This window comes from Phyllopteryx taeniolatus, chromosome 13 (genome assembly GCF_024500385.1).
Source record: "Phyllopteryx taeniolatus isolate TA_2022b chromosome 13, UOR_Ptae_1.2, whole genome shotgun sequence".
Lineage (NCBI taxonomy): Eukaryota > Metazoa > Chordata > Actinopteri > Syngnathiformes > Syngnathidae > Phyllopteryx > Phyllopteryx taeniolatus.
This window is the reverse complement of record NC_084514.1, coordinates 24,368,442-24,512,620: the sequence shown is the minus strand read 5'-3', so window position 1 is coordinate 24,512,620 and position 144,179 is coordinate 24,368,442. Positions and strand designations below refer to the sequence as shown.

The following is a 144,179-nucleotide window of genomic DNA, read 5'->3' as shown; positions in this document are numbered from 1 at the left end:
CTGCAAGTGTGTCTATAAGTCCACCCAAATCTTTGGGATTCAAACAACTGCCTGTAACTCGTATAAAGGGGAGATTTATACTCTAAAATGCAAGAGAATTTACTTGGAAAGCAACCTTTGTGAAGTTATGAGTCAAAATAAAAAAAGTGTACAGCAGTGGCGCTGGGAAGCATTTTTCAGCCATAAAAACTGCAAATGTGTGTAAAGGTCCACCCAAAGCTTTGGGATTCAAAGCACTGCCTGTAACGAGTATAAAGGGGAGAGTTATACTCTAAAAAGCAAGAGAATTTACTTGGAAAGCAACCTTTGTGAAGTTATGAGTCAAAATAAAAAAACTGTACAGCACGTGCTGGGAAGCATTTTTAAGCAATAAAAACAGTAAATGTGTGTAAAACCCCAACCAAAGCTTTGGGATTCAAACCACTGCCTGTAACTAGTATAAAGGGCAGAGTTCTACTCTAAAATGCAAGAGAATTTACTTGGAAAGCATCCTTTGTGAAATTATGAGTGAAAATTTAAAAAAAGGTGTAATGCATGCGCTGGGAAGCATTTTTAAGCGATAAAAACTGCAAATGTGTGTCTATAAGTCCACCCAAAGCTTTGGGATTCAAACCACTGCCTGTAACTACTATAAAGGGCAGAGTTCTACTCTAAAATGAAAGCGAATTTAGTGGGAAAGCATCCTTTGTGAAGTTATGAGTCAAAATAAAACAAGTGTACAGCAGAGGCGCTGGGAAGCATTTTTAAGCCATAAAAACTGCAAATGTGTGTAAAACTCCAACCAAAGCTTTAGGATTGAAACCACTGCCTGTAACTAGGATAAAGGGCAGAGTTCTACTCTAAAATGAAAGCGAATTTACTGGGAAAGCATCCTTTGTGAAGTTATGAGTGAAAATAAAAAAAGTGTACAGCAAAGGCGCTGGGAAGCATTTTTAAGCCATAAAAACTGCAAATGTGTGTAAAACTCCAACCAAAGCTTTAGGATTGAAACCACTGCCTGTAACTAGTATAAAGGGGAGAGTTATACTTTAAAATGCAAGAGAAATTACTTGGAAAGCATCCTTTGTGAAGTTCCATCCATCCATTTTCTGAGCCGCTTCTCCTCACTAGGGTCGCGGGCGTGCTGGAGCCTATCCCAGCTGTCATCGGGCAGGAGGCGGGGTACAGCCTGAACTGGTTGCCAGCCAATCGCAGGGCACATAGAAACTAAAAACCATTCGCACTCACAGTCATGCCTACGGGCAATTTAGAGTCTCCAATTAATGCATGTTTTTGGAATGTGGGAGGAAACCAGAGTGCCCGGAGAAAACCCACGCAGGCACGGGGAGAACATGCAAACTCCACACAGGCGGGGACGGGGATTGAACCCCGCACCTCAGAACTGTGAGGCTGACGCTCTAACCAGTCGTCCACCGTGCCGCCACCTTTGTGAAGTTATGAGTCAAAATAAAAAAAGTGTAGAGCAGGCGCTGGGAAGCATTTTTAAACGATAAAAACTGCAAATGTGTATAAAAGTCCCCCCAAAGCTTTGGGATTCAAACCACTGCCTGGAACTTGTATAAAGGGGAGAGGTATACTCTAAAATGCAAGAGAATATACTGGGAAAGCATCCTTTGTGAAGTTATGAGTGAAAATAAAAAAAAAGTGTACAGCAGGCGCTGGGAAGCATTTTTAAGCAAGTGCAAATGTGTGTAAAACTCCAACTATAGCTTTAGGATTGAAACCACTGCCTGTAACTTGTATAAAGGGGAGAGTTCTACTCTAAAATGTAAGCGAATTTACTGGGAAAGCATCCATTGTGAAGTTATGAGTGAAAATAAAAAAAGTGTACAGCAGAGGCGCTGGGAAGCATTTTTAAGCCATAAAAACTGCAAATGTGTGTAAAACTCCAACCAAAGCTTTAGAATTCAAACCACTGCCTGTAACTAGTATAAAGGGGAAAGTTATACTCTAAAATGGAAGCGAATTTACTTGGAATGCAACCTTTGTGAAGTTATGAGTCAAAATAAAAAAAGTGTACAGCAGGCACTGGGAAGCATTTTTAAGCAATAAAAACTGCAAATGTGTGTAAAACTCCAACCAAAGCTTTAGGATTGAAACCATTGCCTGTAACTAGTATAAAAGGCACATTTCTACTCTAAAATGAAAGAGAAAATACTTGCAAAGCATCCTTTGTGAAGTTATGAGTGAAAATAAAACAAGTGTTCATCAGGCGCTGGGAAGCATTTTTAAGCGATAAAAACAACAAATGTGTCTAAAAGTCCACCCAAAGCTTTGGGATTCAAACCACTGCCTGGAACTTGTAAAAAAGGGGAGAGGTATACTCTGTAATGCAAGAGAATATACTGGGAAAGGATCCTTTGTGAAGTTATGAGTGAAAATAAAAAAAAGTGTACAGCAGGCGCTGGGAAGCATTTAAGCAATAAAAAGTGCAAATGTGTGTAAAACTCCAACCAAAGCTTGTGGATTGAAACCAATGCCTGTAACTAGTATAAAGGGCAGATTTCTACTCTGAAATGAAAGCGAATTTACTCGGAATGCAACCTTTGTGAAGTTATGAGTCAAAATAAAAAAAGTGTACAGCAGGCACTGGGAAGCATTTTTAAGCAATAAAAATTGCAAATGTGTGTAAAACTCCAACCAAAGCTTTAGTATTGAAACCACTGCCTGTAACTAGTATAAAGGGCAGAGTTCTTCTATATAATGAAAGCGAATTTACTGGGAAAGCATCCTTTGTGAAGTTATGAGTGAAAATAAAAAAAGTGTACAGCAAAGGCGCTGGGAAGCATTTTTAAGCAATAAAAACTGCAAATGTGTCTAAAAGTACACCCAAAGCTTTGGGATTCAAACCACTGCCTGTAACTAGTATAAAGGGGAGAGTTATACTCTAAAATGCAAGAGAATTTACTTGGAAAGCAACCTTTGTGAAGTTATGAGTCAAAATAAAAAAAGTGTACAGCAGGCACTGGGAAGCATTTTTAAGCAATAAAAACTGCAAATGTGTGTAAAACTCCAACCAAAGCTTTAGGATTGAAACCACTGCCTTTAACTAGGATAAAAGGCAGACTTCTACTCTAAAATGAAAGCGAATTTACTGGGAAAGCATCCTTTGTGAAGTTATGAGTGAAAATAAAAAAAGTGTACAGCAAAGGCGCTGGGAAGCATTTTTAAGCCATAAAAACTGCAAATGTGTGTAAAACTCCAACCAAAGCTTTAGGATTCAAACCACTGCCTGTAACTAGTATAAAGGGGAGAGTTATACTCTAAAATGCAAGAGAAATTACTTGGAAAGCATCCTTTGTGAAGTTATGAGTCAAAATAAAAAAAGTGTAGAGCAGGCGCTGGGAAGCATTTTTAAGCAATAAAAACTGCAAATGTGTATAAAAGTCCACCCAAAGCTTTGGAATTCAAACCACTGCCTGGAACTTGTGTAAATGGGAGAGGTATACTCTAAAATGCAAGAGAATATATTCGGAAAGGATCCTTTGTGAAGTTATGAGTGAAAATAAAAAAAAGTGTACAGCAGGCGCTGGGAAGCATTTTTAAGCAATAAAAAGTGCAAATGTGTGTAAAACTCCAACCAAAGCTTGAGGACTGAAAGCAATGCCTGTAACTAGTATAAAGGGCAGATTTCTACTCTAAAATGAAAGCGAATTTACTGGGAAAGCATCATTTGCGAAGTTATGAGTCAAAATAAAAAAAGTGTACAGCAGGCGGTGGGAAGCATTTTTAAGCAATAAAAATTGCAAATGTGTGTAAAACTCCAACCAAAACTTTAGGATTCAAACCACTGCCTGTAACTAGTATAAAGGGGAGAGTTATACTCTAAAATGCAAGAGAAATTACTTGGAAAGCATCCTTTGTGAAGTTATGAGTCAAAATAAAAAAAGTGTACAGCAAAGGCGCTGGGAAGCATTTTTAAGCCATAAAAACTGCAAATGTGTGTAAAACTCCAACCAAAGCTTTAGGATTCAAACCACTGCCTGTAACTAGTATAAAGGGGGGAGTTATACTCTAAAATGCAAGAGAATTTACTTGGAAAACATCCTTTGTGAAGTTATAAGTGAAAATAAAAAAAGTGTACAGCAGAGGCACTGGGAAGCATTTTTAAGCCATAAAAACTGCAAATGTGTGTAAAACTCCAACCAAAGCTTTAGGATTCAAACCACTGCCTGTAACTAGTATAAAAGGCAGATTTCTACTCTAAAATGCAAGAGAAAATACTTGCAAAGCATCCTTTGTGAAGTTATGAGTGAAAATAAAACAAGTGTTCATCAGGCGCTGGGAAGCATTTTTAAGCGATAAAAACTTCAAATGTGTCTAAAAGTCCACCCAAAGCTTTGGGATTCAAACCACTGCCTGGAACTTGTATAAAGGGGAGAGTTATACTCTAAAATGCAAGAGAAATTACTTGGAAAGCATCCTTTGTGAAGTTATGAGTCAAAATAAAAAAAGTGTAGAGCAGGCGCTGGGAAGCATTTTTAAGCAATAAATACTGCAAATGTGTATAAAAGTCCACCCAAAGCTTTGGGATTCAAACCACTGCCTTTAACTAGTATAAAGGTGAGAGTTATACTCTAAAATGCAAGATAATTTACTTGGAAAGCAACCTTTGTGAAGTTATGAGTCAAAATTTAAAAAAGGTGTACAGCAGGTGGTGGGAAGCATTTATAAGCAATAAAAACTGCAAATGTGTGTAAAACTCCAACCAAAGCTTTAGGATTGAAAGCAATGCCTGTAACTAGTATAAAGGGCAGATTTCTACTCTAAAATGAAAGCGAATTTACTTGGAATGCAATTTTTGTGAAGTTATGAGTCAAAATAAAAAAAAGTGTACAGCAGGCACTGGGAAGCATTTTTAAGCAATAAAAACTGCAAATATGTGTAAAACTCCAACCAAAGCTTTAGGATTGAAACCACAGCCTGTAACTAGGATAAAAGGCAGAGTTCTACTCTAAAATGAAAGCGAATTTACTGGGAAAGCATCCTTTGTGAAGTTATGAGTGAAAATAAAAAAAGTGTACAGCAAAGGCGCTGGGAAGCATTTTTAAGCCATAAAAACTGCAAATGTGTGTAAAACTCCAACCAAAGCTTTAGGATTCAAACCACTGCCTGTAACTAGTATAAAGGGGAGAGTTATACTCTAAAATGCAAGAGAATATACTGGGAAAGGATCCTTTGTGAAGTTATGAGTGAAAATAAAAAAAGTGTACAGCAGGCGCTGGGAAGCATTTTTAAGCAATAAAAAGTGCAAATGTGTGTAAAACTCCAACCAAAGCTTGAGGATTGAAAGCAATGCCTGTAACTAGTATAAAGGGCAGATTTCTACTCTGAAATGAAAGCGAATTTACTTGGAATGCAACCTTTGTGAAGTTATGAGTGAAAATAAAAAAAGTGTACAGCAGAGGCGCTGGGAAGCATTTTTAAGCAATAAAAATTGCAAATGTGTCTAAAAGTCCACCCAAAGCTTTGGGATTCAAACCACTGCCTGTAACTAGTATAAAGGGGAGAGTTATACTCTAAAATGCAAGAGAATTTACTTGGAAAGCAACCTTTGTGAAGTTATGAGTCAAAATAAAAAAAGTGTACAGCAGGCAATGGGAAGCATTTTTAAGCAATAAAAACTGCAAATGTGTGTAAAACTCCAACCAAAGCTTTAGTATTGAAACCACTGCCTGTAACTAGGATAAAGGGCAGATTTCTACTCTAAAATGAAAGCGAATTTACTTGGAATGCAACCTTTGTGAAGTTATGAGTCAAAATAAATAAAGTGTACAGCAGGCATGGGAAGCATTTTTAAGCAATAAAAACTGCAAATATGTGTAAAACAAGAACCCAAGCTTTAGGATTGAAACCACTGCCTGTAACTAGGATAAAAGGCAGAGTTCTACTCTAAAATGAAAGCGAATTTACTGGGAAAGCATCCTTTGTGAAGTTATGAGTGAAAATAAAAAAAGTGTACAGCAAAGGCGCTGGGAAGCATTTTTAAGCCATAAAAACTGCAAATGTGTGTAAAACTCCAACCAAAGCTTTAGGATTCAAACCACTGCCTGTAACTAGTATAAAGGGGAGAGTTATACTCTAAAATGCAAGAGAAATTACTTGGAAAGCATCGTTTGTAAAGTTATGAGTCAAAATAAAAAAAGTGTAGAGCAGGCGCTGGGAAGCATTTTTAAGCGATAAAAACTGCAAATGTGTATAAAAGTCCACCCAAAGCTTTGGAATTCAAACCACTGCCTGGAACTTGTATAAAGGGGAGAGGTATACTCTAAAATGCAAGAGAATATACTGGGAAAGGATCCTTTGTGAAGTTATGAGTGAAAATAAAAAAAAGTGTACAGCAGGCGCTGGGAAGCATTTTAAAGCAATAAAAAGTGCAAATGTGTGTAAAACTCCAACCTAAAGGGCAGATTTCTACTCTGAAATGAAAGCGAATTTACTTGGAATGCAACCTTTGTGAAGTTATGAGTCAAAATAAAAAAAAGTGAACAGCAGGCACTGGGAAGCATTTTTAAGCAATAAAAACTGCAAATGTGTGTAAAACTCCAACCAAAGCTTTAGGATTGAAACCACTGCCTGTAACTAGTATAAAGGGCAGAGTTCTTCTCTATAATGAAAGCGAATTTACTGGGAAAGCATCCTTTGTGAAGTTATGAGTGAAAATAAAAAAAATTTTACAGCAGAGGCGCTGGGAAGCATTTTTAAGCAATAAAAACTGCAAATGTGTCTAAAAGTCCACCCAAAGCTTTGGGATTCAAACCACTGCCTGTAACTAGTATAAAGGGGAGAGTTATACTCTAAAATGCAAGAGAATTTACTTGGAAAGCAACCTTTGTGAAGTTATGAGTCAAAATAAAAAAAAGTGTACAGCAGGCACTGGGAAGCATTTTTAAGCAATAAAAACTGCAAATGTGTGTAAAACTCCAACCAAAGCTTTAGGATTGAAACCACTGCCTGTAACTAGGATAAAGGGCAGAGTTCTACTCTAAAATGAAAGCGAATTTACTGGGAAAGCATCCTTTGTGAAGTTATGAGTGAAAATAAAAAAAGTGTACAGCAAAGGCGCTGGGAAGCATTTTTAAGCCATAAAAAGTGCAAATGTGTGTAAAACTCCAACCAAAGCTTTAGGATTCAAACCACTGCCTGTAACTAGTATAAAGGGGAGAATTATACTCTAAAATGCAAGAGAAATTACTTGGAAAGCATCCTTTGTGAAGTTATGAGTCAAAATAAAAAAAGTGTAGAGCAGGCGCTAGGAAGCATTTTTAAGCAATAAAAACAGTAAATGTGTGTCAAACTCCAACCAAAGCTTTGGGATTCAAAACACTGTCTGTAACCAGTATAAAGGGGAGAGTTCTACTCTAAAAAGCAAGAGACTTTACTGGGAAAGCATCCTTTGTGAAGTTATGAGTGAAAATAAAAAAAGTGTACAGCAGGCGCTGGGAAGCATTTTTAAGCCATAAAAACTGCAAATGTGTGTAAAACTCCAAGCAAAGCTTTATGATTCAAACCACTGCCTGTAACTAGTATAAAGGGGAGAGTTATACTCTAAAATGCAAGAGAAATTACTTGGAAAGCATCCTTTGTGAAGTTATGAGTCAAAATAAAAAAAGTGTAGAGCAGGCGCTGGGAAGCATTTTTAAGCGATAAAAACTGCAAATGTGTGTAAAACTCCAACCAAAGCTTTAGGATTCAAACCACTGCCTGTAACTAGTATAAAGGGCAGAGTTCTACTCTAAAATGAAAGCGAATTTACTGGGAAAGCATCCTTTGTGAAGTTATGAGTGAAAATAAAACAAGTGTACAGCAGAGGCTCTGGAAGCATTTTTAAGCCATAAAAACTGCAAATGTGTGTAAAACTCCAACCAAAGCTTTAGGATTCAAACCACTGCCTGTAACTAGTATAAAGGGGAGAGTTATACTCTAAAATGCAAGAGAAATTACTTGGAAAGCATCCTTTGTGAAGTTATGAGTCAAAATAAAAAAAGTGTAGAGCAGGCGCTGGGAAGCATTTTTAAGCGATAAAAACTGCAAATGTGTATAAAAGTCCACCCAAAGCTTTGGAATTCAAACCACTGCCTGGAACTTGTATAAAGGGCAGAGTTCTACTCTAAAATGAAAGCGAATTTACTGGGAAAGCATCCTTTGTGAAGTTATGAGTGAAAATAAAAAAAGTGTACAGCAGAGGCGCTGGGAAGCATTTTTAAGCAATAAAAACTGCAAATGTGTCTAAAGGTCCACCCAAAGCTTTGGGATTCAAACCACTGCCTGTAACTAGTATAAAGGGGAGAGTTATACTCTAAAATGCAAGAGAATTTACTTGGAAAGCAACCTTTGTGAAGTTATGAGTCAAAATAAAAAAAGTGTACAGCAGGCAATGGGAAGCATTTTTAAGCAATAAAAACTGCAAATGTGTGTAAAACTCCAACCAAAGCTTTAGTATTGAAACCACTGCCTGTAACTAGGATAAAGGGCAGATTTCTACTCTAAAATGAAAGCGAATTTACTTGGAATGCAACCTTTGTGAAGTTATGAGTCAAAATAAATAAAGTGTACAGCAGGCATGGGAAGCATTTTTAAGCAATAAAAACTGCAAATATGTGTAAAACAAGAACCCAAGCTTTAGGATTGAAACCACTGCCTGTAACTAGGATAAAAGGCAGAGTTCTACTCTAAAATGAAAGCGAATTTACTGGGAAAGCATCCTTTGTGAAGTTATGAGTGAAAATAAAAAAAGTGTACAGCAAAGGCGCTGGGAAGCATTTTTAAGCCATAAAAACTGCAAATGTGTGTAAAACTCCAACCAAAGCTTTAGGATTCAAACCACTGCCTGTAACTAGTATAAAGGGGAGAGTTATACTCTAAAATGCAAGAGAAATTACTTGGAAAGCATCGTTTGTAAAGTTATGAGTCAAAATAAAAAAAGTGTAGAGCAGGCGCTGGGAAGCATTTTTAAGCGATAAAAACTGCAAATGTGTATAAAAGTCCACCCAAAGCTTTGGAATTCAAACCACTGCCTGGAACTTGTATAAAGGGGAGAGGTATACTCTAAAATGCAAGAGAATATACTGGGAAAGGATCCTTTGTGAAGTTATGAGTGAAAATAAAAAAAAGTGTACAGCAGGCGCTGGGAAGCATTTTAAAGCAATAAAAAGTGCAAATGTGTGTAAAACTCCAACCAAAGCTTGAGGATTGAAAGCAATGCCTGTAACTAGTATAAAGGGCAGATTTCTACTCTGAAATGAAAGCGAATTTACTTGGAATGCAACCTTTGTGAAGTTATGAGTCAAAATAAAAAAAAGTGTACAGCAGGCACTGGGAAGCATTTTTAAGCAATAAAAACTGCAAATGTGTGTAAAACTCCAACCAAAGCTTTAGGATTGAAACCACTGCCTGTAACTAGTATAAAGGGCAGAGTTCTTCTCTATAATGAAAGCGAATTTACTGGGAAAGCATCCTTTGTGAAGTTATGAGTGAAAATAAAAAATGTTTTACAGCAGAGGCGCTGGGAAGCATTTTTAAGCAATAAAAACTGCAAATGTGTCTAAAAGTCCACCCAAAGCTTTGGGATTCAAACCACTGCCTGTAACTAGTATAAAGGGGAGAGTTATACTCTAAAATGCAAGAGAATTTACTTGGAAAGCAACCTTTGTGAAGTTATGAGTCAAAATAAAAAAAAGTGTACAGCAGGCACTGGGAAGCATTTTTAAGCAATAAAAACTGCAAATGTGTGTAAAACTCCAACCAAAGCTTTAGGATTGAAACCACTGCCTGTAACTAGGATAAAGGGCAGAGTTCTACTCTAAAATGAAAGCGAATTTACTGGGAAAGCATCCTTTGTGAAGTTATGAGTGAAAATAAAAAAAGTGTACAGCAAAGGCGCTGGGAAGCATTTTTAAGCCATAAAAAGTGCAAATGTGTGTAAAACTCCAACCAAAGCTTTAGGATTCAAACCACTGCCTGTAACTAGTATAAAGGGGAGAATTATACTCTAAAATGCAAGAGAAATTACTTGGAAAGCATCCTTTGTGAAGTTATGAGTCAAAATAAAAAAAGTGTAGAGCAGGCGCTAGGAAGCATTTTTAAGCAATAAAAACAGTAAATGTGTGTCAAACTCCAACCAAAGCTTTGGGATTCAAAACACTGTCTGTAACCAGTATAAAGGGGAGAGTTCTACTCTAAAAAGCAAGAGACTTTACTGGGAAAGCATCCTTTGTGAAGTTATGAGTGAAAATAAAAAAAGTGTACAGCAGGCGCTGGGAAGCATTTTTAAGCCATAAAAACTGCAAATGTGTGTAAAACTCCAAGCAAAGCTTTATCATTCAAACCACTGCCTGTAACTAGTATAAAGGGGAGAGTTATACTCTAAAATGCAAGAGAAATTACTTGGAAAGCATCCTTTGTGAAGTTATGAGTCAAAATAAAAAAAGTGTAGAGCAGGCGCTGGGAAGCATTTTTAAGCGATAAAAACTGCAAATGTGTGTAAAACTCCAACCAAAGCTTTAGGATTCAAACCACTGCCTGTAACTAGTATAAAGGGCAGAGTTCTACTCTAAAATGAAAGCGAATTTACTGGGAAAGCATCCTTTGTGAAGTTATGAGTGAAAATAAAACAAGTGTACAGCAGAGGCTCTGGAAGCATTTTTAAGCAATAAAAACTGCAAATGTGTGTAAAACTCCAACCAAAGCTTTAGGATTCAAACCACTGCCTGTAACTAGTATAAAGGGGAGAGTTATACTCTAAAATGCAAGAGAAATTACTTGGAAAGCATCCTTTGTGAAGTTATGAGTCAAAATAAAAAAAGTGTAGAGCAGGCGCTGGGAAGCATTTTTAAGCGATAAAAACTGCAAATGTGTATAAAAGTCCACCCAAAGCTTTGGAATTCAAACCACTGCCTGGAACTTGTATAAAGGGCAGAGTTCTACTCTAAAATGAAAGCGAATTTACTGGGAAAGCATCCTTTGTGAAGTTATGAGTGAAAATAAAAAAAGTGTACAGCAAAGGCGCTGGGAAGCATTTTTAAGCCATAAAAACTGCAAATGTGTCTAAAAGTCCACCCAAAGCTTTGGGATTCAAACCACTGCCTGTAACTTGTACAAAGGGCAGAGTTCCACTCTAAAATGCAAGAGAATTTACTTGGAAAGCATCCTTTGTGAAGTTATGAGTGAAAATAAAAAAAGTGTACAGCAGGCGCTGGGAAGCATTTTTAAGCAATAAAAACATCAAATGTGTATAAAACTCCAACCATAACTTTAGGATTGAAACCACTGCCTGTAACTAATATAAAGGGCAGAGTTCTACTCTAAAATGAAAGCGAATTTACTGGGAAAGCATCCTTTGTGAAGTTGAGTCTAATGAAAAAAATTGTACAGCAGAGGCGCTGGGAAGCATTTTTAAGCCATTAAAACTGCAAATGTGTGTAAAACTCCAACCAAAGCTTTAGGATTCAAACCACTGCCTGTAACTAGTATAAAGAGGAGAGTTATACTCTAAAATGCAAGAGAATTTACTTGGAAAACATCCTTTGTGAAGTTATGAGTGAAAATAAAAAAAAGTGTACAGCAGGCGCTGGGAAGCATTTTTAAGCAAAAAAAACTGCAAATGTGTCTAAAAGTCCACCCAAAGCTTTGGGATTCAAACCACTGCCTGTAACTTGTATTAAGGGTAGAGTTCGACTCTAAAATGCTAGAGAATTTACTGGCAAAGCATCCTTTGTGAAGTTATGAGTGAAAATAAAAAAAGTGTACAGCAGGCGCTGGGAAGCATTTTTAAGCAATAAAAACATCAAATGTGTATAAAACTCCAACCATAACTTTAGGATTGAAACCACTGCCTGTAACTAATATAAAGGGCAGAGTTCCACTCTAAAATGAAAGCAAATTTACTGGGAAAGCATCCTTTGTGAAGTTGAGTCTAATGAAAAAAAGTGTACAGCAGAGGCGCTGGGAAGCATTTTTAAGCCATTAAAACTGCAAATGTGTTTAAAACACCAACCAAAGCTTTAGGATTCAAACCACTGCCTGTAACTAGTATAAAGGAGAGAGTTATACTCTAAAAAGCAAGAGACTTTACTGGGATAGCATCCTTTGTGAAGTTATGAGTGAAAATAAAAAAAGTGTACAGCAGGCGCTGGGAAGCATTTTTAAGCAATAAAAACATCAAATGTGTGTAAAACTCCAACCATAGCTTTAGGATTGAAACCACTGCCTGTAACTAGTATAAAGGGCAGAGTTCTACTCTAAAATGAAAGCGAATTTACTGGGAAAGCATCCTTTGTGAAGTTATGTGTCAAAATAAAAAAAGTGTCCAGCAGGGGCTGGGAAGCATTTTTAAGCGATAAAAACTGCAAGTGTGTCTATAAGTCCACCCAAATCTTTGGGATTCAAACAACTGCCTGTAACTCGTATAAAGGGGAGATTTATACTCTAAAATGCAAGAGAATTTACTTGGAAAGCAACCTTTGTGAAGTTATGAGTCAAAATAAAAAAAGTGTACAGCAGTGGCGCTGGGAGCATTTTTCAGCCATAAAAACTGCAAATGTGTGTAAAGGTCCACCCAAAGCTTTGGGATTCAAAGCACTGCCTGTAACGAGTATAAAGGGGAGAGTTATACTCTAAAAAGCAAGAGAATTTACTTGGAAAGCAACCTTTGTGAAGTTATGAGTCAAAATAAAAAGAATGTACAGCACGTGCTGGGAAGCATTTTTAAGCAATAAAAACAGTAAATGTGTGTAAAACCCCAACCAAAGCTTTGGGATTCAAACCACTGCCTGTAAATAGTATAAAGGGCAGAGTTCTACTCTAAAATGCAAGAGAATTTACTTGGAAAGCATCCTTTGTGAAATTATGAGTGAAAATTTAAAAAAAGGTGTAATGCAGGCGCTGGGAAGCATTTTTAAGCGATAAAAACTGCAAATGTGTGTCTATAAGTCCACCCAAAGCTTTGGGATTCAAACCACTGCCTGGAACTTGTATAAAGGGCAGAGTTCTACTCTAAAATGAAAGCGAATTTAGTGGGAAAGCATCCTTTGTGAAGTTATGAGTCAAAATAAAAAAAGTGTACAGCAGAGGCGCTGGGAAGCATTTTTAAGCCATAAAAACTGCAAATGTGTGTAAAACTCCAACCAAAGCTTGAGGATTCAAACCACTGCCTGTAACTAGTATAAAGGGGAGAGTTATACTCTAAAATGCAAGAGAATTTACTTGGAAAGCAACCTTTGTGAAGTTATGAGTGAAAATAAAAAAAGTGTACAGCAGGCGCTGGGAAGCATTTTTAAGCAATAAAAACATCAAATGTGTGTAAAACTCCAACCATAGCTTTAGGATTGAAACCACTGCCTGTAACTAGTATAAAGGGCAGAGTTCTACTCTAAAATGAAAGCGAATTTACTGGGAAAGCATCCTTTGTGAAGTTATGTGTCAAAATAAAAAAAGTGTCCAGCAGGGGCTGGGAAGCATTTTTAAGCGATAAAAACTGCAAGTGTGTCTATAAGTCCACCCAAATCTTTGGGATTCAAACAACTGCCTGTAACTCGTATAAAGGGGAGATTTATACTCTAAAATGCAAGAGAATTTACTTGGAAAGCAACCTTTGTGAAGTTATGAGTCAAAATAAAAAAAGTGTACAGCAGTGGCGCTGGGAGCATTTTTCAGCCATAAAAACTGCAAATGTGTGTAAAGGTCCACCCAAAGCTTTGGGATTCAAAGCACTGCCTGTAACGAGTATAAAGGGGAGAGTTATACTCTAAAAAGCAAGAGAATTTACTTGGAAAGCAACCTTTGTGAAGTTATGAGTCAAAATAAAAAGAATGTACAGCACGTGCTGGGAAGCATTTTTAAGCAATAAAAACAGTAAATGTGTGTAAAACCCCAACCAAAGCTTTGGGATTCAAACCACTGCCTGTAAATAGTATAAAGGGCAGAGTTCTACTCTAAAATGCAAGAGAATTTACTTGGAAAGCATCCTTTGTGAAATTATGAGTGAAAATTTAAAAAAAGGTGTAATGCAGGCGCTGGGAAGCATTTTTAAGCGATAAAAACTGCAAATGTGTGTCTATAAGTCCACCCAAAGCTTTGGGATTCAAACCACTGCCTGGAACTTGTATAAAGGGCAGAGTTCTACTCTAAAATGAAAGCGAATTTAGTGGGAAAGCATCCTTTGTGAAGTTATGAGTCAAAATAAAAAAAGTGTACAGCAGAGGCGCTGGGAAGCATTTTTAAGCCATAAAAACTGCAAATGTGTGTAAAACTCCAACCAAAGCTTGAGGATTCAAACCACTGCCTGTAACTAGTATAAAGGGGAGAGTTATACTCTAAAATGCAAGAGAATTTACTTGGAAAGCAACCTTTGTGAAGTTATGAGTCAAAATAAAAAAAGTGTACAGCATGCGCAGGGAAGCATTTTTAACCAATAAAAACAGTAAATGTGTGTAAAACCCCAACCAAAGCTTTGGGATTCAAACCACTGCCTGTAACTAGTATAAAGGGCAGAGTTCTACTCTAAAATGAAAGCGAATTTACTGGGACAGCATCCTTTGTGAAGTTATGAGTCAAAATAAAAAAAGTGTACAGCAGGTGCTGGGAAGCATTTTTAAGCGATAAAAACTGCAAATGTGTCTATAAGTCCACCCAAAGCTTTGGGATTCAAACCAATGCCTGTAACTAGTATAAAGGGGAGAGTTCTACTCTAAAATGCAAGAGAATTTACTTGGAAAGCAACCTTTGTGAAGTTATGAGTCAAGATAAAAAAAGTGTACAGCAGGCGCAGGGAAGCATTTTTAAGCAATAAAAACAGTAAATGTGTGTAAAACCCCAACCAAAGCTTTGGGATTCAAACCACTGCCTGTAACTAGTATAAAGGGCAGAATTCTACTCTAAAATGCAAGAGAATTTACTTGGAAAGCATCCTTTGTGAAGTTATGAGTCAAAATAAAAAAGTGTACAGCAGAGGCGCTGGGAAACATTTTTAAGCTATAAAAACTGCAAATGTGTCTATAATTCCACCCAAAGCTTTGGGATTCAAACCACTGCCTGTAACTACCATAAAGGGCAGAGTTCTACTCTAAAATGAAAGCGAATTTACTGGGAAAGCATCCTTTGTGAAGTTATGAGTCAAAATAAAAAAGTGTACAGCAGAGGCGCTGGGAAGCATTTTTAAGCCATAAAAACTGCAAATGTGTGTAAAACTCCAACCAAAGCTTGAGGATTCAAACCATTGCCTGTAACTAGTATAAAGGGCAGAGATGTACTCTAAAATGAAAGCGAATTTACTGGGAAAGCATCCTTTGTGAAGTTATGAGTCAAAATATAAAAAGTGTACAGCATGCGCTGGGAAGCATTTTTAAGCAATAAAAACAGTAAATGTGTGTCAAACTCCAACCAAAGCTTTGGGATTCAAACCACTGTCTGTAACCAGTATAAAGGGGAGAGTTCTACTCTAAAAAGCAAGAGACTTTACTGGGAAAGCATCCTTTGTGAAGTTATGAGTGAAAATAAAAAAAGTATACAGCAGGTGCTGGGAAGCATTTTTAAGCAATAAAAACTTCAAATGTGTGTAAAACTCCAACCATAGCTTTAGGATTTAATCCACTTCCTGTAACGAGTATAAAGGGCAGAGTTCTCCTCTAAAATGAAAGCAAATATATTGGGAAAGCATCCTTTGTGAAGTTATGAGTCAAAATAAAAAAAAGTGTACAGCAGAGGCGCTGGAAAGCATTTTTAAGCCATAAAAACTGCAAATGTGTGTAAAACTCCAACCAAAGCTTTAGGATTCAAACCACTGCCTGTAACTAGTATAAAGGGCAGAGTTCTACTCTAAAATAAAAGCGAATTTACTGGGAAAGCATCCTTTGTGAAGTTATGAGTGAAAATAAAACAAGTGTACATCAGAGGCTCTGGAAGCATTTTTAAGCCATAAAAACTGCAAATGTGTGTAAAACTCCAACCAAAGCTTGAGGATCAAACCACTGCCTGTAACTAGTATAAAGGGCAGAGATGTACTCTAAAATGAAAGCGAATTTACTGGGAAAGCATCCTTTGTGAAGTTATGTGTCAAAATAAAAAAGGTGTACAGCAGAGGTGCTGGGAAGCATTTTTAAGCCATAAAAACTGCAAATGTGTGTAAAACTCCAACCAAAGCTTTAGGTTTAAAACCACTGCCTTTAAATAGTATAAAGGCGAGAGTTATACTCTAAATTGCAAGAGAATTTACTTGGAAAACATCCTTTGTGAAGTTATGAGTGAATATAAAAAAAGTGTACAGCACGTGCTGGGAGGCATTTTTAAGCGAAGAATACTGCAAATGTGTGTAAAAGTCCACCCAAAGCTTTGGGATTCAAACCACTGTCTGTAACTTGTATAAAGGGGAGAGTTATACTCTAAAATGCAAGAGAATTTACTTGGAAAGCAACCTTTGTGAAGTTATGAGTCAAAATAAAAAAAGTGTACAGCAGGTGCTGGGAAGCATTTTTAAGCGATAAAAACTGCAAATGTGTCTATAAGTCCACCCAAAGCTTTGGGATTCAAACCAATGCCTGTAACTGGTATAAAGGGGAGAGTTCTACTCTAAAATGCAAGAGTATTTACTTGGAAAGCAACCTTTGTGAAGTTATGAGTGAAGATAAAAAAAGTGTACAGCAGGCGCAGGGAAGCATTTTTAAGCAATAAAAACAGTAAATGTGTGTAAAACCCCAACCAAAGCTTTGGGATTCAAACCACTGCCTGTAACTAGTATAAAGGGCAGAGTTCTACTCTAAAATGCAAGAGAATTTACTTGGAAAGCATCCTTTGTGAAGTTATGAGTCAAAATAAAAAAGTGTACAGCAGAGGCGCTGGGAAGCATTTTTAAGCAATAAAAACTGCAAATGTGTCTATAATTCCACCCAAAGCTTTGGGATTCAAACCACTGCCTGTAACTACCATAAAGGGCAGAGTTCTACTCTAAAATGAAAGCGAATTTACTGGGAAAGCATCCTTTGTGAAGTTATGAGTCAAAATACAAAAGTGTACAGCAGAGGCGCTGGGAAGCATTTTTAAGCCATAAAAACTGCAAATGTGTGTAAAACTCCAACCAAAGCTTGAGGATTCAAACCACTGCCTGTAACTAGTATAAAGGGCAGAGATGTACTCTAAAATGAAAGCGAATGTACAGGGAAAGCATCCTTTGTGAAGTTATGAGTCAAAATAAAAAAAGTGTACAGCAGAGGCGCTGGGAAGGATTTTTAAGCCATAAAAACTGCAAATGTGTGTAAAACTCCAACCAAAGCTTTAGGATTCAAACCACTGCCTGTAAGTAGTATAAAGGGCAGAGTTCTACTCTAAAATGAAAGCGAATTTACTGGGAAAGCATCCTTTGTGAAGTTATGAGTCAAAATAAAACAAGTGTACAGCAGAGGCGCTGGGAAGCATTTTTAAGCCATAAAAACTGCAAATGTGTGTAAAACTCCAACCAAAGCTTGAGGATTCAAACCACTGCCTGTAACTAGTATAAAGGGGAGAGTTATACTCTAAAATGCAAGAGAATTTACTTGGAAAGCAACCTTTGTGAAGTTATGAGTCAAAATAAAAAAAGTGTACAGCAGGCGCAGGGAAGCATTTTTAACCAATAAAAACAGTAAATGTGTGTAAAACCCCAACCAAAGCTTTGGGATTCAAACCACTGCCTGTAACTAGTATAAAGGGCAGAGTTCTACTCTAAAATGAAAGCGAATTTACTGGGACAGCATCCTTTGTGAAGTTATGAGTCAAAATAAAACAAGTGTACAGCAGAGGCGCAGGGAAGCATTTTTAACCAATAAAAACAGTAAATGTGTGTAAAACCCCAACCAAAGCTTTGGGATTCAAACCACTGCCTGTAACTAGTATAAAGGGCAGAGTTATACTCTATAATGCAAGAGAATTTACTTGGAAAGCAACCTTTGTGAAGTTATGAGTCAAAATAAAAAAAGTGTACAGCAGGCGCAGGGAAGCATTTTTAACCAATAAAAACAGTAAATGTGTGTAAAACCCCAACCAAAGCTTTGGGATTCAAACCACTGCCTGTAACTAGTATAAAGGGCAGAGTTCTACTCTAAAATGAAACCGAATTTACTGGGACAGCATCTTTTGTGAAGTTATGAGTCAAAATAAAAAAAGTGTACAGCAGGTGCTGGGAAGCATTTTTAAGCGATAAAAACTGCAAATGTGTCTATAAGTCCACCCAAAGCTTTGGGATTCAAACCAATGCCTGTAACTAGTATAAAGGGCAGAGTTCTACTCTAAAATGCAAGAGAATTTACTTGGAAAGCATCCTTTGTGAAGTTATGAGTCAAAATAAAAAAGTGTACAGCAGGCGCAGGGAAGCATTTTTAAGCGATAAAAACTGCAAATGTGTCTATAATTCCACCCAAAGCTTTGGGATTCAAACCACTGCCTGTAACTACCATAAAGGGCAGAGTTCTACTCTAAAATGAAAGCGAATTTACTGGGAAAGCATCCTTTGTGAAGTTATGAGTCAAAATAAAAAAGTGTACAGCAGAGGCGCTGGGAAGCATTTTTAAGCCATAAAAACTGCAAATGTGAGTAAAACTCCAACCAAAGCTTGAGGATTCAAACCATTGCCTGTAACTAGTATAAAGGGCAGAGATGTACTCTAAAATGAAAGCAAATTTAATGGGAAAGCATCCTTTGTGAAGTTATGAGTCAAAATAAAAAAAAGTGTACAGCAGAGGCGCTGGAAAGCATTTTTAAGCCATAAAAACTGCAAATGTGTGTAAAACTCCAACCAAAGCTTTAGGATTCAAACCACTGCCTGTAACTAGTATAAAGGGCAGAGTTCTACTCTAAAATGAAAGCGAATTTACTGGGAAAGCATCCTTTGTGAAGTTATGAGTGAAAATAAAACAAGTGTACAGCAGAGGCTCTGGAAGCATTTTTAAGCCATAAAAACTGCAAATGTGTGTAAAACTCCAACCAAAGCTTGAGGATCAAACCACTGCCTGTAACTAGTATAAAGGGCAGAGATGTACTCTAAAATGAAAGCGAATTTACTGGGAAAGCATCCTTTGTGAAGTTATGAGTCAAAATAAAAAAGGTGTACAGCAGAGGTGCTGGGAAGCATTTTTAAGCCATAAAAACTGCAAATGTGTGTAAAACTCCAACCAAAGCTTTAGGTTTAAAACCACTGCCTTTAAATAGTATAAAGGCGAGAGTTATACTCTAAATTGCAAGAGAATTTACTTGGAAAACATCCTTTGTGAAGTTATGAGTGAATATAAAAAAAGTGTACAGCACGTGCTGGGAGGCATTTTTAAGCGAAAAATACTGCAAATGTGTGTAAAAGTCCACCCAAAGCTTTGGGATTCAAACCACTGTCTGTAACTTGTATAAAGGGGAGAGTTATACTCTAAAATGCAAGAGAATTTACTTGGAAAGCAACCTTTGTGAAGTTATGAGTCAAAATAAAAAAAGTGTACAGCAGGTGCTGGGAAGCATTTTTAAGCGATAAAAACTGCAAATGTGTCTATAAGTCCACCCAAAGCTTTGGGATTCAAACCAATGCCTGTAACTAGTATAAAGGGGAGAGTTCTACTCTAAAATGCAAGAGTATTTACTTGGAAAGCAACCTTTGTGAAGTTATGAGTGAAGATAAAAAAAAAGTGTACAGCAGGCGCAGGGAAGCATTTTTAAGCAATAAAAACAGTAAATGTGTGTAAAACCCCAACCAAAGCTTTGGGATTCAAACCACTGCCTGTAACTAGTATAAAGGGCAGAGTTCTACTCTAAAATGCAAGAGAATTTACTTGGAAAGCAACCTTTGTGAAGTTATGAGTCAAGATAAAAAAGTGTACAGCAGAGGCGCTGGGAAGCATTTTTAAGCAATAAAAACTGCAAATGTGTCTATAATTCCACCCAAAGCTTTGGGATTCAAACCACTGCCTGTAACTACCATAAAGGGCAGAGTTCTACTCTAAAATGAAAGCGAATTTACTGGGAAAGACTCCTTTGTGAAGTTATGAGTCAAAATACAAAAGTGTACAGCAGAGGCGCTGGGAAGCATTTTTAAGCCATAAAAACTGCAAATGTGTGTAAAACTCCAACCAAAGCTTGAGGATTCAAACCACTGCCTGTAACTAGTATAAAGGGGAGAGTTATACTCTAAAATGCAAGAGAATTTACTTGGAAAGCAACCTTTGTGAAGTTATGAGTCAAAATAAAAAAAGTGTACAGCAGGCGCAGGGAAGCATTTTTAACCAATAAAAACAGTAAATGTGTGTAAAACCCCAACCAAAGCTTTGGGATTCAAACCACTGCCTGTAACTAGTATAAAGGGCAGAGTTATACTCTAAAATGCAAGAGAATTTACTTGGAAAGCAACCTTTGTGAAGTTATGAGTCAAAATAAAAAAAAGTGTACAGCAGGCGCAGGGAAGCATTTTTAACCAATAAAAACAGTAAATGTGTGTAAAACCCCAACCAAAGCTTTGGGATTCAAACCACTGCCTGTAACTAGTATAAAGGGCAGAGTTCTACTCTAAAATGAAAGCGAATTTACTGGGACAGCATCCTTTGTGAAGTTATGAGTCAAAATAAAAAAAGTGTACAGCAGGTGCTGGGAAGCATTTTTAAGCGATAAAAACTGCAAATGTGTCTATAAGTCCACCCAAAGCTTTGGGATTCAAACCAATGCCTGTAACTAGTATAAAGGGGAGAGTTCTACTCTAAAATGCAAGAGAATTTACTTGGAAAGCAACCTTTGTGAAGTTATGAGTCAAAATAAAAAAAGTGTACAGCAGGTGCTGGGAAGCATTTTTAAGCGATAAAAACTGCAAATGTGTCTATAAGTCCACCCAAAGCTTTGGGATTCAAACCAATGCCTGTAACTAGTATAAAGGGGAGAGTTCTACTCTAAAATGCAAGAGTATTTACTTGGAAAGCAACCTTTGTGAAGTTATGAGTGAAGATAAAAAAAGTGTACAGCAGGCGCAGGGAAGCATTTTTAAGCAATAAAAACAGTAAATGTGTGTAAAACCCCAACCAAAGCTTTGGGATTCAAACCACTGCCTGTAACTAGTATAAAGGGCAGAGTTCTACTCTAAAATGCAAGAGAATTTACTTGGAAAGCATCCTTTGTGAAGTTATGAGTCAAAATAAAAAAGTGTACAGCAGAGGCGCTGGGAAGCATTTTTAAGCAATAAAAACTGCAAATGTGTCTATAATTCCACCCAAAGCTTTGGGATTCAAACCACTGCCTGTAACTACCATAAAGGGCAGAGTTCTACTCTAAAATGAAAGCGAATTTACTGGGAAAGCATCCTTTGTGAAGTTATGAGTCAAAATACAAAAGTGTACAGCAGAGGCGCTGGGAAGCATTTTTAAGCCATAAAAACTGCAAATGTGTGTAAAACTCCAACCAAAGCTTGAGGATTCAAACCACTGCCTGTAACTAGTATAAAGGGCAGAGATGTACTCTAAAATGAAAGCGAATGTACAGGGAAAGCATCCTTTGTGAAGTTATGAGTCAAAATAAAAAAAGTGTACAGCAGAGGCGCTGGGAAGCATTTTTAAGCCATAAAAACTGCAAATGTGTGTAAAACTCCAACCTAAGCTTTAGGATTCAAACCACTGCCTGTAAGTAGTATAAAGGGCAGAGTTCTACTCTAAAATGAAAGCGAATTTAGTGGGAAAGCATCCTTTGTGAAGTTATGAGTCAAAATAAAACAAGTGTACAGCAGAGGCGCTGGGAAGCATTTTTAAGCCATAAAAACTGCAAATGTGTGTAAAACTCCAACCAAAGCTTCAGGATTCAAACCACTGCCTGTAACTAGTATAAAGGGGAGAGTTATACTCTAAAATGCAAGAGAATTTACTTGGAAAGCAACCTTTGTGAAGTTATGAGTCAAAATAAAAAAAGTGTACAGCAGGAGCAGGGAAGCATTTTTAACCAATAAAAACAGTAAATGTGTGTAAAACCCCAACCAAAGCTTTGGGATTCAAACCACTGCCTGTAACTAGTATAAAGGGCAGAGTTCTACTCTAAAATGAAAGCGAATTTACTGGGACAGCATACTTTGTGAAGTTATGAGTCAAAATAAAAAAAGTGTACAGCAGGTGCTGGGAAGCATTTTTAAGCGATAAAAACTGCAAATGTGTCTATAAGTCCACCCAAAGCTTTGGGATTCAAACCAATGCCTGTAACTAGTATAAAGGGGAGAGTTCTACTCTAAAATGCAAGAGAATTTACTTGGAAAGCAACCTTTGTGAAGTTATGAGTCAAGATAAAAAAAAGTGTACAGCAGGCGCAGGGAAGCATTTTTAAGCAATAAAAACAGTAAATGTGTGTAAAACCCCAACCAAAGCTTTGGGATTCAAACCACTGCCTGTAACTAGTATAAAGGGCAGAGTTCTACTCTAAAATGCAAGAGAATTTACTTGGAAAGCATCCTTTGTGAAGTTATGAGTCAAAATAAAAAAGTGTACAGCAGAGGCGCTGGGAAGCATTTTTAAGCGATAAAAACTGCAAATCTGTCTATAATTCCACCCAAAGCTTTGGGATTCAAACCACTGCCTGTAACTACCATAAAGGGCAGAGTTCTACTCTAAAATGAAAGCGAATTTACTGGGAAAGCATCCTTTGTGAAGTTATGAGTCAAAATAAAAAAGTGTACAGCAGAGGCGCTGGGAAGCATTTTTAAGCCATAAAAACTGCAAATGTGTGTAAAACTCCAACCAAAGCTTGAGGATTCAAAACATTGCCTGTAACTAGTATAAAGGGCAGAGATGTACTCTAAAATGAAAGCAAATTTACTGGGAAAGCATCCTTTGTGAAGTTATGAGTCAAAATATAAAAAGTGTACAGCAGAGGCGCTGGGAAGCATTTTTAAGCAATAAAAACAGTAAATGTGTGTCAAACTCCAACCAAAGCTTTGGGATTCAAACCACTGTCTGTAACCAGTATAAAGGGGAGAGTTCTACTCTAAAAAGCAAGAGACTTTACTGGGAAAGCATCCTTTGTGAAGTTATGAGTGAAAATAAAAAAAGTATACAGCAGGTGCTGGGAAGCATTTTTAAGCAATAAAAACTTCAAATGTGTGTAAAACTCCAACCATAGCTTTAGGATTGAATCCACTTCCTGTAACGAGTATAAAGGGCAGAGTTCTACTCTAAAATGAAAGCAAATTTATTGGGAAAGCATCCTTTGTGAAGTTATGAGTAGAAATAAAAAAAAGTGTACAGCAGAGGCGCTGGAAAGCATTTTTAAGCCATAAAAACTGCAAATGTGTGTAAAACTCCAACCAAAGCTTTAGGATTCAAACCACTGCCTGTAACGAGTATAAAGGGCAGAGTTCTACTCTAAAATGAAAGCGAATTTACTGGGAAAGCATCCTTTGTGAAGTTATGAGTGAAAATAAAACAAGTGTACAGCAGAGGCTCTGGAAGCATTTTTAAGCCATAAAAACTGCAAATGTGTGTAAAACTCCAACCAAAGCTTGAGGATCAAACCACTGCCTGTAACTAGTATAAAGGGCAGAGATGTACTCTAAAATGAAAGAGAATTTACTGGGAAAGCATCCTTTGTGAAGTTATGAGTCAAAATAAAAAAGGTGTACAGCAGAGGTGCTGGGAAGCATTTTTAAGCCATAAAAACTGCAAATGTGTGTAAAACTCCAACCAAAGCTTTAGGTTTAAAACCACTGCCTTTAAATAGTATAAAGGCGAGAGTTATACTCTAAATTGCAAGAGAATTTACTTGGAAAACATCCTTTGTGAAGTTATGAGTGAATATAAAAAAAGTGTACAGCACGTGCTGGGAGGCATTTTTAAGCGAAAAATACTGCAAATGTGTGTAAAAGTCCACCCAAAGCTTTGGGATTCAAACCACTGTCTGTAACTTGTATAAAGGGGAGAGTTATACTCTAAAATGCAAGAGAATTTACTGGCAAAGCATCCTTTGTAAAGTTATGAGTGAAAATTAAAAAAGTGTACAGCAGGTGCTGGGAAGCATTTTTAAGCGATAAAAACTGCAAATGTGTCTATAAGTCCACCCAAAGCTTTGGGATTCAAACCACTGCCTGTAACTAGTATAAAGGGGAGAGTTATACTCTAAATTGCAAGAGAATTTACTTGGAAAACATCCTCTGTGAAGTTATGAGGGAAAATAAAAAAAGTGAACAGCAGGTGCTGGGAAGCATTTTTAAGCGATAAAAACTGCAAATGTGTCTATAAGTCCACCCAAAGCTTTGGGATTCAAACCACTGTCTGTAACTTGTATAAAGGGCAGAGTTCTTCTCTATAATGAAAGCGACTTTACTGGGACAGCCTCCTTTGTGAAGTTATGAGTCAAAATAAAAAAAGTGTACAGCAGGTGCTGGGAAGCATTTTTAAGCGATAAAAACTGCAAATGTGTCTATAAGTCCACCCAAAGCTTTGGGATTCAAACCACTGCCTGTAACTAGTATAAAGGGGAGAGTTATACTCTAAAATGCAAGAGAATTTACTTGGAAAGCAACCTTTGTGAAGTTATGAGTGAAGATAAAAAAAAGTGTACAGCAAGCGCAGGGAAGCATTTTTAAGCAATAAAAACAGTAAATGTGTGTAAAACCCTAACCAAAGCTTTGGGATTCAAACCACTGCCTGTAACTAGTATAAAGGGCAGAGTTCTACTCTAAAATGCAAGAGAATTTACTTGGAAAGCGTCCTTTGTGAAGTTATGAGTCAAAATAAAAAAGTGTACAGCAGAGGCGCTGGAAGCATTTTTAAGCGATAAAAACTGCAAATGTGTCTATAAGTCCACCCAAACCTTTGGGATTCAAACCACTGCCTGTAACTACCATAAAGGGCAGAGTTCTACTCTAAAATGAAAGCGAATTTACTGGGAAAGCATCCTTTGTGAAGTTATGAGTCAAAATTAAAAAAGTGTACAGCAGAGGCGCTGGGAAGCATTTTTAAGCCATAAAAACTGCAAATGTGTGTAAAACTCCAACCAAAGCTTTAGGATTCAAACCACTGCCTGTAACTAGTATAAAGGGCAGAGTTCTACTCTAAAATGAAAGCAAATTTACTGGGAAAGCATCCTTTGTGAAGTTATGAGTGAAAATAAAACAAGTGTACAGCAGAGGCTCTGGAAGCATTTTTAAGCCATAAAAACTGCAAATGTGTGTAAAACTCCAACCAAAGCTTGAGGATCAAACCACTGCCTGTAACTAGTATAAAGGGCAGAGTTCTACTCTAAAAAGCAAGAGACTTTACTGGGAAAGCATCCTTTGTGAAGTTATGAGTGAAAATAAAAAAAGTGTACAGCAGGTGCTGGGAAGCATTTTTAAGCAATAAAAACTTCAAATGTGTGTAAAACTCCAACCATAGCTTTAGGATTGAATCCACTGCCTGTAACGAGTATAAAGGGCAGAGTTCTACTCTAAAATGAAAGCGAATTTACTGGGAAAGCATCCTTTGTGAAGTTATGAGTGAAAATAAAACAAGTGTACAGCAGAGGCTCTGGAAGCATTTTTAATCCATAAAAACTGCAAATGTGTGTAAAACTCCAACCAAAGCTTGAGGATCAAACCACTGCCTGTAACTAGTATAAAGGGCAGAGATGTACTCTAAAATGAAAGCGAATTTACTGGGAAAGCATCCTTTGTGAAGTTATGAGTCAAAATAAAAAAGGTGTACAGCAGAGGTGCTGGGAAGCATTTTTAAGCCATAAAAACTGCAAATGTGTGTAAAACTCCAACCAAAGCTTTAGGTTTAAAGCCACTGCCTTTAAATAGTATAAAGGCGAGAGTTATACTCTAAATTACAAGAGAATTTACTTGGAAAACATCCTTTGTGAAGTTATGAGTGAATATAAAAAAAGTGTACAGCACGTGCTGGGAGGCATTTTTAAGCGAAAAATACTGCAAATGTGTGTAAAAGTCCACCCAAAGCTTTGGGATTCAAACCACTGTCTGTAACTTGTATAAAGGGGAGAGTTATACTCTAAAATGCAAGAGAATTTACTTGGAATGCAACCTTTGTGAAGTTATGAGTCAAAATATAAAAAGTGTACAGCATGCGCTGGGAAGCATTTTTAAGCAATAAAAACAGTAAATGTGTGTAAAACTCCAACCAAAGCTTTGGGATTCAAACCACTGTCTGTAACCAGTATAAAGGGGAGAGTTCTACTCTAAAAAGCAAGAGACTTTACTGGGAAAGCATCCTTTGTGAAGTTATGAGTGAAAATAAAAAAAGTGTACAGCAGGTGCTGGGAAGCATTTTTAAGCAATAAAAACTTCAAATGTGTGTAAAACTCCAACCATAGCTTTAGGATTGAATCCACTGCCTGTAACGAGTATAAAGGGCAGAGTTCTACTCTAAAATGAAAGCAAATTTACTGGGAAAGCATCCTTTGTGAAGTTATGAGTCAAAATAAAAAAAAGTGTACAGCAGAGGCGCTGGAAAGCATTTTTAAGCCATAAAAACTGCAAATGTGTATAAAACTCCAACCAAAGCTTTAGGATTCAAACCACTGCCTGTAACTAGTATAATGGGCAGAGTTCTACTCTAAAATGAAAGCGAATTTACTGGGAAAGCATTCTTTGTGAAGTTATGAGTGAAAATAAAAAAAAGTGTACAGCAGGCGCTGGGAAGCATTTTTAAGCGATAAAAACTGCAAATGTGTCGAAAAGTCCACCCAAAGCTTTGGGATTCAAACCACTGCCTGTACCTAGTATAAAGGGGAGAGTTATACTCTAAAATGCAAGAGAATTTACTTGGAAATCAACCTTTGTGAAGTTATGAGTCAAAATAAAAAAAGTGTACAGCAGGCGCTGGGAAGCATTTTTAAGCAATAAAAACAGTAAATGTGCACAAAGTGAGCAAAAATAAACTACAAATGTGCAAACAAGTCAAATATCTAGGACAGGATAGAAAAACTAAAAAAAAAAAAAAAAAAAAAAAGCAGCCTGTGTAAAGTTATGAGTGAAAATAAAAAAGTGTACAGCAGGCGCTGGGAAGTATTTTTAAGCGATAAAAACTGCAAATGTGTCTAAAAGTCGAACCAAAGCTTTAGGCTTTTAGCTTTTCGTTTAGGCAGTGGTTTCAATCACTGCCTGTAACTGGTATAAAGGGGAGTGTCATTGGTGTGTGTTCCCGTTTTTGTCTTCTCCCTGTTCCATTCACACCTGCTCCTGAGAGCATCTTCACTCCCTGTGCCTCGTTCACCCTAATTACCCCTTGCATTTAACTGCGTGTCTTATTGTTTCTTGTCGCCAGTTCGTTGCACCTTGTCGTCGCGTTCCAGCATTCCTTGTTTCCACTCACAGTAAGATTAGACCCTGTTCCGATTATCGACCTCGCCTTTTTGCCTCACGTTTTTGGATACTATTGCCTCTTTTGGATTGCCTGCCTGTGTACCGACCTCTGCCCGTATATTAAACCTCTCTTTTTGTTTTGGAGTCGTGCATTTTTGTGTCCGATCCTCTGTTCCGTTCATGACAGAACGAACTGGCCATAACATGGACTCAGCAGACTCCGTCCCGGTGCGCAAAGCCCTTCAAGCGCAGGGTCAACGCCTCTCGAAGCAGGCTGAGCAGCTTGCTGCCCTCCACCTTCATCTAGAGGGACTGTCAGAGCATCAGGACAATATGATCAGACAGGTGGCCTCACAGTTTGAAGTGCTAATGAACCAGCTGGCACAGGACCCGATGCCGCCACTGTACCATCGTTTCCAGGTGAAGCACTCACCATGCAGCCACCTGCCACCTCCGCTGTTGTCTGCCCATTGCTCTTTCAACCGGAGAGGTTCTTTGTAGATTCTGGGACTATTAAGCCGTTCATCACTCAGTGCGAATTCCACTTTGAGTTGCAGGCAGCTGCCTTCCCCACCGAGCGGGCAAAAAACGCTTTTGTCATTTCCCACCTGACTGGTCGTGCGGAGGCGTGGGCTACTGCTGAATGGAGCCGTGGTCTTTGTTCGTAAAGACTATGGAGGAAATTTTTCAGTTTTCCACACCAGATCGTGAGGCAGCTCGCTCCCTTGTCACCTTACAACAACGCAAGCGCAAGGTGTCAGATTACGCGATTGAGTTTTGCTTTCGAACAGCTGAGAGTCAGTGGAATAATACGGCACTACTCGATGCATTTTTTTCAAGGACTCTCCCCTGCCGTCAAGGATCATTTGGTACCGCGAGACCTGCTGACCGACTTGGACACTCTCATCACTCTCACCGTAAAGATCGACAAGAGGCTTTTGGATCGCGAGCTGGATGGAGTTCGGCGGAGGGCTGCGTCACCCCGCACTTGGAGGAAGAGCCTCGGTCACCAGCCAAACCAAGGCAGACCCCTGTTTCCGGTCTCAATCCACTGGCTAGCGTCACCACGGATGAACCCATGCAACTGGGCAGGTTCCTTCTCTCCCCTGAGGAACGTCAGCGAGGGAAGGGCGGTGCTTCTACTGCGGCCAGTTGGGTTATTCCGTGAGCAACTGTCACGTCAAGGTTGCCGGTGCCGGTAGCAAGGGCACGGGAGAGGTGAGTCTGAATTTCATTAAGGAAGACCCTGCCTGGGTTCTTCCTAAAGTGACACGAAGCTCTCCTGATCAAGAAATTCATACACCTGTATTAATTGACTATGGTTCTGACACAAACTTACTCAACTCCCTCCTCGTTCGACGTCTGCACCTTAGAACCTTTCAAATAATACGCCACCGCAACACCTATGCTCCAAATGGCAGTTTTATGGGCAAGATCACTCACCGCACCCAAACACTCACATTGACATTTCCTCATTCTCACTCGGAACGCATTAGTTTTCATGTTGTTGACGCCATGAATCATGACCTTATTTTAGGGAACCAATGGTTGAAATTACATAACCCCCACATTGACCGGTCCCCTGGGCTGGCTATGTCATTGGGCAGCAATTGCGCCCAGAACTGTTTCAAGCCTCCATGTGATGTTCGGGGCAATGTTTCAAATGACAATCCACAGACCCCATCTGGGGATCCTGACTTATCTCAAGTGCCCACCTGTTACCAGGACATTAAAGATGTTTTTTCCAAGTCCAAGGCCAAATCCCTTCCACCCCACAGACCTTTTGACTGTGCTGTTGACTTGCTGCCTGGAACCACACCCCGACGAGGGAGGTTATTCTCTTTCCGGGCCGGAACACAAGGCTATGAAGGAGTGTGTAGATGAATCACTGGCAGTCGGGATTATTCGCCCATCTTCAGCCCCTGCGGGAGCCGGATTTCTCTTTGTGGACAAGAAGGACAAGACTCTGCGACGCTATATCGATTACCGGGGTCTCAACGACATAACGGTGAAAAACAGGTACCCGCTTCCGCTCAGCTCCACTTTGAGTTCCTGGAGGGAGCCAAGGTTTTCACCAAACTCGACTTAAGAAATGCATATCATTTAGTCAGGATAAGGGAGGGGGATGAATGGAAAACAGCATTCAACTCACCAACGGGACATTACAAGTATTTGGTGATGCCTTTTGGATTAACTCAAGCTCCAGCTGTGTTCCAGAACTTTGTCAATGATGTCCTGCGTGACATGTTGAATGTGTATGTTTTTGTATATTTGGATGTTATTTTGATATTCTCCCCGGATGAGGAGACTCACATCATTCATGTCCGCTCTGTGTTGCAGCAGTTACTGCAGAATGAATTATATGTCAAGGCTGAGAAATGTGAGTTCCACAAGGCGTCCGTTTCTTTTCTGGAGTTCGTGCTGGCTCCAGGTGAAATCAAAATGGACCCTTGCAAAGTTGATGCCGTGACTAATTGCCCACTCCCACGTCACGCAAAGACGTACAAAGGTTCTTAGGGTTCGCTAATTTCTCCAGAAAGTTCATTAGAAATTTCAGTTCTATGGCCTCGCCTTTGCATGATCTTACCTCGTCACACAGACCTTTCATATGGAACCCGCTTTGTCAGGCAGCTTTACCTCCGCTCCCATCCTCACTTTTCCAGATCTCAAACAGCGGTTTGTGGTAGAAGTCGATGCGTCTGATTCCGGTATAGGAGCAGTGTCTCAAGAATGGTAAATTACATCCTTTTGCTTATTTCTAAAAAAAACTGACCCCAGCTGAGAAAAATTATGACATTGGTGACCGTGAACTGCTGGCAGTAAAGGTGGCTTTGGGGGAGTGGAGGCACTGGCTCGAGGGGACACATACTCCGTTTTTAGTATGGACAGATCACAAGAACCTGGAATATCTTAAGTCTGCTAAGAGAATAAATGTGAGGCAGGCTCGATGGGCTCTGTTTTTCACTAGATTCAATTTCACGTTATCCTACCGACCTGGTTCTAAAAATGGTAAGCAATATGCTTTATTGCGCATTTTCTGCGCAGAGAATTCTTTGTCCCACTCTAAGACCATTTTGCCCAAGTGATGTTTCGTTTCTGCTTTTTCTTGAGACATTGAGACTGCGATAAAGGAGGCTCTGAAGAACACTGTTAGCCTTGAAAATTGCCCTGAAAACAGGCTTTATGTGGTTCCGACCTTAAGGGGACGAGTCATCCACTGGGCCCACACTAACCGGACTGTATGTCACCCAGGCATTGCCAAGACTCAATCTGTGGTCGACCAGCGCTTTTGGTGGCCCAATGTTAGGACTTGCACGCTGCCAGAACTAAGACAAGGGCGTGCAAAATCCTCTCGGACCCTCCGCACCCCGGTCACCAGCTCTTCCAGCTCCTTCCCTCAGGTTGGCGCTACCGATCAATGCAAACTAGAACTAGTAGACATTCCAACAGCTTCTTCCCTCTTGCGATCAACTTCTTAAACACCTAACCTATAATTCCATTACAACAAGCTGGCAATTTTTTTACTTGAGTTCGTTGTCACATTTCTGTGGGGCCAATTATGTATTACTCGTGCACTCACTGTAGTTGTCTCGCCATGCTGCGCTATTTGCATATACTGGCCACTCATGCCAGAGTAGCATCTGCTCCATTTGCACACTGATTGAGGAGTATCTGTAACATTTGCACAACAAACATTGTCCCAGATTATCGCACTACTCGTCACTTTAAACCGCATACAAGTCTCAGCGCCCCTTGCACAATGGTCATTGCACCGGACTATTGCAATATTAGCCATTCAAACTGCTCTAAGTGCTAGAGGACTCTGCATCTTTTTGCACAATTGTTTTTTGTCAATGTCTTTGTTTCCAAAGTGTTCTGTAAATTGACTGTCTGTTGTACTAGAGCGGCTCCAACTACCGGAGACAAATTCCTTGTGTGTTTTGGACATCCTTGGCAAACAAAGATGATTCTGATTCTGATGTTACCAATTATGTCAATGCTTGCCAGGTATGTGCTGCCAACAAGTCCTCTCGTAAATGTCCTTCTGGGGAGTTGCGACCCCTGCCAATACCACAACGTCCTTGGTCAGACATCTCCGTAGACTTTGTGATGGGATTACCGGCCTCGAAAGGAAATACCACCATTCTCGTTAAGTGGGGGGCGGGGGATTGTACTGTCATGGGTGTGTGTTCCGGATTTTGTCTTCCCCCTGTTTCATACACACCTGCTCCTGAGAGCATCTTCACCACGTGTGCCTCGTTCACCCTAATTACCCCTTGCATTTAACCTTGTGTCTCATTATTTCTCGTCGCCAGTTGGTTGTACCTTGTCGTCGCATTCCTTGTTTCCACGTCACTGACTCACAGTAAGACTAGACCCTTTTCCGATTATCGACCTCTCCTTTTTGCCTCACGTTTTTGGATACTGTTGCCTTTTTTGGATTGCCTGGCTGTGTACCGACCTCTGCCCGTATATTAAACCTCTTTTTGAAACTGTCCATTTGTTTTGGAGTCGTCCATTTTTGGGTCCTATCCTCTGTTCCGTTCATGACAAGGAGAGTTTTCGCCGAGAAAGCCTGATAATTTAGTTCGAAAGCAGCCTGTGTGAACTTATGAGTGAAAAGAGAAAAGGTGTACAGCAGGCGCTGGGAAGCATTTTTAAGAAACAAAAAATGCAAATATGTGTAAAAGGTCAACCAAAGTTTTTCGATTCAAACCACTGCCTGTAGCTTGTATAAAGGGGAGAGTTCTACCCCAGAATGCATGAGAATTTAATTGGAAAGCACCCTGTGTGAAGTTATGAGTGAAAAGAAAAAAAGTGTACAGGAGGCACTGGGAAGCATTTTGATGTAAAAAGCAACACAAAATGCTAAACAAAACAGATGACAAACGAAAAACAAATACAGACCCCCCAACTATCTGCAGTCTCTGACCCCACAAGCCCTCCCGTTTACCTGGGACACCCAGCACCCTTGTGTAAAAATGGTTGCAGTTTATAAAGATTATTTTAAAACTTGACATGGCTGAGCACAGAGTGGCATGAGGAAGCGTCATCATGGGGTTCCGTCAGACAGGCTTATAATAGTCTGGCATTTTTCATTATTGTTAGTTAGTTAGTTTAAATTAGTTTTTTAGAGTAAATTAGTTTTTATTAGTTTTTCTTTTTGAATTAGTTTGCTTTTGAATTTAGTTTTTATAGGATATCGAACTGTAAATTGATACCATGTCGCTTTGATGTGAGCCACCAATAAGCTGGCGTTAGTGGAATTGCAGTAGCCTATTGTGGAAGAAACTACGATAACGTTCACTATTGTGCCTTATTGTTTTGCTCAGTGTGGAAAAAACTCGTTCATAATGGATGAACAAAACATTGGAAAAATTGAAAGTTAAAATGACTGAGAAGGCTGTGGAAGAGCACAAAGCATGACAGTTGCAAGCACGCAAGCAGAAACTATCCCAGATAACTGCAATGATAAAACTAATCGAACAGCTTATTGAAGATGATTCAAATGTCAACACTGTAAAAGATAAAGTGTGTGTTGATTTTAATTGTCTGCAGCAGGAGTTTGTAGACCTTAATTCGAGCTTAAAGCAATTTATGGATGAGGAGGAATTTTTCAATGACCAGCAAAACTGGTTTGAGCCTAAACCTAAATCAACAAATGATTTTTTTCTGGAAATGTGAGAAATGGATGAAAGATGTCCTGACACGTGAGCAGGCTGAGGAGATTACACACAATGATAGTAGGTCCAATGTATCCAAGTAAATTAAATGGCTAAGTAAGAAAACATCATGTTGTGGAAGTGTGTTGTCCGCATCTTCATCTATCAGAATAAAGGCAGAAATGGAACGTGCATCATTAAAAGCAAAGGCTGCAGCTTTCGAGGAGAAGTTAGGTATGGAAAAGGCAGAAGTGGCCTTAATAGCTCAAAAAGAGATGCATGCAATTCAGACTGCTCTGGCAAAAGTATGAACACTCACAGGCAGGAATGAGCATAATTGACAAAGAAGAACAGGTGAATGAACAAGCAAATGCTGAAATAGTTTTTTGATGATGACTACAAGATAGACCTCCTACATTCAGGAGGTCTTGGATTGGCCAGTGATCAAACCAGAAGATGGTGCTGCATCCATCCATCCATGCATCCATTTTCTACCACTTATCCGGGTCGGGTCGCGGGGGTAGTAGCTTTAGCAGGGATGCCCAGACTTCCCTCTCCCCAGCCACTTCATCCAGCTCTTCCGGGGGGATCCCGAGGCGTTCTCAGTCCAGCCGAAGGACGTAGTCTCTCCAGCGTGTCCTGGGTCATCACCGGGGTCTCCTCCCAGTGGGACGTGCCCGGAACACCTCACCAGGGAGGCGTCCGGGAGGCATCTGAATCAGATGCCCCAGCCACCTCATCTGGCTCCTCTTGATGTGGAGGAGCAGCGGCTCTACTCTGAGATCCTCCCGGATGACCGAGCTTCTCACCCTATCTCTAAGGGAGAGGCCGGACACCCTGCGGAGGAAACTCATTTCAGCCGCTTATATCCGGGATCTTGTTCTTTCGGTCACGACCCACAGCTCGTAACCATAGGTGAGGGGGAACGTAGATCGACCGGTAAATTGAGAGCTTCCCCTTTCGGCTTAGCTCCTTCTTTACCACAACGGACCGATACAAAGTCCGCATCACTGCAGACGCTGCACCGATCCGCCTGTCGATCTCCCGTTCCATTCTTCCCTCACTCGTGAACAAGACCCCAAGATACTTGAACTCCTGAACTTGGGGCAGGATCTCATCTCCGACCTGGAAAGGGCATGCCACCCTTTTCCGACTGAGGACCATGGTCTCAGATTTGGAGGTGCTGATTCTCATCCCAGCCGCTTCACACTCGGCTGCGAACTGCTCCAGTGAGAGTTGGAGGTCACGGCTTGATGAAGCCAACAGAACCACATCATCACCAAAAGGCAGAGATGCAATACTGAGACCACCAAACCGGACCCCCTCTACGCCTCGGCTGCGCCTAGAAAGTCTGTCCATAAAAGTTATGAACAGAATCGGCGACAAAGGGCAGCCTTGGCGGAGTCCAACCCTCACCGGGAATGAGTCCGACTTACAGCCAGATATGCGGACCAAACTCTGACTCCGGTCGACAGGGACCGAACAGCCCGTATCAGGGGGTTCGGTACCCCATACTCCCGAAGCACCCTCCACAGGGGCAGGATCTCATCTCCGACCTGGAAAGGGCATGCCACCCTTTTCCGACTGAGGACCATGGTCTCAGATTTGGAGGTGCTGATTCTCATCCCAGCCGCTTCACACTCGGCTGCGAACTGCTCCAGTGAGAGTTGGAGGTCACGGCTTGATGAAGCCAACAGAACCACATCATCACCAAAAGGCAGAGATGCAATACTGAGACCACCAAACCGGACCCCCTCTACGCCTCGGCTGCGCCTAGAAAGTCTGTCCATAAAAGTTATGAACAGAATCGGCGACAAAGGGCAGCCTTGGCGGAGTCCAACCCTCACCGGAAATGAGTCCGACTTACAGCCAGATATGCGGACCAAACTCTGACTCCGGTCGACAGGGACCGAACAGCCCGTATCAGGGGGTTCGGTACCCCATACTCCCGAAGCACCCTCCACAGGACTCCCCGAGGGACACGGTCGAACGCCTTCTCCAAGTCCACAAAACACATGTAGACTGGTTGGGCGAACTCCCATGCAACCTCGAGGACCCTGCCGAGGGTGTAGAGCTGGTCCACTGTTCCACGGCCAGGACGAAAACCACACTGCTCCTCCTGAATCTGAGATTCGACTTCCCGATGGACCCTCCTCTTCAGCACCCATGAATAGACCTTACCAGGGAGGCTGAGGAGTGTGATCCCCCTGTAGTTGGAACACACCCTCCAGTCCCCCTTCTTAAAAAGGGGGACCACCACCCCAGTCTGCCAAAGCAGAGGCACTGTCCACGACGTCCACACGATGTTGCAGAGGCGTGTCAACCAGGACAGCCAGAGCCTTTAGGAACTCCGAGCGAATCCCATCCACCCCCGGGGCCCTGCCACCGAGGAGTTTTTTAACTACCTCGGTGACCTCAAACCCAGAGATAGGAGAGCCCGCCTCAGAGAACCCACACTCTGCTTCCTCATGGGAAGGCGTGTCGGTGGAATTGAGGAGGTCTTCGAAGTATTCTCCCCACCGACTCACAACGTCCCGAGTCAAGGTCAGCAGCGCCCCATCCCCACTATACACAGTGTTGGTGGTGCACTGCTTTTCTCTCCTGAGACGCCGGATGGTGGAACAGAGTGTCCAAGACATGCGGCCGCAAGTCCGATGACACGACCACAAAGTCGATCATCGAACTGCGCCCTCGGGTGTCCTGGTGCCAAGTGCACGTGTGGACACCTTATGCTTGAACATGGTGTTCGTTATGGACAATCCGTGACAAGCACAGAAGTCCAATAACAGAACACCGCTCGGGTTCTGATCGGGGGGGCCGTTCCTCCCAATCACGCCCTTCCAGGTCTCACTGTCATTGCCCACGTGAGCATTGAAGTCCCCCAGCAGAACGATTGAGTCCCCAGCGGGAGCGCTCTCCAGCACCCCCTCCAAGGACTCCAAAAAGGGTTGGTACTCTGAACTGGTGTTTGGTGCATAGCCACAAACAACATTCAGGACCCGTCCCCCCACCCGAAGGCAGAGGGAGGCTACCCTCTCGTCCACCGGGATGAACAGGCGCCAAGCCGGGGGGCAATAAGTATACCCACACCTGCTCAGCGCCTCTTACCGTGGGCAACTCCAGAGTGGAAGAGAGTCCAACCCCTCTCCATAGGACTGGTACCAGACCCCAAGCTGTGTGTGGAGGCGAGTCCGACTATATCTCGTCGGAACTTCTCGACCTCGGGCTCCTTCCCTGCCAGAGAGGTGACATTCCACGTCCCTAGAGCCAGCTTCTGTAGCCGGGGATCGGATCGCCAAGGCCCACCGCCCACGTCACACTGCACCCGACCCCTATGGCCCCTCCCACAGGTGGTGAGCCATAGGAAGGGGGACCCACGTTACCCTTTCGGGCTGTGCCTGGCCGGGCCCCATGGGTGTAGGCCCGGCCACCAGGCGCTCGCCTTCGTGCCTCACCACCAGGCCTGGCTCCAGTGGGGGGCCCCGGTGACCCGCGTCTGGGCAAGGGAAAATGAAGTCCATTGTTTGTCGTCATCATTAGGGGTCTTTGAGCCGTGCATTGTCTGGTCTCTCACCTAGGACCTGTTTGTCTTGGGTGACCCTGCCAGGGGCATAAAGCCCCAGACAACTTAGCTCCTAGGATCACTGGGACACACAAACCCCTCCACCACGACAAGGTGACGGCTCAAGGAGGGGATGGCCCTGTGTTACAGTCTTATTCACTGTTCCTCACAGGTTGCTAAAATGCAATGTATGATATGAGCTAAAGAAACCTGGAGATAGTTTGCCTGTGATACGCAAGAAAAAAACAAGAAAAGAGTAAAGTTTAAGGACTTTGTAGGTTTTATTAATAAGCAAGTGTGCAGCACCCTCTTTATGGAAATATAAAAGACACTACTGTAAGTGCGAAAGAATCACTCCAACAGAAATTTGCAACAAGCAGATATGAACAAATCAAAGAAAGTGTTCGACAGCTGTAGCTTCTTCAAAAGCTGAAAGTGAAGGTGGAAGCTGGAAAAGAGCAAACCAACATCAACAATGTCAGAAGATATGTATAGCAACCACTGTGTCTACTGCAAAGGAGATCAACTCAGTCTCCCACTGTGTAAAAAAAAAATAAAATCAAGGACAAAGCTCACAAAGAACAAATTTATTTTTTGAGAAGCAATGGTCTATGTTTTGCTAGTTTGAAACATGGTCATATGAGTAAAAGCTGCAAAGAAAAGGCTCAGTGTCAAGAATGTTCTCGCATGCATCCCACTCTGCTGCACATTAACTTTAAAGACAAAGAAGTAGTAAAGGAAAACTGTGAACAGCAAACAGTGTCAAGTGCTCTTGTCCAAATGGCAAAAACTGTTGGTATTACTGGGACCGGTAAAGAAGACTGCACTCTTTCAATAATTACAGTACGTGTCAAATGTCAAAGGGAACAAAGCTTGTGACCACCTTTGCATTTTTGAACCCAGGTAGCATGGCTACATTTGTCATGCAGTCACTGATAGATCAGTTGGGCTTGAATGGACACAACACAAGCATTTTAATACGAACAATGGGACGAAATGAAGATGTTGAGGTTCGCTCTCGGAGTGACTAGGTTGGATAAAATGAGCTCATCAGAAGGACAGCCAAGGTTCGATGTTTTGGAGACAAAGATAGAGAGAGCAGAATTCGATGGTTTGGACACGACCAGAGGAGAAATAGTGAAATAGTTAGTTCTTTTTATACAGTGTATTTGTTGAGTGTGAGGGGGGAAAAAAGGTCAAAATAAGTATTGTGTTTAAAAATGTGATAAAAATAAAATTTAAAAAAATATTAACTTACTAACATATGAACAACCATCCACAAATCAAATACATTGACTGTATAACAGGCCACAGAATTTGAAATGCAAGGAGTGCAGTGTTATGCTGCTTCTAAGGTTGGATTTGACGCATCACAATGCACAGGAAAACATTCATGAGACACATGCTCTAGTATGGGCTTACATACATACTGTATATTTTATTTGTTTTTATGTTTAGCCTTCTGTCAAATATAGTAAACAAAAACAAAGTCAACTCCTTTATCCCATGCTTACTTACTTCTTCTTTTCCTTTCGGCTTGTCCCGTTAGTGGTCGCCACAGCGCGTCATCCTTTTCCATGAGAGCCTATCTCCTGCATCCTCCTCTCGAACACCAACTGCCATCATGTCTTCCCTCACGACATCCATCAACCTTCTCTTTGGTCTTCCTCTAGCTCTCTTGCCTGGCAGCTCCATCCCCATCATCCTTCTACCAATATACTCACTCTTTCTCCTCTGGACGTGTCCAAACCATTGAAGTCTGCTCTCTCTAACTTTGTCTCCAAAACATCGAACCTTGGCTGTCCCTCTGATGAGCTCATTTCTAATTTTATCCAACCTGGTCACTCCGAGAGCGAACCTCAACATCTTCATTTCCGCCACCTCCAGCTCTGCTTCCTGTTTTCTCTTCAGTGCCACTGTCTCTAATCCATACATCATGGCTGGCCTCACCACTGTTTTATAAACTTTGCCCTTCATCCTAGCAGAGACTCTTCTGTCACATAACACACCTGACACCTTCCTCCACCCGTTCCAACCTGCTTGGACCCGTTTCTTCACTTCCTGACCACACTCACCATTGCTCTGGACGGTTGACCCCAAGTATTTAAAGTCCTCTACCTTTGCCATCTCTTCTCCCTGTAGCCTCATTCTTCCCCCACCACCCCTCTCATTCATGCACATATATTCTGTTTTACTTCGGCTAATCTTCATTCCTCTTCTTTCCAGTGCATGCCTCCATCTTTCTAACTGTTCCTCCAGCTGCTCCCTGCTTTCACTGCAGATCACAATGTCATCTGCAAACATCATGGTCCACGGGGATTCCAGTCTAACCTCATCTGTCAGCCTATCCATCACCACTGCAAAAAGGAAGGGGCTCAGGGCTGATCCCTGATGCAGTCCCACGTCCACCTTAAATTCTTCTGTCACACCGACAGCACACCTCACTGCTGTTCTGCTGCCCTCGTACATGTCCTGTATTATTCTAACATACTTCTCTGCCACTCCAGACTTCCGCATGCAGTACCACAGTTCCTCTCTGGGTACTCTGTCATAGGCTTTCTCTAGATCTACAAAGACACAATGTAGCTCCTTCTGACCTTCTCTGTACTTTTCCATCAACATCCTCAAGGCAAATAATGCATCTGTGGTACTCTTTCTAGGCATGAAACCATACTGTTGCTCGCAAATACTCACTTCTGTCCTGAGTCTAGCCTCCACTACTCTTTCCCATAACTTCATTGTGTGGCTCATCAACTTTATTCCTCTATAGTTGCCACAGCTCTGCACATCACCTTTGTTCTTAAAAATGGGCACCAGTACACTTTTCCTCCATTCCTCAGGCATCTTCTCACGCACTAGAATTCTATTGAACAAGCTGGTCAAAAACTCCACAGCCACCTCTCCTAGATGCTTCCATACCTCCACAGGAATGTCATCAGGACCAACTGCCTTTCCATTTTTCATTCTCTTTAATGCCTTTCTAACTTCCCCCTTACTAATCATTGCCACTTCCTGGTCCACCACACTTGCCTCTTCTACTCTCCCTTCTCTATCATTTTCCTCATTCATCAACTCCTCGAAGTATTCTTTCCATCTACCTAGCACACTGCTGGCACCAGTCAACATATTTCCATCTCTATCCTTAATCACCCTAACCTGCTGCACATCCTTCCCATCTCTATCCCTCTGTCTGGCCAGCCTGTATAGATCCTTTTCTCCTTCTTTAGTGTCCAACCTGCCATACATGTCATCATATGCCTCTTGTTTTGCCTTTGCCACCTCTACCTTTGCCCTGTGTCGCATCTCAATGTATTCCTTTCGCCTCTCCTTGGTCCTCTCATTGTCCCACTTCTTCTTAGCTAACCGTTTTCCTTGTATGATTTCCTGTACTGTGAGGTTCCACCACCAAGTCTCCTTCTCTCCTTTCCTGCCAGAAGATACACCAAGTACTCTCCTGCCTGCTTCTCTGATCACCTTGGCTGCAGTGGTCCAGTCTTCTGGAAGCTCTTCCCATCCACCGAGAGCCTGTATCACCTCTTCCCGAAAAGCTGCACAACACTCGTCCTGTCTCAGCTTCCACCACATGGTTCTCTTCTCTGCCTTTGTCTTCCTAATTTTCCTCCCCACCACCAGAGTCATCTTACACACCACCATCCTATGCTGTCTAGCCACACTCTCCCCTACCACTACCTTACAGTTGGTAACCTCCTTCAGATTACATCGTCTGCACAAGATGTAATCCACCTGTGTGCTTCTACCTCCGCTCTTGTAGGTCACCCTATGTTCGTGCCTCTTCTGGAAAAAAGTGTTCACTACAGCCATTTGCATCCTTGTTGCAAAGTCTACCACCATCTGTCCCTCCAAGTTCCTTTCCTGGATACCGTACTTACCCATCACTTCTTCATCACCCTTATTACCTTCACCAACATGTCCATTACAATCTGCACCAATTACGACTCTCTCTCTGTCTGGGATGCTCTGAACTACATCATCTAGCTCCTTCCAGAATTTCTCTTTCACCTCTAGGTCACATCCTACCTGTGGGGCATAGCCACTAATCACATTACACATAACACCCTCAATTTCAAATTTCAGCCTCATCACTCGATCTGATACTCTTTTCACCTCCAAGACATTCTTAGCCAACTCTTCTTTTAAAATAACCCCGACTCCATTTCTCTTCCCATCTACACCATGGTAAAATAATTTAAACCCTGCCCCTAAACTTCTAGCCTTACTGCCTTTCCACCTGGTCTCCTGGACACACAATATATCAACCTTTCTCCTAATCATCATGTCAACCAACTCCCGGGATTTTCCTGTCATAGTCCCAACATTCAAAGTCCCCACATTCAGTTCTAGGCTCTGTGTTTTCCTCTTCTCTTTCTGCCGAAGAACCCGCTTTCCACCTCTTCTTCTTCTTCTTCTTCTTTGACTTCGACCCACAGTAGCTGAATTTCCAACAGCGCCCTGCAGGTTGACGGCGCCGGTGGCGGACGTTGTTAACCCGGGCCACGACCGATCCGGTATGGAATTCTTTGGATGAACGCTCATATTTGTTTGGCAAGGTTTTAAGCCGGATGCCCTTCCTGACGCAACCCTCTGCATTTATCCGGGCTTGGGACCGGCCTACAGTTTGCACTGACTTGTGCCCCCCATAGGGCTGCATTCCCATGCTTACTTACTCTTTCTTCCAAATTGTGCACTTTGTAAGTGGACTTTCTGGTTTGTGGCTGTTATTACCCTTGATAAGTCTTCCACGGTGGACGACTGGTTAGAGCGTCTGCCTCACAGTTCTAAGGACCGGGGTTCAATCCCCGGCCCCGCCTGTGTGGAGTTTGCATGTTCTCCCCGTGCCTGCATGGGTTTTCTCCGGGCACTCCGGTTTCCTCCCACATCCCAAAAACATGCATGCGTGTACCCCGCCTCCTGCCTGATGATAGGATGGGATGGAAGTCTTCCATTTGACTACAACCCCAATTCCAATGAAGTTGGGACGTTGTGTTAAACATAAATAAAAACAGAATACAATGATTTGCAAATCACGTTCAATCTATATTTAATTGAATACACTGCAATGACAAGCTATTTAATGTTCAAACTGATAAACTATTGGTTTTAGCAATTATTATTGTAGACCATCCAAGATATGTTTACTTGTATGTGATGTCACTTAAGTTTAAGCTAATCACCACTTTTGGCTAATATGCTAAGCTACTAAAATGACGTCGTGCATGTGAATGTGAATTGTATATATTGTTCTCTTATTTAAATACTGAATACAATGATTTATGTAAAGTACACTGGTGTGCAATGTGCACTAAATGTATGTGTATTAGACATCTGATATTGATATCTAGTTCTTGTTCTGTGTTGTTGCAGACCAAAATCAATCAGGATATGAGTCTGTGCTCTCTAACAGGAGCACCTCCCCGTACCTTGCCACTCTAAAACTGAACTGCAACCCCAATTCCAATGTAGTTGGGACGTTGTGTTAAACATAAATAAAAACAGAATACAATGATTTGCAAATCATGTTCAATCTATATTTATTTGAATACACTACAAAGACAAGCTATTTAATGTTCAAACTGATAAACTTTATTGTTTTTCGCAAATAATCATTAGCTTAAAATTTTATGGCTGCAACACGTTCCAAAGTGGCAAAAAAGACTGAGAAAGTTGAGGAATGCCCATCAAACACCTGTTTGGAACATCCCACAGGTGAACAGGCTTATTGGAAACAGGTGGGTGCCATGATTGGGTATAAAAGGAGCTTCCCTGGATTGCTCAGTCATTCACAAGCAAAGATAGGGTGAGGTTCACCTCTTTGTGAACAAGTGCGTGAGAAAATAGTCGAACAGTTTAAGGACAATGTTCCTCAACGTACAAACAATTGCAAGGAATTTACGGATTTCATCATCTACGGTTCATAATACCATCAAAAGGTTCAGAGAAACTGGAGAAATCACTGCATGTAAGCGGCAAGGCCGAAAACCAACATTGAATGCCCGTGACCTTCGATCCCTCAGGCGGCACTGCATCAAAAACCAACATCAATGTATAAAGGATATCACCACATGGGCTCAGGAACACTTCAGAAAACCAATAGTCAGTAAATACATTAAATATCTTGTCTTTGTAGTGTATTCAATTAAATATAGGTTGAACATGATTGGCAAATTATTGCATTCTGTTTTTATTTATGTTTAACACAACGTCCCAACTTCATTGGAATTGGGGTTGTAGATGGAGACATCATATTCCTTTTTTAATCCTTTCTGTTTGATGGTCCTTCAAGCCAGATAAAGTATAAATCAAGGTATGGAACCGACAGATGACCAGACTGAATCTGCACCACAGCATGCTTCACACAGAGAGTGACCCCCCCCCTCCAGCTTCACTGACTGATTTCGTCTGATTATTACTTCAGAGGGACAAACTCACACCATACAATTGGCTGCTTCTCGTCAGCATTCACAAAGTGGGAAAACGCGCTCATCGGAGGAGCACCAGCTTCGCATCCACATGGTCATTTCGATCATCCTGAGCTAGATTTTCCTCTCTTTTCTCAGATGTGGAAACAGCACAGCTCGGCGCTACATCAATAAGTGCAACCTGAAACTACTATGCAAAGCAAAAGCCATTTATCAACAACACCCAGAAACGCCGCCGGCTTCTCTGGGCTCGAGCTCATCGAAGATGGACTGATGCAAAGTGGAAAAATGTTCTGTGGTCCAACGAGTCCACATTTCAAATTGTTTTTGGAAATTGTGGACGTCGTGTCCTCCGGGCCAAAGAGGACAAGAACCATCCAGACTGTTATGGACGCAAAGTTCAAAAGCCATCCTCTGTGATGGTATGGGGCTGTGTTAGTGCCAATGGCATGGGTAACTTACACATCTGTGAAGGCACCATTAATGCTGAAAGGTACATACAGGTTTTGGAGAAACATATGCTGCCATCCAAGCAATGTCTTTTTCATGGACACCCCTGGTTATTTCAGCAAGACAATGCCAAACCACATTATGCACGTGTTACAACAGCGTGGCTTCGTAGTAAAAGAGTACTATACTGGCCTGCCTGCAGTCCAGACCTGTCTCCCATTGAATGCGGCGTATTATGAAGCGTAAAATATGACAATGGAGACCCGGACTGTTGACCAGCTGAAGCTGTACATCAAGCAAGAATGGGAAAGAATTCCACCTACAAAGCTTCAACAATTAGTGTCCTCAGTTCCCAAATGTTTATTGAATGTTGTTAAAAGAAAAGGTGATGTAACATAGTGGTAAACATGACCCTATCCCAGCTTTTTGGGAATGTGTTGCAGCCACAAAATTCAAAGTTAATGATTATTTGCTAAAAACAATAACGTTTATCAGTTTGAACATTAAATATCTTGTCTTTGTAGTGTATTCAATTAAATATAGGTTGAACATGATTGAAAGTCATTGTATTCTGTTTCTATTTATGTTTAACACAACGTCCCAACTTCATTGGAATTGGGGTTGTACAAGGGACTTGCTTTTAGTTGCGACATGGATAGATTGATAGGTAGCTCGACGGATGGACGGACAGATAGATAGATCGATCGATCGATAGTTTATTCAACATCTCAGTTTAAAATACGTCATGGATTAAAAACAAATGTCAATGATTGCTCACTATAGTCGTAGCCCATTGGTGTCCTTTGTTTTAACATAAGATACAAGACAAGACACAAACATAAAATGACATAGCACGACACATCATGTACACATGCTAATAATTCCTCCCTCTCTTTTTGGACTTTGGCTAGTAGCCATTTCCTAACATTCAATTTATAACTGTGGGTTTGTGCTCCGTTTAACAGTGAAAGGCAGTTCAGTTCCGCTCCTTTGTAGGCAAATGAGCATTGCCCCATTTTAGTTCTACTCCTCCGGGGGAGCAGATTGCCTGAGACGGACCTAGTTCTGTGTTTGTGAGATTCCCCAGCTCTGGAAAAAGAGCTGCTTAAAGTATACTGGGGTCCTGTTCTTAATTACCTTATGTACCATGTTGAGCCTCAGCTGTGTCACTCGAGCCTCAACTACTTCGTCCTTCTAACATTTTGTTTCTGGCAAGAAACTTTGTTCAGGCGTTAAATTTACCCAGCAACTGTAAGGCCATTCCCTCCCCACCCAAAACGTCATCTAAAACACACCCTAGTTACTTCACTGATGTCCTTGCATCTATCGCAACAGACCCGACCTCTATTCTTATCTCCTGGGCCTTATTTAATGTGGGTTTAGACCCAAATAGAACATACTCTGTCTTCCCTAAATGAAGTGACAGTGTATTATCACATAACCAGCTGCTTTTTAGTGAGTTCCTCTCCTAGCCTATTTTGAAGTGTGCTCTTGTCTTTGTGTGACTTGAGCAGGGGCGTAGCCCCTGATTCAGGGGGTCCATAGCCCATATAATACCTTCATGGAGGGCCCCCTCCAAAAATAATTTGTTGACTGGGGTGGGGTGGGGTTTTTTGGGCCCCCTGCGAGACAGCCAGGGGCCCCCCAAATGCTCAGGGCCCTGAGACAGTTGTCCCCAAGTTTGACACCCCTGAACCTGAGCAAAGCTGCATCACCTGCGTATAAATACAAGTTACAGGAACAAGCATCTCTCATGTCATTACTATAAAGTAAAAATTTAAGTGGTCCTAAAATGCTTCCTTGTAGAACCCCACATACTACTAGTTTGGTGTCGGACATAAAGGTTGTGCAGGCTGGCTGTGCCGAAGAAAATCACAAGAGACTATGCTGAAAACTGTGGAGAGCATTTTGTCTCTGTGGCAGAGGAAAGGGGAGTTGTACAAAAAGTAACCATAACTGGAACGAAGTGCATGAACAATGGTCGGTGCAACAAGACACCTCCCATTTCAACACATGCCTTGGATTGCTCACATTTGCAAAGCGCTATGACTGTTAGCCTTGCTGATAGTGGGTTTAGTGATGCATTAGCAAAGATGTGGCAAGATAGTGGGTCACTTTAAACACAGCCCTGCTTATAAAGAGGAACTACACCAGGAGCAATCAAAACTGGGGCAAGAAAATGAGCCACTCATGCAGGATGTAGCCACAAGGTGGAATTCAACACTGGAAATGATCTCTCATTTACTGAAGAATCAAGAGGCAGTTTTTGCTGCCAAACAAACAGAACCACAAGCTAGTCAGCTGCTTGAACTCCAAACCAAAAGCTGGCAACTGTCCTTGAGGCATGCAGTTAAATAAAAATATTTTTTATGGCATTTATTGTCCCCTCCTTGAGCCGTCACCTTGTCGTGGTGGAGGGGTTTGTGTGTCCCAGTGATCCTAGGAGCTAAGTTGTCTGGGGCTTTATGCCCCTGGCAGGGTCACCCATGACAAACAGGTCCTAGGTGAGGGACCAGACAAAGCACGGCTCAAAGACCCCTAATGATGACGACAAACAATGGACTTCGTTTTCCCTTGCCCGGACGCGTGCCACCGGGGCCCCCCACTGGAGCCAGGCCTGGTGGTGGGGCTCGAAGGCGAATGCCTGGTGGCCGGGCCTGCACCCATGGGGCCCGGCCGGGCACAGCCCAAAAGGGTAACGTGGGTCCCCCTTCCCATGGGCTCACCACCTGTGGGAGGGGCCATAGGGGTCGGGTGCAGTGTGAGCTGGACGGTGGCCGAAGGCGGGGACCTTGGCGATCCGATCCCCGGCTACAGAAGCTGGCTCTAGGGACGTGGAATGTCACCTCTCTGGCAGGGAAGGAGCCCGAGCTGGTGTGTGAGGTCGAGAAGTTCCGACTCGATATAGTCGGACTCGCCTCCACACACACCTTGGGCTCTGGTACCAGTCCTCTCGAGAGGGGTTGGACTCTCTTCCACTCTGGAGTTGCCCATGGTGAGAGGCGCCGAGCAGGTGTGGGTATACTTATTGTCCCCCGGCTCGGCGCCTGTACGTTGGGGTTCACCCCGGTGGATGAGAGGGTAGCCTCCCTTCGCCTTCGGGTGGGGGGACGGGTCCTGACTGTTGTTTGTGCCTATGCACCAAACAGCAGTTCAGAGTACCCACCCTTTTTGGAGTCCTTGGAGGGTGTGCTGGAGAGCGCTCCCGCTGGAGACTCCATTGTTCTGTTGGGGGACTTCAATGCTCACGTGGGCAATGACAGTGAGACCTGGAAGGGCGCGATTGGGAGGAACGGCCCCCCCAATCAGAACCCGAGCGGTGTTCTGTTATTGGACTTCTGTGCTCGTCACGGATTGTCCATAACGAACACCATGTTCAAGCATAAGGGTGTCCACACGTGCACTTGGCACCAGGACACCCTAGGTCGCAGTTCGATGATCGACTTTGTGGTCGTGTCATCGGACTTGCGGCCGCATGTCTTGGACACTCGGGTGAAGAGAGGGGCGGAGCTGTCAACTGATCACTGATCTGAGTTGGCTCCGATGGTGGGGGAAGATGCCGGTCCGACGTGGCAGGCCCAAACGTATTGTGAGGGTCTGCTGGGAACGTCTGGCAGAATCCCCTGTCAGAAGGAGTTTCAACTCCCACCTCCGACAGAACTTTGCTCATGTTCCGGGGGAGGCGGGGGACATCGAGTCCGAGTGGACCATGTTCCGCGCCTCCATTGCTGAGGCGGCCGACCGGAGCTGTGGCCGTAAGGTGGTCGGTGCCTGTCGTGGCGGCAATCCCCGAACCCGTTGGTGGACACCAACGGTGAGGGATGCCGTCAAGCTGAAGAAGGAGTCCTATCGGGCCTTTTTGGCCTGTGGGACTCCTGAGGCAGCTGCTGGGTACCGGCTGGCCAAGCGGAATGCAGCTCTGGTGGTCGCTGAAGCAAAAACCCGGGCATGGGAGGAGTTCGGTGAGGCCATGGAGAAAGACTTCCGGACGGCTTCGAGGAAATTCTGGTCCACCATCCGACGTCTCAGGAGAGGAAAGCAGTGCACCACCAACACTGTGTATAGTGGGGATGGGGCGCTTCTGACCTCGACTCGGGACGTTGTGAGTCGGTGGGGAGAATACTTCGAAGACCTCCTCAATTCCACTGACATGCCTTCCTATGGGGAAGCAGAGTGTGGGTTCTCTGAGGCGGGCTCTCCTATCTCTGGGTTTGAGGTCACCGAGGTAGTTAAAAAGCTCCTCAGTGGCAGGGCCCCGGGGGTGGATGAGATTTGTCCGGAGTTCCTAAAGGCTCTGGATGTTGTGGGGCTGTCCTGGTTGACACGCCTCTGCAACATCGCGTGGACATCGGGGACAGTGCCTCTGGATTGGCAGACTGGGGTGGTGGTCCCCCTTTTTAAGAAGGGGGACCGGAGGGTGTGTTCCAACTACAGGGGGATCACACTGCTCAGCCTCCCTGGTAAGGTCTATTCAGGGGTGCTGGAGAGGAGGGTCCGTCGGGAAGTCGAATCTCAGATTCAGGAGGAGCAGTGTGGTTTTCGTCCTGGCCGTGGAACAGTGGACCAGCTCTACACCCTCGGCAGGGTCCTCGAGAGTGCATGGGAGTTCGCCCAACCAGTCTACATGTGTTTTGTGGACTTGGAGAAGGCGTTTGACCGTGTCCCTCTGGGAGTCCTGTGGAGAGTGCTTCAGGAGTATGGGGTACCGAAACCCCTGATACGGGCTGTTCGGTCCCTGTACGACCGGAGTCAGAGTTTGGTCCGCATATCCGGCAGTAAGTCGGACTCGTTCCCGGTGAGGGTTGGACTCCGCCAAGGCTGCCCTTTGTCGCCGATTCTGTTCATAACTTTTATGGACAGAATTTCTAGGCGCAGCCGAGGCGTAGAGGGGGTCCGGTTTGGTGGCCTCAGTATTGCATCTCTGCTTTTTGCAGATGATGTGGTTCTGTTGGCTTCATCAAGCCGTGACCTCCAACTCTCATTGGAGCAGTTCGCAGCCGAGTGTGAAGCGGCTGGGATGAGAATCAGCACCTCCAAATCTGAGACCATGGTCCTCAGTCGGGAAAGGGTGGCATGCCATCTCCAGGTCAGGGATGAGATCCTGCCCCAAGTGGAGGAATTCAAGTATCTTGGGGTCTTGTTCACGAGTGAGGGAAGAATGGAACGGGAGATCGACAGGCGGATCGGTGCAGCGTCTGCAGTGATGCGGACTTTGTATCGGTCCATTGTGGTAAAGAAAGAGCTAAGCCGAAAGGCGAAGCTCTCAATTTACCGGTCGATCTTCGTTCCTACCCTCACCTATGGTCATGAGCTGTGGGTCGTGACCGAAAGAACAAGATCCCGGATACAAGCGGCCGAAATGAGTTTCCTCCGCAGGGTGTCCGGGCTCTCCCTTAGAGATAGGGTGAGAAGCTCGGTCATCCGGGAGGATCTCAGAGTAGAGCCGCTGCTCCTCCGCATTGAGAGGAGCCAGATGAGGTGGCTGGGGCATCTGATTCGGATGCCTCCCGGACGCCTCCCTGGTGAGGTGTTCCGGGCATGTCCCACCGGGAGGAGACCCCGGGGACGACCCAGGACACGCTGGAGAGACTACATCCTTCGGCTGGCCTGGGAACGCCTCGGGATCCCCCCGGAAGAGCTGGATGAAGTGGCTGGGGAGAGGGAAGTCTGGGCGTCCCTGCTGAAGCTGCTGCCCCCGCGACCCGACCCGGATAAGCGGTAGAGAATGGATGGATGGATGGATGGCATTTATTGTTTCTTTACTAGGCTCCATACTTGACATTTATTTTGTAGATTAATAATTACTTTCCTGAATTGTTTACAGCAGATTGTTGACTGAACTCCTTGGAGGTGAGACATATGTCTCATGTTTAGTGGTCCTACCTGCTCTCCACCACCTGTACCGTACCATGGAGGTCTCCAATAATGACTCAACCTACACTGTGAGTCAAATTCAACACAACCTTCACAAAGGACTTATCCCAACCGTCCTTGTCAAGTTTATTTGCATAGCCCTTAATCACAAAAACGTGAAATTTTCAAAACAGTAATTACATTACCTTTCTCAAAACACTTTGTTTCTTATAGCAAAACACCATGGATTACCTGAAAAAGTCAGTTTCTTGCTCAAAATCCTTTGTTCACCTCTCAAAACTAAATATCTGCTTCAATGAACATGTCAGTGCCATCAGAATGACAAGTCTGTGTTTCACTGTGTATGGATAAGACAGTCAAATTGCTTAGTCATGTTGTCAATGTAACAATTTACTTTCAAGGGATGTTCGGATGGAAACTGACTACAGTTTTGATGACAATTATTGTAAATTGTAAGTTTACACCTAAGTGCATGTGGGGGATTGATTGCGAGACAACAAGATGCACAGACCCTTTTATTGTTTGTACTGTAATTTGTTGACAGACCTCATCTCATTGCGATACAGAAAGGAAAAGACAGCACTGCATAGCACACAGGAAAAAAAATTTAGTCGAAAAAAGTAGTCGGAAAAAAACCTAAGCCCATGATTGAGAATGTGGTCTACAAGTGGGACTCTTACGGTATCGTATCAGGAACATGCATTTGTCCTCAGCCTTCTGCTTCTTCTTCGGTTTTGCCTCCCAACTCCCTCGCCACACAGCATAACTCCTCTTCCTCTTTTATTTGGCTGTTGAACCCACCCAATTCCTTGTCCTTCCATTGTCAGAAACAACATTGTAACATTGTGTTGTGCTCCAGCTAAGAGACTGACTTTTGCAGGTAATCCATGGTGTTGTGCTATTTGTACGAATTGTTTTGAGAAATGCACATATTTTGCAAATTTCAAAGAAATGCACCAAACCAACTGAGAAAAACTGTAATTGTTAAAATGATCATTTGAGCCATTTCAGAACGCTGGTTGATCATTGTTTAAACTAATGCTTCACAAATTTCCCTTCACTAGAGTAAGTCAACATTCACCTTGGGCAAAAAAAGCTGAATGGAAAGTCTAATGTATATGTATAGAAATATGCTTCACATATTATGACAACTTCTACAACCATTTTGCATGTACAGACTTTATGTGATGAACTAATGCCTAAATGTTGTGGGGGTGAGACTATTCAACAGAGAACACTATAAATCAGAATCAGAATCAGAATCAGAATCATCTTTATTTGCCAAGTATGTCCAAAACACACAAGGAATTTGTCTCCGGTAGTTGGAGCCGCTCTAGTACAACAGACAGTCAATTTACAGAACACTTTGGAGACATAAAGACATTAACAGAAAACAACAACAAACAACAATTGTGCAAAAAGATGCAGAGTCCTCAGTTCGAATGGCTAATATCGCAATAGTCCGGTGCAATGACCATTGTGCAAAGGGCACTGAGACTTCAAGGAGTGTATGCGGTTTAAAGTGACGAGTACTGCGATAATCTGGGACAATGGTTGTGCAAATGTTACAGATACTCCTCAATCAGTGTGCAAATGGAGCAGATACTACTCTGGCATGAGTGGCCACTATATGCAAATAGTGCAGCACGACGAGACAACTACAGTGAGTGCACGAGTAATACATAATACAGAAATGTGACAACGAACTCAAGTCAAAAAATTGCCAGCTTGTTGTAATGGAATTGTAAGTTAGCTGTTCAAGAAGTTGATTGCAAGAGGGAAGAAGCTGTTGGAATGTCTACTAGTTCTAGTTTGCATTGATCGGTAGCGCCTACCTGAGGGAAGGAGCTGGAAGAGCTGGTGACCAGGGTGGGGAGGGTCCGAGAGGATTTTGCACGCCCTTGTCTTAGTTCTGGCAGCGTGCAAGTCCTCAAGGGTGGGTAGGGGGGGTACCGACAATCCTTTCAGCAGTTTTGATTGTCCGTTGCAGTCGGAGTTTGTCCTTTTTTGTAGCAGCACCAAACCAGACTGTGATGGAAGAACACAGGACTGATTCGATGACCGCTGTGTAGAACTGTCTCAGCAGCTCCGGTGGCAGGCCATGCTTTCTCAGAAGCCGCAGGAAGTACATCCTCTGCTGGGCCTTTTTGAGGACGGAGTTGATGTTGGTCGCCCACTTCAGGTCCTGGGAGATTGTAATTCCCAGGAACTTGAAGGTCTCGACGGTTGACACAAGGCAGCTGGACAGCGTGAGGGGCAGCTGTGGCGAAGGATGCCTCCTGAAGTCCACGATCATCTCTACAGTCTTGAGCGTGTTCAGCTCCAGGTTGTGTCGGCCGCACCACAGCTCCAGCCGCTCCGCTTCCTGTCGATATGCAGACTCGTCACCGTCCTTGATGAGGCCGATGACAGTGGTGTCATCTGCAAACTTCAGGAGTTTGACAGTCAGGTTCGCTGAGGTGCAGTCGTTCGTGTAGAGAGAGAAGAGCAGCGGAGAGAGGACACAACCTTGGGGCGCCCCAGTGCTGATGCTGCGTGTGGATGAGGTGGCCTCCCCCAGCCTGACCAGCTGTGTCCTGCCCGTCAGAAAGCTGGTAATCCACTGGCAGATGGCAGGTGAGACGCTGAGCTGGAGAAGCTTGGATGAAAGGAGTTCAGGGATGATGGTGTTGAACGCTGAGCTGAAGTCCACGAACAGGATCCTCGCGTAGGTCCCTGCACTGTCGAGGTGTTCTAGGATGAAGTGCAGTCCCATGTTGACTGCATCATCCGCAGATCTGTTCGCTTGGTAGGCAAACTGCAGGGGGTCCAGCAGGGGACCTGTGACACTCTTGAGGTGGTCCAGCACAAGACGTTCAAAGGACTTCATGACCACAGATGTCAAAGCGACAGGCCTGTAGTCATTCAGACCCGAGATTGCAGGTTTCTTGGGGACTGGGATGATGGTGGAGCGTTTGAAGCAGGATGGAACTTCGCACATTTCCAGTGATCTGTTGAAGATCTGAGTGAAGACTGGCGCGAGCTGGTCCGCGCAGACTTTGAGGCAGGATGGAGACACGTGGTCTGGGCCTGCCGCTTTGTTAATCTTTTGTTGGTTGAAGATGCATCTCACATCCTGTTCATGGATGGTTAACGCAGAGGTCAGAGGTGTGATTGTGGTCGCGGGTGCGGCCGGATTGGTGTGTGGTGTGAAACTGTCCTTTTCAAATCTGCAGTAGAAGGTATTCAAGTCGTTGGCTAGTGTGCTATTGTTCTCAGCTTGGGGGGATCGTCGCTTGTAATTAGTCAGCGACTGGAATGCATGCCAGACTGATTTAGAGTCGTTTGCGCTAAACTGTTTTTCCAACTTTGCTGTATAGATCCTCTTTGCAATGTTAATTTCTTTGGTGAGCTGGTTTCTAGCTCGATTATACAGGGCCCTGTCCCCGCTCTGATATGCGTCCTCCTTAGCTTGGCGAAGCTGCTTAAGTTTAGCAGTGAACCACGGCTTATTGTTGTTGAATGTGCGAAATGATTTTGTTGGAACACAGACCTCTTCACAGAAACTGATATAGGATGTAACAGTGTCCGTATATTCATCCAGGCTGCCAGCTGAATTTTCAAAGACACTCCAGTCTGTGCAGTCTAAGCAGCTTTGAAGTTCCATCTTGGCTTCATTTGTCCACTTTTTGACTGTTTTCACTGTAGGCTTCGCACATTTAAGTTCTTGCCTGTACGTCGGTATTAAGTGAATTAAGCAGTGATCAGACGAGCCCAAGGCTGCACGAGGTATAGCACGGTATGCGTTTTTTACCGTGGTGTAGCAGTGGTCTAAAGTATTATTTTCCCTGGTAGGACAGTCGATGTGCTGCTTGTATTTAGGGAGTTCGTGGTTGAGTTTAGCTTTGTTAAAGTCCCCGAGAATAATGAGGGGTGAGTCGGGGTGTTTTTTTTCAATTTCGTTGATTTGATCGGCGAGCGTTAGCAATGCGGCGTTCGTGTTAGCTTGAGGCGGAATATAGACGCCAGCGAGAATGAATGATGCGAACTCACGTGGCGAGTAGAATGGTTTACAATTTAAGAATAGCGACTCCAAATGCGGGCTGCAGTGTGTGCTGATCACCGTGACGTCCGTACACCATTTTTCGTTGATATAGAGGCATATCCCACCGCCCTTTGTTTTCCCCGATGATTCCATGTCGCGGTCCGCTCGATGAATGTGGAAACCGGGAAGCATAATGCCGGCATCGGGTACAGCGTCGCAAAGCCAGGTCTCCGTGAAGCACATGGCCGCGGAACGTCCGAAGTCTTTACGTGTCTTTAACAGAAGATGAAGCTCGTCCATTTTGTTGGGTAGGGAGCGTACGTTCGCGAGGTGGATCGACGGGAACGCCAATCTGTGTCCTCTCTTGCGGAGTTTCACCTGAATGCCGGCTCGCTTCCCTCTGTGGCGCCGCTTCCGTCTCCATGCGCCGAAAACCGCGGACGCCGCTCCGGTGAGTAACTCTGGGAAAAAACTGAGCGGATATTCGAAAGTTGGTGACAGAAAGTCTGGAGTAGACTCCTTGATGGTTAGCAGGTCTCCCCTTGTGTAAGTGAGTCGTGTAAGGTCTCCAAAGACGGACGAAAAACACAAAAACAAAGACAATACTAGAGAGCGCGTTACCGAGGCGACCACACTGGTAGGCGCCATCTTGCCAAACATTGTGATCAACATGATATAAGCAATTGATAATGTAGGAAACAGTAGAGAATTGTATATAATATTTGCACGGATGTAACAAAGTTTTGCAACTTGTTCAAAGAAATGAGGAACTGCTTTATTGATGTGCACAAGTGACACAATAAAGATTGAAAAAGTAGTTTTGAGAATATCAATTCTATCTGAGAAATGTACCAAAGCGACTGAGAAAAACTGTAATTCCAGGTTTTGTTGTGGAAAAAGCAGCTTCCCTCTACATGTTGAATACTGGATATCGCACTCCACCTAAAAATAACTCCTCTGTAGTTTGTAAGGCCAGCATTGTGGCTGCATGGGCAGCATTGTGACCGACTGGTTAGCACATCCGCCTCACAGTTCAGAGTTTCTGAATTCAGATCCATACTCCGGCCTTCATGTGTGGAGTAAAACATGCCAGGTCGGTTAATTGAAGGCTAAATTGTCCATAGGTGTGCAACCCTCATAAAATTAATTTTAATAAAACTGAAATGAATATGTAGCACAGTGAACGACTGGTTAGCACATCTGTCTCTCAGGTCTGTGGTCCCGGGTTCAAATCCGGCCTTGCCTGGGTGGAGTTTGCATGGTCTGCCCGTGCCTGCGTGGGTTTTCTCTTGGTACTCCGGTTTCCTCCCACATCCCCAAAAAATGCTTGGTAGGTTAATTGAAGACTCTAAATATCCCGTAGGTGTGAATGTGAGTGTGAATGGTTGTTTGTTTATATGTGCCCCGCGATTGGCTGGCAACCACTTCAGAATGGAGCCCACCTCTCAGCCGAAGATAGTTGGGATGGGCTCCAGCACGACCGCGACCCTAGTGAAGATAAGCTGTACGGAAAATGAATGAATGAATGAATGAAATATGTGAATTTAATATCACGAATATGATGGCCTTAAATTAAATGCAAACTTTTCTGAACCCTGAAGTTTCATTTTAACAAGCAGTCACGCGCCTTAAAAACAATTCAGACAAATTGCAATATCAGAATCAACACTTCTTCAGCTAAAACTCTTTCACTAATTAGGTGGATGAGAAGATATTTAGGGCTTTTGCTGGAAAGTTGGCCCAAGTGCTGAATACAGTCCAGCTTTCAGAAAAGAGTGCGAAAGATTTAAGTCTTCTCTAACACATAAAAAGAAAAGGGTATCTCAGAGTAGACTTCAAAGATACATACTGTATGTGTCTTACATTGTTTATGAGGCATTTCCGTAAAAGAAAAGCTGGCAGCACTTTTTTCACTGAGCAACATACATAGTGCAGCTGACCACTGAAAGCATATCTGTTAAATATTGACATGTATATGTATTAGCTTTATTATTTATTAATGGTGTTAAGACCAAAATGTAACTGAAAATACTCATCGTAAGTCTTTTTATACATGTATGCTCACACTGCCAGCCTTTTGAGAACCAACACCCGCAGACAATTTTTTTTATTTTAACATAAATTAAGCAATCTGGAAGACTGAAGACTACAATAAGGCAAAAATATATATATTTTTTTTAATTCTTCACGCAGAATAACGTATTTACACGTTGATGTACAAATTTGAGATTAAAATAAAATTTTCCTCATTTCTTTGGTTTTTTTGTTTTGGCCTCCAACTTGAGCCAGGCCCATCTCCACCTGCACCTGATGCTGTACCACATGAATAGCATCCTCGTCTTTAAGCACTCATTCTGGAAAAGAGTTGACTAAAATCATTGTTTGTTTCATTTCATTTTTCACTATTACCAACTTCAATCGCAAATGCATCCTCCAGTATATTATATATATAATGTATACTATTTTTCTGTTTTTATTGGCCATTTCTGAATTCGAAGTTAGTTAATTCTGTGTTGTAATCCCTAACATCACTCCGTCGCTTAATACATTTAACATTAACATCCGTAAACTAATTAGATAATTGTAGGCGCGTTTCCTAATAAATACAACATGTACTACGGGATCAACTCTTGTCGCTGATGTTACAAATAGAATCACCTTTTTTGTCATGAACATGGATGCATGCATGCACACGAAATTTGTTCTCTGCATTTTACCCAGTGAACACACACACTTGTTAGTGGAACACACTGGAGCAGAAATTGTTGATAAATAAGCAATAATTAATAAATAAAAGTAGCGAGCGACATTTAGATCATTATAATGGAGTAAAAGTACCGTTACTTCTTAACAGTAGAAGCGGCGGAAGTGTTTTTTCTGGTCTCGTCAACTCCTCAGAATCAGAATCATCTTTATTTGCCAAGTATGTCCAAAACACACAAGGAATTTGTCTCCGGTAGTTGGAGCCGCTCTAGTACAACAGACAGTCAATTTACAGAACACTTTGGAGACATAAAGACATTGACAAAAAACAACAACAAACAACAATTGTGCAAAAAGATGCAGAGTCCTCAGTTCGAATGGCTAATGACGCAATAGTCCGGTGCAATGACCATTGTGCAAAGGGCACTGAGACTTCAAGGAGTGTATGCGGTTTAAAGTGACGAGTACTGCGATAATCTGGGACAATGGTTGTGCAAATGTTACAGATACTCCTCAATCAGTGTGCAAATGAAGCAGATACTACTCTGGCATGAGTGGCCACTATATGCAAATAGTGCAGCACGGCGAGACAACTACAGTGAGTGCACGAGTAATACATAATACAGAATACAGAAATGTGACAACGAACTCAAGTCAAAAAATTGCCAGCTTGTTGTAATGGAATTGTAAGTTAGCTGTTCAAGAAGTTGATTGCAAGAGGGAAGAAGCTGTTGGAATGTCTACTAGTTCTAGTTTGCATTGATCGGTAGCGCCTACCTGAGGGAAGGAGCTGGAAGAGCTGGTGACCGGGGTGGGGAGGGTCCGAGAGGATTTTGCACGCCCTTGTCTTAGTTCTGGCAGCGTGCAAGTCCTCAAGGGTGGGTAGGGGGGGTACCGACAATCCTTTCAGCAGTTTTGATTGTCCGTTGCAGTCGGAGTTTGTCCTTTTTTGTAGCAGCACCAAACCAGACTGTGATGGAAGAACACAGGACTGATTCGATGACCGCTGTGTAGAACTGTCTCAGCAGCTCCGGTGGCAGGCCATGCTTTCTCAGAAGCCGCAGGAAGTACATCCTCTGCTGGGCCTTTTTGAGGACGGAGTTGATGTTGGTCGTCCACTTCAGGTCCTGGGAGATTGTAATTCCCAGGAACTTGAAGGTCTCGACGGTTGACACAAGGCAGCTGGACAGCGTGAGGGGCAGCTGTGGCGAAGGATGCCTCCTGAAGTCCACGATCATCTCTACAGTCTTGAGCGTGTTCAGCTCCAGGTTGTGTCGGCCGCACCACAGCTCCAGCCGCTCCGCTTCCTGTCGATATGCAGACTCGTCACCGTCCTTGATGAGGCCGATGACAGTGGTGTCATCTGCAAACTTCAGGAGTTTGACAGTCGGGTTCGCTGAGGTGCAGTCGTTCGTGTAGAGAGAGAAGAGCAGCGGAGAGAGGACACAACCTTGGGGCGCCCCAGTGCTGATGCTGCGTGTGGATGAGGTGGCCTCCCCCAGCCTGACCTGCTGTGTCCTGCCCGTCAGAAAGCTGTAGATCCACTGGCAGATGGCAGGTGAGACGCTGAGCTGGAGAAGCTTGGATGAAAGGAGTTCAGGGATGATGGTGTTGAACGCTGAGCTGAAGTCCACGAACAGGATCCTCGCGTAGGTCCCTGCACTGTCGAGGTGTTCTAGGATGAAGTGCAGTCCCATGTTGACTGCATCATCCGCAGATCTGTTCGCTTGGTAGGCAAACTGCAGGGGGTCCAGCAGGGGACCTGTGACACTCTTGAGGTGGTCCAGCACAAGACGTTCAAAGGACTTCATGACCACAGATGTCAAAGCGACAGGCCTGTAGTCATTCAGACCCGAGATTGCAGGTTTCTTGGGGACTGGGATGATGGTGGAGCGTTTGAAGCAGGATGGAACTTCGCACATTTCCAGTGATCTGTTGAAGATCTGAGTGAAGACTGGCGCGAGCTGGTCCGCGCAGACTTTGAGGCAGGATGGAGACACGTGGTCCGGGCCTGCCGCTTTGTTAATCTTTTGTTGTTTGAAGATGCGTCTCACATCCTGTTCATGGATGGTTAACGCAGAAGTCAGAGGTGTGATTGTGGTCGCGGGTGGGGCCGGGTTGGTGTGTGGTGTGAAACTGTCCTTTTCAAATCTGCAGTAGAAGGTATTCAAGTCGTTGGCTAGTGTGCTATTGTTCTCAGCTTGGGGGGATCGTCGCTTGTAATTAGTCAGCGACTGGAATGCATGCCAGACTGATTTAGAGTCGTTTGCGCTAAACTGTTTTTCCAACTTTGCTGTATAGATCCTCTTTGCAATGTTAATTTCTTTGGTCAGCTGGTTTCTAGCTCGATTATACAGGGCCCTGTCCCCGCTCTGATATGCGTCCTCCTTAGCTTGGCGAAGCTGCTTAAGTTTAGCAGTGAACCACGGCTTATTGTTGTTGAATGTGCGAAATGATTTTGTTGGAACACAGACCTCTTCACAGAAACTGATATAGGATGTGACAGTGTCCGTATATTCATCCAGGCTGCCAGCTGAATTTTCAAAGACACTCCAGTCTGTGCAGTCTAAGCAGCTTTGAAGTTCCATCTTGGCTTCATTTGTCCACTTTTTGACTGTTTTCACTGTAGGCTTCGCACATTTAAGTTCTTGCCTGTACGTCGGTATTAAGTGAATTAAGCAGTGATCAGACGAGCCCAAGGCTGCACGAGGTATAGCACGGTATGCGTTTTTTACCGTGGTGTAGCAGTGGTCTAAAGTATTATTTTCCCTGGTAGGACAGTCGATGTGCTGCTTGTATTTAGGGAGTTCGTGGTTGAGTTTAGCTTTGTTAAAGTCCCCGAGAATAATGAGGGGTGAGTCGGGGTGTTTTTTTTCAATTTCGTTGACTTGATCGGCGAGCGTTAGCAATGCGGCGTTCGTGTTAGCTTGAGGCGGAATATAGACGGCAGCGAGAATGAATGATGCGAACTCACGTGGCGAGTAGAATGGTTTACAATTTAAGAATAGCGACTCCAAATGCGGGCTGCAGTGTGTGCTGATCACCGTGACGTCCGTACACCATTTTTCGTTGATATAGAGGCATATCCCGCCGCCCTTTGTTTTCCCCGATGATTCCATGTCGCGGTCCGCTCGATGAATGTGGAAACCGGGAAGCATAATGCCGGCATCAGGTACAGCGTCGCAGAGCCAGGTCTCCGTGAAGCACATGGCCGCGGAACGTCCGAAGTCTTTACTTGTCTTTAACAGAAGATGAAGCTCGTCCATTTTGTTGGGTAGGGAGCGTACGTTCGCGAGGTGGATCGACGGGAACGCCAATCTGTGTCCTCTCTTGCGGAGTTTCACCTGAATGCCGGCTCGCTTCCCTCTGTGGCGCCGCGGAACAGGCGGAACCTCAGGCCAATCCGCTCTCATATTAGTCCGCCGCGGCGTAATATTCACAATTACATCTGTGTGTGGCTGGTGGATGTGTGGAATGGTTCTAGCTGCCAGTGTTCAAGGAGTACGAAACAGCCTATGACGTCAGTGACAGTGACTCCACTGGCATAGTTTGTTCCATTGTTGGACAAGATCTCAAAGGGTTTACCTCTTCCTGGGGATGAAACATCACAGAGACACAGAAACTCTGAAGGCTTCAGAGTCTAGGCTTTACAATAGATCGAGATCGGCACTTCTCTCTCCGACTTCCAATCTTTACAGTAAAGGGCCCAAAACAATCGACGCCAGTCGAATAAAAGGGAGGATTATAGAAGCGGAAACGAGCTAGTCTGCCATTTTAAGCATAGAGGGGTTGACACGCCATACTTGGCATTGCATGCATTGGCTCTGATAACTCTTGATGGCTTCCCTCGCTCGCAGGATCCAAAAATGGCGGCAGAGTTCAGCTAGCACTCTTTTGGGATGGAGGAGGGTTTCATTGAAATCCTGGATGATGAGCTTGGTCAGAGAATGCTTTGGATCTAACACAATCGGGTGGATGGTATCTGATGCTAGCCTCTCGGCTCTTTGCAACCTCCGCCCAACTCTGACCAGTCCTGTATCTTTATCATACGCAGGAGATAGGGAATTCAAATGACCAGTTCAAGCGGAATGGACGATCTGTATCCCTTTTATACCGGAACAGTTTTACTGTCTCACATGGAGTTTTTAAGCTGCCGCTTTGGTTTCTTAGTAATATAATTGATATTTATTGAGAATCTGAGTCGATCAGTCGAACAGAACAAAGTTTTTAGGGGGGAGTGAGAAACAAAGACAAAAGGCAAAGCACTAATTGTAAACATGATGAGAGAAGTAAATCATTACATATCAAGAATAATGAAACATTAGATATGATTGTTGTATGTAGCAGCAGTGCTACACCCTGTGAGGGAAGAACAGGACAAGATAGGACAGGACAAGGACAGGAGAAGAAGCATGCAGGACAAGGGTCGTGAACCCGGCTGTACAACTGAAGTGTGGTGGGAGTGACTATGTAAATTATAAAAGTCTATAGGATGAGAGTGTGAGTGAGGGGATACCCAAGCAATTTGCATATTCATTAGTTATTTGTCGCAATAAGTGAGTGGCCCCACACTAGTGATGTTAAGGGTTGTGCCGAGTCTTCGAGGCATGTGTTGAGTAATGGAGGGGGTGTCCGCAAAGCGCATATCAAGGCTTGCTTCATTTAGGGGAGGAGCCGGAAGTAATGACCTCTGAAGCCTCCATGCCTGGCTGTACCACGTGACCGATTCACGAGATTTGACAGTGACGTAAACCCCTCAAGCAGGCTCCATTAAAAATGTGTGTTTTTTTTATTGAGTTGCAGGCAGCTCAGAGTTTGGATAAAGATTGTGTAGGCTAATAGAGTTTGGAGAGTGTTGACAGCAGAGTTTGGACAGTAGATAGCGATTATGTCACTCCTCGAAATCCTTGGAAACGGGCTGCTGCCTGATAACCTGGCACCCTGGTCTAATAGTCCAGCCGTTGGTGCGCTCGACTAGCAACCTGGGGTATGGTGGTCACCTGAGTTCGAACCCCAAGCAGACCTGTAACTGTTATTGAGGCTTATCAATTTCAATTTGTGTATTAAAAACTGAATTTTCCACCATTTCTTCTTTTATTCAAAGGGAAGGTATTTTTTTGTCTTCCAAGAAAGTAAGGTACAGTAAACCCTCACTGAAAAATTCCTGTAACCCAGTTTATAAAATTTTCCTCTTGAAGGAATCACTTAAAACAAAAACAAAAAATGATGATAAACTGTTATTTCTCAATAAGCACTTTATAAATCCTCTGCCCTCTTAAGCCCATGCCATTTTCCCAAAGTAACAAAAAAACATTATACAACCAGCCATACCAGTGATAAGGAATATTTTAAGCACACAGAATATGTTCAAAAATAATATACTTTACACTTTATGATGGGAAATTACTTGGTCAAACATTTTTATGTAATACATAATCATTCACAAGAGCCGAAAAGATGGAAAAATGCAACGCAGCACATACTGTATGTGGTAAAGATACAGCTGGCGGTGATTATGCACGTGGCCAGCAGGTGGCTTTGTGTGCAATGAAGCATCCAAAAATGAACCATTACTCGAGCAATGCTTCATGAAACTTCATCTCGCCATCACTACCCAACATCCAGCAAAAAAGTCCCAGGGATGTGTGCTTGTGGACACATGCAAGCGAATTGACACTTTCGCATGCACAATGACTGACGTAAGTGTCCTGTAATTGCTGTGCTTGCACCGCGGTGGCTGAGGACGCCACCCAATCAATCGACAGGTGGGATTGGGCCCAGGAGTCCATCCGAGAGCAGCCTGGCGGATGTGACACGTCCCACACCGAGGGACCCAGGGCGGTCCGCCAGCCCCACCATGGTGCCCCAACAACCGGCCACCCGGAAGAGGCCGCAGGGTCCCAATGCCCCCACCCCCCAACGTCCCCCGCCACCCCCAGAAGAGCAAGTCGCCCACCCAACCTGCAGGGCCCACATCCCCAGCCCGAGGGTGGGACGGTGTTGGAAAGGAGGGGGGATATGGGTGCCCGACAAGGGAACGATAAGCGGGGGAACCCAGGGAGCAGCTGCGGGCCATGAGAGGGGAGCCAACCAGTCATCCAGGTCACTTTCGTCGAATTGTATAATGTTGCTATCCAATGAAGTAAGACCTTCAGCACCTTTAGCATCACCTTGGGGGATCTGTTTGGTCTATCCAAGTACACCGTCATAGTAGGAGCAGTCACCATGAACACACTCTTATGGATTTGCTGGACTACTTAATGTAGTGTTGTCAGATACTGGTCTTTGCAGGTATTACAAAATTGCTTGAGGCAAAACTTCAGGGTTGTGAGATCATCTGTACTTCCACCGCTGTCCCTCCGTCAACCATCTAACATATCTGGTCTGTGTTCAATTTCATTAAGTCTGTGCAAGTATTCAGTAAATGCTCTGTATTGTCGCAGTGGGGACAGTATGCTTTAGGTTTGGAAGTGGACTTCAGTTGTGCAGACCAACCTTTGGGGCCTTGGTCGTTAATGCCAGTGAGGAACAACATTATCGATTTTTCTTTTGGCTTATTGATAGAGCATTGTTCTTTCTTTATTGGTTTGGGAGCTTCATGATTATAGAGGAAAGCTGCTGTACCTGCTATGTGCTTAGCTTGGGATTTCATCTGCAGCCAGGAACTCAGAAGTTTGGTCAGTACCTGTGCGAACAATCCCTTTGGTCAGGCAGTGTTCGACTGACCCATCACGATAACTTGATGGAATCTTACTGAGTAGTCGATCAACATGGGATCCATATCTTAATTCATAAGCTGATCTGTCCCCTCAGAGTCCGAAGCATGCCTAACAGTGATTGGATCAACAAGGCAAAGGTATCAAACGCCTCAGAGTCTCCGAACTTGAAGGCTGGAGTATCCAGGATGGCGCCTAGTTAACTTTGGATGAGCTGACGTGGTTTGACCATACTTGTCATGTGGAGCTCGCATGGCCTTGCGTCGTACATGTAGACCTTAGCTAGCTGGAGCGCACTTGATAGTTTAAGGTGTCCAAGTAGCAATTGATACTGCTCGTCCAGGTTTCAGATGATTTTTCAACAAGTTGTCAAGGGCTATCTTCAATAAGGCAAAGTCACTTTCTCAACCGCTCTCAAAGAAGGGAATCATAGGTTTGGGAATACCGTATGTTGTTGGCAAAAGTGGATGCATATCAGCCGCCTGTGGTTGTTGTGGATCAGATCGAGGCAGGGCTGGAGGATGGTATGATGCTGGTTGAGCAGGGTAGTGAAGGCTCCATTGGATGGGTAGTAGTTCCCAGGTGCCAAACAAGAAGATAGGAATTGAGAAGGAAGTGCTCACTGGAGCAGTTGAGGCAGAGATTGATGCTGAGTAGGAGGCAGAGCCATCTGTTGCACTGGAGGCTGGACTGCGTGTAGCGCTGGAGATGGGGCCAGCGATGCTTGAGGTGGAGCCATGTGAAACATTGGAAATGGCGCGAGAGTAACTGGAGGCTGCATATGAGGCTTGAGGCAGAGATTGAGACACTTGAGGCGGAGCTGCATCTAGCACTGAAGGTGCAAGCAAGGTCAATGGAGGCTGAGGGACGTGTCGCGCTGGAGGCGGAGCTACGTGTGGTACTGAAGGTGGAACTCGTGGTTTGCTTTGCCTCACTATCATCTGAGGGATAAGGTGAGGATCTGGTGCCGTCAAGTTTCTGTGCTTTCTCTTTAAGAAGCGGGGTGACCATCTTAGCTATCTCCAACTCATTCTCTCTCTTCTTTAGCTGTCGCCACCTTTCCAGTTGTCTTGTTAGTGACTCTTGTTTCCTTACTGCTTCCTCTTGCAGCTTTTGGAGAATTTGGAGTCGCTGGCATTCATTTTCTACTTATTCGTCCTCTCCTATCCTCTTGCTTCACTCTTTCATCGAGCTGTGCTGTTTCCACATCTGAGAAAACAGAGGAAAATCAGGATGATCGAAATGACCATGTGGATGCGAAGCTGGTGCTCCTCCGATGAGCGCATTTTCCCACTTTGTGAATGCTGACGAGAAGCAGCCAATTGTATGGTGTGAGTTTGTCCCTCTGAAGTAATAATCAGACAAAATCAGTCAATGAAGCTGGGTGTGTGTGTGTGTGGGGGGGGGGGGGGGGGGGTCACTCTCTGTGTGATGCATGTAGTGGTGCAGATTCAGTCTGGTCATCTGTTGGTTCCATACCTTGATTTATACTTTATCTGGCTTGAAGGACCATCAAACAGAAAGGATTAAAAAAGGAATATGATCTCCATCCACAACCCCAATTCCAATGAAGTTGGGACGTTGTGTTAAACATAAATAAAAACAGAATGCAATGATTTGCCAATCATGTTCAACCTATATTTAATTGAATAAACTACAAAGACAAGATATTTAATGTATTTACTGACTATTGGTTTTCTGAAGTGTTCCTGAGCTCATGTGGTGATATCCTTTACACATTGATGTCGGTTTATGATGCAGTGCTGCCTGAGGGATTGAAGGTCACGGGCATTCATGTTGGTTTTCGGCCTTGCCGCTTACATGCAGTGATTTCTCCAGATTCTCTGAACCTCTTGATGATATAGAGCGTAAATGATGAAATCCCTAAATTCCTGCTATTGTACATTGAGGAACATTGTCCTTAAACTGTTCGACTATTTTCTCACGCACTTGTTCACAAAGAGGTGAACCTCACCCTATCTTTGCTTGTGAATGACTGAGCAATCCAGGGAAGCTCCTTTTATACCCAATCATGGCACCCACCTGTTTCCAATAAGCCTGTTCACCTGTGGGATGTTCCAAACAGGTGTTTGATGGGCATTCCTCAACTTTCTCAGTCTTTTTTGCCACTTTGGAACGTGTTGCAGCCATAAAATTTTAAGTTAATGATTATTTGCGAAAAACAATCAAGTTTATCAGTTTGAACATTAAATAGCTTGTCTTTGTAGTGTCCATCCATCCATCCATTCTCTACCACTTATCCGGGTCGGGTCGCGGGGGCAGTAGCTTCAGCAGGGACGCCCAGACTTCCCTCTCCCCAGCCACTTCATCCAGCTCTTCCGGGGGGATCCCGAGGCGTTCCCAGGCCAGCCGAAGGATGTAGTCTCTCCAGCGTGTCCTGGGTCGTCCCCGGGGTCTCCTCCCGGTGGGACATGCCCGGAACACCTCACCAGGGAGGCCTCCGGGAGGCATCCGAATCAGATGCCCCAGCCACCTCATCTGGCTCCTCTCAATGCGGAGGAGCAGCGGCTCTACTCTGAGATCCTCCCGGATGACCGAGCTTCTCACCCTCTCTCTAAGGGAGAGCCCGGACACCCTGCGCAGGAAACTAATTTCGGCCGCTTGTATCCGGGATCTTGTTTTTTCGGTCACGACCCACAGCTCATGACCATAGGTGAGGGTAGGAACGAAGATCGACCGGTAAATTGAGAGCTTCGCCTTTCGGCTTAGCTCTTTCTTTACCACAACGGACCGATACAAAGTCCGCATCACTGCAGACGCTGCACCGATCCGCCTGTCGATCTCCCGTTCCCTTCTTCCCTCACTCGTGAACAAGACCCCAAGATACTTGAATTCCTCCACTTGGGGCAGGATCTCATCCCCGACCTGGAGAAGGCATGCCACCCTTTTCCGACTGAGGACCATGGTCTCAGATTTGGAGGTGCTGATTCTCATCCCAGCCGCTTCACACTCGGCTGCGAACTGCTCCAATGAGAGTTGGAGGTCACGGCTTGATGAAGCCAACAGAACCACATCATTTGCAAAAAGCAGAGATGCAATACTTTGTAGTGTATTCAAATAAATATAGATTGAACATGATTTGCAAATCATTGTATTCTGTTTTTATTTATGTTTAACACAACGTCCCAACTACATTGGAATTGGGGTTGTAGTTCAGTTTTAGAGTGGCAAGGTACGGTAAGGTAAGGTCTGTGTTGGAGAGCACAGACGCATGTCAATCATTGTAACAGAGGAAAAGTATCGATGCTTCTTCACATAAATACTCAAGTAAAAGTAAAGAGTGCATTTAAAGTACTCTGACAAGTACAGTTTATCGAATATGTTACTTGAGTAAATGTAACAGAGTAGCACGTTACTAACCACCTCCGCAGGTGGTTAAAACAGAGCCTCATTTCGCTTGCTGAAGAGGGAGTCGTTAGTGAGAAATTACCAGGAAGAATCCGCTAGCACTTGACGCAGCTGGTAAGGCGCCAGTTAACACTTAGATTTGCTTATCTTAGAGCGGAACTGAATGGGAAGTCACTGTCTCACAGAGAACACACAGCATAAAACATAAAACACAGTACTGAGAGTCACTGAGCAATGAAAGGTTACCGGTAATGTGATAATGCTAATACAATTATTATTATTATTATTATTTTTTTTTTTTTACAATTGTGCAAATGATGCAGAGACCTCTAACAATTTAGAGCAGTTTAAAGTGACTAGTAGTATCTAGTAGTAGTATAATCTGGAACAATGATAATTGTGCAAATGGTGCAGATACTTCTCAAGCACATCAGTGGCCAGTATTGGTCAACAACAGATGTGCAAATAGCGCAGAGTGATGACACTACTACAGTGAGTGCCCGAATAATGTAGAACTGGCCCGAAAGAGCTGTGACAACAATCTCAAGACAAAATTGGTCGCACGTTAAAATGGAATTGTAAGTTATTGTAAGTTAACTGTTTAAGAAGTTAATGGCAAAAGGGAAGAAGCTGTTGGAATGTCTGCTGGTCTTAGTTTGCATTGTTCGATAGCGCCTACTTGAAGGAAGGAGCTGGAAGAGGTGGTCATGTGGAGGGTCCAAGAGCATTTTGCGTTCTCTCATCTTAGTTCTGGCAGCGTGCAAATCCTCAAGGGTGGGTAGTTGGGGTACCGATGATTTTTTTTCAGCAGTCTTGATTGTCCGTTGCAGTCGGAATTTGTCCCTTTTTGTGGCAGCACCGAAGCAGACTGTGATGGATGAATACAGGACTGATTCGATGACTGCTGTGTAGAACTGCCTCAACAGCTCCTGTGGCAGGCAGTGCTTCCTCAGAAGCCGCAGGAAGTGCATCCTCTGCTGGGCCTTTTTGATGATGGAGTTGATGTTGGTCTCCCACTTCAGGTCCTGAGAGACTTTAATTCCCAGGAACTTGAACATCTCAACGGTTGACACAGGGCAGTTGGAGAGCATGAGGGGCAGCTGTGGCGAAAGATGCTTCCTGAAATCCATGATCAGCTCTACAGTCTTGAGTGTATTCAGCTCCAGGTTGTGGTGGCCACACCACAGCTCCAGCCGCTCCGCTTCCTGTCGATATGCAGACTTGTCACCATCTTTGATGAGGCAGATGACTGTGGTGTCATCTGCAAACTTCAGGAGTTTGACAGCTGGGGGCTTTGAGGTACAGTCGTTCATGTAGAGAGAGAACAGCAGCAGACAGAGGACACATCCCGGTGCTGATGGAGCATGTGGTTGAGGTGGTGTCCCCCAGCATCACCTGCTGTGTCCTGCCCATCAGGAAGCTATAAATCCACTGGCAGATGGCAGGCGAGATGCTGAGTTGGAGCAGCTTGGAGGAGAGGAGTTCGGGGATAATGGTGTTGAACGCAGAGCTCAAGTCCACGAACAGGATCCTCGCGTAGGTCCCGCGCCATTGAGTTTTTCTAGGACGAAGTGAAGTCCGATGTTGACTGCGTAATAATTCCACAGTGACATCCACCGACCTGTTTGCTCAGTAGGCAAACTGCAGGGGGTCCAGAAGGGGACTTGTGACGCTCTTGAGGTGGTCCAGCACGAGGCGTTCAAAGGACTTCATGACCACAGATGTCAGAGTGACAGGCCTGTAATCATCCATTTCTTGGGGACTGGGATGATGGTGGATCGTTTGAAACAGGGTTGTACTTAACACAGTTCCAGAGATTTATCGAAGATCTCTGTGAAGGCTGGAGCAAGTTGATCTGCGCAGACTTTGAGGCAGGATGGGGACACAAGGTCTGGGCCTGCCGCTTTGTTGATCTTTTGTTGTTTGAAGATACGTCTTGCATCCTGTTCGTGGATGGTCCACGCAGAAGAGGTAGTCAGAGGTGCGATGTTGGTCGGTGGTGCGACTAGGTGGGTGTGGGATGTGAAAGTGTCCCTTTCAAATCTGCAGTAGAAGGTGTTTAAGTCGTGATCTAGTCCTTTATTTTTCTCTGCTTGGGGGGATGGTCACTTGTAGTTGGTTAGCAATTGTAATCCGAGACAGACTGATTAAAGCGTCGTTAGCAGTCAGATGTTTTTCCATCTTTTCTGCATAAATTCTCTTTGCGATGTTAATTTCTTTTGTCAGCTGGTTCCTAGCTCAATTGTAAGGTACGGCGATGCCATTCATGTTACACTGAAGTCATACATGTTACAACCTTCACATCTCAAGCAAGCCTCAAGTCAGCACAGCCTAACAACACATCATGTGGTTTAAAATCTGAGTGTCAATGCAAACTTGTTTTACATGCCAAGCAACATCAGCTCATTTAAAAAAAAATAGACTGCAAAACTGCAACATCTATTTGCAGAAAATCTCATTTCCTTTTTACAACAACTTGCATTTGCAAAATATCAGATTTTAAAGGGTCTTGCCTGCGAGCTGAGCATAATAATGGCCTCATAATAATTCCACAGTGGCTGAAGACCTTCTCAACTGATGCTTTTCTTGCTGTCACTGCAAGTGTGTTCAACTGTGAACATTTGTTTTGTCTGAGTTTTTAAAAGTAGTTTTCAACAAGTGTCTGTGTGGTTTTGCTGCTGCTATTATTGTTCTGTCTTGCTATCATACACTTCGACCTTGAGGAGTCAAACCAAAATTCATTTTTATGCAGTTTATCCCAGCTATCAATCAATCTCCCAACCATTCATTCAATCAATCAATCAATCAATCAATCAATTAACCAATCAATCAATCCAACTTTATTTGTATAGCAAATTACAAATATAAAACGAACCTAATGTGCTTTACCATTAATTAAAATCCCCCCCCCCCCCCCCCAACACTTGTACACAAGGACACAGGCATGCACACACATACAGATTAAAATGGTCTCGTAATGACCTAAGACACACACACTAACACACATGCTACTGTCGTTAAAAAGCATCAAAATACCGAAATGAACTAGGAATCCTGAGGTTGGGCACATGCCTCCAGGTGAGGGGGGGGGAAAAAAAAACACAGCTACATAGCAGAACTACAACTATGAAGTTGAAATGATCAAAACATAAATAACAGACTGAAATGCTCGAAACATACAGTTAATAACAACAACAACCAAAAAACAATAAAAAACAGCATAAAGATACAGTATGTGACAGTGAATGAATCAAAGTAAAATAAAAGGTAGGATCAATAAAGTAAATAAATACAATATAGAGTTAAAAGTTAAAGTAAAATGGTGGTTCTTAAGCCTGTTCTTAAAAACAAGAACATTCTCTGCATTTCTGAGGTTCTCCACAAACGAAGGGCCGTAAAACTGAAATAATGCCTCACACTAAGTGCGTGTCCTGACTTTTGGATTGATGCAAAGTCCAGAGCCGGGGGATCTCAGAGCTTGCTAGGGTTTGTACGGTAAAAGGAATTCTGAGAAATAGAAAGGCTAAAGTCCATTCAGACATTTAAAAACAATCCTGAAACACACGGGGGGCTGGCAATGTAGTGATTCTAAAATTGGTGCACTACCTGTTTGTTCCCGCCTTCTGGTCTTCATCTGGACACGTGATGGTGAATTCTGCAGTAATTGTAAACATGAGATGCTCTTTTTAGGAAGACCAGAAAGCAAGGCATTACATCAATCTAATTAGTGATTCAAGCGTGCATTTGCATCTCTGTGTTGGCCTGAGAGAGAAAGAGGCAGACTCTGACTATATTCTTGAAGTGATAAAAAGCTATTTTTATTACATTTTTAATGTGTGGGATAAAAGTGAGCACAAAGTCTGAAAGTTTTTCAGTTGTGATGAGGGATCTGCGGCACGGTGGCCGACTGGTTAGAGCGTCAGCCTCACAGTTCTGAGGTGCGGGGTTCAATCCCCGTCCCCGCCTGTGTGGAGTTTGCATGTTCTCCCCGTGCCTGCGTGGGTTTTCTCCGGGCACTCCGGTTTCCTCCCACATCCCAAAAACATGCATTAATTGGAGACTCTAAATTGCCCGTAGGCATGACTGGTTGAATGGTTGTTTGTTTCGATGTGCCCTGCGATTGGCTGGCAACCAGTTCAGGGTGTACCCCGCCTCCTGCCCGATGACAGCTGGGATAGGCTCCAGCACGCCCGCGACCCTAGTGAGGAGAAGCGGCTCAGAAAATGGATGGATGGATGGATGAGGGATCTAGAGATTGTGTTCATACTTTAGTTAAAAGTTTCTCTCTCTGGGCCTCGGGACCAATGACTAAAACTTCAGTTTTAGGGTGGTCATAGGGCACAAAACAACATATCATATCTTACAATTTGGAATTAGACCAACATTTCTTGGAGGGAAAAAAACCTCTAAAATGGTTAAAAACTAGAGGTCAAAATCATCATAATGCATGATGTCAAGTGAAACAAATCTCACAAGAGCTCAGCTCAGCAATGCGTAGCATCCAACCATCCATTAATTAGGGGTGCAACGATACACAAAATTTACAGTTCGGTTGGATGCTTTAGTGTCACATTATCATATTTTTTTATACAAAAAAGAAACATTTTCATGTCATTTTTAACTTGCAAGTTTATTAGAATGACTAAGATTTGTTTTAACTCCAAAGTAACAAAACAATACCTTAAATGCATAAATAAATAAATGAATAAATTAATGCATCGGTGCCCTGCGACTTACTGGCAACCAGTCCAGGGTTAAATCTGCCTTTCGCCCGAAGTCTGCTCCAGCTCACCGTAACACTGAACAGGATTAGTGGTATTGAAAATGGTTGGATGGATAAATGCATCTGATAAATCACTCATCTTCTCCCATGCATTCTTAGGAGTAGAGTGTACAGTATATTAAAAAGAAATAGCTCCCTAAATATATTTTGAAATATAATTATTAATATTTTGAAACATTCAAACAACACAGTATCAATCAATTACAGTACTGTATTAGGGGTTCACTGAAGAAGAAGAAGATGACCATCAGCAAAAAAGTGAAACTTTTAGATATGATCAAAGAGGGCAGAAGTTATCCATCTGTGGCACGCCATTACGGTGTGAATGAATCTACAGTGCGGTACATCAAGAAAGAGGAAGCAAACATCCGCAAAACTGCTTCAATAAGGATGTGAAACGTGTGGTAACTCCGTGTAATAAGATAAATTTACAGGGGAATTTTGAAGCAAAAGAAAAAACCAGGACAACAACTACCCATCAGCATGTTTTTCTCCAAGGTAAAACCCCAGTTACACCATCAGCGCCTCCAGCAGAAGAGTCTCCGAGTGAACCTAAAGCCTCTACGAGTCAAGTGAGAGCCTCTCCTCCGCCACCAACGCAAGCCTCTTCGCCTCTCTCAGAAGGCAATGTTGATGAATGTTAATTACTGTATAAGGTTTTATAATTAAAGATTTAAGTAAATACGTGTACCTGTAATCTTTGTCTCAAATATGTAAAGTATAAATACTGTTTACATATTTAAACATTCTGGTACGCACATACACATTCACAAAAATTCCTGGGAGGCGGGGGGCAAATCCTACTTCGCGGTTTTTCACCTTTCGCAGGGGGTTCTGGTCCCCATTAACCGCGAAAAACAGGGGATCACTGTATTTCCACTGATGTAGTTCAGCATTGTGTGACACTTGCGACAAACAGTCGCCGGGGTGGTGGTGAGCCGGGGGTGGTGGTGGGGGGGGTGCACTGCTGCCAAACACTTTTGTCCGTGACGCGCTTCCCATCAGAATCATACAGTACCTAATACGAAAACTAAAGTAGTTCCAAAAGCCAGAATGTTTGAGGAGCTTCGATTTCAGGTACATTTAAGCCATTAGCCATGTTGCAAGGGCTAGCTTCACATGTAGCTTCTGTCCCAGCAGCTTGGTTTGAATGAATGTGGGAGGGGCAGTTTAGTGGCTCTTCGCTCCATAACGTGTATTCCAGTGCAGATCCTCACCATCTAAAGTTGATAAAGTAAATATTAAATTGCGTATTGTTCAATACAGTGGTCTCGGTTCAGTACGTCACTGCATTGAACAGTTTGATACAGATCCATGTATTGTTGTACCACTACCATCCATCCATCCATCCATCCAGCCATCCATCCATCTCCTCGTCCTTCTCTGGGGTCAGGTTGCAGGGCAGCAGTGGAAAGATAGACACCTGTTCCCCCTTTCCAGCCACTTTATCCAGCTTTTCCAGGGAAATCTTGAGACATTTATAGGTCAGGTTCTGGAGGATCCAGTAAGTTCGAGATCATAGGTCACCAACATTATTAAAACTGAGAGGTATTTCTTGGATACTGATTAATGTGAAGGGCTACCAGTTTGATACACACTTCTGAAATTCCTTTTTAAAAAAAAGATGTTGTTATTTCCAGATTTACACCGATGGTGTGATTTAAAGTGCAGCCAAACTCATTTTTCTGTTTTATTTCTAAATACATTAAATATGTTTGAAGATAAATGCTGAGAATGTCCAAAGACTTAGAATAATATAGTACTGTATTGTTGCATATGCCTTAAAACTCTTTTTCACCTTCTAAAATTTCCAGCTTTTGTGGGTGAGGCTAAAAACAAGCCCCATGACATCACGGGGCTGGGATGTATACCCCACTATATAAACACCAAGTGCCCTTATTCCATGCAGTGGCCATTTACCGGAAATTCCCCCTTCCTTTTTCATCAATAAAGAGGCAGACTCTGACTATATTCTTGAAGTGATAAAAAGCTATTTTTATTACATTTTTAATGTGTGGGATAAAAGTGAGCACAAAGTCTGAAAGTTTTTCAGTTGTGATGAGGGATCTGCGGCACGGTGGCCAACTGGTTAGAGCGTCAGCCTCGCAGTTCTGAGGAGCGGGGTTCAATCCCCGGTCCCGCCTGTGTGGAGTTTGCATGTTCTCCCCGTGCCTGCGTGGGTTTTCTCCGGGCACTCCGGTTTCCTCCCACATCCCAAAAACATGCATGAATTGAAGACTCTAAATTGCCCATAGGTGTGAATGTGAGTGCGAATGGTTGTTTGTTTGTATGTGTCCTGCGATTGGCTGGCAACCAGTTCAGGGTGTACCCCGCCTCCTGCCCGATGATAGCTGGGATAGGCTCCAGCACGCCCGTGACCCTAGTGAGGAGAAGCGGCTCAGAAAATGGATGGATGGATGAACTTCACCCATTTCTACCAGTATAGCGTGCAAGTGCCCATAAAACTATGCCCACGATTTAAAACAAGTACATCTTCCCTGAAGTGTAATGTGTTCTGTGTTATTTGGGCGTATCTGGCACCCACACACGTTCTTTTGCGTGGGAACGGAGAAACAGACGAGATTCGTCGCCTCGCAGCTCATTGCCAGCAGTTAGGAAAGCTGCTGGAGGTCGAGCACTCCAGGATTAGTGCCATTATAACCTCACAGCCTCCTCACCGGTGTGTGTCACGTGGTTTTGGCCACTTATGGGGCACCATTCGGCGAGTACAGAAGCACATTGTCCCTTGAATTTCAAAGGAGGGAAAACTGTCCTGTTGGCATGGGTTATAGTCATTATGCCAGCTCAGAAGTTGCTTCTCTGCAGCCCGTGAAAGCATGTAATGTCTCTCTCGCTGGAAAGGACTGTGAGAGTAGGAAATACGTGAGAAGGAAGTGTGTGTATTTAATTGACAAGAGAGGCTGGATTTTCCGATCTCTCAGCTACACAGCCCATAGCGTTTGAGACCTGAGAGGTGGCCCGTATTTATCACAATTTTGAAGCCTGATTTTATATACAGTACTTAGCAATTTTTTAATTTACTCATTCATTGTCCGGCTGTGTCAGAGAGATTTTTTCTTTTGTTTGGTTATACTTTTAAAAAAGAGTAGCGGCAAAAAAAAGTTAGATGCAGCTAACTGGTAAGTGGCGGTATTTTTATTGAATTTTAATTTTTTTTTTTGAGAACAGCAACACAAAAATATTAGATGCATGTCACTGGTGAGCTATTTTTAGAACAGGCCTGCGAGCTACTCGTATGGTCCTTGAGGGCTACCTTGTGCCCGTGGGCACCATTTTGGTGACCCCTGTTCTAGATCCTTCTCCTCCCGGTGGGACATGCCCAAAATACAGTACCTAACCAGGAAGACATAGAGGATGCATCCTAACCAGATGCCTCTACCACCCCATCTGGCTCCGCTTCAAGTAGCAGCAGCTCTACTCTCAGGCCTGCCCCCATATCTGACCTCCTCAGTGCCCTGGCTGTGGCTAGATATTCTAGGTGACAAGGGGCAGCCTTTGTTGAACCCAAATAAGTGCACCACATTATGCAACCCAGAATAGTGCATGTAATAGACTGCAACACAATATCTGACACTGGGACTTTTTCCAGGTACTACTTTATTTTCTCACAGTGTATTGAATAATCACGATACGTTATGATAGACATTCATAAAGGATGACATTGCACAGAGCTGACATATGTGTTATTATGGTTGACATGAAATGTGAAAATTATGAGTCAATTTAATTATTTTAAATAAATAGGCTTTAGCTAATTACAAGTGATAGTATACAGCAGGATTTCTGATGTAATGGTGACACAGCACAACCTGACAACACATTTGAATACCTTCAAAAAATGAAAAAAAAAAAATTCATTGACATACACATTTCTAACTAATCATAAAAACCGTCAGCCCCATTCACCAAATGCTCTCATGAACAAATTTGTTAAATTCCTAGTTTGTTGAAAATATTTTCCTTTACCCAGGGCATTTCATTCAAAAGGCACTGACTGTATCAACTGGACTGTTCTGGTTGTCTTAGAAGATGTTTCGCTACCCAACCAAAGAGGCTTTATCAGTTCATGCACAAGGCCAGGTAGGCTGGCATGAGCCTGGTTGTTTGTGTGGAAACCTAACTATTTATCCCCTAAGCACGCCCCAAACCACAAATTCCAAAACTCTTTTCGGATACAGCTGTTAAGATGACTTACAACAAGGCCTTTGCCTGCCAACAGCAGTCGCTGGGTGGAATCTCCTTCATTAATATTCAATTCAGTTGTAAAAAAAAAAAAAAAAAGGTTGTGGAGCCACCTTAAGATGGTTTGAAAGAGGTGAGAGAGGCCATCCACACTAAGGTGGAAAGACCATATTAACAGAGGAGGAGACTTAAAACACCACCTGCAGTATCCCTCACATACAACGGCGTCCTTTCCAAAGAGACTCAATAATCCAGCTTCTAACAAATAAACAACACGGTGTCATTTGGCATTGAGGTGGCTCCACAACCTTTTTTTTAACAATTGAAGAGAAGAAAGATGCCACCAAGCAACTGCTTCTGGCGGGCTCCCTGCAAGCCATCTTAACGACTGTTGTTTTGCATCCCAAAAGAATGATACCATTCGTGGTTTGGGTCGTGCCTCTAACTTTGAGGACAAATAGTTGGGTTTCCACCCCAACACACAGGCTTGTGCATGAACTGATGAAACCTGCTGAGAGGTACAACATCCTGAAAGACCACCAGAACACTCCAATTGCGATTAATTTAATGCCTTGAGAATAAATCCTATTTATACATTAAAAAGAAAACTCTAAGACCGCACACACTGAGCAATGCGGCCAAATCCGTGTGCGGGGTTCAGCAACTAGTTTTCATAGTGGCCAACTGTCAACCACTAATTTTGCTGCAATTCAATTTGAAAGGCGTTGCCCCGTCACAGATGTGAGTAGCCAATCAAAAATGCATATGAACTTCCACAAAACAAAATATGTTTCCAGGTACTTGAAAGTAAGACCCAGTCAGCTGGAGAAAAATATAGTGTTTTACAATAATACACGACTAACTACTAACTTCACATGTACCTATGGCTAGAAAGCAATGTCTCTGTCACTGAAAGGTGCAGTGAGTGAATGGGCTGCACGATCATTGCCAACAAAACTCTCTAAATATTCACTTCTCCTTTATTCTTGCCCTTTTCCTGTCTTTCTGGAAATCCACATCTTCCTTGACAATCGGGCCATGTTTTTGTGGTTCAATGAAAAAATAAAATAATAAAATAATAAGAAATAATAATAATACAGTGTAATACATTGTGGAGCAGTCCTCAATCGCTTGGTGTATGGGTTTGAGTCATTTGACATGACATTTTAAAGTACTATTATGAAAAGGTTTAAGTGAACATTTTAAAGCTCTTTATCTACTGAATTCCCTTTTGGTTCAACTCAATAAAAAAGCAACATTAGAAGACTTCATTTAAAAAATGAATATACTGCATATATTTAAGATCAACCATCCATCCAAAAATTTTACAATATAATAATAATATAATATTTATATAAATGAATATATATAGCCAAGTGGCACGGTGGACGACTGGTTAGAGCGTCTGCCTCACAGTTCTGAGGACCGGGGTTCAATCCCCGGCCCCGCCTGTGTGGAGTTTGCATGTTCTCCCTGTGCCTGCGTGGGTTTTCTCCGGGCACTCCGGTTTCCTCCCACATCCCAAAAACATGCATGGTAGGTTAATTGACGACTCTAAATTGCCCGTAGGTGTGAATGTGAGTGCGAATGGTTGTTTGTATATGTGCCCTGCGATTGGCTGGCAACCAGTTCAGGGTGTAGCCCACCTCCTGCCCGATGATAGCTGGGATAGGCTCCAGCACTCCCGCGACCCTAGTGAGGATAAGCGGCTCAGAAAATGGATGGATGGATGGACATATAGCCATACAGTACATATGTTCTGTCTTTGTGTGTCCATGAATCATGCAGGACAAAGCATGCAGCACTAATGCTTTGTTCTTTACATTCCTTTAAAGCAGGGGTCTCCACCCTTTGTAAAACTGAGAACTATTTCTTGGGTACTAATTAATGCAAAGGGAAATAGGTTTCATGCACATTTCTGAAAAAAAATAAATAAATTTGCTCAAATTACCTTATATGTTATGATTAATAATTAAGGCTGTCACCCTAGTGAGCATAAGCGGTACATAAAACTGATGGATTGATGGATATTAGTCTATGTGAAGACACTGATCATTTTCATGATTTCTTACAATACTGTAATTATCAACAATTATTTAAGTTAAGAAACAGATAAATAACAATATGCAACACTTTTTTTCCTACAAATCTCTGCAGGCATTTAAATTTTAAAATGATCACGTCTACAACATTCCTTGGAAATCACAATGATCACAATGTCACTTCACTGGTGATACATTCTTAGAACAGGCCCGCAAGCGATGCCAACCCCTCTCCAACCACCCAACCACTCCCGGTCCCCGACTGGGAGTCATTGGCCCTACCCCGTGTATCAGTGCGCCCCCGAGTGGTTTGGTGCAATCTTGAGAGGCCAGTGAGCCGGGGGTGGTGGTGGGGGGGGGTGCACTGCTGCCAAACAGCCAAATCCCCTCCACCCAAGAACAACCCCCCTCCCAGAGCAACCACTACCCGCCCCCGCAGGGGACCACCCAGCCCTACCCACAAGAAGAGGAGGAGGCGACCGCAGCGGGACGCAAGGAACGGAGAGACGAGGAGGAAGCAGGCCCAAGGAGAGGCAGGGCCCTACCGCCCCCCGCCTTGGATGGGAGAAATTATAAAAAGAACCATGTAGGACAATACTGCAGCTCTGTTTGCATCTAATTTTTTTGATTTACTGGTGAATTCTTTTAATTTAAATAATTCTACAACCCCAATTCCAGTGAAGTTGGGACATTGTGTTAAACAAATAAAAGCAGAATACATCCATCCATCCATTTTCTGTACCGCTTATCCTCACAAGGGTCGCGGGCCTGCTGGAGCCTATCCCAGCTATCTTCGGGCGAGAGGCGCGTACACCCTGAACTGGTCGCCAGCAATGATTTGCAAATCATGTTCGACCTATATTTAATTAAATACACTACAAAGACAAGATATTTAATGTTCAAACTGATAAACTTTATTTTTTTTTAGCAAATAATCATTAACTTGGAATTTTATGGCTGCAACACGTTCCAAAAAAGCTGGGACAGGGTCATGTTTACCACTGTGTTACATCACCTTTTCTTTTAACAACATTCAATAAACATTTGGGAACTGAGGACACTGATTGTTGAAGCTTTGTAGGTGGAATTCTTTCCCATTCCCATTCAGCTTCAGCTGTTCAACAGTCCGGGGTCTCCGTTGTCGTATTTTACGCTTCACAATGCGCCACACATTTTCAAAGGGAGACAGGTCGGAACTGCAGGCAGGCCAGTCTAGTGCCTGCTTTTACTATGAAGCCACGCTGTTGTAACACCTGCAGAATGTGGTTTGGCATTGTCTTGCTGAAATAAGCAGGGACGTCCATGAAAAACGTTGCTTGGATGGCAACATATATATTTCCAAAACCTGTATGTACCTTTCAGCATTAATGGTGCCTTCACATATGTGTAAGTTACCCATGCCATTGGCACTAACACAGCCCCATAACATCACAGATGCTGGCTTTTGAACTTTGCGTCCATAACAGTCTGGATGGTTCTTTTCCTCTTTGGCCCGGAGGATACGACATCCACAATTTCCAAAAACGATTTAAAATGTGGACCCGTCGGACCACAGAACACTTTTCATCAGTGTCATCTTCGATGAGTTTGGGCCCAGAGAAGCCGGCGGCGTTTCTGGGTGTTGTTGATAAATGGCTTTTGCTTTGCATAGTAGAGTTTCAAGTTGCACTTAAGGATGTAGCGCCGAACTGCATTTACTGACACTTGTTTTCTGAAGTGTTCCTGAGCCCATGTGGTGATATCCTTTACACACTGATGTCAGTTTTTGATGCCGTGCCGCCTGAGGGATCGAAGGTCACAGGCATTCAATGTTGGTTTTCGGCCTTGAACCTTTTGATGATATCATGGACCGTAGATGATGAAATCCCTAAATTCCTTGCAATTGTACGTTAAACATTGTCCTTAAACTGTTCGTCTATTTTCTCACACACTTATTCACAAAGAGGTGAACCTCGCCCCATCTTTGCTTGTGAATGACTGAGCAACTCAGGGAAGCTCCTTTTATACCCAATCATGGCACCCACCTGTTCCCAATTAGCCTGTTCTCCTGTGGGATGTTCCAAACAGGTGTTTGACACGTCCCAGCTTTTTTGGAACGTGTTGCAGCCATAAAATTCCAAGTTAGTGATTATTTGCTAAAAACAATAACGTTTATCAATTTGAACATTAAATATCTTGTCTTTGTAGTGTATTCAATTAAATATAGGTTGAACATGGTTTGCAAATAATTGTATTCTGTTTTTATTTATGTTTAATACAACATCCCAACTTCATTGGAGTTGGGGTTGTATATTATAATACATATATTTCCAAAACAAATAAATGACTAAGAAACTTATACATTATATGTTAAACACAAACATAGCAAAGAGCTGCAACAGTGTTTATCTTTGCATAGGTTTACTGTAGATTTCAATAAATTTTTCCTTTGAAATACAAGCATGGCTAAAAAAAAAAAAAAAAAAGGGAAAGCTCAGAGTTTCTTAAGCTACTATAATATTTAAAACAGTATTAAAACATGTCATTTCAACAATCAATATATTTCGTCTCTATTAAATTACGTTATGACTGGACGTCTATAGTTTACAAATAACCCCTACCGAGGAATTTTAAGAGCCTCTTATTTAGCTAGATGAGCAACTTTAAATTTTACTTCAGATAGTAGAAAGACCAAAGCATTGTTTGAAGTCCTACAATTGTAAAAATTTGGCTCAAGTGGCATTGTATCTGAATTTCCAGTTCTTATTTTAAATTGAATGGAGAACCAGTGTCAAAGCCAGAACATTTTATTTGATCTAAAATTCTTAAATAAAGATAGCTAATTTCTCTGTGATGTTTTGTTCATTTCAAGAGGTGTAAACACAGCTAACAAACTGGTGAGGATCAAATCAACAGTTCTGAGACATTGTGCAAGAGATTGATGATTCACGATATGATGTGTAGGCCATCTGACTGTTAGGGTACATTTTTTTCACCTCGAGGATCAGTATCCAGATCCCTTGTATTTTGTGACGTGTAGTTCTGCAACAACATTAGCAATAGTTAACAGGATACAGTGATGAGTTAATGACATGCTCCCACGAAGCCAGTTTTGACCAATTTTGGGTTTTGTGTGTGTTTTGCTTTTGTGTTGCTTTATTCACTTATCACTCATGAATCCATATTGCAAATCTTTTTCCTGTTTACATTTTTTCTGACCAACAAGACACAAGCGCTATATCAAAATGGTTTGTTGTGTCATTATTTTATTTTTTTCGCTGCACTTAAGTTTTTATTGTGTGAACACAAACCGCACTATTGAATACAATGACCTCTACTTACAAACCCAGCTACCATCTACTGATTTAGACAAGAGTAAGAGAATTGCAGATTTGAATGCACCCTAAGTATATTGTTGGGCTTTTGTATGATTTGTTCCATAGCTAAAAAAAAAAAAAAAAAATACTAGTTAAGAAAACATTGGAGAATGACGCAAAGGGGCTTTTTATATAGTATGCTAATTCAGACCAGATGACAGGTCCTTGCATATGTGTGACTCACCATTGAAAACATTTGTCAATCATTCTTATGAACAACAAAGAGTCCTATAGGTGTGAACCATTTTTACAGCGTTTTCATTAGCCATTGGGCAGGACATCAACAAATTTACCATAACAAAGCAGACATAACCTGGGGCAAGTGGAGGAAATTTTTTAGTTTTGTAATTATTTAAAGAGGCAGTTTGGAGTCATTATTTTGTCAAGTACTTGTTTGCGGCGGGAACATTATCACTACTTTGAGAATAGCTCATTCCCTGCAAAATGCTTGTACATACAAAACTCCAAGCACCCTTCCTTGAGGTACTGGTTCTATAGATAAAGATAACCTATCCAGTACACCAAATTAAAAAGGCCAAAAGCAGTAGGGAAGAATATTCGTGAGTAAGAATCAATCTTACTCACTCGCACATGCATCCTGTTTTCTCGCCAGGCCCCTGAGCGGCAGTCATCAAAGCAGCAGAAGAAGCTTGTACAGTCTTTTCCATCCAAACACTCGTAGGTATAGTCATCCTCGTCATGATAGTGCATAATGTTGTTCATTTGCAGCAGGGATGGTCCAGGATTGATATTGACCATAATAGATGGCTTCTGCTGTAAAAAAAAAAGCATTAGAAATAGGTACACAGGTTTTTTCCTCATATACTTCGAGGGCCTGGAGAACATTATTTCTCTCTCAGACAGATATTTTCATTGTGAAAAATATATACAGTATAGTAATGGATTCATGGATGCACAATGAAACATAAAAATGTGACTTAAATTTTATGCGTTGAAAGAAGAGTGCACATTTTTCCATATTTTATGTTGCAGCCTTCAAAATTTATTAAAATATTTTTCCCCCTCAAAGTTCTACACAAAACATCCGATAGTGACATGATTTTGAGATTTTTAAAAATATATTGAAAATATCTATGTAAGAAATCATTTGTCCATAAGTACTGTAATGCAAACATTTGAATAAATGCTTTTTTCATCTCATTAAGGGGTGTTGTCTGTAGAATTTTTCAGAATGAAGTTATTTTGGAAATAACAACAAAATGTGGAAAAGGTAGTGCTGGGAAAAATTTCCAGATGTACTGTAAGTTATTTCAGTCAGTACCACAGTGCACAGTTGTATTGTGTTAATGTACACACCAATTATATTTCAATCACCCTAATCTTTACATAATAGTGAATTTAAAGGGATAAATAATGCTGAGTTCTGTGTTTTTGAACAGTGAGTTAATAGAATCTGTTTTTTTTAGCTGACGTGGTTGGCAAAGCTTGTAGTGAGTAATAATGTGCAAAAACTGGTACTCTACAATGTGACTCCACCCTCCCCTAAAGTTGCATTTGTTTAAAATCAACTGTACAAGTACTGTATGTTGTAAACATTTAAAGACAGTGTTAGCTGGAACGGTAGATACTTAATAGCGAGATAATCCAGAGAGGGAAATATAATTTGGGCTAGTTACTTCCAAAATGTGATGCATTATATACAGTATTACAAGTTACTGTAATTTGAAAGTATCGGTAATTACACTCTCCTAAGCATTAGAAGAGTAAGGCTAATTCCTTTATTTTTGGTGTAAAATGAAAACACCTGGATTTGACATAAAATAATAATAAAGAGAAAAGAGTTCCCTTCCATGATGTCAGGAACAATATCCTTTGTCTATCCACAATCAGGTTAGGAGATTTTTTTTAAACACGTGAGCAACATGAGCTAGCTGACTTACTCTATTTTCATGACCATAAGGTGCACTTAAAAGTCTTACATTTTCTCCAAAATGGACAGGGCGCCTTATAATGTGGCGCTCCTTATGTGTGCACCGAGTTCCAAAATCTGTAAATGTTGTTGTGTGACTTTGATGAGCACTCCGCTTGACTGACTGGGAGCATTTCCTGCCGACACGTTGTTTATATAGAGGATAGGCGGCCGTGACTGAGTACAGCATGCGGACGTAAAGGAGGAAAGGTGCGCGTGAAGGAGGACGCTAAAGGCACGCTCCCAGTAGGTATATAGCGCCGGTATGTGCACTGTGCAAAACATCGATTTGGCTAAGGACCCCCGAAAATGGTACCTACGAAGAGACACGCTTACGAAGCACAGTTTAAACTGCAAGCTGTCAGTTACGCGGAGGAACATGGGAATCGAGCAGCCGCAAGAGACTTCAAGATCAACAAATTCATGGTTCGCAAGTGGAGGAAGCAGGAAAACGAGCTTCGCCAAATCAAGAAGACGTCGTTGAGTTTCCGCGGAAACAAGGCGAGGTGGCCCGAGTTGGAAGACCAACTCGAGCAATGGATTAATGATCAAAGAACAGCCGGGAGATGCGTCTCCACAGTCACCATTCGACTGAGGGCAATAACGCTTGCAGAAAAAATGGAAATCGAACATTTTCAAGGAGGTTGGTTCTTTCGTTTTATGAAACGGCGCCATCTATCCATCCGGGCAAGGACTACCGTGGCGCAGCGACTTCTGGCGGATTACAAGGAAAAGCTGGCCATCTTCCGCTCCTACTGCAGTAAAAAGATTGCAGACAAACACATCCAGCCCAACCACATCACCAACATGGACGAGGTGCCGCTCACTTTCGCTCACTTTCAACATCCCGGTGAACCACACTGTAGAGAAGAAAGGGACCACCATGGTAGCAATACACACAACGGGGCATGAGAAGTCGGCTTTTACTGTTGTGCTTGCTTGCCATGGTAATGGACAGAAACTGCCACCTATGGTGATTTTTAATAGGAAGACGCTGCCTAAAGAAACGTTCCCAGCCGAAGTCATCGTTAAGGCAAATCAAAAGTCCTGGCTGAGTGCAGTGTACGTAAAAAGACCGGATGTTTTTTTTCACGTGTCACCGTTCCTGTTGATCTTTGACTCCATCCGCGTCCATCTCACAGTCGCTGTGAAAAACCAAGTTAGCCACCATATGTGAATGGATTGTGGATGCTTGGGGTAAGGTATCTGCTTTGACTGTTGTCCAAGCTTTCGCGAAAGCCGGCATCATTGCTGAACAGCCCCCGGCAACGAGACTGACTCTGACAATGACGCCGTGTTTGCTTGAGAACTTGCCCAGCTGTTAATTTCGGATACAGAAGATGAGGACTTTGATGAATCTGTGGATGAGGATTGATTTAAAAATAACGTGAGTACATTGTTAAATAATTCATTAAAGTACAACCGAACTCATTTTTGCTGCCGCTGCCTTTTTGAAAACATTGTTTTAGCGTGCATGCACGCTACCGTATGATTTAAGCTAGCGTATGTTTTACCATTCCTGCGCCCAATAATACTATAATAGGCTATAATACCAACCAAATACCAGGTTATAAATGCTATAATAAATAATATTTTTAGCCTTATGTATATGTTAAATACAGAAATAGACCCCGTAACTGAGACTGCGCCTTTTAATACGGTGCGCCCTATGGTCGTGAAAATACGGTACTTTGTGTAGCGGCTCTCGTTGTCATTGGAGATGATAATTGTGGCATCTGCAAACTTGACGTGTAATGTGGTTTGTGCTGCATTCCGAGTGGACTGGTTGCCTCTGTATGTAAACAGGTAGTGCGGTCCAGGGTAGGGGGGTGGATAAACTCGATATGCGACATCAGCAGTCTTTTGAAGCAATTCATGAGGACGGGGATCAGTGCAAGGGGACGATTGTCATTGAAGCGGGTTGGAAAATAATTATTTGGTACGGGATTGAAGGTGGTGATGTCTGTGAATAAAGGAATTGGCCTCAGTCTTCCAATACCTTTGGAGGTAAGTGTAACCAAAGTCAAAAAAAAAAAAAGTGTCAACCGTGTTACCTGTATGTGATTTGAAAATACATGTTCAGTCAGAAGATAAAGTTTGGTCAACACAGTGCTTGATTACATTTTAACATGTATTACGCTTACTTTTGTGACATCTTACTCCACACACTGATTCAAGAAATAGAAGATAATTGATGTCTGAACGTCTCAGTGGAAAAAAAGACAGACTCCTGCGACACATACTTCTGGACTTTGGTTAAAATTATGCACACTTGTTTTTTATTGAACAACAGACAAGTGTTACCCACATGTGTGTTATTCTTGTCTTTAACCTTTTTTGTCTGTCTGTTGCTGGTGAAGTAATGCAGCGTTCCGTACTCCATGAGAGCAGCAAAGGTGAAGATGAAGCAGACAGAGACAAACAAGTCCATTGCTGTAACATATGACACCTTGGGCAAGGACTTTCTGGAGATGGTGCTAAGAGTTGTCATGGTAAGCACTGTGGTGATACCTGAAAGTAATGCCACAGAAATGTATTATTAGCTAGACCTTGTTACACCTCATGATGGTGTTTACTGACATTGTTATTTGTAGGGTATGTAGGCTGTTAATTATTCACAATGTTAGCATACAGTACATTTTCAACCCAAAAAATGAAAGCAAGACGATTCACTGAGCCACCTCTGATTACAAACTTGAATCATTCAACACAAGAAATTTTGGATGAGAGTTGGAGCGTCATTAACGATTTAAAGTTATAGTAACTTGTAGGAGTAACTCTAAGTTCAAACAAAGGTAAACCACCACAGGCATAATCTGATTTCTGCTGTTGTAAAATCGTGGTTCCAGTCTTGTTAACCCAAATATGTCAGTGGTAAAATTGTGGTTTAAGTGTCATTACACCTGAATTGTAAGTTCTTATATAAAATTGAATGGGGCTCAACGAGTCAAAGAGCTAAAAGGTCTTAACTAATCCTGTGGTAAGTCTTACAGCCATTTAAAGTCAGAGCTTTGGTGCAACTAATAACTGTGGTCAAACTCTAAATTGCATGACAGCTGTGACTTTTGACTACCGTGGTTCCATCCATCCATCCATTTTCTGGACTGCTTATCCTCACTAGATGACTTTTGGTGAAAGGAGGGGTACATCCTGAACTGGTCACCAGCCAATCACAAGGACCACATAGACAAACAACATTTTACACTCATATTCACACCTAGGGACAGTTTAGAATCTTCAATTAACCTACCGTGCTTTTTTAGGAATGTGGGAGGAAACCGGAGTACCCGGAGAAAACCCACGCAGGCACGGGGAGAACATGAAAACTCCACAAAGGAAGGCCGGAGCTTGTATTTGAACCCACAACCTCTGAACTGGCCACCATGGCGCCTACAGAGGTTCCACTATATTTTAAAGTGGCAAGAGCGGGTTTAAAGGTCCCCTTTCATCAAAATCCATTTCCCCCCCCACTGTTTCATGTAAAACATAGGTCAAAATGAGTCTGTCACATGGTTTAAAATTGACATCTATGCGATTTGTAGAGTTAATGCAAAAGACGATAAACGGCATAAGGCTTGCGAAACAACCGGATCAGATTTCAGTGTTTGTGACGGTAAAAAGCTACTCATTATTCAAGTACCTGCCCACTTCGTGTTTGATGCACGCCCACTCAATCTCGAACTCAACTGAACTCAACTTTATTTATAAAGCACTTTAAAAACAACCACAACTTCACACAAAGTTATGTACATAATGTAAAAGTCAAACATAAAATTAGTTAAACAAAGAACAATTAAAATAATGAAAGAAAAGAAATGTTAAAACATTATAACACTAAAACACTACAGGGTTTCATGTTGAGTTGAAAGCCAAAAAATAAAAATAGATTTTAAGACAGTGACATTGAGGGGGTTTGCCTAATTTCCAGGGGGAGGTTTTTCCAAAGAGATGGACTGGGAAACGGAAAAAGCTCTATCTCCTCTGAGCCTCCACTTTGTCCATCCTGAGTACGTCCAGGAGCATATGGTCAGCTGACCTGAGGTGTGTGTGGGTGGAGCAGCTCAAAGAGGTATGGTGGAGCAAGACCACGTAAAGATTTAAATATAAATAAAATAATCTCAAAATTGACTCCGAATTTCACAGGAAGCCAGTGAGGAGAGGCCAGAATTTGCGTTATGTGCTCCCTCCTACAGTTAAGAGGTGAGAAGCAGCATTTTGAGCCAAGTGGAGACGTTTGAGGACTGGCTGACTCCAAAGAAAGTGTATCACAGTAATCCAGCCGAGATGTAACGGAGGCATGGATTACTGTTTCAAAGTGCTGTTGTGAGAGAAGAGGCTTTACTTTAGCCAGCTGCCTAAAATGAAAAAAAGATGGACTTGACACAACAGCACCAATTCGCCAATCCAATTTAAAATCACTGTTCAGTTTAAAACTCAAGTTTGAGACGATTGGCTTTTGATAGTGTGTCAAGGGGCCCAAGTCAAAAGGGAGGACGGATTTACAAGTGCCACTGGGACCAAACACCATAACATCTGTTTTCTTATAATTAAAATTACCTGCGAATATCTCATTCATCCAGGTCATTTCATTCTCAGGGAATTGAATCAATCACAACTGGACTATTCTGTTTGTCTTAGAAGATGTTTTGCGTCTCATTTGAGCAGGCTTCATCAGTTCAAGCAACAAGGCTTAGTTACTAAACACACTAGACAGTGTTTGTCTGGAAAACCAATTTAGAGACATGCCTCACACCACATACAGAATCATTCTTTTGGTACGGAATAAAGAGGGAGAGCCGTTAAGCTAAGTTTAGAAAAGTGAAGCTTACAGTCACTGTCGCCATAATGTGCGCGAGAGATAAAGGGCGCGAGCCGGTGACAATGAAGTGATTTAATGGGACCCGCTTCTCAAAATATCCTCCTCTTTTACTTCACCCACATGACATGTCCACTCCTTTGTGAGGTTGTGAGTAGCGGGCAAACAAGCCAACGCTTGATGAATTCTGCTTCATGACGATAGTAAGCAGTGTTATACCTGAATGAGTTTAATGAACGAAGGTTCATTAACTAGTATATATTATGGGCGAACGTTAACTGAACATAGTGTAGCGGACATGCCACGCAAAAGATGCCATCCGGCACCCCAGCCTCGTACTACCGCCGATCCCCGCCGAGGTAGACTGTAACTCCAGAGCCACACGCAGACTCTAAACAGATTAACACAATAAACTATCTTCGACAAGACACAGACATTTGCTTTGCCATGCCGACGCTACGTGAATCACGTCTGCCTGAGACTTCAAAGGGGAGACCCACGGATGCTAGGTTCGTCCCCGAACGCTAAGTTAATTAACTCCCCGCCAGTCGAAGGATTGGACCCGCAGCGACGCCTCCACCCTGCTGAGAGCTGCCACTTGGGAGTTGGAACAGGCAACAGCGACACCCACGGGCGACGGAACAACACTACAGACAGGGGTTCATAAGACAGTCTGTGACTCGACTGGGAGTCAATATTTTAAGAACTTTACATGAACGCCACTTGTGACTGTATTGCTGCAAACTTGAATATCTAACGTCAAATCTGTTGTTAACTGAACCAGATGGAATGTCTCACCCCACGCCACAAATGTCACATGAAAATAGTGATGTTCTCCACACCACATAACATTTGAAACATTCATGACAGGTATGAAAGAGGATGAGTGTGGACCAATGCTGCGTGAGGAAAATGGTCTCGTTATCTTAAACCCAATAATTAATATTTTATTCCACTGGTTTTAAACCACAAAATAATCCTAGAATGGAAAAATAACGCCAAAAGGCCCTTCGGTGTTCGCGAAGGTGGTAGAAAAGGAGGGGGGGAAAGGGGGTAAACCCCCCCTGTTTGACCCGCTCTGGCCATAAAAGGGGCCGGAGCTGGGAGAAGTTGATAAGTTTTTGGAGTCTTGGTGCACGTCTTTTTGGTCACTCCGACCAACTCGCCGACGACCGCGCCAGGCAGGACGCCCACCTAAGCCGACCTAAAAAGGACATATCGGACAATCCCCGGCTGCCGCTTCCTGCAAGCGCTCCGAGCCACCCTGCTTGGGGCCCAGAACTCAGTCTGAGGGAACGGAGGCGGACGCAACGCGCCCGCTCCGAATATCACCCGAGAGAGATCCTGCCTGAGAACTCGTCGGCCTCCTGTTTTATTATTATTATTATTAATCCGTTTATTTGAAAGGGGACAATGCAATTTCATAAAACACATGAAATACACATGGTTAAAAAAGCCAGAATTAGCCAGAAGGCTAGTTTTCATCTGTAGTCCCCTGGCCATGATGTAAAAAAGCAGTAAAATACATCTACAAGACAATATAATACAGGATACATAATCAAAGACTTACTATACTATTAAGAGAGAATAAAACCACAAATCATTTGATCATAACAAAGAAAAAACATCATAACATACTTGTCTTTTAGTGTTGGCAGCTATAGGTGTTAACTAGCCACATTTTCAGTTTTTTTGTGAAGGCCTTGTATGTTCTAAGCAGTTTAACCTCCTCTGGTACTGAGTTCCACTCACCAGCGCTCCTCACTGACCAGGCTGACTTACTGAAAGTGCTCCTGCACAGAGGAATGAGACAGTCACCTCTGACAGAGCCTCGAGTGACACGCTCAGAGCTGTTTCTGTGGCTGATGAACTCAGCCAGAGGAGCTGGAGCCAAATCATGCAGTACTTTATAAATAAATTTTAAATCTGCAAATATGTGAAGACTGTCCCAGTTTAAAAGGCTGTATTTTTTTTTAAATTGCACAGTGATGATAGTGCCTTGGTTTTTTTATCCATCACTTTAATTACTTGTTTGTACAAAACTTCCAATGTTTTTTTTGGATTCTGACCAGCCTGGGACCAACTGGTTATGCAATAGTTAAAGTGACTAAGAATCATTGAATGCAAGCTTTTGCGGCTTCAGTTGACATTTCATTTCGAATTGCACAAAAATTTGAGAGGTTTAATTTGATATTTTTACACAATTTGTCAATATGGGCTTTAAAGGAAAGCTGTGAATCTATTATTAACCCAAGATATTTGTATTGGCTGACAATTTGCATTTTTTCTCCATTAACAAGTATGTCGGGGTCAGGTGATACTCTATTTGTTTTAGTGAAATACATGCCTACAGTTTTAGAAACGTTTAGCTGTAGACAGCACTCCTGCAACCAAGTTGTGACACAGGACATTGTATTTGTGAGTTTAGCAGCAACAGTATCTTTGGAGCGACCATGAACAAAGAAAACCGTGTCGTCTGCATACATTACGCACTCTGCTTCAGAACAAACAGTGGGCAAATCGTTGATATAAAGACTAAATAAAAGGGGGCCTAATATTGATCCCTGAGGGACTCCAGAGGTTAGCCTAAGAGACTGATCTGCAGTTGTTAACTGATACAGATTGTGTTCGGTCATGCAGATATGATTCAATCCAGCTCACAGCTTTGCGAGAGAAGTTTAATTTTGAGAGCTTGGTAAGAAGAACAGAGTGATTTACTGTATCGAAAGCTTTCCTGAGGTCCAAGAACACCGCCCCTACAACTCCACCCTTGTCGAGAGAAGATTTTATTTTCTCAATGAAGAGGCATGTAGCCATTTCAGTGGAATGCTTGGATCTGAAACCAAACTGCATGGCGTGGAGAGAGGGGGAGCTGCTGTTTAAATAATGGACAATCTGCTCTGACACCCATTTTTCTGCAACTTTGGAAATGGCCGGAAGAATGCTTATAGGTCGGTAGTTATTCACAGAAGTTGAGTCACCGGATTTAAAGACAGGGGTAACAATAGCAGATTTCCAGGCCTTTGGAAAGTGACCAGATGAAATTGAAAGATTAATGATTGAGGCAATAGGAGTACCAAGAGTTGAACCTAGATCTTTGAGCATGTTCGTGTCCATTCCAAAAACATCCTTTGCCTTAGATGGTTTGAGTGAATGAATTAAATCGATAACTTTGGTCTCAGTAATATTTGTAATATTAAAGAACTGCGTTGCAGACAATGCAGGGTATTCCTTCCTTTGTTTTACTGCAAACTTAGAAGAGATTTCTGACACAGATTCAATGAAGTAGTTGTTAAAAGCATCAGCCATGACTTGAGGTTCCGTCAGGATGTTTCCATTTAATTTAATTTGCATTAGTTTTGTTTTGTTATTTTGTGTATCACCCAATAGTTTTTAATATAATTCCAGGTTATTTTTGAATTTCCCTTCGCACTATTCAAAGCAGTAATGAAAAAGTTAGCTTTAGATTGTCTTATTTCTTTCACTACCCTATTTCTCAGTGAAATAAAGTGGTGTCTATTGTATCCTGATTTGACTGACAACTTCAAGGAATGATCACGTTCTTTCATCAGTTTCAGAATAAATGTGTTTAACCAAGGAAGGCCATTCTTTCTAGCTTTTAGTTTAATTATCCGTGTAAATTGTATAATAATTTCTTGTATTTTGTTGGCAAATTTAGAACAATCCTCATCTAAATTTTTACCAGCGAGTAATACATCACAGTTTACTTCTTGGATAGAATCTTGGAAAGTTTGTTGTTCATGTTTTGGTATCCTATTGGATTCAGTGGTGGCCAAGGGTTTGAAGCGCTTTTTATTTAATTTTCTTGTGACCATAATAAGATTGTGATCAGACAATCCTATGAGCATATTGTATGGCTTTTCTTTTCTTGTCTATTAGTAAAAGCTAGATCAATCTGAGTTCGGGTGGAGTTTGTAATTCTCGTAGGCCATTAATTACCTGAGTCATATCCATATCATCCATAACACTTTTCCATTTTTTTCTAACTTTTTTAACTTCCCAATTAACATTTAGGTCACCCATTATTATCACCTCTTTTGCAAGATTGAGTTGTTTCAGTAACATTTCCAGCCCAGCCGGCAGTGGTGGAGGCCCAGTCGGCAGTGGTGGAGGCCCAGCCAGCAGTGGTGGAGGCCCAGTCGGCAGAGGTGGAGGCCCAACCGGCAGAGGCGGAGGCCCAGCCGGCAGGGGTGGAGGCTCAGCCGGCAGTGGTGGAGGCCCAGCCGGCAGTGGTGGAGGCCCGGCCGGCAATGGTGGAGGCCCGGCCAGCAGTGGTGGAGGCCCAGCTAGCAGTGGTGGAGGCCCAACTAGCAGTGGTGTTGGCCCAGGTGGCAGTGGTAGAGGCCCAGCTAGCAGAGGTGGAGGCCCAGCCGGTAGAGGTGGAGGCCTAGCTAGCAATGATGTTAGCTGATCTAGCATTGGTGTTAGCCCGGCTGCTCGAGGTAAAGGCCCAGATGGCAGTGATGTTGGCCCAGGTAGCAGAGGTGGAGGCCCAGCTAGTACTGGCCCAGGGTTTAGTTCAACATCACCAGGCAAAAGAAGTATCATCAAGAGATTAAAAACACCCAGGAGTGGTTTGCCTGAGACAGCCTGTTCCTGCTCACCTGGGGGTGGCCTGGCATGGCCATAGTCCAGTACCCTTGTGAATAGCATGTGCTGACTCCATCTGGCTGGATACAAGGTTAGGGTGTCCCTTTTTCTTGGACATGTTGAATTTAGCAGAAGATAGAGGGTTATCCAAACAGTAAAGGAATACGTTGATAGCATAATCCATGGTCCTATTTGATCTTTGGATGACTTTTTAAGCAAACGCACGGGACCTGCCAAACTGTGTGGCTGCACCCCGGCAGCCATCTTGTTTTCCTCGCTCCCTTCCTTCCTCCTGCTCACGGTGCAGACCAGGCCAGCCGAACACTCGGGAGCCTGACTCGCCAGCTTCAAACGTGTTCCAGACACGTAAGTCTAACATTGCGGTCTACTAAAAGTACGGATTAGTGCATATTTGGGGTTATATTAACGAGACCAGGAGTACTCAGCTATATGCATTCACTACACGCCCATTCTGCTCATGTCACAAATCCCTTCCTTTGTCAATGTTCGTAGATGCCTTGCTTGTTTTGTGTTTGTCTGTGTTTTATCCTGTAGAAACCATTTTTGATTATTAAATTTTCTATAAAATTCGCCACTTGCATTGATTATATGTGTGTTTGGCTTTGGAACGAAACCTCTAGAAAGTCTAGAACTCAAAGTTCCTAGAATGTACCCACCTTCCGACAAGAGACTGATTATAAAGGTTTGTCGTCATTTCACCTCAAGTTAAACTTATAAAAATATGACGTGGTGCCCCTCATATCTATCAAATATCTTGATTTATTTTACGCTGTAATTTAAAAATACCATAACCCGGAAGTGACGCAGGCGCCGCTTCCAACTCGTTTTCTTCTAAATTACGCACAATTTGATGTCCCCCAATAAACGCTACAGAATGGTGCCCGTGTAGTAAGTTTTATTCCTAATCCAAACACAAAACCCCCGATATATTGCAATAAACCAAAACGGCAGTGCCATCTTGGCAGGGTCATGTCGAGGCACGTCCCCTGCTATCTAGACTGTGGCTATGTTGTCACATTCCTTTACCATAGCGACCAAAGACCGAGCACTTATTAATAAGAGAAACAAAGATTACCCCTAGTGAAACTAGCGTTGCACTGTAACTTTTATTTGGATATCCGTTTTATGCGCTGCATGCTTTGAACTGTGGGGAGATTTCCTATGTAGAGTTATTTTGAAAAGGCCTTCGAGGATCGCGAACAGGTCACGAATCCTGAGCGTTCGCACGGTCCTCGTCTTCTTCCCGCTATGGTCTGGAGTTGCTAACCAAACTAGCTATATGCCCGTTGTGGTGTTGGGAATTTTATTCTGAGTTTCGCTGTGTAAATAGGAGGTTTGGGAAGTCCCTGGTCACGAGAACGTGTTCTATACCGAGAATCCCGTTACACGTCAGTCGAACTCTGAGCTAGAGTGCTAGCTCTTTGTGTGTAAAAAAGAAAAAAAAAACACACGTGGCACCCACGACGGTCGCCATTTTTGCTTTGTGATAAAATCACAAGCCTCTCACTGAATGCCATTTGGTCATTTAAAGACTCAAGGCTTCGTAATTCGTCTTCCGTCTTGGAGAGACGTGACGTCATCGAGACGTTGCCACCCTGGTTTCTTCCTTCGTGGCGTGATCCGTAGCATAAGCTCCTCGAGTTGTTGTCCTCGAGTGCCCCTCGTGGACGTTCATTCCATCACGCAACTTCCGGGTGTGTGACTGGAAAATTGCGTTGACTAGCTCCAGCTCAAGCCGCTAGTTAGCCATTACCGATCGTGTGCTAAGGCATTGTGTTCATCTTGGGTCGTTGCTTTCGAAACAATAAACGTGGGCTTTCATAATAAGCACCGCCATGTGCTTTTTGTATGCTGATAAGCTTCCGGTGTGCGCTGCGCGCACCGCGCAGCCTGGCGTCACCAGTTGCCCAGGGAACCGAATAACCCCGAGAGCTTGGCTTAATTCATGATAGTTTTAAAGAGCGTTTTAAATTTAAAGCCTCCGTTTTCGCTCGTTTTCGAAACGCAGACGCCGTGATCGTTCTTTAAAGCTTTATGCCTGGTATTTTTAACCAGTTTTGGGATTTACAACGTGAGACTCTAAAGAGTTTCACCGCCGGAAAGCGTCGGCACTTGCTTGGCTGTTGTAATCACTCTGGTTTATTTTTTGGGTGAAAAAAGTAAAAGAAAAACTTGATTTGATTTCAATTTTTCTGAAAAAAAATTTTTTTGAAACTTTTCTTTTGGAATATTTTTTTTATTTTTTTTTTTATTTTGATTATTATTTCTGCAATTGGCTGGCAACCAGTTCAGGCTGTACCCTGCCTCCTGCCCGATGATAGCTTGGATAGGCTCCAGCCTCACTGCTGCAGCTGAGGCTGCATAGTTGCTGCTGCACAGTTGCTGCCTAAAGACAGCGGCAGATTAAACAATCTTCTTCTTCTTTTCCTTTCGGCTTGTCCCGTTAGGGGTCGCCACAGCGCGTCATCCTTTTCCATGAGAGCCTATCTCCTGCATCCTCCTCTCGAACACCAACTGCCATCATGTCTTCCCTCACGACATCCATCAACCTTCTCTTTGGTCTTCCTCTAGCTCTCTTGCCTGGCAGCTCCATCCTCATCATCCTTCTACCAATATACTCACTCTCTCTCCTCTGGACGTGTCCAAACCATTGAAGTCTGCTCTCTCTAACTTTGTCTCCAAAACATCGAACCTTGGCTGTCCCTCTGATGAGCTCATTTCTAATTTTATCCAACCTGGTCACTCCGAGAGCGAACCTCAACATCTTCATTTCCGCCACCTCCAGCTCTGCTTCCTGTTTTCTCTTCAGTGCCACTGTCTCTAATCCATACATCATGGCTGGCCTCACCACTGTTTTATAAACTTTGCCCTTCATCCTAGCAGAGACTCTTCTGTCACATAACACACCTGACACCTTCCTCCACCCGTTCCAACCTGCTTGGACCCGTTTCTTCACTTCCTGACCACACTCACCATTGCTCTGGACGGTTGACCCCAAGTATTTAAAGTCCTCTACCCTTGCCATCTCTTCTCCCTGTAGCCTCATTCTTCCCCCACCACCCCTCTCATTCATGCACATATATTCTGTTTTACTTCGGCTAATCTTCATTCCTCTGCTTTCCAGTGCATGCCTCCATCTTTCTAACTGTTCCTCCAGCTGCTCCCTGCTTTCACTGCAAATCACAATGTCATCTGCAAACATCATGGTCCACGGGGATTCCAGTCTAACCTCATCTGTCAGCCTATCCATCACCACTGCAAAAAGGAAGGGGCTCAGGGCTGATCCCTGATGCAGTCCCACGTCCACCTTAAATTCTTCTGTCACACCGACAGCACACCTCACCGCTGTTCTGCTGCCCTCGTACATGTCCTGTATTATTCTAACATACTTCTCTGCCACTCCAGACTTCCGCATGCAGTACCACAGTTCCTCTCTGGGTACTCTGTCATAGGCTTTCTCTAGATCTACAAAGACACAATGTAGCTCCTTCTGACCTTCTCTGTACTTTTCCATCAACATCCTCAAGGCAAATAATGCATCTGTGGTACTCTTTCTAGGCATGAAACCATACTGTTGCTCGCAAATACTCACTTCTCTCCTGAGTCTAGCCTCCACTACTCTTTCCCATAACTTCATTGTGTGGCTCATCAACTTTATTCCTCTATAGTTGCCACAGCTCTGCACATCACCTTTGTTCTTAAAAATGGGCACCAGTACACTTTTCCTCCATTCCTCAGGCATCTTCTCACGCACTAGAATTCTATTGAACAAGCTGGTCAAAAACTCCACAGCCACCTCTCCTAGATGCTTCCATACCTCCACAGGAATGTCATCAGGACCAACTGCCTTTCCATTTTTCATTCTCTTTAATGCCTTTCTAACTTCCCCCTTACTAATCATTGCCACTTCCTGGTCCACCACACTTGCCTCTTCTACTCTCCCTTCTCTATCATTTTCCTCATTCATCAACTCCTCAAAGTATTCTTTCCATCTACCTAGCACACTGCTGGCACCAGTCAACATATTTCCATCTCTATCCTTAATCACCCTAACCTGCTGCACATCCTTCCCATCTCTATCCCTCTGTCTGGCCAGCCTGTATAGATCCTTTTCTCCTTCTTTAGTGTCCAACCTGCCATACATGTCATCATATGCCTCTTGTTTTGCCTTTGCCACCTCTACCTTTGCCCTGTGTCGCATCTCAATGTATTCCTTTCGCCTCTCCTCGGTCCTCTCAGTGTCCCACTTCTTCTTAGCTAACCGTTTTCCGGCGGCAGATTAAACAATGAGGATGATAAAACAACCCAAGCCCCGACCTCGAGCGAATTAACTTCCGGAGGTCAGTATAACCAACTACAAGACGCTTATGCCGAGATTGCCCACTTAAAAGCTTAATTGGTAGAATTAGCCGACCGACTGTCTAATGACCAAGTACTTGAATTACGGGCCGAACATCAGCGAGCAACTATTCTGGTGTGGCAAGCTTCCGGTGACATTCAGCGGCTCACCGAACGCACCGAGACACTCAAAGTGGAACGCTCCAAAGCGAACAGTCGTACGGGCTCAAAACACAGATGGTAATCAGGGAGACGGAGCTGTCCCACCTCCAGCAACAACTCCGGGACCAAGAGGATGAGTTAACCCATGTCAGGCGTGAGCTACAATTATATCAACAGCTGCCCACTTACTCTCTGACTCATCCCAGTGTTCCGGCTCCTGCTACAGACAGCGTGGGGCCCTCCCTCACCAGAAGTGTCACAGAGCCCTACAAAACATCTCCAACCTTTGGGCCGGAACCCACCTTAAGGGGGCGCTGTGCGGCCACCTCATGGGTGGCAGCCCCACCTGTCGCAGCTCACCTTTTCGACTCACCCCCGACTCTTCCTCCACCCAGCGCTGCTCCAGATATGACTCTCAGAGACTTAGACAAAGTGGCGCGCAACATTCCGAGGTTTGAACCTCAAACGGGTCACATGACACAGCCGCGTGCCTTGGAGACCTCAAATATCACCTTAAACGATTCCCTTCTGCTACTACGGACGACAGACTGTACCTTATGAAACTTACATCGAGCCGAGAAGTCAGCAGCTTAACTGAAGAACAACCGGCTCATGTGCTGGCTGATTACCCGGCCCTCTCCCAAGCATTGTCTTGAGAATTTGATGACCCAAAGGTCACAACCGGCTTACCACACAGTTAAACAGGGTAGACTTTAGACACCCCAAGCTTATTACTGCGGGTTGCGTGAACCATACTTTGGAAATTTAAATGAACCGAATATGGAGGAGGACAAACGTTTCAAAACACTGTTTGTCAAAAACCTACATCCTAACACCAGTCACCACCTGAGCGTAGGAGCGTGCCCGCTCACACTGTCCAGTGCCCAGCTGCGTGAACTGGCCGCCAAGGGTTTTGCTAAACAAAAACACCCTCCCTCTAAAGCACAAGACTCAGGCGTCTTCTTTACAAACGCATCACCACAGATGGAATTAGAGGGCGCTACGTACAACACGCGTGTGATCAACACACCACGTTCTGGCGATGTTAAACCCGACAATCAAAAGAAGTCGTTGAACCCATACAACCAATCTCGGCCCACGTACAACAATGGTCCTCGTAACCAACAACGCCAACGATAAATCAAAATCATGGAATGACCGCAGTTCTAATTCGCGCCAAACTTACAAGTCAAAACAGGGTACACGTAACGACCAGGATAAATCTGACTCGTCCAACCGAGGCCCTAAAGCGACAAGTGACAACCGGGAAAAGGGCTCCCGAACCAACAGCTCTCAAAGGAAATTTAGTGCCGTGGCAGAAGAATTACTTGAGGTGCTCCGTAGCCTGTCCAAAGACATAAAGCGGGACCCATCATTATGACAAGGACTGACTGAGTCGACCAGGGCCACAGAAGACGCAATAGGTCAACCAGGTAACCTGCGTTGTTCCCCTAATGACCTGCCAAGGCCGCCGTGACCCCGGCCAACTCCTCGACGACCTCACCTTGCCATAACCTTAGCAGATCACTTTGTGACGACCAATCCCTAAACCCCTCTTGTGTCGTCCTAATCATCCGACTAGACCCAGGCGAGGCCCCTGACTCGCGTGACATCACACTACTAAATAACGTTCTGCCATTCCGACAGCTTTTGGGTGAACTAACCGCTAAAGGTACATCCCGAAAGTTCTATTTACCCGTTACGCTTGAGCATGATCTTGTCCAAGAACCTCTGATTGACCCCGCAGCAGACATCACGGCTATGTCCCATGCTGTGTTCTATCAACTTCTGACATTGCTACAAGCCAGTGGCCGCGACCTTCAACTGCTTCGCTGCGCACTAACTATCTGTGCATTTTCAGTAACTAATATCAAGCTAAACTTGACACGTTTCTCTGCCATCTTGTCCACACCGCACGAAGAGCGCTACGGCCCCAATGTTGCTGGTGGAAGTAATTTGCATGACTGCCCAACAGACGATGTCATCCTGGCTTTGTGGGCTGACAAATCGGCAATCTCTCAGGCACTGTTTGACAACCTACGACTTAAGCATCCTGACCTTCAGTTAACGCTGAAAACATTTTGCTTTCCCGTTAACACCGTCCCACCGTCTGCAGTCACCGTATGCGCCCTAAAACCTGCAATGGAAACATCGTTTGTTAACTCACTGCTTCCTAGTAGTCCCCAATTTGCCGCATAAAGCTTATGTTGGCGCGGATGTACTTGTCCGACTGGCCGTTCAAATTGACACTATTAACAATGTTTTGTGGTCACACACTAATGGCGGCGGCAACCGACAACCGCGTTAAACCAATCGTTAAACCTAAAGTTGGGACAAACCATCCCCAACGCTTGCAAAGTATTGAGCGAAGACAAAGTTATAGTAAAAGCGTCAACTATCAACTTCCCTATTCGACTAACCAAGCCGTAATCGGTCCGGATGCGTTCTTTCAGCCTTTGACAGAGTTTAACATGCCACCCCCGTCCTCGACGCTTCCCGAACAACCGTGCTGCTGATTCACAACCACACGGAACGACTTTCACTTCCCCAGATCCACTAGGCTTGGCCTCTTGATCTGCTCCGACTTCCACGACTTCAATCTCACGGTCCCTGTGATTGGTCACCTTCCACTAGACATCTTCCCATTGCCTAGCACTGGTGGAGTACAGCTCACTGTTCCTTTGCGACACATTGCTCTCATTCCAGTGGGACCTACTGAGGGGGATGACATCATCAGAGTGGACCTGGCTACAGACCAACACTTGGTCATCCATGCGCTCAGTACAATCCCAGCTGCACCCAAAAACGCGTCTCCCGCAACTTCACCCACTCCCTCAAACTCATCGCGAACCAACTCGTCTGCACCGGTAACACTGTGTGATAGTCGCCTGCTCCCTTATCCCGACTTTGAAACCCACACGCAGCAGATCCTAGCGGATGCTGACGCCCTAAGTTCCGAGGACAAACGACAGCGTTGGCGGGAAGTTCACCAAAGACGCCGTGTCATTCGCTAAAGACTCACTCGACTGCGGGCTGAGCGACTTGCACATTCCGACCGTTGCGTCTTGGCTCCCCACCCCACCCAACCCGTCAGTGTCGGTTATCACGCGCCGCCAAGTTGTCTCCGCTGCACCTTCCGCTGCTCGGCCGCAGGATGATGCTTCGTACGACTCCGTCAACCCAATGCCTGGTGCCTCTGCGACTCTTGACTTTGACTTGACCACCCAACACTCCGGTGACACAGCACTCGCCAAGCTCTCCAATTGGCTCTCCGACTCCGATGCAAACCCAGTCTCTGCCGACGACATAACCGCCGACCAAGACCCTGCAGACTTGTGGCTAATACGGGACAAGCTGCGTCTAGTCAAAGGCCTACTTGTTTATGGGAGGTGATGTTGACCTATGCCCACGACGCACCTTGTGCAGGACACCGCGGCGTCAGAGCAACAACCACAGCCCTGCGCCAAGCAGTATACTGGCCGCACATGCAGAAAGATGTAGCAGCCTACATCAAAGGCTGCCTGTTATGCTGCCAATTTCACCCAACGAACCCCAAACATAGAGCACCTCTCCAACAAAGAGGAGTTTCATTCCCGTGGTCTGACCTTCAGATTGACTGGGTGGGACCAATGGTCAACTCCCGTTGAGATTGATGGCCCTCAGGGTCACCCCACACAAATCCACAGGAGTGTCCCCTTTCGAAATGTTGACCGGAAGGCGCATGACACTGCCTCTGCACTTGCTATACCAACCTGGTGAGGCCAACATAGCCATCGCCTATACGACTCACCAATACATGACCGACCTACACGGCCATTTAAAGGCCACATTCGCCATTGCCCAGCGACACCTGGGGAGAAGTGCGGAAGGCCAGAAGGCGTATTATGACCAGAAAACCTCACAGGACGAACTCCAAATAGGGGACTAGGTGTGGTACTACCTGTTTGCACAACCAGGCAACACTAACCAGAAAACCCTTTGCCCCATATCTCGTAAATTCCATCCCCATTGGGCGGGACCCTACGAGATCGTGGACAAACTCTCTCCGGTGGCGTACCAAATTAAAATGACCCAAGGCCGTAAAGGCACGCTGTTAAAGTGGGTTCATCGCAATCAAATAAACAGATACCACCGTCCCAGGCTCCCCAGTGAGGAACCACCGAGTTCCCCACCGGAACCCCGACCGGAGGTCGGTCCCAACGACAAGGGACCAGTAGCTCCGGCTCCACAGGGATGCTAAATCGACGCAACTTAGGCTTGTAACACCAAACGTGATCTAGAGCTCAACCCGGGGTTGGACTTAACACCGGCGGTCCTTGGAGGTTCAATCTCAAGGTTTGGAACCAGTGAGTCTCAGCACCAGACCGACCCATGCCAGTATAGTCACCTACCCGTTATCCTGTCATTGCCACGGGAAAATTATGCTGCTACTGAGACTCGCGCTGTACTTGCTCTCCATTACTGCACAGCCTGAAATAATTTGGCCAGGGCCCACCTCCAGGATCGCCCTGAAAGACCAACCGGGGCTGCTTATCACCAACTGTCGAACACACACGCAAAAAGTGTTCATCCGCCTCGAACCACGGGAAGTGAATTTGAAACACGTCGGGACGTCCACCAAAACCACCAACACAGGAGCTAAGTGGTCTCGCAACGCAATCCACCATGCCGCTTTCGACACCACTCACATGCTCCAGCAATGAGAAAAAATTTCCATCACTCAGGCCGATCCCAGCGGAAGCCCCAGAGGTTCAAAGCATTTTGTAGGGGGCCTCCTCATGGCTGCCGCCTCCCTCGGCACATTGTTTAGCATAACCTCCACGGTTAACGCCATCATCTTAAACATGGTTAAGAAACAAATTGGTGAACTTCAAACCGAAATGCCTAACATCCGACGCAACATGGAGAGACAAACGGCAAACCTCCAATCGTTTGGGAGACACTCAAGGGTACTATCCTTGTCCTCAACACTCACAGTGTCATCCTGAACCAAACTAGACAGAGCATAAGTAAACTACTGTCGTTGGTCCAAACGGATTACGCTCACACACAGATTGTTACCACATTGATGAATGACATGCTATGTGAAATCTCTTCGTCCATAGACCACTTAGCAATGGGTAGAATCCCTCCGTATTTGGTTCCCCTGAGCTTAATGGAAAGCATCCTGTCTAAAGCTCTGGCAAACCCCATTAGCCATCTTGCATATTGAGGACGTCACCCTTTACCACCTGCCAACCGAAAATTATGAGAGCGAAATCGAGATTTATAACTTTTTCGGACAGGACAAATTGGGAGTTGATCCTGAGACGCTTACACAGATTCAGTTTGAAGGAACTCAGGCGATTGACATCACCCACATTGACAACACCTTACGCGCTATTAGCACTGAGGACAGAACACCCAAGCTCCCGCTCATGCAATCCTGGTCCGCAGCAGATAACATCTTAATTGCCCTGGTCAGTCTCGGTTACTGCATGACCTTCGGCATCGCCTACCTGCTCTACCGAAAGACTCAGAACTTGTAGGGTCTTCTGAACCAGTGCTCAGGTGCGCGACCCGAAATTTTCCGTAGGAAAAGAACGACTGAACCTGAACCTATCCCCATACAGACAGACCTTGATTGATTTGTCGGGTTGTACTCCCGACCGCTGTGCCCCCTACGTGCCAAGTTGGAGCTAGCGACCTCTTCTTTCTTTCTTTCTCCCCCGTAGAGACGTGTTGAGTTCTCTTCTTGTTTTTTTGTTTTGTTTTTTTGTGTGATTGTTACTGAGAACTCTACACCTAGGTAATGCTCACCCTTAGTTTTAGCTACGCCCAATGCCTCGTATTTCTACTCTCCCTGCTATCCCAATAGCCACACCTACACACATCCATCCACACGCATCAATCCTGACCCATATACACATATAGGCTGACCTTATTTTGGAAGTTGCTATGAACAACTGTTGTAGCCATAAGGGGGGTGATATGCACTAAGGTTGTACTTTGGTAACTGCCTTGTTGTGCGTGTGTTCCTGCCAACCTCTGCCATCTTTCAACGAGACGTCACCTACATCCGCCATCGAGCCGGATCCAGCCGCCGAAGGGGGGATATGTAGCGGACACGCCACGCCAAAGATGCCACCCGGCACCCCAGCCTCGCACTACCGCCGCTCCCCGCCGAGGTAGACTGTAACTCCAGAGTCACACGCAGACTTTAAACGGATTAACACAAACTATCTTCAACAAGACACAGACATTTGCTTTGCCATGCCGACGCTAAGTGAATCACGTCTGCTTGAGACTTCATAGGGGAGACCCACAGATGCTGGGTTCGCCCCCGAATGCTAAGTTAATCAACTCCCCGCCAGTCGAAGGACTGGCGACGCCTCCACCCTGCTGAGAGCTGCCACTTGGGAGTTGGATCAGGCAACAGCGACACCCACGGGCGACGGAACGACACTACAGACACGGGTTCATAAGACAGTCTGTGACTGGGCTGGGAGTCAATATTTTAAGAACTTTACATGAACGCCACTAGTGACTGTATTGCTGCAAACTTGAATGTCTAACGTCAAATCTGTTGTCAACTGAACCAGATGGAATGTCTCAGCCCATGCCACAAATGTCACATGAAAATAGTGATGTCCTCCACACCACATAACATTTAAAACATTCATTACAGATATGAAAGAGGATGAGCGTGGACCAATGGAGCATGAGGAAAATTGTCTAGTTATCTTAAACCAAATAATTAATATTTTATTCCACTGGTTTTGAACCACAAAATAATCCTAGAATGGAAAAATAACGCCAAAAGGCAGTCCAGCCCCTCGGTATTCGCAAAGGTGGTAGAAAAGGAGGGGGGGGGGGGGGGGAGGGGGTAAACCCCTCTGTTTGACCCGCTCTGGCCATAAAAGGGGCCGGAGCTGGGAGAAGTTGAGAAGTTTTTGGAGTCTTGGTGCACAAGGCTTTTTGGTCACTCCGACCAACTCACCGACGACCGCGCCAGGAAGGATGCCCACCACACCTGAGGTGACAAGGACACATCGGACGATCCCTGGCTGCTGCTTCCTGTAAGCGCTCCGAGCCACCCTGCTTGGGGGCCCGAACTCAGTCTGAGGGAACGGAGGTGGATGCAACGCCTGCTCCAAACATCACTTGAAAGACGTCCTGCCTGAGAACTCGTCGGCCTCCTGTTTTTCCTCCCTCCCTTCCATCGAATCCACCTGCTCACGGTGCGGACCGGGCCGGCCGAACACTTAGGAGCCTGACTCGCCGGCTTCAAACGTGTTCCAGACACGTAAGTCCAACATTGCGGTCTACTAAAAGTAAGGATTAGTGCATATTTGGGTTTATATTAACGAGACCAGGAGTCAGGAGTCAGGACTCAGCTATATGCATTCACTACACTCCCATTCTGCTCATCTCACGTCACAAATCCCTTCCTTTGCCAATGTTTGTAGATACCTTGTTTGTTTTGTGTTTGTCTGTGTTTTATCCTGTAGAAACCCTTTTTGATGAATACATTTTTGATAAAATTCACCACTTGTATTGATTATATGTGTGTTTGGGTTCGGAACGAAACCTCTAGAAAGTCTAGAACTCAAAGTTCCTAGAATGTAGTCACCTTCCGACAACAGACTGATTATAAAGGTTTGTCGTCATTTCGCCTCAAGTTAAATTTGTACAAATATGACGTGGTGCCCCTCATATCTATCAAATATCTTGATTTATAGCGCTGTAATTTAAAATTACGATAAACCGGAAGTGACGCAGGCGCCGCTTCCAACTCATCGTTTTCTTCTAAATTACGCACAATTTGATGTCCCCCAATAAACGCTACATTAGTTCATTTCTACCTGATGCACATTATTAAGAACTTGCTCATTCTGGAGCCTATGAAAGGTTTTCTAACATCAGTTCATTTTCATTCAAGAGTGCTAGGTTTTGTAAGGGACTTCCAGGACGAAACCCATCTGAACACATTACATGCAAGCCTTCGTATCTCGGGGAATAAACGGCGTATTTGGCAACTAATTCAGTGTGGCCACAGCTGGCATTGATAGCAGCCACATCACAGCTGCGTGAGAATGCGAGGTGCATTCAGGAACACGGCGTAAATGGGAGAGAATGTGTTCTTTGGTGGTTCTTTTGTAATACAGTACATAATTGTAAAAATTGATTACTAAGAAAATTATTATTTGCATCAGAATGCTTTAGTTAAAACTATACAATCACACTGTCATAATATTGAATTTTTTTTGTTTTGTGAAAGAGAAAAAAACCCTCCTTGAGCCGTCACCTTATCGTGGTGGAGAGGTTTGTGTGTCCCAATGATCCTAGGAGCTAAGTTGTCTGGGGCTTTATGCCCCTGGCAGGGTCACCCATGGCAAACAGGTCCTAGGTGAGGGACCAGACAAAGCACGGCTCCAAAAAAACCCTATGACGAGTACAATAAATGGATTCAGGTTTCCCTTGCCCAGACGCGGGTCACCAGGGCCCCCCTCTGGAGCCAGGCCCGGAGGTGGGGCTCGAAGGCGAGCGCCTGATGGCCGGGCCTGCACCCATGGGGCCCGGCCGGGCACAGCCCGAAAGGGTCCCCCTTCCCATGGGCTCACCACCTGTGGGAGGGGCCATAGGTGTTGGTTGCAGTGCGAGCTGGGCGGTGGCCGAAGGCGGGGACCTTGGCGATCCGATCCACAGCTAAAGAAGCTGGGTCTAGGGACGTGGAATGTCACCTCTCTGGCAGGGAAGGAGCCCGAGCTGGTGTGTGAGGTCGAGAAGTTCCGACTAGATATAGTCGGACTCCCCTCCACGCACAGCTTGGGCTCTGGTACCAGTCCTCTCGAGAGGGGTTGGACTCTCTTCCACTCTGGAGTTGCCCACGGTGAGAGGCGCCGAGCAGGTGTGGGTATACTTATTGCTCCCTGGCTCGGCGCCTGTACGTTGGGGTTCACCCCGGTGGACAAGAAGGTAGCCTACCTCCGCCTTCGGGTAGGGGGACAGGTCCTGACTGTTGATTGTGCCTATGCACCAAACAGCAGTTCAGAGTACCCACCCTTTTTGGAGTCCTTGGAGGGGGTGCTGGAGAGCGCTCCCGCTGGGGACTCCATCGTTCTGCTGCGGGACTTCAATGCTCACGTGGGCAATGACAGTGAGACCTGGAAGGGCGTGATTGGGAGGAACGCCCCCCCCCCCCCCTCCCCCCATCAGAACCCGAGCGGTGTTCTGTTATTGGCATTCTGTGCTCGTCACAGATTGTCCATAACGAACACCATGTTCAAGCATAAGGGTGTCCACACATGCACTTGGCACCAGGACACCCTAGGTCGCATGTCTTGGACACTCTGGTAATGAGAGGGGCGGAGCTGTCAACTGATCACCACCTGGTGGTGAGTTGGCTCCGATGGTGGGGGAAGATGCAGGTCCGACGTGACAGGCCCAAACTTATTGGGAGGGTCTGCTGGGAACGTCTGGCGGAATCCCCTGTCAGAAGGAGTTTCAACTCCCACCTCCGACAGAGCTTTGCTCATGTTCCGGGGGAGGCGGGGGACATCGAGTCCGAGTGGACCATGTTCCACACCTCTATTGCTGAGGCGGCCGACCGGAGCTGCGGCCGTAAGGTGGTTGGTGCCTGTCGTTGCCGCAATCCCCGAACCCGTTGGTGGACACCAACGGTGAGGGATGCCGTCAAGCTGAAGAAGGCGTACTAATTGGGCCTTTTTGGCATGTGGGACTCCTGAGGCAGCTGATGGGTACCGGCTGGCCAAGCGGAATGCAGCTTTGGTGGTCGCTGAAGCAAAAACTCGGGCATGGGAGGAGTTCGGTGAGGCCATGGAGAAAGACTTCCGGACGGCTTCGAGGAAATTCTGGTCCACCATCCGGCATCTCAGGAGGGGGAAGCAGTGCACCATCAACACTGTGTATAGTGGAGATGGGGCACTGCTGACCTCGACTAGAATACTTCGAAGACTCAGTAAGTCGGACTCATTCCTGGTGAGGGTTGGACTACGCCAAGGCTGCCCTTTGTCACCGATTCTGTTCATAACTTCTATGGACAGAATTTCTAGCCGCAGCCGAGGCGTAGAGGGGGTCCGGTTTGGTGGCCTCAGTAATGCATCTCTGGTTTTTGCAGATGATGTGGTTCTGTTGGCTTCATCAAGCCATGACCTCCAATTATCACTGGAGCAGTTCGCAGCTGAGTGTGAAGCGGCTGGGATGAGAATCAGCACCTCCAAATCTGAGACCATGGTCCTCAGTCGGAAAAGGGTGGCGTGCCCTCTCCAGGTCGGGGATGAGATCCTGCCCCAAGTGGAGGAGTTCAAGTATCTTGGGGTCACGAGTGAGGGAAGAATAGAACGGGAGATTGACAGGCGGATCGGTGCAGCATCTGCAGTGATGCGGACTTTGTATCGATCTGTTGTGGTAAAGAAGGAGCTAAGGCGATAGGCGAAGCTCTCGATTTACCGGTCGGTCTACGTTCCTACCCTCACCTATGATCACGAGCTGTGGGTGTGAGGTGTTCTGGGCACGTCCCACCGGGAGGAGACCCCGGGGACGACCCAGGACACGCTGGAGAGACTACGTCCTTCGGCTGGCCTGGGAACGCCTCGGGATCCCCCGGAAGAGCTGGATGAAGTTGCTGGGGAGAGGGAAGTCTGGGCGTCCCTGCTAAAGCTACTGCCCCCGCGACCCGACCCCGGATAAGCGGTAGAAAATGGATGGATGGATGTTTGGATTAAAGCGAAAAACAGATCAAATAAAGTATTTTGTTAATATCGTCACCCAGAGCTGCAAGGAATGCAAAATAAATGTCCTTTCACCATTGTTCCTGTCATACTGTGTTGCGTGTTTTTTGTTTGGACATTAAGGACTAAAGTTTAATTCATTCATTCATTCATTCAGTTTCCGTTCCGCTTACCCTCACTAGGGTCGCGGGTGTGCTTGAGCCTATCCCAGCTATCTTCGGGTGAGAGGCGGGGTACACCCCGAACTGGTCACCAGCCAATCGCAGGGCACATATTAACAAACTCGCACTCACATTCACACCTACGGGCAATTTAGAGTTTTCAATTAACCTACCATGCATGTTTTTGGGATGTGGGAGGAAACCGGAGTACCCAGAGAAAACCCACACAGGCACGGGGAGAACATGCAAACTCCACGCAGGCGGGGCCTGAACCCTGGTCCTCAGAACTGTGAGGCGGATGTGCCAACTAGTCCTCCACCGTGCCGCCTTTATTTTAATTCCTCAATTTAGAAAAATACCATTCAAACAACGAATTGTTTTAGAGCTTGTATGGTGAAAGCTGCAACTAGCTACTCATGTGGATTGAATGGGGGTCAACAAAAGGAAAATGAAATGCCAGTATTTTGAGGGTAACAGCCTATCAGCAAAATATTGAGAAAAAACAAAAAATAATTATGAAGTAGATGATTTTTGGAATGGTGAAGTTAGTTAAAAATTTTTAATTGTGAACTATGAACTAAACTCGTTCATTTTTGGAAAGATCAACTGAATTTTCAACTAGTTGGTGTAGAAAATGAACTTTCTCAACACTAATAGTAAGACATCGAATGATCCAAACGCGAGGTCGCTATAAATGCTTGGCTGCCAAGATATCACCAACGGCCAATCAGAGCAAAGCTATTTTCCATATTTACATTAAAAAGATTAGCGATACAATCAGAGCGAAGCATATTTACTTGTCCAATATTAATGAAAAATCTGTCTGTCTCAACTGCCAGGTGAAAAAGAATAACTAGAATAGCTTGAAAAAGGACATTCTGGGCATTTTAACACAAATGATCTTGCAAACCTGATAAAAAGACATCAAATAATAAATTTTAAAAAAAGTCGATGGAAGGGGATCTTTAAGATATTCAAGGCCTTATTATTTCTAGCACAACTCTTAAAGTGATCTGATAAACAGTTTAGAAAATAAGACCACATTGAACCTAAAGATGTGCGTGCCGGTACAGCATCCTTGTTAATCCAGAAAGAGACCCAGGACAGGACCACAATCATACTGCATGGAATGTAGGTCTGGATGGTGAAATAACCCATTCTCCGACTCAGGTCAAAAAAGATCGTCATGATAACATATTCCCCTGAAAACAAAAATTCTAGTCATTATGGTAGGGCATTAGAGAATATAGAACTGCATAAAAAAGAAGCTGAGAAATGAGAGAACAAAAGTCAGTGTAATCTCTTACCTGACTGTGTGTGTGCCACATCCGAAGTATTTCTCATCCCTACAAACGCAAACTGGTAAAGTCTCCAATATTGCTGGTCAGCCACCTCCACTGCTCGTCTTTGCCACCGGTATAAAATCTCATTCCGAGGGTAACCGTCTAGAGAACAGTCCCCCGCAACACAGATACCACCACAGAAAAAGACAGATAGATCATTAATTCAATAGGATATCAAACAGGAAGCTCATATCTCTCACAGAAAAGAGTAGTGACAAAAGTCAAAACACAACATTCAAGATGGAACTGACAAGCTCAGACTCATAAATTCTATCAAATGAGCATAATGACTGAAATTGAAACCTAAAATAAAAGAAATAAATTGGCCAAACTGTTTATACTCCCTCTCTAAAAGCATTAGAACAGTGAGGCAAATTCAGAGTGAACTGAGCAAAATTAACTCTTCAGAGTCGTGTGTAAGAAAGAGCCTAGTTTTGGATAAGAAGGGGTTCTTTTCCAAACAACTTTTGTTTTTTACAGTTGAAATATGTTCCGGAGTTTCAAATATTTTGTTCTTTGATTGCTTGGATAACTGATTTATGCTCATTTGCTGAATTTCAGCTTAACGGCAATGCACCAAACATCAATCATCTCCATGGAATGATTTTTGTATTTTTCACTGACATGTACAAGAAATGAGATGCTGAGGCACATGAGAAAAGTGAAGGGTGACACAAAGAGCATGAATCAGATTGCAGAGAGTGTATAATTCATTAAGTCTGTCATAGCAAATGGTAGGCTACGAGGTGACGTCTTCTTTCCTTTGGTAGAGCAAATGATAGATTGGAACAGGCTTTGAGAGGCCAGCGTAAAGCAGATGGATCTTTTGGCAAAGAGAAGAAATAGGCTTAGCATATACGCTAGCCCACTGAGAAGCCCCTGTCGCCAGGCAAGGTAAAAAAATTTGAAGTCACGATGACGGGTTTAGAATGCGAGGGGGAGACGTTTGACCACCTACAGCTTGAAAACTCCAGCGGACACGAGTGCTCATCCATTGGAAAGTTATGCAGCTTAAGGTAACACTCCGCATTAATAGTCAACCTGACAAAAACAGAATTGTGACAGAGAAAAGGCAAGTCTCATCATTGTTTTTTCCCCCTACCAAGTATGAATGAACATAATAAAAGTACTTTTCTGTGTCATCACACCAACAAATGCAGAGGAAATAATGATCATTTCATGCTTGAAAAAATTGTGTTCACCTAAAAGAGAACAAATCCAAATGCACACGCTAAAGCAGCAGAAACAACAAGTATATTATTAACTAATAGTTTATTGCTGCAAAGGCCTAAACAAGGATAAGGAAAGTGGTTGCATTACTGTCTTACCTAAGTGTGTACATCACTCTACCATTGCTCCACAGCCTCAGTAGGCGATTTGGTGTGGTGATCCAGTGGGCATCTGATTTCCTGGAATTTCTGAAGAATGTGTCAGGTATCCAAATTTTGCCTACCATGTTACTGTTGAGCATAAGAAGCTTCATTGAACTGTTGAATTTCAGTCTGCCGTCATACCATGTCTGGGCAAAGAAGATGTCAATGGTGTATTCCTGTAAAATATGTAGGAAAAAAACATGCCAATGCTAATATACAAATTTATAATTCAAATTAGCATTGGAGCGAGAACGTGAACATTTATTTATTAGCATGACCTTAATATTTTTTAAGAATGCACTAATCTGAACATGAGAAAAAAAACTTGCATATCAACATAAAGAATACTCTAAGACAGGCACATCATTATCAACATTTACAATAAGAGACACCTTCATGAATGTAAATATTCATCCATTATCTGAGCCGCGGCGGCACGGTGTACGACTGGTTAGAGCGTCTGCCTCACAGTTCTGAGGCCCGGGGTTCAATCCCCGGCCCCACCTGTGTGGAGTTTGTATGTTCTCCCCGTGCCTGCGTGGGTTTTCTCCGGGCACTTCGGTTTCCTCCCACATCCCAAAAACATGCATCGTAGGTTAATTGACAACTCTAAATTGCCCGTAGGTGTGAATGTGAGTGCGAATGGTTGTTTGTTTATATGTGCCCTGCGATTGGTTGGCAACCAGTTCAGGGTGTAGTACCAGGAGGCGACAGGCCTGTAGTCTTTCAGACCCGAGATTGCAGGTTTCTTGAGGACTGGTTTCTTGAGGACTGGGATGATGGTGGAGTGTTTGAAATAGGATGGTACTTCACACAGTTTCCGAAAACTATTGAAGATCTGTGTGAAGACTGGAGAGAGCAGGTCCGCCCAAACTTTGAGCCAGGAAGGGGACGCAAGGGCTTGGCCCGCCGGTTTGTTTATATTCTGTAGTTTGAAGATGCGTCTCACATCCTGTTCATGAATAGTCAACGCAGAAGTCAGAGGTGCATTGGTGGTTGGTGGTGGGACTGGATCAGTGTGGGGTGTGAAATTGTCCATTTCAAATCTGCAGTAGAAGGTGTTCAAGTCATCAGATAGTCCTTTATTGTTCTCCGCTTGGGGGGGGATGGTCGCTTGTAGTTGGTTAGCAATTTTAATCCTCGCCAGACTGATTTAGAGTCGTCAGCAGTAAACTGTTTTTCCAACTTTTCTGCATAATTTCTCTTTGCTATGTTAATTTCATTTGTCAGCTGATTTTTAGTGCGATTGTACCGGGCTCTGTCCCCACTTCGATTGGTGTCCTCTTTAGCCTGGCGAAGTTGCTGAAGTTTAGCAGTGAACCACGGCTTGTTGTTATTGAATGTGGAAAATATCTTTGTTGGTACACACACATCTTCACATCTGTTCTCTCACACATCTCTCACACCCAACCATGCTGTTCCAGCCTGAGGATACTTGCAATCTGTTTAATGGCTCCAGATGATATTAAACAGGTTTCCTGTTTCTTGAAAACCAAACCGGCTGGTTGAGGTTCAGGAAGGCCTTGTTACCAAGATGGCGCCTACCCGTGTGGACGCCACGGTTACGCGCACTCCAGTATTGTTTTTGTGTTTTTCATTCGTCTTTGGAGACATTACAGAACTCACTTACACAAGGGGAGATTTGTTAACCATCAAGGAGGCTACTGCGGACTTTCTTTCACCAACTTTCGCAAATCCGCTCAGTTTTTTCCCCGAGTCACCGGAGCAGCGACCGCGGTCTTTGGCGCATGGAGAAGGAGGCGGCGCCACAGAGGGAAGCGAGCCGGCATCCACGTGAAGCTCCGCAAGAGAGGATACAGATTGGCGTTTCCATCGATCCACCTCGCGAATCTACTCTCTACCCAACAAAATGGACGAGCTTCATCTTCTGATAAAGACCAGTAAAGACTTCGGACGTTCCGCCGCCATGTGCTTTACAGAGACTTGGCTTTGTGAGGCTGTACCCGATGGCGGCGTCATGCTTCCCGACTTCCATCTTCACCGGGCAGACCGCGACATGGAATCATCGGGGAAAACAAAAGGCGGCGGCATATGCTTCTATATCAACGAAAAATGGTGCATGGACGTCACGGAGCTCAGCACACACTGCAGTTTTTGAACTGTAAGCCATTCTACTCGCCTCGTGAGTTCGCATCATTCATACTCGTTGGTGTCTACATTCCGCCTCAACCTAACATGAACGCTGCACTGTAATGCTCGCCGAACAAGTAAACGAAATTGAAAGAAAATGCTTAGCGTTATAAATCAAGCTATTTTGTCTCGTAAAGGACACCACGTCACTTTTTATACGTATAAAATTTAAGAGAAAGCGACAACAAAGCTTTTATCAGTCTCATAATCTAAAGGTTGCTACAGTTTATGAAATACGAGTTCTAGATGACAGACAACCAAGAGTGGAATTTTATCAAATATTTAATGAAATCTACGAGGGATCTATAGGGAAACACAAAGAGGGGTCTGACTACAACAAGGAATCATGAATAATGGTGCAAGAAATAAAAATATGCGTCCGAAAAGGGAAATAGAACATTATGTGTTGGACTAAAGTTGAAAATGTGAGCGTTTAATGCGTTCAGTCCGGACTAGAGAAAGAGAAAGGACAAAGTTGGAATTTTGTGTGAAGCAAGTAACTTCCCCCAAATTATTAGAAACTAGTATTTACATCCTAGCAACGCTTATTTTGCGGTACTCATGACCGTAGATCAGTTGGTCGGTGGGATGGTCTGTTTCAGTCGTCTCGGGAAGCATGGGGACAGGTTTGGTTGAAGAAGAAAAAAAATGCCGAAAATAAAACAAAAACAAAAGAGGCGGGAGAAGAAAAAATGTTGTTCAACACGCCTCGTTGGGAGAATATGACTCTCTCTTCCCGCATGTTTCCTGGATCTGCTAGCAAGTTAAGAGAACTCACATTTGGCTGGGAGGGTATCTGGTAGCTCAGCAGCAATTGTTCTGGAGGCTTAGCAGCGGTGATCCACAGAGGCCAGGGAGCCAGGTCTCCATCTCCCAAGGCCCGCGGTTACCGAACCACGTGTTTGAACAACAAAAGAAAGGGGAGGGGACGGCACGGCCGCGCCACACTGAGGAAGAACAAGAGAGCCAGGTACGAAAGAGGGGTAGACGCGAAAGAGAGAGGGAAGAGGTGGGAGTCTAAGGATAAATACCCAGGGGGTGTGTCAATGAGGACGGCGGACCGGACAAGACCACGCCCATTGACTTAAATTTAGTCTACAAATTTTCCATAAAAGTGGTGTAAAAATCATATCTTAATATAAAATACTCCCAACTTTGTACTCTTTACTCATAGATCAAGTATATAGAATCTTCTTCTTCTTTTCCTTGCGGCTTGTCCCTTTAGGGGTCGCCACAGCACGTCATCCTTTTCCTCGAACACCAACTGCCATCATGTCTTCCCTCACGACATCCATCAACCTTCTCTTTGGTCTTCCTCTAGCTCTCTTGCCTGGCAGCTCCATCCTCATCATCCTTCTACCAATATAATAATTGTTTAAATTTTAGTCTTGGCAAATCAACTGTTTATGGTTCAGTCACATTTTATGCTATTTGGGGCTTCAAATCAGGACAAACAGTTCTCAAAGTCTTGCAGTCGCATCTGTAAAGTTTTGACACTGACACAGACATCAAGGCATACATTTGGAATATTTCTGCAGAGTTCGTGAAAAATCATAGGGGGCCATAGGGGTCGGGTGCAGTGCTAGCTGGGCGGTGGCGGGGACCTTGGCGATCCGATCCCCGGCAACAGAAGCTGGCTCGAGGGACGTGGAATGTCACCTCTCTGGCAGGGAAGGAGCCCGAGCTGGTGTGTGAGCTCGAGAAGTTCCCACTAGATATAGTCGGACTCGCCTCCACGCACAGCTTGGGCTCTGGTACCAGTCCTCTCGAGAGGGGTTGGACTCTCTTCCACTCTGGAGTTGCCCACGGTGAGAGGCGCCGAGCAGGTGTGGGTATACTTATTGCTCCTCGGCTCGGCGCCTGTACATTGGGGTTCACCCCGGTGGACGAGAGGGTAGCCTCCCTCCGCCTTCGGGTGGGGGGACGGGTCCTGACTGTTGTTTGTGCCTATGCACCAAACACCAGTTCAGAGTACCCACCCTTTTTGGAGTCCTTGGAGGGGGTGCTGGAGAGTGCTCCCGCTGGGGACTCCATCGTTCTGCTAGGGGACTTCAATGCTCACGTGGGCAATGACAGTGAGACCTGGAAGGGCGTGATTGGGAGGAACGGCCCCCCCGATCAGAACCCGAGCGGTGTTCTGTTATTGGACTTCTGTGCTCATCGCGGCTTGTCCATAACGAACACCATGTTCAAGCATAAGGGTGTCCACACGTGCACTTGGCACCAGGACACCCGAGGTCGCAGTTTGATGATCGACTTTGTGGTGTCATCGGACTTGCGGCCACATGTCTTGGACACTCGGGTGAAGAGAGGGGCGGGTGGAGTCCGAGTGGACCATGTTCCGCCTCTCCATTGCTGAGGCGGCCGACCGGAGCTGTGGCCGTAAGGTTTTCGGTGCCTGTCGTGGCGGCAATCCCTGAACCCGTTGGTGGACACCAACGGTGAGGGATGCCGTCAAGCTGAAGAAGGAGTCCTATCGGGTCTTTTTGGCATGTGGGACTCCTGAGGCAGCTGATGGGTACCGGCTGGCCAAGCGGAATGTAGCTTTGGTAGTCGCTGAAGCAAAAACTCGGCCATGGAGAAAGACTTCCGGACGGCTTCGAGGAAATTCGGGTCCACCATCCGGCATCTCAGGAGGGGGAAGCAGTGCACCATCAACACTGTATATAGTGGGGATGGGGCGCTGCTGACCTCGACTCGGGACGTGTGAGCCAGTGGGGAGAATACTTCGAAGATCTCCTCAATTCCACCGACACGCCTTCCCATGAGGGAGCAGTGTCTGGGTTCTCTGAGGCTCCTATCTCTGGGGTTGAGGTCACTGAGGTGGTTAAAAAGCTCCTCGGTGACAGGGCCCCGGGGGTGGATGAGATTCGCCCGGAGTTCCTCAAGGCTCTGGATGTTGTAGGGCTGTCTTGGTTAACACGCCTCTGCAACATTGCATGGACATCGGGGACAGTGCCTCTGGATTGGCAGACTGGGGTGGTGGTCACCCTTTTGAAGGGGGGGACAGAAGGGTGTGTTCCAATTACAGGGGGATCACACTCCTCAGCCTCCCTGCTCAGGTCTATTCAGGGGTGCTGGAGAGGAGGGTCCGTCGGGAAGTTGAATCTCAGATTCAGGAGGAGCAGTGTGGTTTTCGTCCTGGCCGTGGAACAGTGGACCAGCTCTACACCCTTGGCAGGGTCCTCGAGTGTGCATGGGAGTTCGCCCAACCAGTCTACATGTGTATTGTGGACTTAGAGAAGGCGTTCGACCCTGTCCCTCGGGGGTCCTGTGGGGGGTGCTTCGGGAGTATGGGGTACCGAACCCCCTGATACAGGATGTTCGGTCCCTGTACGACCGGAGTCAGAGTTTGGTCCCCATATCCGGCAGTAAGTCGGACTCGTTTCCGGTGAGGGTTGGACTCCGCCAAGGCTCCCCTTTGTCACTGATTCTGTTCATAACTTTTATGGACAGAATTTCTTGGCGCACCCGAGGCATAGAGGGGGTCCGGTTTGGTGGCCTCAGTATTGCATCTCTGGTTTTTGCAGAGGATGTGGTTCTGTTGGCTTCATCAAGCCATGACCTCCAATTCTCACTGGAGCAGTTCGCAGCTGAGTGTGAAGCGGCTGGGATGAGAATCAGCACCTCCAAATCTGAGACTATGGTCCTCAGTCAGAAAAGGGTGGCGTGCCCTCTCCAGGTCGGGGATGAGATCCTGCCCCAAGTGGAGGAGTTCAAGTATCTTGGGGTCTTGTTCACGAGTGAGGGAAGAATGGAACGGGAAGTCGACAGGCGGATCGGTGCAGCATCTGCAGTGATCCAGACTTTGTATCGATCCGTTGTGGTAAAGAAGGAGCTAAGCCGGAAGGCGAATCTCTCACTTTACCGGTCGATCTACGTTCCTACCCTCACCTATGGTCATGAGCTGTGGGTCGTGACCGAAAGAACAAGATCCAGGATACAAGCGGCCGAAATGAGTTCCCTCCGCAGGGTGTCCGGGCTCTCCCTTAGAGATAGGGTGAGAAGCTCAGTCATCCGGGAGGATTTCAAAGTAGAACCGCTGCTCCTCCACATCGAGAGGAGCCAGATGAGGTAGCTCGGGCATCTGATTCGGATGCCTCCCGGACGCCTCCCTGGTGAGGTGTTCCGGGCACGTCCCACCGGAAGGAGACCCCGGGGACGACCCAGGACACGCTGGAGAGACTACATCCTTCGGCTGACCTGGGAATGCCTCGGTATCCCCCCGGAAGAGCTGGAGGAAGTGGCTGGGGAGAGCGAAGTCTGGGCGTCCCTGCTAAAGCTACTGCCCCCGCGACCCGACCTTGGATAAGTGGGAGAAAATGGATGGATGGATATATATATATATATATATATATATATATATATATGGAGGAAATAATTATTTGATCCCTCATTGATTTTGTATGTTCAACCACTGACAAAGAGATCAGCGGTATATAATATTAATGGTAGGCAGAGCTTTGTTAAGAGTAAGAAATAGAATATCTCCAATAAAATGAAGAAAATCACATTTAAATAAAAAAAGGATAAAAATATATTTGTAATTCATTAAGTGAAACATTTGATCCCATTTGAATTTTGGCTGCAGACTAGTCCTCCCACTTTAAGAAAGTACTCCTAATCCAAAGTTGTAAAATGCATGAAAGATAGCTATCTCAACTTCTTACCTGTATAAAGACACTAGACTTAACACCCATCTGATCGGCTTGATCGGAATCGGCCGATAATTAGCATTTTATGTTGATCGGCTTTAATGTCATCCTATCAATGACGTCATTGATCGGCTCCGCAAAAGACATTTACTCCGCGTCGCCATCGTGTACAGTATATTTGAATCCAAAAGCTGTTTTATTTTTTGCCTTCTCGCGTGTCTTTTGATGTAGTACTGTAAATATCTGACCGCCAATAAAGTATTTTTTTTTAAAACATGTCGGCGGTGTGGGACAGACAATGTGTCTGAGACAAACAACATGCAATGCCTGGATTAGACTACAAGACACATTTGGTCTTCCACGAATGCACTATGTCAGACTACTGCAATAAAGTCTTGTATTCCGATACCACCGCATCCCGTCTTTTACAATCACTGGGCTTTATCTTGTCAACTCCAACACACATACACTCGTTACCACGGCCACAACAACAACAATCGATCGCGTGTGTACTGTTGTTGGTCAAAAAAGAACAAAATGGGGAAAAAACGTGTGGTGGTGGTGGTCACCGGTGCTCGGGAGAAGACATTAATTTAAGGATTGCTTGCGTTATGTTCACGCACTTTTAATACGATACGGCTCGCAAGCAGGCAACAAAACATTATGTAGCCTAGCAAGCAAGTGCGAGCACTAAGGATCATACGTAAACATGCCGGCATTCTACACAAGTCTATACAGTAAATGAACAAGTCATTTAAATAGACACATTGCTCAATCTTGTGATCAGATCGGTGATCGGTTATCGTTTTTTTTTAAACTCGCTGATCAGTGATTGGTGATTGGCCCCAAAAATCCTGATCGTGTAAAGCCTAAAAGACACCTGTTCACAGAATCAGACGCCAACCTCTCCATCACCGGCAAGACCAAAGAACTTTCTAAGAACATCAAGGACAACATGATAGACCTGCACGAGGCTGGAATGGGCTACAAGACCATTGGCAAGAGGCTGGGTGAGAAGAACACTGTTAATAATTAGAATATGGAATTAACATAAAATGACTATCAATCTCCCTCGGTCTGGGGCTCTTCGCAAGATTTCACCTTGTGGGGTGTCAATGATCATGAGAAATGTTAGGCATCAGCCCAAAACTACACGGGAGGAGCTTGTTAATGATCTCAAGGCAGCTGGGACCACAGTCACAAAGAAAAACATTAGTAACACACTAGGCCGTAATGGATTAAATCCTGCAGCCCCTGTAAGGTCCCACTGCTCAAGAAGGCACACGTCCAAAGTTTGCCAATGTACACCTGAATAATTCAGTGAATGATTGGGAGAAGGTGGTGTGGTCAGATGAGACAAAAATCGAGCTCTTTGGAATCAATTTTACTCGCTGTGTTTGGAAGAAGAGGAATTCAGACTATGACCCCAAGAACACAATGGAGGTGAAAGCATTATGCTTTGGGGGTGTTTCTCTGCCAAGGGGACAGGTCAACCTCATCGCATCGAGAGAAATATGGATGGAGCCTTGTACCGTGAAATCCTGGTTGAAAACCTCCTTCTCTCAGCCATAAAACCTAAAATGAGTCGTGGATGGGGCTTCCAGCATGACGATGACCCAAAGCACACAGCCAAGGAAATGAAGGAGTGGCCAATGAAGAAGCACATTAAAGTCATGAAGTGACCAAGCCAGTTTCCAAACCTAAATCCCATAGAATATCTGTGGCAGGAGCTGAAACTTCGAGTTGCCAAGGCACAGCCTCGAAAACCAAAAGGACCAAGTTAATGGTGAGAACATTGACACTTATTCCATAGTTGTGGACTTAACAAAGATGCCTGCAGAAATAAAATCCCCCCAAAAATGACTTAGTGATAATTTTAGGCTCCTTTTCTGATGAAATATTTGCTTTTTAGCAAGATTTTGGCCTGCCCACATTTGGGACACGTCAGCCTGACAAGGCGAGGATATTTCCTCATTGAACTTTTATGTATTCTGGGGTGTAATTGTTGCCGATATTGAAAGTCTGGATGTTTTTTTTTTAATACAATGAGTGAAAATAGTGACTGTGCAACATGTTGGAAGGCTTGTTGTTTAAAACAACCAACAACTGTAATGGAACATTGTAGTATTAGTTACTTTAAATTGCTCTAAATTTCTTGAGGACTGCATCATTTGCACAATTGCCATTATATCAGTATCACCACGCTAAGTGGTACACTTTCATTGCTCAATGACTCCACACACTTTTTTTGTTTGACATGTATATTTCTTCATAGTGGCTGTTTTCTGTTATACTAGAGTGGGTCCAACTACCGGAGAAAAATCCCTTGTGTGTCTTGTAACATACTTGGCCAATTAAGCTGATTCTGATTTTAAGAAAAAAATGTGCTAGCCTACAGATAGCGACATGCGATCCAAGTTTTCAAGTACCATGCAGAAAGACTTTGAGGAAAAATTCTACTTTATGACATTAAAAAGGTACGGAAGCGTATTGCATTCACTTGGATAAAAAAAAAAAAAAAACTCCTGTTTTTCTGAGTAATTTTTTGGAGGGCTTTGTTTTTCTGACGGCGGCACAGTGACTGACGGGTTAGAGCGTCAGCCTCACAGTTCTGAGGACCGAGGTTCAATCCTGTGTGGAGTTTGCATGTTCTCCCCGTGCCTGTGTGGGTTTTCTCCCACATCCCAAAAACATGCATTCATTGGAGACTCTAAATTGCCCGTAGGTGTGAATGTGAGTGCGAATGGTTGTTTGTTTCTATGTGCCCTGTGACTGGCTGGCAACCAGTTCAGGGTGTACCCCGCCTCCTGCCCGATGATAGCTGGGATAGGCTCCAGCATGCCCGCGACCCTAGTGAGGAGAAGCGGCTCAGAAAATGGATGGATGAATGTTTTTCTGACTATTTTTTTCTGTTTTTCTGACTAATTTTTTTCTGAGTTATCGGGACACATCAAACTCACGCGAGAACCTGCGAACTGCAAGTGACTCTTTGCGGAATCCGTAGTAAGCAACATGACCGGCTTATTCAGTTTGATCAAGTTTTATTTTGATTTGGGTTTAAGACACTGGGAGATACTCCTGTCTTTGAGTCACATAGATGGTATTATTATTAGTTTGTCGACATTACGCAGGCACCTGCGGACTTTGCGTTTGTTCAGGAGAAAAGCCCATTCAGATCTGCTAAATAAAGCAATGTTTGTCCAGAATCAGTTGGACAGATATGGTATGCTCCACGGATACCATTTAAAATGCATTCAGGCTGGCTACGTGGTGACTCAAGAGACGATCAGGAGACTGATGAAAATACTGGACACGCATGGTGTGCAACTGTGGCGCCGGAATCGCCTTCACCGGCGTATGTACCACTGGCCCAGCAGTAATCCGCCATTAGTGAGTCCACAAAGAGTCACTTGCAGTTTGCAGGTTCTCGCGTGAGTTTGATGTGTAGTGAGGAGAAGCGGCTCAGAAAACTCAGAAAAAAAATTTGTCCGAAAAACAGAAAAAAATATTCAGAAAAACAGTTGGAAAAAAACTAGTCTGAAAAACAGGTGGAAAAAATTAGTCCGAAAAACAGAAAAAAATAGTCAGGAAAAACAGGTGGAATTTTTTTTTTGTCAGAAAAAAAGAAAAAAATAGTCACAAAAACAGGTGGAAAAAAATTTGTCTGAAAAACAGAAAAAAAGAGTCAGAAAAACAGGTGGAAAAAAATTAGTCCGAAAAACAGAAAATAAATAGTCAGAAAAACAGGTGGAAAAAAGATTTGTCAGAAAAACAGAAAAAAATTGTCAGAAAAACAGGTGGAAAAAAATTAGTCCGAAAAACAGAAATAAATAGTCAGAAAAACATAGTCCTCAAAAAAATTACTCAGAAAAACAGGATTTTTTTTTTTTATCCAAGTTTTATGCAATACGCTTCTGTAAAAAAGCAAGCAAAATTGGATGGATTGCAGAAATTTCAATATGTCGCTCTGATTGGGGATCATTCGACCTATGTTAGTAATGCAAATTACGTCTCTGCACACATTGCTGATGTCGCAGACGGAATATGGCATCTACAGTTTTTTGCCCTGCCTGTGCAGAAGACAATCAATCCAAAGACACTGTGCTGAAAATGTGTAGAGGATATTCTCTCGATAGCAGAAATGCAGCCCGACGGGGGGCACAAGCCAGTGCAAACTGTAGGCCGGTCCCAAGCCCGGATAAATGCAGAGGGTTGCGTCAGGAAGGGCAACCGGCTTAAAACTTGAGACAGGTTCTCGGTGGACAGGAGGAGCTTCCAGAAGACTGGACCACTGCAGCCAAGGTGATCAGAGAGGCAGGCAGGAGAGTACTTGGTGTATCTTCTGGCAGGAAAGGAGAAGAAGTGGGACACTGAGAGGACCAAGAAGAGGCGAAAGGAATACATTGAGATGCGACATAGGGCAAAGGTAGAGGTGGCAAAGGCCAAACAAGAGGCATATGATGATATGTATGCCAGGTTGGACACTAAAGAAGGAGAAAAGGATCTATTCAGGTTGGCCAGACAGAGGGATAGAGATGGGAAGGATGTGCAGCAGGTTAGTGTGATTAAGGATAGAGATGGAAATATGTTGACTGGTGCCAGTAGTGTGCTAGCTAGATGGAAAGAATACTTCGAGGAGTTGATGAATGAGGAAAATGAGAGAGAAGGGAGAGTAGGAGAGGCAAGTGTGGTGGACCAGGAAGTGGCAATGATTAGTAAGGGGGAAGTTAGAAAGGCATTAAAGAGGATGAAAAATGGAAAGGCAGTGGGTCCTGATGAGGTATGGAAGCATCTAGGAGAGGTGGCTGTGGAGTTTTTGACCAGCTTGTTCAATAGAATTCTAGCACGTGAGAAGATGCCTGAGCAATGGAGGAAAAGTGTGCTGGTGCCTATTTTTAAGAACAAGGGTGATGTGCAGCGCTGTGGGAACTATAGAGGAATAAAGTTGATGAGCCACACAATGAAGTTATGGGAAAGAGTAGTGGAGGCTAGACTCAGGACAGAAGTGAGTATTTGCGAGCAACAGTATGGTTTCATGCCTAGAAAGACTACCACAGATGCATTATTTGCCTTGAGGATGTTGATGGAAAAGTACAGAAGGTCAGAAGGAGCTACATTGTGTCTTTGTAGATCTAGAGAAAGCCTATGACAGAGTACCCAGAGAGGAACTGTGGTACTGCATGCGGAAGTCTGGAGTGGCAGAGAAGTATGTTAGAATAATACTGGACATGTACGAGGGCAGCAGAACAGTGGTGAGGTGTGCTGTAGGTGTGACAGACGAATTTAAGGTGGAGGTGGGACTGCATCAGGGATCAGCCCTGAACCCCTTCCTGTTTGCAGTGGTGATGGATAGGCTGACAGATGAGGTTACACTGGAACCCCCGTGGACCATGATTTTTGCAGATGACATTGTGATCTGCAGTGGAGGAACAGTTGGAAAGATGGAGGCATGCACTGGAAAGCAGAGGAATGAAGATTAGCCAAAGTAAGAATATATGTGCATGAAGGAGAGGGGTGGTGGGGGAAGAGTGAGGCTACAGGGAGAAGAGATAGCAAGGGTGGAGGACTTTAAAAACTTGGGGTCAACCGTCCAGCGCAATGGTGAGTGTGGTCATGAAGTGAAGAAACGGGTCCAAGCAGGTTGGAACAGGTGGAGGAAGGTGTCAGGTGTGTTATGTGACAGAAGAGTCTCTGCTCAGATGAAGGGAAAAGTGTATAAAAAAGTGGTGAGGCCAGCCATGATTAGAGACAGTGGCACTGAAGAGACAACAGGAAGCAGAGCTGGAGGTGGTGGAAATGAAGATGTTGAGGTTCGCTTTCGGAGTGACCAGGTTGGATAAAATTATAAATGAGCTCATCCGAGGGACATCCAGGGTTCAATGTTTTGGACACGTCCAGAGGAGAAATAGTGAGTATATTGGTAGAAGGATCATGAGGATTGAGCTGCCAGGCAAGACAGCTAGAGGAAGACCAAAGAGAAGGTTGATGGATGTCGTGAGGGAAGACATGAGGGCAGTTGGTCTTCGAGAGGAGAATGCAGGAGATAGGCTTACATGGAAAAGGATGACTCGCTGTGGCGACCCCTAAAGGCACAAGCCGAAAGGAAAAGAAAAATAAAGAAGCAGAGGAATGGGGACTTCTACAAAAAGAACAACAATTGGAACAGACAGTGCTCAAACAATGAAAGCTGCAGCATGACACCTCCCATTTCAACACATGCCTTGTATTGCTCATATCTTGCAAAGAGCCATCACTTTTAGCCTTGCCGATTTAGTGATACATTAGCAAAATGTCGCAATATAGTGGGTCACTTTAAACACAGCTAATACAGAGAAACTACACCAGGAGCAATCAAGGCTGGGAAGAAAGCAAGCAAGAAATTGAGCAACTCATGCAGGATGTAGCCACAAGGAGGAATTCAACACTGGAAATGATATCTCATCTACTGAAAAATCAAGAGGCTGTTTTTGCTGCTTAAAGGTCTGAGGACAAAGATTTTAAATTTTTTCTTGATAACTCAAGAAGTCCTTTACAAACCACCACTGACATTTCAAAGTGATGATATAGCAGATATACAGCAGTTAAATCAATAAATGTGATACAGAATGCGCCTTCTGCATCCCGCGCCTTCCGGTCTTCGTCTCTTTCTGGCGCTGTGACGTCACCCAAGCCAAACATCCTGTTCATTCGGCGTTGTGTGTTATTGTTCCATGCTGTTGTTCCCGTCCTTGTATATTTTTTGTCGTATGATTTAACGATGTCACAATGGTTTATTGTGCACCCAATATTGACAGGATAAAACAGACTTGAAATTTTTGCAGATTTATTAAAAAAGAAAAACTGAAATATCACACAGCCATAAGTATTCAGACCATATGCTGTATTTAGTAGAAGCAACCTTTTGAGCTAATACGGCCATGAGTCTTTTTGGGAATGATGCAACACGTTTTTCACACCTGGATTTGGCGATTCTCTGCCATCTGCCAGTGGATTTACAGCTTTCTGACGGGCAGGACACAGCAGGTCAGGCTGGGGGAGGCCACCTCATCCACACGCAGCATCAGCACTGGGGCGCCCCAAGGTTGTGTCCTCTCTCCGCTGCTCTTCTCTCTCTACACGAACGACTGCACCTCAGCGCATCCGACTGTCAAACTCCTGAAGTTTGCAGATGACACCACTGTCATCGGCCTCATCAAGGACGGTGACGAGTCTACATATCGACAGGAAGCGGAGCGGTTGGAGCTGTGGTGCGGCCAACAGAAACTGGAGCTGAACACGCTCAAGACTGTAGAGATGATCGTGGACTTCAGGAGGCATACTTCGCCACAGCTGCCCCTCACGTTGTCCAGCTGCCTTGTGTCAACCATCGAGACCTTCAAGTTCCTGGGAATTACAGTCTCTCAGGACCTGAAGTGGGCGACCAACATCAACTCCATCCTCAAAAAGGCCCAGCAGATGATGTACTTCCTGCGGCTTCTGAGAAAGCACGGCCTGCCACCGGAGCTGCTGAGGCAGTTCTACACAGCGGTCATCGAATCAGTCCTGTGTTCTTCCATCACAGTCTGGTTTGGTGCTGCTACAAGAAAGGACAAACTCCGACTGCAACGGACAATCAAAACTGCTGAAAGGATCGTCGGTACCCCCCTACCCACCCTTGAGGACTTGCACGCTGCCAGAACTAAGACAAGTGCGTGCAAAATCCTCTCGGACCCTCCGCACCCCGGTCACTAGCTCTTCCACCGCCTTCCCTCAGGTAGGCGCTACCGATCAATGCAAATTAGAACTAGCAGACATTCCAACAGCTTCTTCCCTCTTGCAATCAACTTCTTAAACAGCTAACCTACAATTCCATTGCAACATGCTGGCAATTTTTTGACTTGAGTTCGTTGTCACATTTCTGTGGGGCCAATTATACATTACTTATGCACTCACTGTAGTTGCCTTGCCACGCTGCACTATTTGCATATCTGTTGTTGACCAATACTGGCCACTCATGCCAGAGTGGCATCTGCTCCATTTGCACACTGATTGAGGAGTATCTGCAACATTTGCACAACGAACATTGTCCCAGATTATCGCACTACTCGTCACTTTAAACCGCATACACTCCTTGAAGTCTCGGCGCCCTTTGCACAATGGTCATTGCACCGGACTCTTGCAATATTAGTCATTCGAATTGTTCTAAGTGCTAGAGGACTATGCATCTTTTTGTACAATTGTAAAAAAAAAAAAAAAAGTACCAGCATTACCAGATAACTAGCAACCCTTAACTTTTTTTTGTCAATGTCTTTATGTCTCAAAAGTGTTCTCTGTCAATTGACTGTCTGTTGTCGTACGAGAGCGGCTCCAACTACCGGAGACAAATTCCTTGTGTGTTTTTTTGGACATACTTGGCAAATAAAGATGATTCTGATTCTGATTTCCTCCTTGCTGAATGTTGGTGGACAGCCATTTTCAGGTCTCCCCAGAGATGCTCAATTGGGTTTTAGTCAGGGCTCTGCATGGGCCATTCAAGAACAGTCACGGAGTTGTTCTGAAGCCACTCCTTCATTATTTTAGCTGTGTGCTTCAGGTCATTCTCTTGTTGGAAGGTGAACCTTCGGCCCAGTCTGAGGTCCTGAGGACTCTGGAGAAGGTTTTCGTCCAGGATATCCCTGTACTTGGCCGCGTTCATCTTTCCTTCGATTGCAACCAGTCGTCCTGTCACTGCAGCTGAAAAACACCCCCACACCATGATGCTGCCACCACCATGCATCACTGTTGGGACTGCATTGGTCAGGTGGCAGTGCCTGGTTTTCTCCACACACCGCTTAGAATTAAGGCCAAAAAGTTCTATCTTAATCTCATCAGACCAGAGAATCTTATTTGTCACCATCTCCTTCGGGTGTTTTTTTAGCAAACTCCATGCGGTCATTCATGTGTCTTGCACTGAGGAGAGGCTTCCGTCAGACCACTCTGCCATAAAGCCCCGACTGGTGGAGGGCTGCAGTGATGGTTGACTTTCAAGGACTTAAATAAGAAAAATTCTTAAAAATAAGAATGTCCTTCAATAAAACTTCAAACTATTTACAGTCCTTGCCTAGGAGTTGATAAAGGGGATGAAAAAAAAACATTAATTCAATTATGTGATATTCTTTGTTACAACCACGTTGCTCCACACACGACAAACAGATCTGTCTTTTACTTTAGTGAACAGACAATCTGCCTCCAACCTGTCTTGGAAGTTAAACGGTTTTTCATCTTTCATTTGGCCATCTTTGGGAACGGGAAGTGTAAATTTGCTCGAGGAGACTGGTCGCATAGTTGCTAATGACTGCAACAGAAAGGCATGGAGCGCTCGCCAGTCTAGACTGATGGGCCAACACACTAGCAAAGCAAAGCAAATCTGGTCCCCAGGCCTGAGTTTGACATATATGCTATAGAAATTCACTTCCAGAACAATTTTAATTTCCATATTTTTAAAATTATGTCAAGAGCATTACCGCGGGACAGTTATTCCAATGTATTATGTGACGGGATAAAAAAAATCTGAATACTCTTCAATTTCACAACATACTCATTACGCTATAATCGTCATCATTAATAAATTATAGCTTCAATATCTGTTATTGTAAACCTGGCGGATGCATTTGCAGCCAAATGTCTTCTCTTGCATGCTTTTTTTGTGTTTCCTGTATCCACTATTCCTGCTGATATTATGCAAATTTCCCCATTGTGGGACTAATAAAGGTTATCTTATATTATAAAGATTTATTGTATTAATGTACTTTTAAATTATAGGTTCATTTTCTCAAGTGATGTAGCAGCGGTGACATACTAGTTATTTTTCAATTTCCGGTCCCTGTTATGGCTGTCTAGCGTCATATATTACAGTATTTTCATCTATAAATGTACTAATTTGCCTGCTATTTTGCGCTTCAAAGTTGGCTGCAACACAGTTCCAGCCAGACCAATGTGATAAGCGTACTGTACCACACAATCTGTCACGATGGGGTTTTTTGAAGGCAAGGAAGGCAAGGCAAAAGCGTGGAGGACCCAAGTGCAGGGAAGCAGGGAGACAACGCAGTAGAATCAAAAAATTATATTTGATTCCAAAAACAAAGGAAAACAAGGATCATGGAAAAATCTAAATACTAAATTAACAAAGTTCAAAATCTAAACACAAAGTAACAAAGAAACACTTGAGTAAACCCAAAACAAGAAACATAACATGACTGGTGAAATAACTGAGCGACACAAGTGGCAACTATGACGTGACACAGACAGAGACAATGACGTACTACAATAACAATGACCCGACCAGGACTGAAAGAAGCCAGGGAACTAAATACACATAAATTGACAAGACAACAAGGAACACATGGACAAGACACGAGTGGCTGGAGAGAGCTGATTGGTCGACAAGGGAGAAGGTTGACGAGAACAGGTGGACACAATAACTAAATAAGCACACAAGACATGAAAAACATGGAACACAGGAAAACATGAAACAAAACCAAACACAACCCAAACCAAAACACAGACCATGACATAATCATTTATTTTGGGGTTTTATGACTTCATGTGATAGCTTAGTGATTACCATGGTGTTCCCCTTTGTCTCTTGTCTTATCCCCCGCCTGTTCTTGGTTATTACGATACTTGTCTAAAAGTGTAGTTTATTCGCGATCATGCAGGCAATAATTAGTGACTTATGCTGCGCTGACAAGAAACGCAAGGCGCACATTCACCTCCATGGCTTGGCATCGTATTTAGCTGTATTAGCTGTAGCTCGTAGGTAGCGGGTGAAGCGCAAAATGGTAAGCAACAAGCACTCCACCCACGAACAGTGGAAAGCAGCGAGGTTGGGCGACAATAGGGACGGTCCGTATGGGCTAGTAGCCGCGAGCATGATGACAGAAAAGGCCCGTGGTTCTTGAAATTCATCGCGACATGCAAATTTGAAATATTACAGTAAAAAAGACGTTCATCTTTGTTATAAATGTGTTTTTACATTACTGGTATTTTGTTGAATGTATGTGTTATTTAACATTTATGCTTATTTCACATTTACGGCACTCTCTCATTATCAAACCGTGAGCGTAGGGTGTGTGTAATAAAGTGACCTGCCAGTCAATTCAACTGGATATTCAGCAAATCTCTATAGAGCATTGCTTGTTAATACTAAATGGTTCTTTACTCTGAGGTGTAGACACTCGCGCCGGCCATCAGTGTTCAACATCTGACATGTTATTTCGGTGGTTTTATTTCAGTGAAAAAAGTATTTCGGTCCGAAACTGAAAATGCATTTTTGGGCTATTTTCGGCTGAAATTTCGGTGCATCACTGATACATATACACGCACACACACACATTTGGCGGCGGAGTGTTTTCAGAGTGCTTAGCAGAGGTGGGTAGAGTAGCCAAATATTGTACTCAAGTAAGAGTACTGTTACTTTAGACATATGACTCAAGTAAAAGTAAAAAGTAGTCATCAAAGTGCTCGAGAGGATGGTCCGTCGGGAAGTTGAATCTCAGAGTCAGGAGGAGCAGTGTGGTTTTTGTCCTGGCCTTGGAACAGTGGACCAGCTCTTCACCCTCGGCAGGGTCCTCGAAGTTGCATGGGAGTTCGCCCAACCAGTCTCCATGGTGTTTTGTGGACTTGGAGAAGGCGTTCGACCGTGTCCCTTGGGCAGTCCTATGGGGGTGCTTCGGGAGTATGGGGTACTGAACCCCCTGATACGGGCTGTTCGGTCCCTGTACGACCAGTGTCAGAGTTTTGTCTGCATTGCCGGCAGTAAGTCGGACTCGTTTCCGGTGAGGGTTGGACTCCGCCAAGGCTGCCCTTTGTCACCGATTCTGTTCATAACTTTTATGGACATAATTTCTAGGCGCAGCCAAGGCGTAGAGGGGGTCCAGTTTGGTGGCCCCAGCATTGCATCTCTGCTTCTTGCAGATGATGTGGTTCTGTTGGCTTCATCGAGCCATGATCTCCAACTCTCACTGGAGCGGGTCGCAGCCAAGTGTGAAGTGGCTGGGATAAAAATCAGTACCTCCAAATCGGAGACTATGGTCCTCAGTCGGTAAAGGGTGGCATGCCCTCTCCAGGTCGGGGATGAGATCCTGCCCCAAGTGGAGGAGTTCAAGTATCTTTGGTTCTTTTTCACGAGTGAGGGAAGAATGGAACGGGAGATCGACAGGCGGATCGGTGCAGCGTCTGCAGTGATGCGGACTTTGTATCGATCCGTTGTGGTAAAGAAGGAGCTAAGCCGGAAGGCGAAGCTCTCCATTTACCCGTCGATCTACGTTCCTACCCTCACCTATAGTCACGGGCTGTGGGTCAAGAACAAGATACTGGATTCAAGCGGCCGCAATGAGTTTCCTCCGCAGGGTTTCCGGGCTCTCTCTTAGACAACGGGTGAGAAGCTCGGTCATCCAGGAGGAGCTCAGAGTAGAGCCGCTGCTTCTCCACATTGAGAGGAGCCAGATGAGGTTGCTTGGGCATCTGATTCGGATGCCTCCCGGACGCCTCCCTGGTGGGGTGTTCCGGGCACGTCCCACCAGGAGGAGACCCGGGGACGGCCCAGGACACGCTGGAGATACTATCTCTCCCAGCTGGCCTCAGAATGCCTCGGGATCCCCCCGGAAGAGCTGGATGAAGTGGCTGGGGAGAGGGACGGCTGGGCCTCCCTGCTAAGGCTACTGCTCCCGCGACCCGACGTCGGATAAGCGGAAGAAAATGGATGGATGGAGTCATTTTGATTGGCTCGCGAAGGCTACCTGCGCGGTCATGTGATTGCCTTGTGTCGTCTGATTGGTGAATTGAGGTCAAATGACATTAGTGATCCCGTTTGAGTGGTGCAACGAGCACCCTATGCAGAAATCGAAGATGGAGTATAAAAATAGATGCGCACATGCAAGAATGATTAAATAAAAGTAGCGAACGGCATGTCGATCATTGTAACAGAGTAAAAGTATTGCTCATTCTTCACATAAATACTCAAGTACAAGTAAAAAGTATGGTGCATTTAAAGTACTCTGACAAGTACAGTTTATGGAAAATGTTACTTGAGTAAATGTAACTGAGTAAATGCATCACGTCACTACCAACCTCTGGTGCTAAGCAACCAGTTCCAAATATGGGCAAGCTCACACCAGACCGCCGCTGTCCCTGCCAAAGCCGAAGAAAGTCTGGACACTCTTTGAACTCACCACACTGCTCCTCATTGGCAATGGTCATCTTTACATGGTTTGGACACCATGTTGTTTCTATTCCCAGCATTGCCTTGCATTAGCCTCAGACCGTTTTTGGCCTTTTTAAGTGGATTTGTGGCGATTCTTGGCGATTTTTGGTAAAATGCTTGGTTGTGTGGTATTAGGCTGTTTCACACATCCCAGATAAGCCAAGTGGATGCATTGTTACCATCCATCCATCCATTTTCTGTACCGCTTATCCTCATTAGGGTCGTGGGTATGCTGGAGCCTATCCCAGCTATCTTCGGGCGAGAGGCGGGGTACACCCTGAACTGGTTGTCAGCCAATCGAAGGGCACATATAAACAAACAACCATTTGCACTCACATTCACACCTATGGGCAAGTTAGTCTTCAATGAACCTACCATGCATGTTTTGGGATGTGGGAGGAAACCAGAGTTCCCGGAGAAAACCCACGTAGGCACGGGGAGAACATGCAAACTCCACAAAGGCAGGGCCGGGATTTGCACCACCTTCCTCAGAACTGTGAGGCAGATGTGCTAACCAGTCGGCCACTGTGCCGTGTGTGTGTGTATACACACACACACACACAGACACAGACTGGTTAGCACATCTGCCTCACAGTTCTGAGGTCCAGGGTTCAAATTCGGCCTCCCTGAGTGGAGTAGCTGCTGGAATTTGTCTGAAGTTCGAGGAAGCACATTACGCATAATTAATTTACCTTCATTTACTCCTCCCAGAAGTGCAAAATGAAGTGTTAGGCAATTCACCTCATCTGGGAGACGCAATTTGCGGTGCACCCGGTTTGTAGATCAGCTTCCATAGCTGTCTGCGTAAACATTAAAATTTGCGTCCATTTGTGGCATGTGCAAACCTTCAGGCCCATAGTCTCTGCATTTAACCTATGAATGTATGAATGACTGACTGAATGAATTAGTGTTTTATTTCAAACAGGTACTCACCATATTAAGTTACATACCCTGATCACTGTTATTGATAATCTTTTCAGACTAAGGAGAGATTAAAAGCTCCTGCTAAATGGTTGTTTTTATTTTATTAGGAAGAGCATTAAATGTAATTTTTTCACTTGTATGACAGTTCAGAACGTTAAAAGGCATGGTGCAGTGAGTCTTGATTAAATATACCTTTCCACCTCCCTGTGTATGCTTCATGTACATCACTCTTTATCAATGTTTAGGGTGAATTCTACTATAATATTCAAGACTGCATAAATGGAGACAAGTGAAGATCAAGTCTTTGGAGTCCAGGCCAGTCAAAATTGACACTGAGGTAATGCCAGATGAGTTAAGACCAAGGCCGTGAGATGAAAACTTGTTTAAAGCTGGTTTTATATCCACTGTAGAAATCTTCAAAATAGGAGAGGAAGGACAATGGAATGTAAACTTCCAGCAGCTGAAAATCAACCTGCGCACTATCTATCCATCCATTTTCTGTAGCGCTTATCCTCACTTGGGTCGCCGGCGTGCTGGAGCCTTTCCCAGCTATCTTCGTGCGAGAGGCAGGGTAGACCCTGCACTGGTCGCCAGCCAATCGTAGGGCACATATAAACAAACAGCCATTCACACTCACATTCACACCTATGGGCAATTTAGAGTCTTCAATCAACCTACCACGCATGTTTTTTGGATGTGGAAGGAAACCGGAGTACCCGGAGAAAACCCACGCAGGCACGGGTAGAATATGCAAACTGCACACAGGCGAGGCCGGGATTTGAACCCCAGTCCTCAGAACTGTGAGTCAAATGTGCTAACCAGTTGTCCACCGTGCCACCCCTGCGCACTATGGCAGTAATAATGTTATAATGTTACTTGTGCAGTTAATAAAGGATTTTATGATGGTGACAGTTTATTCCAAATAGTATAACTAATTAGAGTCGGCTCATGGTCGCATTTAGACAAACCACTATACATGAAAAAGAGAAGAAACAGTCTCACCATGTTGATAGGGTCGACTGGTCCAATGCTGTTGACATACACTGCTGTTTCAATCACCGTTGGCCTCACTAAAGAAATCAGAGTATTTGTAATAATTACACATATACTGTAGGAATTACAGTGTTTTTACTTTCAGTATATCACACTGCATAAGTGTCATGTTTCAATAATATGATGAAATATTTCTTAACAATTGATTTGTCACAAGATATTTTAACTTTATTTGAAATTCCACTTCAGAATCAGAATCATCTTTATTTGCCAAGTATGTCCAAAACACACAAGGAATTTGTCTCCGGTAGTTGGAGCCGCTCTAGTACAACAGACAGTCAATTTAGAGAACACTTTGGAGACAAAGACATTGACAAAAAACAATTGTGCAAAAAGATGCAGAGTCCTCTAGCACTTAGCAGTTCGAATGACTAATATTGGAATGACCATTGTGCAAGGGGTGCTGAGACTTCAAGGAGTGTATGCGAGTAGTGCTATAATCTGGGACAATGTTGGTTGTGCAAATGTTACAGATACTCCTCAATCAGTGTGCAAATGGAGCAGATGCTACTCTGGCATGAGTGGCCAGTATATGCAAATAGTGCAGCATGGCGAGACAACTACAGTGAGTGCACGAGTAATACATAATTGGCCCCACAGAAATGTGACAACGAACTCAAGTAAAAATACTTGGTACTGTATTTATTGTTTCAGGTATACAATATATGCCTTCTGGCTTTTTTAACCATGTGTATTTCATGTGTTTTATGAAATTGGATTGTCCCCTTTCAAATAAACTGATTAAATAAAAATATATAAAAAATGAATAAATAGGATGTGTTTTACTTGCCCCCAATGTCAGGTCGTAGTTTGTTGTCATAGCCTTGCAGAAGTTTATTAAGTATCATTGTCACATCACTTTCATAGACCTTTGGAGATAACACCCAGGTCTTATTAATGGGTACATCTTCATAGTCCTCCTCCTCTTGTCTACCAGGCTGAAGAGCTGCACTGCAAAGGACCAAGAAAATGAATACAAAAAAATTTAAATACCGTAAATAATACAAACTATAGGAGCTACTGTATGTGCTTATTTCAGTGAGTAATACAAGAACTAAATCACACAAACATGTCGTGGTACCATATTATGGGATGTTACTACCAGTTTCCTCTACAGATGAAATACTATGTTCTGTAGAATTTAACTTTGGAGTTGGCCAGTCTAAAACAATGCGCACATTCTTTAAATATTACATGATTGACAAAATGATCAAATTTTTGTAATGTTTATTTCTTTGTGAAAAACTATCCATCCATCCATTTTCTTCATCTTATGCGGGGTCAGGTCGTGGGGGCATCAGCCTAAGCAGGGAAGCCCAGACTTATCCTCTTCCCAGCCCAGCTCTTCCGGGGGCATGCTGAGGCGTTCCCAAGCTAACCAGGAGGTACAGTCTTTCCAGCATGACTTAGGTCATCCCAGGGGTTTTCTCCTGGTGGTAGGTGCCTGGTACATCTCACCATGGAGAACAGATTCGAACCAGATTCCCTAGCCACCCCATATGGCTCCTCTCAATGCAAAGGAGCAGCGGCACTACTCTGTGCCCCTCTGTGAATGACCAAGCTTTTAACCCTATCTTAAAAGGAGAGCCTAGACACTCAGCGGAAGGAATTCATTTCAGCTACTTGTATCTGTGATCTTGTTCTTTCAGTCGTGACCTTGATCAACATCGAGAGATTTGCCTTTTGGCACAGCACATTTTCACCACGGCAGATGAATGAAGAGTCTGTATCACTGCAGACACTGCATAAATCCATCTGTCGAGCTCCCACTCCATTTATTCACTCATGAATAAGACTCCAAGATACTTAATTTACTCATCATGGGGCAGGATCTCATCCTCGACCTAGAGAGTGCGCTCCACCCTTTACTGACTGAGAACCATGGCCTCAGATTTGGAGGTACTGGTTCTCATCCCAAACGCTTCACACTCGGCTACAAACTGCTCCAGCAAGAGTTGAAGATTGTGGCTTGACGAAGCCAACAGAACCACATCATCTGCAAAAAGCAGGGAAGTAATACTGAGGTCAGCAAACCAGCCAATGCCTCGGCTGTGCCCAGAAATTCTGTCCATAAACCACAGAATTGGTGACAAAGGCTGGCCCTGATGGGGCCAAAACCTCACTGGAAACAAATCAGACTTACTGCTGGTAATGCAGCCAAAACTCTTGAGAATGGTTGTAAACCCCACGCCTACACCCGCCTCTCTTGGCATTGTGAAGCCGAGTACTAGAGCTCCATACAAAGTTTGAAAAATGCTTTGCTGCCATTTTCAACCTCGAGTAACTCAGTGAAGTCTCTTTAAGAGGCACCGTTTGAGAGAAGAACTTTGAACACAGTGGCGGTCTATCTCAGCAGGACAAGAAACGTCACACACTGGGCCCAGGTAATCGTCAGAGGATAGCTACAAAGGTGAGATAGAACTTAAATGTGTAGTATAAGTCTTTTCAATGTATTTTATCATTGTAGTGCTATATTGCAACAAAGTGAGGAACAATGCTATTAAATGATAGATAGATAGATAGATGGATTGATAGATTGATGACTGTAGCGTATATTGTTTTGGATAAAGTAGAAAAACATAAGCTGGAAGCGACGCCTGCGTCACTTCCCGTTTAGTGTGATTTTAAGTCTAAGCGTTAAAATCAAATTATTTTATCTCGAAAAGGGGCACCACGTCTCTTTTTAGATGTGTAAAACTTCAGGACAAAGTGACGAAAAACCTCTCTGTCTCGTAATCTGAAGGTTGCTACAGGAATTAGATAAGAGTTCTCGATAACCAGAGGTCTTTTGTTGAACCCAAACACACACAAATGATACAGGTAGTGAATTTTTATGGAAATTTTAATGAGATCTACCAGGGGAATCTACAGGGGAACAATACAGGAAAAAAAATCAAAACAAAGGACAGACAAACATTGGTAGGAGGAGGCTGAACTGATGTGAAGGTGGAAGGAGCGTGTGGTGCATATAGCTGGGAGTTCCTGTTGTCGTTAATTTAAACCCAAATATGCACTAATCTGTACTTTTAGTAGACCGCAAGTTTGACTTACGTGCGTGGAACACAATTTAGGCAGGCTGGTCGATCTCCTGAATGTTTGGCCAGTCCGGTCCGCACGGGGAACGGGTGGATTTGGTGGAAAAAGGAGGAAGGAAAATGGAAAAACAACAAAAAGAGTTCCAAGGCAGGGCGGCTGGAGCCCGGGTGTCGCTGTTCTGAAGACACTCGGACACTCTTAAAATATCATACATCATTCAAATTCGGTGCAGATTGTGATTATTTTCCCCAGAGTTGCAGTAGCTTTCCACCGCCTGTGGGTGTCACTCGTGCGCCACCCATTGTCCCAGACAAAAGGAGCAAATGGCACTGTGGATTCATGGGGAACCACCGACCAGCGGGTTTCTCACCTTCTTGGTCATCAAGCCAGTGTCCCAAAAAAGAAGTCTTTGTTGGTGAGACTCTTCAGGCTGGCTGGGGGTGAAAGTTAATTAACTTAGCGTCCGAGTGAGAAACCAATGTCCGTGTCTCAGCTTTGATGAGCTCCTTCGGACTGGCTGGTAATTCATTTAGCATCCATGTGCTAAGTCTCCCGTGGTTCTCCTTTGATAAGTGGACCAGGCTTTCCTTAGATGTCTTGTGTACGCAGACGGGTTCAGCGGGGCAGCCAAGGCAGGTATGCAGAACAGCACGAGATTGGGGTTGCTGGGTGCCATCTGGTTAATGGCGTGTCCGTTACAATGACAGAAAGTAAAATTTGAATGTCATACCAGCAATCAATGTATCCGTAATGTATCCGTAATCAATGTGGTCACCAATAATCTCGTGGTGACAATGAATACCACATTTTAAATAGAATAGCTGTGTCATCAATTATTTCCTTCCATTACGTGGTTCTAATTCAAAGTCATTGACGGAATGTAAACTTATTCATGTGTTTTGACGTTGATTAATACAGAATAGTTGAACGCCTAAACCTCATAACTATTTTGAGGTTAATTAAGGGACTGTTTGGGGTATATTTGACAAAAAAGAATATCCATCAATCCATTTTCTGTACCGCTTATCCTCACGAGGGCCACAGGCGTGCTGGAGCCTATCCCAGCTATCTTTGGGCGAAAGGCGGGGTGCACCGCCTTCCTCGTGGGAGGAAACCGGACTACCCGGAGAAAACCCACGCAGGCACAGGGAGAACATGCAAACTCCACACAGGCGAGGCCGGATTTTAACCCGGGTCCTCAGGACTGTGAGGCAGTTAAAAATGGGGAAATAAAAAAGCGATGGGTTGACTTTTTGAAGACATATGCAGGTGGCGAGCTGAACATCAACACCACCACCCAACTCTGCAGTGCGCATTTTATGACGGATAGTTTTTTAAACTTTCATCATAGACAACATGGCTTCATGGGTAAATTGATACTAGTGAATACAAAAGTAATGGATTGACTTTGTGAAAACACGCAGATGGCAAGCTGAACAAGAGCAACACCACCCGACTCCGCAGTGCGCATTTTACAACGGATAGTTTTGTAAACTTTCACCAGAGACAGCATAAAGTAGTTTCATGGGAAACTTGATACTAGTGAATGGGGCAGCGCCGACTGTCTAACGACCCGGGATTCCTCCTTCCATCATGCTGTCGTCAGGTGCCCTGTTCGGCTGTGACATTATCTCACTCCAGATTTTAATGCACCACACCACTCTGGGGCCACTTATACACAGGGTAGGGCCAATGACTGGCAATCGGGGACCTGGCAGTAATAGTAACAGGGGGATGTGGGTTCTCACTAGCCTCATTGTGGTCCTCCTGTGGCCGGGCCCCTCTGGATGGATGGCTGCTTGGTGTGGGAGCTCCCCTCTCATGCTCCGTGGCTGCTTTCCGGATCGCCCCCCTTATCGTTCCCTTGTCAGGCCCCCCTATCCGCCCTCCTTCCACCTTCGGGCTGGGACTGGCGACATTGTGGGTCTAGCGGGTTGGTGGGGGCGTCTCGCTCTCCTGGGGGTGGGAGTGGGGTCGGTGCGTGTGGCAAGGATGGGGGATGGCGTTGGGTCCCTGCAGCCTCCTCCGGTTGGCCAGTTTTCGGGGCGCCTCGATGGGGCCGGTGGACCACCCTGGATCCCTCGGTGTTGGAGGTGTCCAGTCACCTAGCCGCTCTCGGGTGGACTCCTAGGCTCGACCCCGCCTCTCGATTGGATGAGAGGCACAGCAAATACAGGACACTCCTGATGGTAATTGTGCATGCGAAAGTGTGTCAATTCACTTGCATGTGTCTGCAGATACACACCCCTGGGACTTATTCGCTGGGTGTGGGGCCGCTCACTCATTGCGACAAATAATTTATAACTATGCAAATTTCTTGAATATCCCCTCACTTACACTCTGGTCCTACAGATGTTTAGAATTTTCTTCAGTTGTACAGCCGGGTCCATGACCCCTGTCCTGCATGCTTCCCCTCCTGTCCAATTCTATCCTATATTGTCCTGTCCTTCCCTCACAGGGTGTAGCACTACTGACCCATACAACACTCGAATCCAATGTGTCATAGTACTACTTATATAATGGTTTACTTTCCTCATCTTGTTTACAGCTAGTGCTTTGTCTTTTGTTGTCTTCTTTTCTTATATTTAGTTACCTTTTCACTCTCTCTTCTTTGTTTTTTCCTGCCACTCCCCTTTAAAAACTTTGTTCTGTTCGACTGAACGACTGTAATTCTCAATAAATATCCGGCATAAAAGGGATAAAGATCTTCCTTTCTGCTTGACCTAACAGCCGAAGAGGACAAAAAAAAAAAAAAGCTGCCGTGTACGGCTGTGAAGTCATCAACAACAAGGGGAAGTTGACTTGTGTGCTTATTTTTATTATTATAATCCACAATAAACATTCAATTTTGAGCCTCCTAACATGAATTTACATCGGAGAAGCTATCACCCCCTCAGTATATTTGATTCATTTTGGAGCATCCATTCGACACACCCACAGTTGTGGCCCATATTATTCAAGTTTTGAAGCCTGATTTTATATACCAAGCGATGTTTTTTTTTTTTTTATTGAAATTTGGCAGGCTTGTTAACATTACTCTTCTCTGTGGTGTGTCGAATTTACATGACATTTTTTGGGCCTGTTTAGTGCCACTTTAAACATATAGACACATTTAAAAAAAGGGCATACTATAGCATATGTCTCATGAATGGTTTTACTGGACATTGTGATGCATCTAATTTAACCTTACAAGCAGTATTATGCACTGCACTTCAAATTCCCTGGACTGTTCTACAGCACCTGTATTTGATTTGTGGATGATTGTTCATCTGTTAGAAAGTTAATGCATTTTTAATTGTACTTTTGTGGTGAGTTTTTATTACACAATAATTATTGTGATTTTTTTTTTTTATCTCACACATGACAAATACCCCAAATTAAAAAAGAAAAATATAACTAATATGGAACCTAAGAGAAACTTAAAATAAAATGAAGCATTTTTTAAAAAGAAAAAAGAAACCCTAATAAAAACTAACAAAGAAGCTCTAAAAATAATTAAAACTAACTGAATTTTGAAAGTCAAAACAATATAAAAACTAACTATTATGGAAAATCAAAAATTATTATAACCCTGAAACAGACCATGGAAGGACACATTAAACATCTAATTCCACTTGTTTTTCCCTCGCTTTTGCCATGGAGGCATGTCCATTACTTAGTTTATGGTCATTGATACAAAAAGTAACAACTAAGACATATGTGGAAGATATTACAATACTATATACAACTCCAATTCCGATGAAGTTGGGACATTGTGTTAAACATAAATAAAAACAGAATACAATGATTTGCAAATCATGTTCAACCAATATTTAATTGAATAGACTACAAAGACAAGATATGTAATGTTCAAACTGATAAACTTTATTGTTTCTAGCAAATAATCCTTAACTAATTTTATGGCTGCAACACGTTCCAAAAAAGCTGGGACATGTGGCAAAAAAGACTGAGAAAGTTGAGGAATGCTCATCAAACACCTGTTTGGAACATACCACAGGTGAACAGGCTAATTGGGAACAGGTGGGTGCCATGATTGGGTATAAAAGGAGCTTCCCTGAATTGCTCAGTCATTCACAAGCAAAGATGGGGCCAGGTTCACCTCTTTGTGAACAAGTGCGTGAGAAAATAGTTGAACAATGACAATGTTCCTCAATGTACAATTGCAAGGAATTTAGGGATTTCATCATCTACAGTCCATAATATCATCAAAAGGTTCAGAGAATCTGGAGAAATCACTGCATGTAAGCGGTAAGGCCGAAAACCAACATTGAATGCCCGTGACCTTCGATTCCCTCAGGCGGCACTGCATCAAAAACCGACATCAATGTGTAAAGGATATCACCACATGGGCTCAGAAACTCTTCAGAAAACCAATGTCAGTAAATACAGTTCGGCGCTACATCCGTAAGTGCAACTTGAAACTACTATGCAAACCAAAAGCCATTTATCAACAACACCCAGAAATGCCGCCGGCTTCTCTGGGCCCGAGCTCATCTAAGATGGACTGATGCAAAGTGGACAAGTGTTCTGTGGTCCGTCCACATTTCAAATTGTTTTTGTCGTGTCCTCCAAGCCAAAGAGGAAAATAACCATCCGGACTGCTATAGACGCAAAAGCCAGCATCTGTGATGGTACGCGGCTGTGTTAGTGCCAATGGCATGGGTAACATCTGTGAAGGCACCATTAATGCGGAAAGGTACATATAGGTTTTGGAGAAACATATGCTGCCATCCAAGCAACGTCTTTTTCATGGATGCCCCTGCATATTTCAGCAAGACAATGCCAAATCACATTCTGCATGTGTTACAACAGTGTGGCTTCGTAGTAAAAGAGTGCGGGTACTAGACTGGCCTGCCTGCAGTCCAGACCTGTCTCCCATTGAAAATGTGTGGCGCATTATGAAGCCTAAAATACGACAACCGGACTGTTGAACAGCTGAAGCTGTACATCAAGCAAGAATGGGAAAGAATTCCACCTACAAAGTTTCAACAATTAGTGTCCTCAGTTCCCAAACATTTTTTGAATGTTGTTAAAAGAAAATGTAACACAGTGGTGAACATGACCCTGTCCCAGCTTTTTTGGAACATGTTGCAATAAAGTTTATCAGTTTGAACATTAAATATCTTGTCTTTGTAGTGTATTCAATTAAATATAGGTTAAACATGATTTGCAAATCATTGTATTCTGTTTTTATTTATGTTTAACACAACGTCCCAACTTCATTGGAATTGGGGTCGTACAATGTACTGCAACAGAAACGTAATTTTCTGAAATCTTGGGGACAATATATAAACATTTTATATATACAGTGTAAATGGGAAGAAGATCACTGAGTAATCCTCAAACAACCACTGACAATGCTTTGATGAAGTCTCCCAGATTTGGTCATATTAAATGCAAATAAATGCACTGCCTTTTTAATGTGTTGGGGGAAATTCGTAGAAAGCAAAGAAAATTTTAGAAATGTAACATGCTTAGCTAACACACACATACAGTATATATCAACTGTTCTTTGGATTTTCAAATTCTATAGCCACTATTTTGCATTGTCATTATGCAGTATTGTAGGCCTACTCTTACCTGGACTCAAGCCATCATAATGTTCAATGCTGAGATGTTGTTTTCCAGGCAACGGAACTAATAATCATAAAGACTTCCAACATATGACACTCTACAAGTGCCATAGCCAAACGCTAATGATACACAACGATAATAAACAAAAAGATTTCACTTAAATTACCAACTGAATCCCAATCACAGACGTATTCAGGCTTTTCCTGCCATTAATAATACGGCACTATAATTGCAGACAGCAAGACGCAGCACAGTGCAGTTTTCAACCTTGACAAGCACCCAATGTTCACATGATAGAGGCACTAGGACTTAGTCATGGTGTCAGTGCACACTTACCTGAATCCAAGCACAGCACAGAGCAACCATAGGCTCATGGCTTTGTCTTGCATAGCCCGAGCGAACAGACGCTTCATTTACGACTCCGAGTCGTTTCCAAGGAAACTGAGAGGGAAATTGGGGCAGAAGTCTCTTCTAAATTCAGAAGATTCGGATTAAATGTTGCATCGGCAGGTTGAGTAAGGTACATCTACGATCTGTGTGGAGGAGGAGGAGGAGGAGGAGGAGGAGGAGGAGGAGGAGGAGGAGGAGGAGGGGGAGTGAGTCAGTAGCTGCTCTTCCATCTACAGGATTCTCATCTAAGATTTAATCATTTAATCATGGCCTGTTAGTAGGGATGCATGGAAATTTTGTTCACCAAACGTTTTCAGCCGTAAATGGCTCATTAGGGCATTTTAGGTTTTTGGCCAAAAGACTTTTGCCACCGAAACAAAATGGATGAAAAAGGATGTTGTGATGACGCAAGCAAAAACCATAGCCAGCATGCGGTTTTTTACACTATACTGTAAACAACAACAAAATGGAGTGTCCACATTGAACCCAACCTCCCTCCTTTCCTGGCTGCACGCAAACTGGGAGGGGGGGGGGGAAGTCTAGGCGCTAACCTAGTTTGCTCCGATTCCACACCAGCTATGAGCTGCGCTTGCTAGCTGACAGAACACTAAACACACGCTAAACACAATCCTTCCGCGGTGTGGATTCTCTCCTATAAGTAACTAATCCTCACATCCATGGCTTCTGACACATACGGATAACACTAAAGGTGGTTGAGGAGAAGCTAAGCATGTGACACACCGGGCAAGAAGCGATGCCATGCTCATTGCTAAGCTAACGTGAAATGTTGAGCAGTAAAACACCAGAAAAAGTGCTTAAGTATACAGTATACTTTTAACATAACTCTGACTGAAGACGTGTTACAGTGGAGAGCTACCTAAACAGCAAATTAGCAGGTAAATTAATGTGTCGCAAACAGTTACACAGTAAACAAAGACACTCGCCTCAACACCGGAAATGAAATGGTTACTGCCTCCGGCCTCACCTGTGTGGAGTTTGCATGTTCTCCCCGTGCCTGCATGTGTTTTCTCGGGGTACTCTGGTTTCCTCCCACATTCCCAAAAAATGCATGGTAGGTTAATTGAAGACTGTAAATTGTCCGTAGGTACAGTATGAATGTGAGTGCGAATAGTTGTTTGTTTATATGTTTGATTGGCTGGCGACCAGTCCAGGGTGTACCCTGCCTCCCGCCCGTAGTTAGCTGGGATAGGTTCTAGCATACTCGCAAACCCTAGTGAGGATAAGCGGTGAATAAAATGAATGGAAGGAAGTTTATACCCTCTCGTTGAGCCGTCACCTTATCGTGGTGGAGGGGTTTGTGTGTCCCAATGATGCTAGGAGCTAAGTTGTCTGGCGCTTTATGCCCCTGGCAGGGTCACCCATGGCAAACAGGTCCTATGTGAGGGACCAGACAAAGCACTTATGATGACGACAAAAAATGGGCTCAGGTTTCCCTTGCCTTGATGTGGGTCACCGGGGCCCCCCTCTGGAGCCAGGCCTGGAGGTGGGGCTCGAAGGCGCGCGCCTGGTGGCCGGGCCTGCACCCGTGGGGACCGGCCGGGCACAACCCGAAAGGGTAACGTGGGTCCCCCTTCCCATGGGCTCACCACCTGTGGGAGGGGCCATAGGGGTCGGGTGCAGTGCGAGCTGGGCGGTGGCCGAAGGCGGGGACCTTGGCGATCCGATCCCCGGCTACAGAAGCTGGCTCTAGGGACGTGGAATGTCACCTCTCTGGCAGGGAAGGAGCCCGAGCTGGTGTGTGAGGTCGAGAAGTTCCGACTAGATATAGTCGGACTCGCCTCCACGCACATATTGGGCTCTGGTACCAGTTGTCTTGAGAGGGGTTGGGCTCTCTTCCACTCTGGAGTTGCCCACGGTGAGAAGCGGCGAGCAGGTGTGGGTATACTTATTGCTCCCCGGCTCGGTGCCTGTACGTTGGGGTTCACCCCGGTGGACCTTCGGGTGGGGGGACGGGTCCTGACTGTTGTTTGTGCCTATCAAGTCCAATCAGTATAATCTGCTGTTTACAGTTCAGAGTACAGAGTATGTATGACAGCAAGCCCTCATATAGTTGTTGTTTTATTGAACCAATTTAAAAACCTTGAAAATGGACTCACGATTTGTACCAAACGGACCAGACAGGACCTAAAAGCAGACTGAGACAGAAGAAGCAGGGAGCATGCGGGAGACTGGAGCGTATAGCAGGTAGTGAACTTGGCAATGCGGCTGGAGCGAGTGCTGTGGCAGTAGACACAGGAAGGCACTGGGGGAGGACGAAGAACACGGAGTAAGTTCAAGCACGGGTATCAGAGAATCTATTCTTACAATCAAGGGCAATGCGTACCGCGAGAATACTCTGTCGCTGGACCACAGGAACACGCAGGCTTAAGTGCAGGCAGTGATGAGTGCTAATTGGAACCAGGTGCGCAGGCGAGGAGGTGATTAGTGCTAGAGAGAGAGAGGGAAAAAAGAGGCACAAGGCGCCACCCACACGCCTCGCAGAGGAACTGCAGGGCACAGATCATGACAACCGCTTGTTTCTTTCGGCGAGTGAGAGCTGCCCTGACATCCCTCCAAACAGAATGGATCCGCCACAGGATGCTCCTGCTCCTTCAACAGAGGGTGTTGGAAACCATAGCATGCCATGAAGTGAGACATACCTGTGGCTGGTAGCGGAGATTTATTTTTAACGGTGATGTCGTTGAGTCCACAAAAATCAATGCAGGGGCGGAGAGTAGAATTTTCTTCCGAACAAAGAAGAAACCGGCCCCCAAGGGGGAAGAGGAGGGCCGGATAAGTCAAGAGGCTAGGAATTCACGGACGTAATTCTCCATGGCAATTTTTTCAGGGCGGGAAAGGTTGAAGAGGTGACAAGAGGGGAGAGGCGCTCCAGAAAAGAGGTCGATGGTGCAGTCATAAGGGCGGTGGGGCGGAAGAGATAAGGCCAATTCCTTGGGGAAAACCGGGGCGGGAAGGTGGTTCTCTTCAGGAAACAGGGAGAGTTTGAGTGATGATGCCAGTGGCTGAGGTTCACTGGAGCCTTGGAATGAAGAGTGAAGACAATGAGAGTGGCAATAATGGCTCCAACCAGTAATTGACAGGTGGGTCCAGCCGATAGTGGGATTGTGTCTTTTTAGCCAGGGAAGTCCAAAGACTAATGGGGTTTCTGGACCGGGGATGACAAGCAGTTGGAGTGTTTCACGGCAGTTGCCAGAGATGAGGAGGGTGATATGAGCTGT

General features: G+C 44.1%; 2 protein-coding genes across 9 annotated transcripts; both read right to left on the bottom strand.

The window, feature by feature from the left end:
- Positions 1-37,953: 37,953 nt before the first annotated feature.
- On the bottom strand, positions 37,954-41,368 carry LOC133487963 (uncharacterized). Its single transcript, XM_061795314.1, has one exon. The coding sequence runs from the start codon at positions 41,096-41,098 to the stop codon at positions 38,036-38,038; it is 3,063 nt and encodes a 1,020-aa protein (XP_061651298.1). The 5' UTR covers positions 41,099-41,368; the 3' UTR covers positions 37,954-38,035.
- An 18,867-nt stretch (positions 41,369-60,235) lies between these two features.
- On the bottom strand, positions 60,236-141,100 carry gabrg1 (gamma-aminobutyric acid type A receptor subunit gamma1). Of its 8 annotated transcripts, XM_061795160.1 has the most exons (9): positions 140,887-141,100; positions 132,731-132,891; positions 131,890-131,957; positions 109,891-110,111; positions 109,521-109,603; positions 108,527-108,664; positions 108,269-108,421; positions 84,686-84,888; positions 74,447-81,221 (listed from the first exon to the last, which is right to left on the bottom strand). In XM_061795160.1, the coding sequence occupies exons 1-9, from the start codon at positions 140,961-140,963 to the stop codon at positions 80,940-80,942; spliced, it is 1,386 nt and encodes a 461-aa protein (XP_061651144.1). In that variant the 5' UTR covers positions 140,964-141,100; the 3' UTR covers positions 74,447-80,939. The 8 variants fall into 8 exon arrangements, 6 of the variants coding, with proteins under 6 accessions (XP_061651143.1, XP_061651139.1, XP_061651140.1 ...); XM_061795159.1 differs by lacking the exons at positions 132,731-132,891; positions 140,887-141,100 and adding an exon at positions 60,236-63,903 and having other exon boundaries at positions 81,033-81,221; positions 131,890-131,952; XM_061795155.1 differs by lacking the exons at positions 132,731-132,891; positions 140,887-141,100 and adding an exon at positions 69,107-70,261 and having other exon boundaries at positions 81,033-81,221; positions 131,890-131,952.
- Positions 141,101-144,179: the final 3,079 nt, after the last annotated feature.

Bases quoted from the DNA above. Each gene is read 5' to 3' on its own strand.
- LOC133487963 (XM_061795314.1), bottom strand. From the start codon at position 41,098: ATGCAGAGGGTTGCGTCAGGAAGGGCATCCGGCTTAAAACCTTGCCAA.
- gabrg1 (XM_061795160.1), bottom strand. From the start codon at position 140,963: ATGAAGCGTCTGTTCGCTCGGGCTATGCAAGACAAAGCCATGAGCCTA. The intron at 131,958-132,730 runs GCAAGTAAAACA...TGATTTCTTTAG, and splicing joins ACTACGACCTGACATTGGGG to TGAGGCCAACGGTGATTGAA. The intron at 81,222-84,685 runs GTGGGTAACACT...TTTTTTTTACAG, and splicing joins AAGACAAGAATAACACACAT to CAGAAGCCATCTATTATGGT.